Source organism: Ictidomys tridecemlineatus, chromosome 2 (assembly GCF_052094955.1).
Source record: "Ictidomys tridecemlineatus isolate mIctTri1 chromosome 2, mIctTri1.hap1, whole genome shotgun sequence".
NCBI classification, from domain to species: Eukaryota; Metazoa; Chordata; class Mammalia; order Rodentia; family Sciuridae; genus Ictidomys; species Ictidomys tridecemlineatus.
The window spans coordinates 129,224,707-129,330,584 of NC_135478.1; the positions used below are offsets into that span (position 1 = coordinate 129,224,707).

The 105,878-nt window shown below is 40.6% G+C and overlaps 2 protein-coding genes, 2 long non-coding RNA genes and 2 pseudogenes across 8 annotated transcripts; 3 read left to right on the top strand and 3 right to left on the bottom strand.

Moving 5' to 3' along the window:
* Positions 1–19,533: 19,533 nt before the first annotated feature.
* LOC144375337 (uncharacterized) lies at positions 19,534–33,841 on the bottom strand. Its single transcript, XR_013435027.1, has 2 exons — positions 21,286–33,841; positions 19,534–19,743 (listed from the first exon to the last, which is right to left on the bottom strand). It is a non-coding gene; the product is annotated as an uncharacterized LOC144375337 (long non-coding RNA).
* A 2,524-nt stretch (positions 33,842–36,365) lies between these two features.
* LOC101961778 (trifunctional enzyme subunit alpha, mitochondrial pseudogene) lies at positions 36,366–38,874 on the bottom strand (annotated as a pseudogene).
* A 1,057-nt stretch (positions 38,875–39,931) lies between these two features.
* Positions 39,932–44,137, top strand: LOC101961494 (tubulin beta-4B chain). Its single transcript, XM_078039757.1, has 4 exons — positions 39,932–40,055; positions 40,775–40,883; positions 41,211–41,321; positions 42,441–44,137. Exons 1-4 carry the CDS (start codon positions 39,999–40,001, stop codon positions 43,502–43,504), a joined length of 1,341 nt encoding a protein of 446 aa, XP_077895883.1. The 5' UTR covers positions 39,932–39,998; the 3' UTR covers positions 43,505–44,137.
* A 3,534-nt stretch (positions 44,138–47,671) lies between these two features.
* Positions 47,672–48,275, top strand: LOC110597549 (HUWE1-associated protein modifying stress responses 1 pseudogene; annotated as a pseudogene).
* An 8,190-nt stretch (positions 48,276–56,465) lies between these two features.
* Upp1 (uridine phosphorylase 1) lies at positions 56,466–80,740 on the bottom strand. 4 transcript variants are annotated; one of them, XM_078039761.1, is made up of 9 exons: positions 80,535–80,740; positions 79,578–79,638; positions 70,748–70,814; positions 66,919–67,036; positions 65,391–65,549; positions 63,695–63,809; positions 59,894–60,103; positions 59,462–59,608; positions 56,466–58,742 (listed from the first exon to the last, which is right to left on the bottom strand). In XM_078039761.1, the coding sequence occupies exons 3-9, from the start codon at positions 70,792–70,794 to the stop codon at positions 58,603–58,605; spliced, it is 936 nt and encodes a 311-aa protein (XP_077895887.1). In that variant the 5' UTR covers positions 70,795–70,814; positions 79,578–79,638; positions 80,535–80,740; the 3' UTR covers positions 56,466–58,602. The 4 variants fall into 4 exon arrangements, with proteins under 4 accessions (XP_077895887.1, XP_077895885.1, XP_077895884.1 ...); XM_078039759.1 differs by having other exon boundaries at positions 79,600–79,638; positions 80,535–80,739; XM_078039758.1 differs by lacking the exon at positions 80,535–80,740 and adding an exon at positions 80,248–80,379 and having other exon boundaries at positions 79,600–79,638.
* Positions 80,314–87,982, top strand: LOC144375338 (uncharacterized). 2 transcript variants are annotated; one of them, XR_013435028.1, is made up of 2 exons: positions 80,314–80,448; positions 82,788–87,982. It is a non-coding gene; the product is annotated as an uncharacterized LOC144375338 (long non-coding RNA). The 2 variants fall into 2 exon arrangements; XR_013435029.1 differs by lacking the exon at positions 80,314–80,448 and adding an exon at positions 80,850–82,068.
* The last annotated feature ends 17,896 nt before the right edge of the window (positions 87,983–105,878 follow it).

Sequence of the window (105,878 nt, forward strand, 5' to 3'; positions counted from 1 at the left end):
CCTGTCAACTGCAGTGATCTTCAGACAGTCTGGTCTGCTAAGGAATGATCAGATCAAAGGCTTGATAATTTCTGCAAACAGCTAGACAATTGGCAGGACTCTCCCATTAGTCACGTATGACCTGTTTTGGGGGAAACTGTGGCACAAATACACTACGATGGTGTGGCCAGGACAATAGCTGATTAAGTCTCCAACTTGAGTCTCCACCGTGGCTTTCAGATGTTATAACATAGAAGGCTGATCATCATCGTTTGAAGCAGCAGAATTGGTTTCACTGTTGGTTAAACAATCTTTGTCTCCCTTTCCTCATGTACCTAAAGGGAAATTAAGACCTCATTAAGGTGGCCAACTTTCAGTTAGGATTCCATGTCACTTCAGATTCCACACCATCTGTCTAGTCACTTCATTTTCCTCCACTTTTCCACAACCAGATGGCATTTACTTAAAATTTTATTTTATGTTCTGACTCTATATTTTGAGTTGCATCTATTATTTACATGCAGAGAGAATTCTTTTTGGCTTTTCGTTACATTCGAAAATGAGAAAAATACATTTTTACAAAATGTTAAACTGAACACTAATAGTTCTTGCACTTTTTTATTTTAAAGGCATTTTACAATTCATTTTATTAAATCTTTTTTAAGATTATAGATTTAAATATCACAAAAGTATATTATGATCTAATATCCCCAACCCCATCCCCCAAAAAAAGAAATAAAGAAAGGAAGGAAAGAGAAGTACAGTAGGAAAGCTCACACTCTCCATGGGGTCATCCTCAATAGGGAAGAGAATTGCAGGCAGAGCAGATCAACAGCTTATGAAATTACTCTCTGATGACTTGTAAAAATGCCATCTAGCATTGCTTCAATGCTTTACAGTTTACAAAGCATTTCAAATACATTATTTCACTTAACTCTGAAGACCATAGTGTGACGTAAGCGTCACATCTGCTCCCATTTTACAGATAAGAAAATTTGCCCTGAGATATAAAGACATGGCTAGAATGATTGTAGAGCCATTAGGTAGCAAAGCAGCAGAATTTGGAAAAGACACATCTTGCTGTGGTGCCATCCATGATCTCCCTCTTGCCCTCAGCCCTTTGGCAGAATGGCCAATCTCAAGTGTCTTGTGCATTCGCTCCTCTTCTTATAGATAAGAAAGCTGTAAGGAATGATTGAAATTGAAGGGGGAAAAAAAGAAATAAAGAGAAAAGGAAGTGAGAAATCCTGATACCTGGTGATTATTCCACCACCCCTGGGAACTATGGGAGCTACAGCAATCTTTAAGGAAAGCCAGAGGGCAGCAGGTCTTAAATACATACAATATGGCCCATCCCCTTAAAGCCCTGGTCACCGAATCAGGATAATTTCTTTCACACTCAACAAAAAGAAGAGCACACACCCTCCCTCCCCACATCCCAAATGTTACAATGGTGTGTTGACTTGGTGTAAAAGCTTACAGGGTCCAAACTCAGAAACAGATTGACAATGTGCTATAGCTCCTGAGAGGGAATCCAGAGACTGCAAAGTCAAGAGAGTATGGGTGAAGCATCAAGCACTTAATTTCTTCCAGAAGGTGAGGGGTGGCAAGCCTCAGACCCATATCCATCTACCTCTGCCTTCCTAGTTGCCTGTCTGTACATGCATTCATTTTATAATAAATATTTGGAATCAAAAAGTATAAATGCTAATGAATATTAACACATTTATTTGAATTTTTTTAAAGGAACATTTTTTTTCCTAACAGAAAGTCTACTATTGTCACTAGTGATGAGCTTCATCATTTAGAGTATATGACATGTAACTAGAAATTGAATGATCTAAAAGTTTTACTTCTGAAGATTGGTAGAACTTATTTAAAGCAGATATGAACAAATATGCCAGAAATTATATCCTTTGCATCTGTTAAGCTTATGATAAGAAGTAGATAGAGTTTAACATTGTAACCAGGAGTACATAGATTTTCAAAGTTATTTTCAGGAATACATGATCAAAATGCTAATGACTGCTGCCTTTAGGATATTTAGGACATTATATGATATTATCTCCAGTTCTTGGCACCGAGTTTGGAATTTCTCAAGTGGTTAGAATATTTTGTTATTCATAACAAAGCCTTCTCTAACACAGTTGAGTTTGTGACAATGAGGGGACACATTATAGAGCCCTAGAGAACCTCAGCTTGGTTACCAGAGAAGCCAAACACATGGTTAGGGAGCTGAAATTGTGAACTACCCCATCCCAACCTCTTGGGGGGAAATAGGGAAGATGGAGTTAAATTACATGGGCAAAGAGCTCATCAATCACGTCTACTTATGGAAGTTTCTGTAAAAACTCTGAATTCTGAGGCTCAGGGAAGCTTCTTGGTTAGTGAACATATCAGTGGTTTGGGAGGGTGATGTGTACTGCCTCTTGCAATGCTCCTGCACTCGGAAACTTCCAGACCTTGCCCTCCACACCTCTTCATCTGGCTATTCATTTGTATATTTTGGATAGAATCACAGTCATGAATAAAGGATTATTTTTTTAGTTCTGTGTATTGTTCAGAATTATTAAAACCGAGGGGGTTGTGGTGAGTCCCAAACTTATACTCAGGCAGGAAGTATGGAGAGCCTCCAGGCCCTATCTGAACTGGCCTCTGACATAGGGACCACCTTCCCAAGTCAAACCCTTGTTTTTGACTTGCAGGATCAAACACTAACTCTGGGTAGATAGTATCAGAATTATAGGATACCCACTTGGTGCTGGAGATGGGCTACTAGAATCGAGATGGTCACTATGTGCTATGTTAGAAGTAGTTTACATATACAGGTCGACAAATATTATCTAAAATTCTGAAATCCAAATATCATGGCAAACCTGTTTTTTGGCAATAAGTTTATGGCAACCTCTTTTGCCAGCAATACTCATCAGAAAAGGCATAAGTTTGTATGTAATCTTCATTTGACTCCCTTTATGTAGATATATGGTTCCCTGCACCATATTTGTACCTAGACGCTGTGAGTTACGTATATGTACCATGTTATCATTCTAAAGCATGATTTTTAAGTATACTTTCAGTCATAAAAAGGTAAACCCTGAGAAGAGGTGGGAGGATGAAGGTAGTTATTAGAATGACGTACAAAAACTGAGGAATGACTGGAGCCACCAGAATCTGGAAGAGCAAATATGGCTCCGGGGACTTTGAGGGAATGAGGACATGCAGACACCTCTATTTGGGGCTCTGGCCTCCAAAAGAATGAGAACAGATATGTATTGTTTTAAGCCACACGAAGTGAAAAAGGTAAAATCATGAGCCTCCTGCTTATATAGAATGAATTTGTGTTGAGGAGTTTATTCAATTAATTAATTAGGGAGGGAACCAGTAAGATGTTACAACCGGTTCAGAGAGGACTTGAAGAACCAAGGTACTTGCAGGAGGTTGAGATTCCTGGATTAGATGTATACCTGGTTGATGTGTTACAAGGCCATAAATGGTACCTTTGGGTGTAGGTTTTCCCACTGGAACAAAATTATTTGCCACTCTATCAGAAAATATTCTCACGTTAACATGGAACTTCGCTATACCTGGAACCTCTAATCAAGAATAACAGAGCCAAACCAAGTACATTTATCCTCAATGGTCTTATATTCTCTTTGCCCCTATATGACAATGAAGCATGCCACCATGTAATTGATGAACAAGTGGAGTTCCAAAATATGTAGTGCTGGAAATTAAAAAGGGTTTACTTTAACTAATGTAGTTCAGAGTCAGAAATCACTTACCACAAAGTCACATGTTAGTTTTAATGGCAATAAATTTATTAAGAACAGGTTAACAGAAGTTGAAGGTATAGCTCAGTGGTAGGGCACTTGCCTGGCATGCATGAGGCCCTGGATTCAATCTGCAGCACTCACCCTAAAATAAATAAATACAAACATACATACATACAAAAATAAATTAGAACATGGGGATGCAACTCCATTTGTCAAGCCAAGCTTATAATCACAGGATGGCTAAAATTTAAGTAAAAATCATTGAAGGCCTAAGGTGAATCAATTGGCTATATGAGATTTACAATACGCTTTTTGTATATTTTATTATTATTTATAAATTTTTACTACACATGTATATGTCAGTATATTGTAGGATAACATACACATACATGATTTTTGGAGAAAAAAAACTGAAGCAAAGAATTTAGTAGTTTGTATAAAGTCACATAAAGCTCATTAGAGGGAATAATGGAATTATCATTAGATTACTTTGCAAGTACATTTACACATATTTTCATCCTCAAGTGGCAGCAACAGAAGTAGCCGTAACCCATTTCATAAATAACGCATCTGTCTGTTAACCCAATGCCTCTTCCCTGTGAAGACAGCTCAGTTCCTAATGGAGTGCTAAGTTTCTGAGGATACCAGTTTCCACATAGGAAATCCACATGCCCCTTTCAGATAGAGATGCTTCATGAGTTGGTATCATCAGTCCAGTGCCTCCCTAGCACTCATGTGGGCTTTGATGGAACCTCATGCTCCTGGCCAGGCAGTAAAAGGGTCCCTTTGTTTCCTTGTTCTTTTTTCTATCTCCACACTACCTGGGTTCTGCCTGATGGAAAATCAGGCTCACAACCCAGCCCCATTTCCAGTTTTCATATGCATATTCTTCCACTCAAGGTTATCATTTGGTTCAGTTGCTAACTGTAAGATTCAGGAGAGTCAGGAAGAGAAGGGAAATGGGAATGTCATGTCCAACCCATTCCTGCTTCTCCCTCTCTTCCTCCTTATTCTATCCTCCTCCCAAGAATCATTCACAAATCCTTCTATGTGGAGTGGGATAGGGCCACCCTAATCAGAGCCACTTGAGGCTCCACCTTTTCCTCCCAAGCACAGGTAAGAATAATGCAATTCCATTTTTAAAAAAGAGAGCTCAGAATAAAAAGTAAAATGGTGCCCATCTGACTACCTACGTGAAGATGGGACCCCAAGACCCGGCACATATCAGACACTGTACATGCCAGTTCCCATTTTTATTCTACCCAGATGGGTAAGCTCAGTCTGCAAACCACTGATTAAAGATCATGAAGAGGTGTTTATTTGATGTTATATACAGCTTTGTAAACAGCTACAGTTTTTCCCTCTCAAATCTGACTGGCTAAAATATCAATGGGAATATAAGCAGTTATTTTCTTTTCCATAAACTGTCATGTTCGCTAGTAAATTAAATTCTCCTGACTATAGGACTCCATGATTTCATGACTATAAGAAAACATTTTTCATCATAAATTTCTTTTAAAATCACATTTGTATGCTAAGAAAGCAAAGGAAAAATAAGGTGTTATAGTGTCTACTATGTACTCAAATTTATTTGTGTTGAAAAGAACTCAATAGCCATACTCACATGTCTCTGCAGGAATGACACTGGAATAACATTCAGAAAACCTCAAGTCCTGCCTCTGAAGAGCTGGCTGGGGACCACAGAACAGAGGTGGTAGGGAGGTTTAAGTTCTTGTTATATACCCTCATATTGTTGGATTTTTCCTCTACTATGTCATGTGTAGGAATTATATGTGTGTGTGTGTGTGTGTGTGTGTGTGTACACATACATATGTATGTATGTATGTATGTGTGTGTGTATATATATATATATATACATTTTGAGTTTGGGTACCCAGAATTTAGCCCAGGTACCCCAGAGCCACATCCCAGCCCTTTTTATTTTTTATTTTTGAGACAGGGTGTTACTAAATTGCTTAGGGCCTTGCTGAGTTGTTGAGGCTGGCCTTGAACCTGTGATTCTTCTGCTTCAACCTCCCAAGTCATTTGGATTAAAAGCATGCAGCACCATGCCCAGCCGGAAAAGAATAATTGTTTTCTTCAACTCCCCCAAAGGTCCTCAGAATGAACCTCTGTTTAAAAATTAAAATAAAATTAATAAGGAAAAGGAAACAGTTTATTTTCATGAATTTTTCATATATACATGGGAGACAGAGATGAATTGTTTTCAAAGAGATGGCTTTAAATTACAGCTTATTTAGTATCTTCAACAGCAATAACAAAAACATGGCAAGTTCATAGAGAAGTGACAGGACAAAAGAAAAGGACTTGGAGTCTCTAGAAGCAGCAAATAATTGGCAGATAAAGACTATTAGTGAAGCTTGTCATTATAGATTCCTTGAGTACGATCTTCAGGCTGATAAGGGTCTAAAGCTGTCTACAGAAGTTAACTGTTTTCCTCCCTGGTATGAAGCTGGGGGGCAAGATACCTTTTGTCTTTGTGAATCTACATCCTAATTTCAGGCAAACAGAGGAAGGGCGGAGAACTTCCTGCACCCACTTCTTAATTGCTCTCAGCCAGACAACCCTTCATATCCAGGGGAGGCCTATTCTGATCTATTCTCACACACTCATAAACTTAAGTTTTCATTAAAAGATAAACATTTTACAAATAATAAAAGTAAATAAGGCAATGCCAATCCATTCTCTCCTCTCTAGAAATATGCAGGAAGCATCAGTCCAATCAGAACTATGAGATATTAAGTACTAGCAGGCTGATTTCTGCACATGTGTTTGGATCTTCTCTGCAGGACAATTGCCCAGTTGTTGTCTAATCATCTTGTAGCTGCTCAACACTCCACAGTGTTGGCCGCCTCACAAGAAACACCGTACTATTGCTATACCATATTAGAGACCTGAAATTTTGTCTTTTTTTTTTTTTTTAATGTGTGGGTGTTGAAGATTGAACATGTTACAGAGCTGGGGCCTTTGATGAAACTGAGGCAGGTGAACCCCCCATCTCCACCTTCACCCTGAGTTCTCACGATCAGGTCACAAAGATTTCACACATGTCGGTCAGAGTTATAGACGTGTGTTTATTAGAAGGAATAGAAAAGGGGACACTCTCAAGGGAGAGAGTGGGTGCTCTCAGAGAGGAGAAGAATGCCGTGCCCTTCCTGCCCTCCAGCTTTATGGAGGTCCCAGGGAAGTTTCCAGAGTCCAGCTCAGATCTACCCTTGACTTTGTGTGTGTGTGTATTTCTGGGGATTGAACACTCTACCGACTGAGCTGTATCTCCAGCCCTACCCTTGACTTTTGACAGCAGAAAAGCTGCATGGACTGCATTCAAGATGATGGTGTGGTGCTCAGAGCTGGAGTTTTTGACAAAATTGAATCCCCCTGCTTTTGTCTCAATTTCCTGTCTCCTTAATGGATTTATTTTCAAATTCCCCTGTTTTTGCCTCAATTTTCCATCCCCTTAATCATCCCGTTATTGCCCTTTGAAGAGCCCCCATTAAGCTTTCTTTGTGAGGATCTTGATGTTTTGGCTCTCAGGGTGATAGGGGTTGTGGCACAATTTTGATAACATGAAAGGGTCCAGGCCATGTGGTAAGGTCTGACATGTTCTTGAAACAATCCTTTTTCTTAAGGAGGCATAGGAAGCCCCCATCTTCCAGTTGCTTATCTGTCAAGTAAGGTTCCCTATGGCTTTCAGTCACCCAGCACTGTCATTTCACCTCATCCATTCATGGCTCAGTAGCTACCTAATGCACCCAGGGCCTCCTGGTAAGCATACGCTCTACCAGTGAGCTGCACTGCCAGCCCAACAATTATAAATTTGTCAAATTCATAATCTCTAGGAAAGAGTTTAAAAGCAATCTAATACCAGGAAGAATGCCATTAATGACACAATATGCACATATTTGGAGCCCAGACAGATGATTCAGTTTTCCCATCAGATTGCTTATCAATCACAGAGTTTATCTTGGTGATATATCCAGAGGTCTCCCTTATTTCTCAGATTCTTCTCTCCTCTCTTGCACCTTCCTTACCCCACTACCAGGGCCTTAGATCCAACCTGTAGAGGATTGTAGAACAGTGTGCGACATTTGAGATTCAGGAAACCACTCCCAAATCCTTTGGTAGTTAAGGGTTTCTCGAAAAGACTTCTTTTCTTTCAAATTCTTCAGTAGAAACAAACCTTCATGACTGACCCCTGGCATGTGCCCCTTGATGTACTATTAAGAAATTCAGACTTTTCTTTGGGGACATGGGGTTTACTAGAGATTCAACTCGGGGGCACTGGACCACTGAGCCACATCCCCAGCCCTATTTTGTATTTTATTTAGAGACAGGGTCTCACTAAGTTGCCTTAGTGGCCTCGCTGTTGCTGAGGCAGTAGGATCATGAGTTCAAAGCCAGCCTCAGCAATTTGCTGAGACTGGCTTTGAACTCACAATCCCTCTGCCTCAGGCTCCCGAATTGCTGAAATTATAGGTGTGCACCACCATGCCTGGTAATAATGCAGTCTTTATCTCTGCATTAGTTATCAATGACTGCCTAAGCAAAGGTAGGAGAAAGGAGTCAATAACAAAAAAAAAAGATCATTCCTTTCTGTTATTTTGAAATGGAATCCTGAGTCCATAGAAGCTAGGAGCCATACTCTTCTCCCATTTAAATCTGGAAAATACATGTAACCTGCTTCATTTATTTTTAATATTCCTTCAGACTTAAGAGGGATCACATCCTTTTACCTTTGCAATCTGAATACACTTAAAATATCATATTGCATATTATAATTTATATATCCACACCAAGAATCTAAGACTACATTTGCTCTCATCAGTTTTTTCATTAAACTAGCCTCAGACTAAAGCATTCTTTTTTTTCTCTCTCTTTTGATAAATGGCCTGAAGACTTTCCTCCAAGTCCATGACAAGCTATTTGGCTAGATCTGTTAATTAGGTCATGTGCGGTAGGGCCCAATTTCAATTTCAATTTCACAGATGAAAAGTTCTATCAAGTTCTGAAGTAGAGAAACCTGTTTAATTGTCAGAGTTTCCCAAGCAACAGTGGTGTTCAGAGTTGCTTAGAAACCAGTGGCCAGCAGAAATGCAGCAGGGAAGGAAACAGACAGGACATTCGCTTCTGGCTGCTTCATGATCTGATCCAAGCTTGGTCCATGCAGATGTGTGCTAAGGGATGTGTGAGAAAGGAGCTGGAATAGCACATTCACCATATAATTAGCTTGTAAAGGAAATACTTCCAGATTCTCACGAGCAATCATCATAAGAAATATTTTAATATGCTGTGCTTTGACATTTTTATGTCCATAAATCAAGGTTACAGGATGTGAGCAAATATGCTACATTTAGATCACTATAAAATGAAAACTCTGGGGAAGTTTTGTCTTCCCCTTTTCAGCTTACTCCAGCTGTATGTCTCTTGTCATTGGAGTCCAAAGGCTGTGGAAGATGTTCCCATCAATCCCTGATAACATTATATAAGACAGACGCACCATGAGCACTGAATGTATGGACAAACTTCGGTGAACTTCACACAATTTCTGAAATATTTATGTTGACCCTATATATCCAGACAAATATAACCTAAAGAGGATTTATCGTCACTTCTTATTGGTCAAGATTTCCCAGTTCAACATACCAAATAAGCCTACCTAGTTTAATATCTCTCCTTCTTATAAGAGAAAACACATTTTTTTTAAAGTTTTCCTGAAGTCTTCTGGAAAATATTCAAGTTTGTTCGAAGTCAAAATGTCTCCATTTAGAATCTGATTTGGAGACGTTATCAAAGTATCAAAAGGTTTTAACAGTTAAATAAGATTGCAGATCCTAATGAAACAATATTTAGCTCTCTAAATTGATAATAAAAAAATTTAAAGGCAAATACAGAAAGTTACAGAGTTGTGAACAAAATCTACCTTTTCAAATTTTGAGAAAACTCAGTTTCTGTAGGTAATTAAAGATGAGATAAAGACAATATTAAGCACAGAAAATTGTATTAATAGAAACTTTGGTTTGGGGCTGGTAATATAGCTCTATGGTAGAGCACTTGCCCTTGTACATACTGATTCAGACCCCAGCACTGTTTTTTTAAAAATAAATAATTAAATAACCATTTTGGTTTTTTAGTGTATTTCTATTAGGTAAAAAGAACAAAATTAATTTTTTTGTGAACAACAACAAAAAAAATGATGTAAGAAAACTTTGCCATTCTAGTGTTGATAAAAGCTTGGTCCTTGTCCCCAATGTCAATTCAATAATGAAGACACAGAAAAATAAAAGGGAAAAAGAAGGTTTATTTCCTTACTAGCAAAGAAGAACAACAGGGAACTCCTGTCCCAAAGGCTGTGATTCTGCCTATCAGCAGGAACAGGGGGCTTTTGAAGAGGTGACTCAAAGGCTACAGTCCACATGTTCTCTGTCTGGAGTTGTAATTTACTTGTTAATTTGGGAGACAGTCATTTTTGAGATCTTCTGGTACCATCCCTGCTGTCTGGATTACTTGCTCCTATGGTTGGTGTGCACTGAGGGACAGATAACTCTGCCTAGGATAGGGAAGAAAGGTAATCCTGTTTCCCATGAGATTACAGAAGGAGAGATATTAGGGAGGAGCAGGGAAAGAGAAAGAGAAAGAAACATGTCCATTAAAAAAAAAATAGTTGAGGTGGCAGAGCAGCAAGGGCTATATTCAAAGCATAAAGTGGACTGTTACATTTCCCTGCTGTCAATTTCTACATTCCATTTCTATAGAAAAATGGGTGATGTCATATTCAAACTGCTTCCTGCTGAAAGGGGGTGAAGTTGGGGAAAGTAACCCAAAGTTCTTATTCTCTATGGGGGTTGAGAGTGTGTGGACAGTTAACAGCATTGAGCATCAGAGCAGTCCAGTGGTCCACAGTAGCAGATGGCAGATGACTGGATAAGGCATATATGGGGCAGGGATCATGCTAAGACAACAATAGAAACAGCAAAGCATTAATTTTTTGTAAATAATTAGCACCAAAAAAAATTGGTATTTCAGCCAGTTCCTGAAAACCATGAGGACAGTAATTCATGATCTTATCAGTGAAAAACAGATCAAGTTCATCAATGTAGGAGGTCAGGAACATTTGTAGGTCTATGAAAAAAACTCAACTTAACTCAGAACAAAATTTCAATCTTGTGATCATTATTATCAGGCAGCCTCACACAAGAGTTCTGTGTGTGTGTGTGTGTGTGTGTGTGTGTGTGTGTGTGTGTTGCTGGGGATTGAACCCAAGGCCTTGTGCTTGCCAGGCAAACACTCTACCAATTGAGTTATATCCCCAGCCCCAAGAACTCTTTCTTTATAGCTTCCAGCTTTACTTACTTTTGGTAGGGCTGACACCAGTGTACATATTTTTTATTATTATTTGTTTTAATTAGTTATACATGACAGTAGAATACATTTATGCACTTTGATATATCATACATAGGTGGGATATAATTTCTCACTTTTCTGAGTGTACATCTTGCAGAATCATATGGGTCATGTAGTTACATATAAAATAATAATGTCTGTTTCATTCTACCATCTTTCTTATCCCCACATCCCATCCCATCACTTCCCTCTACCTTATATAAGGTAATGCTATTATTCTCTAGTGCCTCCTGCTTTATTGTGAATCTGGGAATGGAACCACCATTTGACCCAGCTATCCCACTCCTTGATTTATACCCAAAGGACTTAAAATCAACATACTACAGTAATGCAGCCATGTCAATGTTTATAGCAGCTCAATTCACAATAGCTAAACTATGGAACCAACCTAGGTTTCCCTCAATAGATGAATGGATAAAGAAAATGTGGTATATATACTCAATGAAATATTACTGAGTGAAATTATGGCATTCACCAATAAATGGATGAAGTTGGAGAATATCATGATAAGTGAAATAAGCCAATCCCACAAAACCAAAGGCTGAATGTTTGAAAATAATCAATACCATGAGGAGAGAGCCTACAGATTGGGAGAAAACCTTTACCACATGCACCTCCAATGAAGCATTAATCTCTAGGATATAAAAAAAAATCAAAAAAACTTAACGCACACACAAAAAAACACATAATCCAACTAGTAAATGAGCTAAAGAACTGAACAGACACTTCACAGAAGAAGAAATACGATCAATCTACAAATATATATTAAAGTGTTCAACATCTCTAGCAATTCAGAGAAATCCAAATCAAAACTACACTAAGATTTCATCTCACTTCTGTCAGAATGGCAATCATCAAGAATACAGGAAACAATAAATGTTGGTGAGGATTTGGGGGAAAAGGTACACTCATACATTGCTGATGGGACTGCAAATTGGTGCAACCACTGTGAAAAGCAGTATGGACATTCACCAGAGAAAAGATAGCCTTTTTGAGGCTGAGACTGTGGCTCAGTGGTAGCGCACTTGCCTAGCATGTGTAAGGCACTGGGTTTGATTCTCAGCATGACATACAAATAAATAAAATAAAGGTCCATCAACAATTTAAATATATATATATATATATATATATATATATATATATAGAGAGAGAGAGAGAGAGAGAGAGAGAGAGAGAGAGAGAGAAAGAGAAAAGATAGCCTCTTCAACAAGTGGTGCTGGCAAAACTGGAAATACATATGTAGCAAAGTGAAATCTATCTCTCATCCTACACAAAAATCAACTCAAAATGGATCAAAGACTTAGGTATTAGAACAGAGATCCTACGCATAATAGAAGAAAAAATAGGCCCAAATCTTCACCATGTTGGCCTAGGATCTGACTTCCTTAACAAGACACCTAAAGCGCAAGAAGTAAAATCAAGTGTACATCTTAAGTTACATTTAAAAAAAAATGTTTTTCCTTTTAAGTGTCCATGTAAGACTGTGCTTTTAGACTATATTCTCCTGCCAGGTATTTAAGACCAAGTTAGTCAAAACTGACCTTGTTTCTAAATATTCTTAAGAGCCAGCTGAGATTCCTCAGAGATCACTTTGGGGAACATATATGAAGTCTCCTGGTTCCTTTAGCTTTCCTCTACCAGTGGTTCTACTTTCCAGGACGGGCCAGGGTCTAGCTGACCATATGTGAATTCTCTTGGAAGTATCAGGGACATTTCCATATCCAATGACCTTCCTGTTTACAGAATGTGCACTGGTTGACTTCCTGTTCTCTAGGGTTTGCTCAATCTCCCTGATCAGCAGATCAGTTGATTCACCAGAGTTGCAGGGCCCAGACAGGAGTCCCATCATTCTCCTGGTCCTGGCTGACTGTAGAGGGCAAGGCTCCTAGTGGCTCAATGCCTCAAAAGGTTGGCTGCTTTTTCTTTGACCCTTTTATTTCCTTGACTTTGGTTTCCAAGTTATTGATTTTAAACATCCAGCAAGCCAGTTTCAACAGTCTTAGGGAGTAAGAGGTTTATAACTTTAATATCTATAATTTAACAGATACCTCTTTCATTTAGTTGGGGTTAGTATTAGTTCTGAAAGTCAGTATTATCTACTATCTGTCCTGTAGGTGATGGCTTATTATCTCAAATTAAACCAGGGTTTTTTTTTGTTGTTGTTGTTGTTTATTTGTTTGTTTAGAAGCAGTCCCTCTGCAAAATCCTAACAAGCAGCAGTTATAAAGTTTACAAGGAAAACACAAAATGAAATTAACAGAGCAAAAACATATTCAGTTTGTGTAATATCTATGAACCAAGAAAAATGACTTTTATAATCTTAAATCTTTACTTAGGTATATATTACATTTCCTGTTTGAGATCACAGTAATATTTACAACAAAAATCAATCTTTGAACACAACTTTCAATGAGCTGAAGTCTAGCCTATTTTGGAGGCATTTTAATATGGAGTAAGGTGGGAGGCAGAGCCTTATTGCAGGTAAGATGGGGCTTTCCACAAATAACATTACAATATTACATCTGAAACATGAATCAAAGAAAGGCTAAGAGAGCTTTTACCTTTCGTTCTGTGGTAAAATGCTTCCATGTTTTATAGTATCACCTCTAAACAGATAAAGAGCAACTTATTATCTTTCAAACTGAATTAAATTCCAATTCCAGTGTGAAGAGTAACATATAAGATTTTATATACCACTTATTGACAATAGGTTACTTTATCCAGCTATAAAACATAAGATGACATGAATAAATACTAATCAAATTTATTATTTATATACAAGCCAAGACTTTTGCTACTGATAATTTTATATTACACCAACTTGGAAAAGCGCTCTCAAGCTTTACTATTAACTAAGTTTAATTTTAAAGTACAATTAGAATCCAGAGTGTACAGTAACAATAATCACAGGTCTGCATGGTTTAACAAAAATCAAAGGATAGACTTACATCTCTTACATATTTAGAAAACAGTGTTAATAATCAGAAATTGGCTTAGTCAAAGCAAACAGATATAAGACAGGTCTTCAAATGATGTTAGATACAGTGTATAAAAGAAAGCACTTATTAGTTATCTTGTCAGTAAACTTGCATAAACTTTCAATTTATAAACTTTTGCATAATACTTAGACAAGATTTAAACAGATATAGTTCTCAGATGCATACATATACCTACTTGCATATATTTAGGGTGTCAACTATATTGTTATAACCTGAATAACACCTGTTTGTTTAATCAGTTACAAATTAATCATTAAAACTTTAAAACAGATAACAAACTCTAATTCTTTTAAGACTTAGTTTCCCCAAGTAATAAAACCTAACAAATACAAGAAAATTATCAATATATATATAAGATCAGATCAGCCAGGCACAGTGTCTAGCATCTGTAATCCCATTGGCTTGGGAAGCTGAGGCAGGAGGATCATGATTTCAAAGCTAGCCTCAGCAAAAATGAGGCACTAAGCACTTAGTGAGACCCTGTCTCTAAATAAAATACAAAATATATTAAAAGTCATATTCTGAAACAGTCCTTAAGAATCTTATCTGTGCATTTAACTTACAAATTTTATCCCAGGAGTCTATATCCCAGCATATACAAAAACTACACCTTAATCTTTTTTTCCCAGGTTGTATTTAAGAGGTTGGAGCACAGGATAATTTTGAGCCTGATATGTCTCCATTATCATTATCACAATGCCATCAACTTTAAGTGGGTTCCCCACTGTCAACTGTACCCAGAGACTCCTTTTGGGTCTTTTTCTTACACAAGGTCTATTGATATGCAATGGAAGAGGCCCTTTCCATCCTTTTCTTTAGGTTTCCTTGAGATCCCTTTGCAGAGAGTGCAAAACACAGGCTGGCCTTAGTTTCTGTCTTTTTCTTTTCTTTTTTTTATTGGTTGTTTAAGACAATACAATGATCTTGACATATCATACATTTGATTCAAATAGGGTATGAATTCTTATTTTTCCACGTGTACAGATTTCAGGATCACATTGGTTATACAGCCACATTTACACATACAGCAATACTATTGTCTGTTGTATTCTGCTGCCCTTCCTATCCCCCTCCCTTCCCTTCCCCTCCCATCACCTCTCTCTACCCAATCTACTGTGACACATTTCTCTCTCTTTTTTTCTTCCCCCTCACACCATCATATGTAATTTTGTATAACAGTGAGAGTCTCCTTCCATCTTCCGTGCAATTCCCCTTCTCCCTCCCATTCCCTCCCACCTCTCGTCTCTGTTAAGTGGTAATCTTCTTCTCATGCTCTTCCTCCCTACTCTGTTTTGAGTCACCCCCTTATATCAAAGAATCATTTGCCATTTGTTTTTAGGGATTGGCTAACTTCACTTAGCATAATCTTCTCTAATGCCATCCATTTCCCTGCAAATGCCATGATTTTGTTATTTTTTTAGTGCTGAGTAATATTCCATTGTGTATAAATGCCACTTTTTTTTTTATCCATTCATCTATTGAAGGGCATCTAGGTTGGTTCCATAGTCTAGCTATTGTGAATTGTGCTGCTATGAACATTAATGTAGCTGTGTCCCTGTAGAATGCTCTTTTTAGGTCTTTTGGGTATAGTCCAAGAAGGGGAATAGCTGGGTCAAATGGTGGTTCCATTCCCAGCTTTCTAAGTAATCTCCATACTGCTTTCCAAATTGGCTGAACCAATTTTCAGTCCCACCAGCAACTCCAAATTCCTTAATAGGAAACCCATAGCACAAGAGTTAAAATCAAGAATCAACAAATGGGACGTATTCAAACTAAAAAGTTTTTCTCAGCAAGAGAAATAATAAGTGAGGTAAATAGGGAGCCTACATCCTGGGAACAAATTTTTACCCCTCACACTTCAGATAGAGCTCTAATCTCCAGAGTATACAAAGAACTCAAGAAATTAAACAACAAGAAAACAAATAACCTAATCAACAAATGGGTCAAGGATCTGAACAGACACTTCTCAGAGGAGGACATACAATCAATCAACAAGTACACAAAAAAATACTCACCATCTCTAGCAGTCAGAGAAATGCAAATCAAAACCACCCTAAGATACCATCTCACTCCAGTAAGATTGGCAGTCATAACAGTAAACTAAGAGGAATGGGGGGAGAGAAAGGAAGAGAGAAGGGAAAACATATGGAAATGGTAGGAGACCTTCAGTGATACACAAAATTATAAGAGGTTATGAGGGGCAAGGGGGTGGGGGGAAAAAAAGGGGAGAGAATTGAACAACAGCAGAGGAGGTAGAGAGGGAAGATGGGAGGGGAGGGGAGGGGAGGGGGGATAGTAGGGGATAGGAAAGGTAGCAGAATACAACAGTCACTAATATGCCATTATGTAAAAATGTGAGTATGTAACAGAAGTGAGTCTGTATTATGTATTTGGGGAGTTCAAAACCCAATTGAGTCGAATGTATGAAAGATGATATGTCTTGAGCTCTGTAATGTTTTGAACAATCAATAAAAAATAAAAAATAAAAAAAAAAGATTGGCAGTCATTCTGAAGTCAAAAAACAACAAGTGCTGGTGAGGATGTGGGGAAAAGGGTACTCTTGTACATTGCTGGTGGGACTGCAAATTGGTGCTGCCAATTTGGAAAGCAGTTTGGAGATTCCTGGGAAAGCTGGGAATGGAACCACCATTTGACCCAGCTATTGCCCTTTTCGGACTATTCCCTGAAGACCTTAAAAGAGCGCACTACAGGGATACTGCCACATCGATGTTCATAGCAGCACAATTCACAATAGCTAGACTGTGGAACCAAACCAGATGCCCTTCAATAGATGAATGGATAAAAAAAAAAAAATGTGGCATTTATACACCATGGAGTATTATGCAGCACTGAAAAAAATGATAAAATCGTGGAATTTGCAGGGAAATGGATGGCACTAGAGCAGATTATGCTAAGTGAAGTTAGCCAATCCCTAAAAACCAAATGCCAAATGTCTTCTTTGATATAATGAGAACAATTAAGAATAGAGTAGGGAGGAAGAGCAGGAGAAAAATATTAACATTAAACAGAGACATGAGGTGGGAGGGAAAGGGAGACAAAAGGGAAATTGCATGGAAATGGAGGGAGACCCTCATTGCTATACAAAATTACATATAAGAGGTTGTGAGGGGAATGGGAAAATAAACAAGGAGAGAAATGAATTACAGTAGATGAGGTAGATAGAGAAGATGGGAGGGGAGGGGAGGGGGGATAGTAGAGGATAGGAAAGGTAGCAGAATACAACAGTCACTAATAGGGCATTATGTAAAAATGTGGATGTGTAACTGAAGTGATACTGCAATCTGTATTTGGGGTAAAAATGGGAGTTCATAACCCACTTGAATCTAATGTATGAAATATGATATGTCAAGAGCTTTGTAATGTTGTGAACAACCAATAAAAAAAAAAAACACCCTAAGATACCATCTCACTCCAGTAAGAATGGCAGCCATTATGAAGTCAAACAATAACAAATGCTGTCCAGGATGTGGGGGGAAAGGCACACTTGTACATTGCTGTCTTTTTTTTTCTGAGTGCAGTTACTTATTTTGCCAGTCTCCCCAGGCATTTTGTTTGATGAGATACTGATATAGCAAGAATTGCTTTGCCCCAGTGATTAATTATCCCCAGGCCAAATGAGGTCTCCTGATAGATCTTAAAAGGGGAGACCCTTCCTGTCCCCAGGTCATAAACTGACAGTGCTACCACCACATTCTTTGTGGCCAGCAGCCTCCACCCACCCAGGGGCAAAAGGGACTGGAAGGCAGGGCAAAGGGCAGGTTCTCTTTAGCCATCTTTCTACAGCCCAGGCAGCTTTTCTTGGATTCCCCCCCCCTCCCAGTTTAGGGCTGGTGTCCTTTACCCACAGTGAGATGATCTGCAGATGCCTGGGGCCAGGCTGAGAGACAGTGCTTGGAGTGCCAGCACTGGGTTTAAAAGATTGAAATCTTTTTTTTTTTTTTTTCCCCCAGTGTCTTGCTATCCTTGTACACCAGAGGCAGTGACTTTTGGCACTTTCAAATTAGTTACTGACAGTTTAGATCCCTTATCATGCAACTGCATAAATGTCTGTACTTGAACCCTGACAGACAAACTTCAGTGTCAAGATTGTATAATAATTTAGAAAGAAAAAAAAACACTTAAAGGCCAGATTATGTTACAGTAAACACTCTTTATCTTAGACAGGCTTATCTCCATAGGTGGCCCAGGCAGCCAAGTTCTCTGTGCTTAAAAAAACTGATAAGGTCAAGGCAGCTTGGCCCATGTCTTGAAGGGCCAGTAACGGAGAAAAAAATAAAAAATAAAAAAATAAAACAGACCAGAGGATCATCAAAACCAGGGCTGACAGATGGGAACTTTTAAAACAGACAGACCTGCATGTACAAATTTCTTCCACTTATTTTACCTGTGACAGACCAACTTCAACTGCAAGATTGTACAATAATCTAGAAAGCTATTTAAAAGCCAGATCACTACAGTAAAACATTATTTTCCACAGTCTGATAGGTGGCCCTTTCTTCAGCTTACTTTTCCTCTGACAGACCAACTTCAATTGCAAGATTGTACAAAAAAGAAACAGAGAGACAACCAGCCCTAAAACCATGGCTGACAGATGGGAATCTTTAAATTGAGCATCCAAGATTTTTCCAAAGAGACTACCTATAAAATCAACATAATACTGGCCATGTCTTTAAAGGGGAGGTAATAGATACAAACAAAACAGATGGAAATTCCCATGCCCAAGGCCAATAAACAGATAAGAACCTAGAACAGATCAGAAGGGAGTACATATCCCTAGGTTCTTGAGTCCTGCTTTACTGTGACTTCTATAGCAGTGGCACCACAGATGTCCCCAGAAAGAGGGACCAGATGTTGCCACAAAGAGTAACCAGGTATATGAAATCAAGGGTCTTGGTGTGCCCACGGGGGGACTGATCAAATGGCCAAAATTGTCACAACTTTTCTGAGTTCAGTTTTTTTTTTTTTCCTATAAGTGGACCATGATGGAACAACCTGTACTCTTCAGGGAGAGAAACTGGGGTGGGGTGGGGGGTTCCCCTAAGCAAAAGGAGCTTCAGCAGCTGCTGGGATGGTCCTTCAGTCCCTCCCTTTACTCATAGGAACAGCTCTTCTAGTTCAACCCAAGGCAAACTCGCTAGTCCCCTAACTCTCCAGCAGTTGGCTCTCAACAAGTTCACCAACGCAGCGGATCCTCAACATGGAAGTGGGGTTCCTTAGAGAGCCAGGCCTGCTCAAGAAGGCTGCAGTGAGGGCTACTCTCAGGTTCCATATGGGCTGCCAAATTTGTTGCTGAAATCATGGTCCTTGTCCCTGATATCAATCCAATAATGAGGATACAGTTTTGAGAAAAAGAAAGAAGGTTTATTAGTTTGCTAGCAAAGGAGAAACACAGGGGTCTCCTGTCCCAAAGGCTGTGATTCTTCTCATCAGCAGGAACAGGGGGCTTTTAAATAGGTGACTCAAAAGCGTTAGTCAGGAGATCCCGCTGATGGATAGCCATTTCTGTGGGTGCCTGATGGATGTTTCTTTCCCACGAGGGCTGCTTTGTCCTAAGTCACCGACACCAACCTGACATTAGCCATTTCCTTGCTGTACCATTTTTCACATTTATTAGCAGACCCAAATATATTTAGTTTCTCTATACCATATAAAAGCTAAGTCTACAAATGCTTAAAATTTATAAATCTACACTTATGCTTACTAATTAACACCTAAATAGTTTATCTCATTAGCAGTGACCTATTTAATGAATATCTATCTTATACTTAATTTAGTATGACTTTAATATTGTAAGTTACAAAAAAAAAAGACTAGGAACTGTTTTCAGTTTACATTATAAAACAATTGTTGTTGAAAAGTTCATTTGTAAATTTCATCCTATTTTCATGTACTTAGTTTACTTGTTCTTAACCAATCTGCTTGAACAGCAGGAAATGTTTATGAGACAATAAAAAAGCTATCTATCATAGGTTGACATATCAGGTGTAAAAAAATTGCCAGGACAAAGAAACTGAAAGAGTAACATAGTTCTTTTCTTTCCCTTTCTCTCTCTCTCTTTCTTTCTTTTTTTTCTTATGGCATGTGTGACATGAATCAAGCAATTTGTTTAATTTGGTTTTATTGTACATTTAATTCTCAGGTTGGACTTTTAATTTATCCACTAAACATCTAGTGAAGATAACACAATCTACTTTGACTAGTAAATTAAAGAAGAAAAAAATGTGTCTGTATTATACTCAATGCTAACAACTCTGAAGTCATCTCAGATTTTATTTAATCAATAAACTTAAAACTAGCTTTCTTTACCAAAAATTATCCCAGGTCATGCAAATTTTTAAAAAATGGGTTGGTTTGCATAATTCTGAGAGTTTTAAGAATAATTAATTTAAATAAGCACTTATTTTCTTCAAGCCAATAAAATAGAACTGTTGAATCATGATGCAAAGAAAATATCATCGATTCCAATTTTAAATCAAATTAAAATAATACAAAGGCAGGTAGTAGGTTAATAATCTACATGGCTTAACATTTCAAGGTAGGAAATAAATTTAGATTCCAACATCAGAATTTATGAGGCACCACTGAGGTTTCAGAGAGGGTTGTTATCTGGTCAGGGAAAACCAGGCATGGGTGAGTTCAAGGCACGGGCAAGAATTCCAAACAAGTTTACAGATCTCAATAATTTATAGTAAAACAGAAATTAACTTTTCATGACTTTGTAACGAGATGGCTTCCAATCTTAGGAAGATTAGGCTGGGTTTATCACTCCCTTGAGAGATTTTATAAATTAATTTGATAATATCATCCAGAGTTAGAAAAGATCCGCATATACATAGTATAAATATATACACCCATGCATAAACAGGCATACAGAAGTACACAGAAATCTTACAGGTTTGATTTAAAAATTTTAGCCATGTGTCAGATATAATATACAAAACTCTCTAGTTTATAAAACAATATATAGTTGGATCCAAATTATGTTTTTGGCAGATAGAATAAATTAAGAACAAACACTGATGTCTAAAGCTTTTTGTTAACAATCATAAAAGAAACTTTTTAGATTTTTCACTGGGTATGGTGATGCATACCTATAATTCCAGCGGCTTGGCAGTCTGAGGCAGAAGGATTGAGAGTTCAAAGCCAGCCTCAGCATCTTAGCAAGGTCCTGAGTAAATCAGCGAGACCCTGTCTCAAAATAAAATATAAAAATGGGAAGGAGGTGTGACTCAGTAGTTAAGAACCCTTGGGTTAAATATCTATATTTCTCATTTGTCAGTTTGTTCCTTAATAGTTCCCCACTTTTTTCACCTACAGTTTGAGAGTCAAGTCATCTCCCTAGTTGTTTCCAAGAAATGGCTCTCAGGTCCAAGAGAAGACAGAGTGGAAGATTGATGCCTGAGTCACAGAGAAGGGATATGAGTTCTGCCCAGGAAGGTTTTGGAGGTGTGCTTGCCTATTATTCTAGGTCTAGGTCTTTTCCTTAAGTTCAAGACAGTTACATTCCCCATGTCCTTGAGTTTTTACAGCATCTGCATGTATTTTGAGATGAATAAGGCAGGTGTGGAGATGAGTATGAAGGAGGCATAAGCTGTAAGTTTCTTCTAGAGTCATACTTCCAATTTTCTGAAGACCTTTTTTATAGTACAGATGCAATTTTTATTTCTAATACCTAAAAAAATGGTTTTTAGCCCAAGTGATATCAAGGGGCTGATCTCCCCCATCTAATTAAATTATTTTCAATTTGTTCCTTTACATCAGAAAGCAGATTTGCAACAAAGATGGAAATGTAGAGATTCCAATATTCTAGTTTTAGGGCTTTGTCTTTGGAGTGCTTTAACATATCATTTCACAAAGGCTTCAGGATTATTTTTTCATAGGTCCATTTTAGCTTTGGAGAAAAGATTTTAAAAATAAATCCTATCCAGCTCTGAATATTATATTCCATTTAGGCCAGCTTCTGACCAGAGAGATCCCTCCACTGTTTTCTTTTAATTCTTTCAAACATCTTATCAGTTTCAGCTGAGACAAATAATAAATATTCTTGAAAGTACTGAATTATTTTAATACTTTTTACCTTGTTTTCAAGTCAAAGATTTGCCTATCAAGTGACTCCAGAACCAAAACCAATAAGCCTTTTATTACTTAGCTTCATATACAAGAAGTATCTTCAAAAAGGGTACAAAAGATGTAGGCCTCAAAAGACCCAGAGCCACACCCAAATTCAGCTTAATAATGACAGGCACAGATTCCCACCCCTTGAGTAGAGAATAGTCAGCATATTAGCTGCAAACGGTGTACAACAGATTTCTAGGATTGGCCATATACTAGGGCCCCCAGCCTGAAGTTGGCTGCCTGTAAACACAGAAAGGACTAATTGTACACCCTGACAGACGGAGAGCTAGGCAGAATTCCCAGGACACATAAAGAGACAAACAGGAAAGCAACAGCTATTCCTAGGAATATCTTTTCCTGGAGCCTTCTCCTCTTCCTCTTCCTTTCCAGAAGCTATGAATTGAACAATTTGGGTCCACTCATTGCTCCCAACCATGAAGTTCTGCCTCACCATGGGCCCAGAATCAAGGGATCCAACATGGACTGAAACCATGAGCCCAAATAAATCTTTCCTCCTTTAAGATGTTTTCCTCAGGTATTTTGTCATAGCAACAGAAAACAGTAGGTTTGCTGAAGAATTTAGACTCATAAGAAAAAGTGTTAGGGCAAAAAAAAAAAAAAAAAAAAAGAAGGATCCAATGGTTTTAAACTGGGGGAGAAATTAGTAAGTTCAGATTCTTCTTGGCATCTCTGTGTCTTTGGGATAAGGATATTCCTTTCCTCTGGGTATAAAGAGGGGACCTCTCATATGAGGGTCTTGTGATCTGATTCAGGAGAAGGTCAGAAAATATTTCCTAGGTATTGTGACCTACTTTACTTGGTCACTCTGGCCTTCATACTTCTTTCCATTTTCTCAGTGAAACAAGTCAACTGCATGTAGCTGCTATTCACATTTTCACATCAACATCTAAACTGGAGTTTGACTGAACATCTGGGCTCCATAGTCCAACCACATTGACACATACCATTAACCATCACAGAGACCCAAGCCAATTCTGTGAGGAAGAGTCTATTCACTTATCCTAGCTTCAAAGATGAGAAAACAGGGGATCAGCCTAATAAATAACCTCGCTTCCTCATAACATGGTTGTAAGGATTTAATTCGGGCACAGTAAGGAAAGGATGATTTTTCTTTAACTTTTCCTCATTCTCTTTCTACATGATCCAGGGGATCAGTGACCTTCCTGAGTTGGTTTAGAGGAGGTGATCTTTTTGAAGAAGGGATATACAGCCAGCATTTAGGTTTGATTACTTAACTCTGCCAACTGCCCATGAAAGTGCTGGTCCATTGATTGAAAAGCAGAATCCAGAATTAGCCTAGACCATCACTCAAAAAGAGAACTGCACCTTCCATCTTCATAGGCTGTGTGGGTCTGAGAATTTGAAGACCTAGAGAGCTGGAAGTCAGTTTTGTGATCCTTTATATTTATCTTTAGGGATTTTTTTTACATATGCTTTACAGTGGCAAAATGTGCATCACATAAAATTTACCATTTTAACCATTGTAAGTGTACACATCTGTGGTATTAAGTATATGTTTTGTAAAAGCATCACCACCATCTGTCTCCAGATTTTTTTATTATCCCAAGCTGAAGCCCTGAACTCATTGAGGACCAAATCCAAGCCCCAGGCAATCACCATTCTACTTTCTATCTCTATGGGTTTAACTACTATAGGTGTTGAAACCTCACACATATATGACCTCATAGAAATGGAGCCATGTATTTGTCCTTTTGTGGCCAGCTTATTTTACTTAGCTCCATGTCCTCAAGATTCATCTGTACTGTTGCATGTCTCAGAATTTCTTTCCTTTTTAATATTCAATAATATCCCATTTTATGTATATACCACGTTTTGTTTATATTCCTTTATCAGCTGAAGGACCTTGGATTATTCTATCTTTTGACTGTTGTGGATATAAGCACTGTTGTGCAAATATGTTTACCTGTCCCTTCTTTCAATTCTTTAATGCATATACCCAGCAGTTTCTGGTTCATGTGGTAATTCTGTGTAATTTTTTTTATGGTATAACTGTTGGGAGTCTCCCTGAGAACTCCCTGGGCCTTTCAAACATGGCAGTGGGCAAATTGCCAGTGGGCAGCCAGAACTCTCCGGGCCTTTCAGATAAGGAGCCCCCTAATGCAACATGGCGGTGGGCAAGTTGCCAGTGGGCAGATAACAAGTTGTTTTGAAAACCTTATAATTGACCCTCCCGTCTTCTGAACTCGTGGACAGTTCGTGCCCCCCATGAATCTTATGCAGGGCAGACGTGCGTGCACCGTGCGTGATGACCTGACCTTTGCTATGATTGTCCCCGGGAGCCTCCTGGTTTAAAATAGCTGACTCTCACTTTCTGTATAAACTAGCACCAGCTTGCAGTAAAATGCTTCATCTTTGTCACTGCTGTCTGTGTGTGTGTGCATTTTAATCTCCAACGACGAACCTTGGCCTTTCAACTACTATACTGTTTTCCACAGTGGATGCATCATTTCACACTGTCACTTTTTAAAACCATGTGTTTTAGGCAAGTCACAAAACCTTTCTGAGCCTGGGAAGGCGGGACAGCATCATCACAGACATTCTGCAGCTGCGTTCCTAGAATTCCTGGAGCAGACCTGGGAAGGTCAGGGCTGGTGACACTGGAAGCACTGTTCTACTCCCTTGTTTCAAGGGATCCAGCAGAGAAGAGCCCACATCTGAGATAAAGGAAGCCACAACTCAAAATGAACCTTCGAAACTCAATTAAGTAAGCCAAATGATCTTAGGACCCCTGTGAAAGGAAAGACCCCCATAGTCCTCTCATTTACCTATGTGCAAGTGTTTTATAAGGATCATAAAATTTCAGGAGAAGTGGGATAGAAATAAATAATAGAGTGAGTCCCTCCTATTTGGGGCTAAGGCAAAAAGCTTTTCCCTTTCCCTGATCCTTGTACTCCTTATACCAATCAAGGGGAGAAGGCACTGTTATCCTAATATTAAAGATGAGTAAATTCTGATTAAATAAGCTGCCCAAGGTCAACACAGAGGGGGGATCCTCATACATATGTATATTTAAATTGCACCTGAAGTGGATGGATAAGAAATGCTAACATCAATTATGAAAATCAACACTACCCTTCCTGTCTAGGGCTAAAAAGAAATTAAACAGCCTTCTCCAAAATTCCTATATTGTTTCCACATTACCTTCATGTTCCAGTATTGGGGGTTTGACAAGAAACCAGATAGGACACAGCTATTTTTCAATGTATTATAACTACTTAAAGTAATAAATGACACTTAACAAAGTGGACTTTGATAAATAAATAATATCTACAGTGATTCTGAAGCCTACATCTCACTCACTACACTCCCTCCCAACCTCATTTTACTGCTAAACCTCTACCTCTTCTAAGTCCAATCAGTAAGAGCTTCTATTTTCTTATCTGTAAACTGGGGAGGTATACCTCCCTTGCAGAGTCCAGGGAAACTTAAAAACTGGGATAAATCTACACCCAACAGTGGTCCACAAGGACCTGGTCTACAGAGACCTGTGTTACTGTTTCTGTCAGCTTTTCCATGACTGTGACTAAAAGACCTGACCAGCACAGTTGTAGAGGAAGAAAAGTTTATTTGGGGGCTCAGGGTTTCAGAGGTCTCTATCCATAGACAGCTGGCTTCATTCCTCGGGATTCACAGTAAGATAGAACACTAAGGCCGAAAAGTGTGGCAGAGGGAAACAGCTCACATGAATATCAGAAAGCAGAGAGAGACTCCACTCGCCAGATACAAATATATACATATCCCAAAGGCACGCCCCCCAATAACCCACCTCCTCCAGCCACACCCTACCCGACTGCAACCCCCATTGGGTTAATCCCATCATGGATTGATTCACTGATTGGATCAAGGGTCTCATGACCTGATCAGTTATCTCTAAACCTTCTTGCAATTGGGGGACACCTCACATCCAAACCAGAGCAATGATCTATAAGGATCTATGTGGTCTACAAGGACCAGAGCCATCTATAGGGACCTGAAATGTCCACAGAGACCTGTGCCTAGAGAAACCCATGTGAAATATTGCTGAGAGCCATTAGCCAAGTAGGTATGACAATTTCCTTGCCAGCGTACCCCATGTTGCTTAGAGGAAGGACTCGTGGAAATGGATTTGCCTTGGACATTCGCTGTGACATTGCATGTATGTTTGAGAAAGGTGACCCTGCTCAAGGACCGGGGTGGATCCGGGTTTAAGGAGGATCCTACTGGATTAGGGCGGATCCAGTTTTAGGGTGTATCCTGCTGGGAAAAGGGAGTATCCCTCTCCTTGGGTTTAGGGCGGTTCCAGGTTTAAGGTGTACCCTGCTGGGAATAGGGCGTATCTTGCTGCCTCAGGCACTCCCGCTCCTTGAGTTCCTGTTGAGTGCTCCTTGAGTTCCGGTTGAGTTCTCGTGGGATTCAAAAAAGTATTTGGGATTCGGAGCCTGGTGGAATACGTGGAATTTGGCCCAGAAGGTGAATTTCCCCAGAACGTGTTTGTAGAGGGCCAGTGTGAGTTTGGGAATAAAGAATTGCTGTTTGAATCTGAAAAGCTGTGAGTGGCTCGTGATTTTGTGCCCAGCCAGACTGCGGCAAAATATGTGCACTTGACCTGTCTACAGAGCCATATGCTATCAAAAAGGGACATGTGTGATCTTTAGAAACTTTTGTGTTCCATGGGAGCCTCTCCTGTTTTCCGGAATCTATGTGGTTTATTAGGACCTATGCCATCTGCAAGGACTAATGTTATCTACAGGGTCCTGAGTTTCTACAGGGACCTGAGCTATCTTCAGAAACCTGTGTGGTCTTCAGGGACCTATTGTGGTCTGTAAGAACTGTGTGATCTACAAGAATTATGCTGTCTATGGGAATCTGTGTGGTCTGCAGAGACCTGAGATGTCTACAGACACCTGTGTGTTCAATGGGAACCTATAATGTTTACAGGAACCTATGTGGTCTACAGGCATCTGTAGAGATCTGTGTGGTCTACAGGGACTTGTGTGATCTGCCCTCAGCAGCTCAGAACCTCCTGGGACTGCAAGCCTGGAGTCCCCTTTTTCAGGACTTCTCACATGTCAAAATGATGTACCTGTATGATACCTCAAAGATAGCAGATCAGGATTATTGAGTGACATGTTCTTTTAACAAAGCCCTCAAGCCAATTCCTTGGGTTTGCGGACTGAACTTTGTCCTCAAAAATTTTAATCTTGAAGCCCTGACACCTAGTACCTTAAAATGTGACTATATTTAGAGAAAAGGTCTTTAAAGAGGTGATTTTTTTTTAAAAGAGAGAGGGAGAGAGAGAGAATTTTAATATTTATTATTTAGTTTGCGGCAGACACAACATCTTTGTTTGTATGTGGTGCTGAGGATCGAACCCGGGCCGCACGCATGCCAGGCGAGCACGCTACCGATTGAGCCACATCCTCAGCCCAAAAGAGGTGATTTACTAAAATAGGGTCATTAGGGTCAGTCTTCATCCAATCTGATTAATTTCCATATAAGAAAAGGAGATTAGAACACAGCCACACACAGAGGGACAACTCTTTGAAGATACAGGGAGAAAATTCTGGAAGAAAATACCATCTAGAAGCCTAGGAGAGACACCATAGGAAGAACCAAACATTCATGTGCCTTAATCTTAGACTCCAGTCTTCAGGACCGTGAGATGTTTCTGGTGTTATGTCACTCAGTTTGTTACAGCAGCACTGACAAAGAGAGATACTGTGTGGGAGAATTTCTGCTTTGGGGTGTGACTTGAGAAACACTGGAGGAAACAGGAAATGGCTGGGCTGTGCATAAGGAGCTGCAGGGTGTCGGGGCTCCTTCTTCCTGAGCCTAGCACAGTCCTGATCATGCAAAAATTCCAGGTGTGTTTCATGAATCCCACCTCTTCCAAGAGGAAGGATGAGCAAGAGGCAGCCTCGATTGACAGGCCCAGGCTTTCTCCACCTTGACCATTTGTATAATGAATAATCCCATTGAGAGGCACCCAGTGGGAATGGGCATCATCTTGCACTGCCCTGCAATCAGGGTATTCTTACTCATGACCTTCCATTTGTACAGTATCATGTTAACACCAGCATCTCCATCTTTCTCTCTCTCTCCTCTAACTACCTTTTTCCCAACTGATTCACTTGTGACACACAGGGACTCCTCTTGGACTTCTATCCTGGCTGCCTCCCTCCTGCCACCTATACCTCCCTGAAGGACTGGATGCCCCTCCCAAGTCACACTGTTCTGTATTCTATCCCTGGGGAGAGCTCATCTGCCAAAGGCAAGACTTGGTGGGGCAACATATGAAGCACAGTCCAGACACGAACTCTGCGCTTGAGTTCATATGCATGGAAAAAAGGCAGCAACTGTGTCCTGGATGGCAAGGGCATGGATTGTAAGAGCATGGAGACCAGCCCTCAGAAGAGATGTGATCACTGACCAAAGGGCACCACTCAGTAAGACAGTAGGAGTCAAAAACAGGACCTCAAGAAAGCAGACTTTTCTTGTCAGGTGTTTTGGTCATGGCAATGCAAAAGCTGACTAAAACAGTTGTTGCTGTAACTAACCTGACCAAGTGATTCAGAGGCCTCGAGAGCTGGTTTGCAGGATGAGGAACTTTGAAAAGTTTAGAAATGCAAGCTGGAAAGAAAGTTTAGAAATGCAAGCTTTAGAATGTTGTAAATGGAGCTTAATGGGGGACGCTGGTGGGAGCTCAAAAGACCAGAATGCTGATAAGACTGTGGACAGTACAGACTGGGCTCATGAGGTTTCAGAAGGAAGAACTCTAGTGCAAATTGGATTAGAGGCCTCTGTGTTATGTTCTGGCACAGAAGTTATCACACTTTGCACATGTCCTGAGACTTTGTGAGGCTGAATTTAAAGATGAGGTACTAATTAATCTGATGGAAGAAATTTCAAGATAGCACAGCATTCAGGTGGTAGCCTGGATGTTGCAGGTGGCTCTTAGCCAAGTTTACTGTAATAATCAGGAAATTTAGAAAGTAAAGCAGAAATATTTGAAAACTTATAGTTTGGACAAAGTGAGGGTAAAAGTTGTGGTTGTTAAAGAGATTATAGCCACTAAAGAAATACTAGAGACAATAGGAAAGATGACTTGAGGGAGTCTCAGGAATTGGCAAGACCACACCCATCTTAGGCTCAAGGGCATAACTTTCTTTGAGAGAAACCATGGGGGACTCTGCTTGCACAGGAGAACCTAGGGAGTTGTTTCACTATGCTCAGCCACCCAGGCACCCAGAGGCCACTACAGCCGTGGTCACAGGAGACTTGGCGTCACTCATGTGGTAGTTCTGTAGGAGTGCAGAATACTGGAGTTAGAAGGTCATCGAAGCTTCCACAAAGATTTCAAAGGAAGGGCTGGGAGGCCTTCCTTTGAAACTCTAACAGGATCAGAGTCCCTGAAGGCTGCCCATGAAAGGGTGATTCATGAAGATAGGAGAAGGAATCTAAAGCTGTAGTGGAGACTGCTCCGCCCCCCGCCCCCATCTAAAAAATGCTAATAATGTGGGATTTCTGCCAAGGAAAACTGCAAGAATCAAGCAAAAATAAGCCAAGAGAGATAATGTAGGCTGCAATCAGCAAGGTCACAGGGACAAAGCTACACAAGTCTTCTGGAGAGAACATCTTGATTCCATGTGTCTTAGATGCTAAACCAGGAGCTATACAACTAGTTTGCCCAGCTGGATTTCAGTTTTGCCCTTGTGCCAGCCTTCCTTTTCTATACCCCTGTTTCTCCCTATTGGAATGAAAATGTTTACTCTGTGCCATTATATATTGGATGTATGTAACTTGCTTTTGATCTCTAAAGGAGAAAACATCCTGAATTTGCCTTGAGCCTCATGTGAAATTTTGGTCTTTGACTTTTGAGTAATACTGGAACTGTAAAGACTATGGGGACTTCAGTAAACCAAGTAAATGCATTTTGCATTGTGAGATGGGCATGAGCTTTTGGGGGCAAGTGTTGGAATGTTATGGTCTAGATATAAGGTATTCCCCAAAAGTTCATGTGTGAGACAATGCAAGAATATTCAGAGGTAAGATGATTAGGTCATGAGAACTTTAACCTAACATAACCCCCCCCTCCTCACCCTCTTCTTCCTTGTTGCCATGTACTGAACTGTTTTATCTACCACACCTTTCTGCCATGATGTTCTGCCTCACTTGGGCCCAGAGCTATGGAAGTTCAGCCGAACCTCTAAAAGTGTAAACCAAATAAGCTTTTTCTTCTTCAAATTGTGTTTTCCAGGTCTTTTTGTCACAGTGATGAAAAAGCTGACTAAAATACAGACTGAGAGGTCAGTTCTTTGGGAAATAATTGGAATCTTATTATGAATTCTTTGTACTTTCAGGTATCTTGCCTGGTCCCTCATCCAGATGTCATTAGGATCCTATTCAAGGAATGCAGTTTTGTTGAGGAACATGAGGTGGAGTGAGCTAAGGAAATTGTATCCCTGACCTTCCATTGGCACAGTCATCCTGAAGCTGACTCAGGACACTGGAAGGAACTTCTGTCAGGGAAAGCCCCATGCTGTGCCAACTCTGCCAATGTCCTTCTGGGAGTGAAATAAGTCTTTAAGGTACATAAAGGTAAAATGGTAAACTTTCCTCCAAGTAGGCAGCTGCTTCTCTCTTCTTCACTTCCAGTGTCTCCAGAATCAGTCTGTAGAGACCTGACTTTTTGGTTTTACAGTGTGAAGTCAAGGGCCTCTGCACTTCAGAACCAGGAACACATACTCCAAAACAACTCAGGGTCCTCAGGGGGATCCAGGACATGTTCACAGCATGTATGCAATCATCTCTGGAAGAGATGGAGAAATACTGTCTGCTCTCCTCCACTTTACTATGTAAACAAGAGAGTCTGTCCATGCATTCCCCTCCTTACATGGCCCTCACTCCAGTACAACTTAGGCTTCCTTATTATTGGCGTGGAAGGGTCCCATGTTGGCAGGATTCTTTTATTTCCACAACACACAATTGTGTATCTCTCTGACAGTCATGATTTTACCCCTTTTAAGTTTTCCTTTTAATAAAACCCTCTAAAGAACACCATGAAAGGAGAGCTGTATGCCCCCCTACAGCATAGATTCTGCAAGAATGATTTGAAGGACTAAGATCTGTGCCTAAAGTCTCCTTTCCCTATGAAGTCAGGGGAACTGAGTGCTATTCTCCTACTAATTAAACTTATGTCTTTAAGTGTGTATGCCTCTGACATGCACACACAGGTTTTCATATCTATGTATGTATACACAGGTGAACAAAGATGTATATGCATTTGTTTGTATGAGTGTGTACACACATGTACCTGAGTGGGTGTATTGCGTACCTGTGTAAAGAACGTGCCACTAGGCACAATTTGAACTCCATGCAGACCCTGAACAAAGCCTTCATTAGCCCTAAGCTACAGTGACCTCATCTGGTATTTGGGGATAGTGAGAGTTGGGGAGAGGGTACAACAGGATCATTTATGAAAGTTCCATACAATTGCTTGATAAAAATTAGCTATTATTATTTAAAAGCTCATATCTGCAGAGTTGAACTCACTGCATGAGAATTGGTCAGAATTCTCTCACGTCTTTGGTAATTGAATTATTGATTGACACGGTTTCTTTAGTACTGTTTCTTTATAAATACTGCCTTAAGTCCAGATTTTGATTAATTAGATGATACTTCATTAACACCAAGGAATTTCTAAATATGAGCAGAGTGCCAAGGACACAAAAAGCCCAAATGTGCAAAGCCTAACTGGGAGACAGAATATTATAGTCTCCTGCTCCTCCCAAATGCACTCCATCTCCCCATAGAGCAGACTCCTGCCCTGAAAATGGAGTTTTTCAATCCCTAGTGGGATTTTCTTTTTTCTAGTCTTACCACACAGTGTGTTTATTCCTAAACAAGGTATTATTTGGTTTTGCCTGTTTCCAAACTTTGCGTAAGTTAGAATCATGATGTATGCACTATTTTGCAATTTGCTTCTTCCACTTGAGATTGTATCTGTGAGATCATTTTGCATCGATGATAAAGCTGTCTGCATTCAGTATCACCATATTGCAAATTGAGTGCAACAAACTGGATGCATCTGTTCTCTGGCTCAGGGATATGTGGGGACTTCTGGCTTTTTCTACAGAGCACATTGCTGCTATAAACATTCTTGTCCTGTCTTCTGGGCCCCCTGAGCTTTCTCCAGCTGATGGAACCAGCAGGACTAGGAGCAGGAGTGGAATTACTAGAGCATAGGCTTTAACACTTGGACTTAAAAATGAGTTTAAAACATGTTATTGCTGAGAATAATGATGAAGGTGACCCATAGCTAATCTTTTTAAATGTTTCATTTTCTCTATTGGCACTTATAAAAACAAACTGAAATTCTCTTCATTGTTCGTTGGGGTGACATTGTTGTCAGTGTGTCAGCCTGGACAGGAGGAATCAGGCAACGGGTAGGCAGTGGGCTAAGGGAAGTGGCTGGAAGAGGCAAGAGCCATCTCTACAATTCTCAATTTAAATGAGAGTGCCCCTGACTTCAGGTAGTGATCTCTTTAACAACTCACTGGTGGCATTCTTATCTTCCAATCTGCAAAGTGCTTGGCAATTATTGCAGTTTAGGTTTCCCCACTAGTGGAAGCCCTTCTGCATATATCATATAAGGGTGAAAATATAGAATGAAGCTGCTGACCACAGTTTTCAAAATCATGGTTATTAGTTCCATTAGAACAAACCCAATTATAGTCCTAATTCTCTCTGACTTGCCAAAAGCACCGAAAGTGAAAGTTTGGGGTCATCTGACTTCATTGTCATAGCTGGAATGGAGTAAGGAACTCCATTATGGACCAGAACTCAGGTTGTGGGAAGAGAGCCCCAACAGACTAGGCCAATGGCCAGAGTGGTGGACATGCTCAAAGTGTAGGGAGGCCAGTGTAGAGATCCATCCATGAATTAACAGGTTAGCAGGTTATCAAGGGAGAGGCTTTGACCTCAGGATTCTGCAGGAGGTCCCACTACCAAGGAGGTCTTCAACAATTGGAACCCCTGGTTCTGAACTTCCTATTCTCCAGAACTGTGAGAACACATTTATTTACTTTATAAATTACTCGATCTCTGATATTTAGTGATAGCAACAGAAAGCAACAAAGATGGGTGGAGGAAATAAGAAGCACAGCAGATGATCAATACACAAAAGTAAATTGATATCAGCAACATAAGAATAATTGGAATTTGAAATTTTTTTTAAATGCCATTTATAATAGCAATCCAAGCATTGAAGTACTGAAGTAGAAATAGAACAAACAGACAAATAGGCATTCAGCAAACTTTGAAAGATGGTTGAAAGAAATCAAAAGAAACATAAGTAACTGCATAGATATTTCTTCTTCAGGAGCAATTCAATCATTATTGTTAAAGTGATAATTCTTTCTAACCTGATCTATACATTCAGCAGAAAAGATGATAACAAACTGTTTCCAAATCAAGAAAAGACAACATAAGACTGAAGAAGAAGAATTTAAGAACCAACACATCTGATTCTAGGCACTGATCATAAATTTATAGTGATAAAGAAAGTGTGTTGTTAAGTAGAAAATTAATGAACAAATCAATGGAACAGAATAGAGAACACCAATGTAAATATAGTCAACTGATTTTGTCAATGGGAGAAAGGGAATTCAGAGCAAAGAAAAGTTTCACAAATATTTACAGAAGAATTATAGAAAAAATAAGTCATGGGGAACCCAGATGGGGGGGGGGGAAGGAACATAGACACAAACATATGGCTTACCCAAAAAAACTTACTCAAGACAATCCATAAAGTTAAAATTTTCAAATGCAAAGTTACAAAAGTCATAGAAGAAAAATCTATATTTCCATGTGTCCTTATAAAAGGGAGGATTCAGACACAGAAACGTACAGAGGGAAAACACCATGTGGAGACGGGAGCTTTGCTGCCACAAGTCAAAAAACTACTGAGCTTGAAGCAAGGCCTGGAACAGACCCTTTCCTCGTGCCTCTAGTGCAGCGCTGCCCTGCTGACACCTTGACTCCAGACCCCTGAACCTCAGAGCTCTTAGACAATAAATCTCTGCGCTTATAATCCATCCAGTCTAGGGTACTTTGTCATGGCAGCCCTGGGAAAATAATACCAGCACATCTATTCCATTCAATATTCTCTGACCACAGCTGCCTCCCCAGCCCAATCCATGAGATGGTGGGAGGTAAAGTAGGATCCTTCACAGGTCATTGCTGCTGCCAGGTGGCAAGATGAAAACAAGGAGGGGTAAGAGGTCATCATCCCTGGAGCTGGTAACTAAGAATCCACCCTGATAATCCTAGAGCCCAGAAAGCCTTGGGCTGGACAAACCCCATCCCTCACCTCCTCTGTACCCGCTCCCAGTCATTTAGAATTTTAAAGAGCAAAGAAGCCCATTTTAAGCTCAATGGGAAAGCTCAGAAAGAAGATGATCCACCTGAACCTGACATCTCACATGTGTCCACTGAGTCCAGGCTGGCCCTTTAGGGATGAGGGTAGAACAGGTTGGGAGAGACACACCTCTCTTCTAAGGGAAACCCAGAAGACAAGTCCAGAAAAGGGAGAGGAAAAGGAAGGGTTTGTTTGACAGGACGTCAAGGGCAGAGGCTCCATCCATACAGGAGTTATGTGGAGAGAGGATGAGGAGGGGCCTCCTCTTCCATCTAGACAGGACTTCTGGCCACTCCAGAGGTCCCCCTTCTCAGAAGGTCCAGTCCCAGCCAAGGATCAACTCCAGGGATTTTTTTTTCTTTCATTTTCCCTAAAATGGGCATGATGCAGCAGGCCAAATCACATTTCTAGAACTTTCAGGACTGAGCCTGCTTCCTGTCCAGGATAGGAGAGAGTAAAATGCCCTGGAATTCCTCACACAGTCCTTGCTTCTGACTGTGACCAGCTCCCTTACAGGTACTTCCTTGCTGGGTGTCACGGACCCTGCTGGGCACAGGAAAGAACAGGAGGAGGCTGGGATAAGCCAGGGATAAGCAAAGGCTGGGAGTGTTCTGGTCAAAACCATTCAGGGATAAATAGGAAACATCTATCTGAAGTCTAAATGCACACTTTTGGCAGGGTTTCTGCTTAGGAAGATGACTCCAAAGAGATGTTCATACCTCTGTTGTGACACGTACCCATGGGTGCCAGAGACTGGCTCCACTGAGAACCAGTTTCATAAATAAGTCTGTCACACAGTAGCATGCCCTGTAGCCCTTTAAGAGGACTGAGGCCCGTCTGTACGCAAGATGAGGAGCAGTCTCCTGGAAACATCTCGTGATAAGACACAAAACCCTGTGTAAAAAATGAGAAGGCTAGACATGTTGAACATTTTTTCATATATTTGTTGATCCATTGTATTTCTTCTGCTGTGAATTATCTGTTTGGTTCCCTAGTGCATATATTGATTGGCTTATTTGGTTTTTTTGGTGTTAAGTTTTTTGAGTTCTTTATATATCCTGGAGATTAGTGCTGTATCTGAGGTGCATGTGATAAAGATTTTTCTCCCATTCTATAAGCTCTTCACGTTATTGTTTCCTTGGCTGAGAAGAATCTTTTTAGTTTGAATCTTTCTCTTTTATTGATTCTAATTTTACTTCTTGTGCTTTAGGAGTCTTGTTAAGGAAGTCAGGTCCTAAGCTGACAAGGTGAAGATTTGGGCCTACTTTTTCTTCTATTTGACACAAGGTTTCTTTTCTAGTGCCTAAGTCTTTGATCCACTTTCAGTTGAGTTTTGTGCAGGGTGAGAGAGTGAGGTTTAATTACATTTTGCTATGTATAAATTTCTAGTTTCGCCAGCACCATTTTTTTGAAGAGGCTATCTTTTCTCCAATATATGTTTTGGGGGCCTTTGTCTAGTATGAGATAACTGTATTTATGTGGGTTTGTCTCTGTGTCTCCTATTCTTGTACCAAATATTTTAAGTATTCTAGTGATGATTTGAAGTATACAAGAGGATATACATCTTGTTTTTGTCAGCTTTTTTGTTGCTGTGATTAAAAGATTTGACCAGAATAATTTTAGGGAGAAAAAGTGTATTTGGGGGCTCACAGTTTCAGAGGTCTTGGTCCATAGACAGCTGAGCCCATTCCTCAGGGTTCAAAGTGAGGCAGGACATCATGATGGAAGAGCAAGACAGAAGAAAGCAGCTCACATGATGATCAGAAATCAGAGAGACTCCACTTGCCAGATATAAAATATAGACACCAAAGCCACGCCCCAATGCCCCACCTCCTCCAGCCACGCCCCACCTGCTTTCAGTTACCACTCACTGAATTCCATCAGGTGATTAATTTTCTGGTTGGGTTAAGGATGTCATTACCCAAAAATTTCTCCTCTGAACCTTTTTTTTTTTTTTTAGGGTGATAGTTTGGTTTTTATTGTTGTCCTGTGTTGGGCTCAGTACAGAAATACTGTCACCACCATTGGCTATTGCTAGCTCGCTAGCTTCCCAGGAGGAACAGGCAACAAAGGTGGCTCCAGATGGCTCTTAGCTACTGATGTGGGCTTCAGGGTTTGTAAAAGCAGCATAGTGGATCACACTTTCTGATATGAAGTACAAACTCTCATTCACAGTCAGATTTCACCAGGAAGGAGATGGTCAAAGCTGAAGTCACGTTAATTAAGGAGCAAACTCAGGGTCATACTTGGTCTTCCTTCGGCTTCCTGATACACCCAGATGGCACTGTAGAAGCAACGCTGCTGGCATCTGGGCTAGTGCGTTGGTGGAGCAAGGTGGGAGGAGCTGCTCACTAGTAGAACTTCTTGCTGGGGCTGTTGGCAAGGTCAGTGAGCAGCTGGCATGGGATGAACTGTATTCCACAGGCAGCTTCATGCTTCTGGAGATGGTCCACTATCTTCTGGTCATCATATAGATCCATGAAACAGAAGGACCCTCCGAGACAAGAGAGGAAGCCTAGGCAAAAGACTGCTCCAATGTCTCCCTCTGCAGGTTTGGCAACATCCCTTCCTGTAGGCACATGACTACCTCATTCACAAATCTTATCACCAATGGTACTGGATATCTTCATCAGAGGAGGCCTCAGGCTTTGCAGGAAGCCTCAGACTTGTAAAATTCTTATTCATGTCAGAATTCAAACTCTTATTCTTCGAGCCCTCCTCATGGATGTAAAAGCTCTTCACAGACCTGCAACCCAGGAAGCCCTGGACACCATCTGTTTCAGCAGTTCTAGGCTTCTACCTCCAAACCACTCCCCTGATCTTCTACTATGTTTCACTATAACCACATCAACTTCATCTAGCAGCATCCATAGGAAAGCCAAAGCCTGTGGTCAGAGAATCCAGCTTCTTAGGGTCAACTCCTTCCTGGAGGATTCATATGATTTCAGTCATCATGGATATAAAACACCTGGTGGTGTAGAAGCCAGATCCATCCTTAATCACAACGATGAACTTCCCCTGCTTAAGACCAACTGCTACAGTACAAGTGGTTGTCTCCTTGGATGTTTTCTTGGTTGTGATGATCTCTAGTAGCTGCATCTTGACCACAGGAGAGAAGTAGTGCATGCCAATTACTTTCTCAGGTCTTTTGCTGACAGCAACAATTTCATTGATTGGGAGAGCAGAGGAGTTACTGGCAAAGACACAGTGAGCTACTTCCTTTAGCACTTTGTGCTTAACACCGAGGTCCTCAAAAACAGCTTCAATCACCATGTCAGCCTTTTCAAAACCCTGGTAATCAAGCTGCCCAATCAAGTTGCTGAAGATGGAATCCTTTCAAATGATGTCATAGCTTTCTTCTTCACTTTGTCGTTCAATTCTTTGAACACTCGTTGCTGTCTCTGGCCCACTCCAGCTTCTGTAGTATCTTTAAGAAGGGTCTTTAGCCCCTTGTCCATGGAGATTGGGTGATGGAAGCTCCCATGAACCCTGCACCAAGAATAGCTAAATGCTTAACATACTTCTGTAGAGCTCCAAATTTATTTTTCTGGCATAGGACTTGGTCATGATAAAGTCCCAACAAGGCCTTTGATTCTTTAGTCAATGCCAACTCTCCAAATTTCTGGTGATTCAGTAAGATAACCAGCATCACTTCTTTGTTCAAGTCCAGTTTTTATGACATCAATTATTTTCAGAGGGGCAAGATAAAGGCCTTTGGTCTGCTTTCACACTTCTTTTTCCATGATTTTGTAAATGTGTCTAACAAATGGAATAGTCATGGCATATGCTGTTGGTTTTTCCACCAATCCCTTGTATCTCTTAGGAGAGAGCTTCTTATCAACTAGTCCATTGGCAAAAGTAACTATAACCTCTTCTAGTTATTCAATTGTCCATTTTTCTGGAGCTTTTACTCCTGGTCCCAGGGGTTCCACCAATTGGTCAGTCCCATTTTCTTTGCTCTGTCTGCACGAATGTTTCTACAAGTTAGCATCATGTCAAATGCAGCAGGTACATCCACCATTTCGGGCAGCCTTTGGGTGCCTTCTGCTCTATTAGGATCCCCAGAAAGATTTCAGGGATACCTGAAATGTATACACATGGCCCCTTCCACACCAGTGTAGCCCATCCTTTAAGCCATCAGAAGAGGTTTCTATGGATAAAAATACACACATTCTTCTCTCACCAGCTGGAAAAAAATTCTTTGCTTGAAAAGGGCTCATCTGGCCGATCACGGTGGCACATGCCTGTATTCCTGACGACTCAAGAGGCTGAGGCAGGAGGATCAGCCTCAGCAACTTAGTGAGACCCTGTCTCACAATAAAAAAAATAAAAAATGCTGTGGCTATGGCTCAGTGGTTAAGTGCCCCTGGGTTCAACTCCTAGTACCAAAACAAACAAATAAATAAGTAGGTTCATTTGATTAGAGAAGGCACATATAATCTCTATACCTTGATGTCAACTGATCGGGAACTTTAATTATACCTGTCAAAATCCTTAACAGGAGTTCCTAGATGAGTGTTTGATTGAACAATTGGGAAAAGATGTGTGCACCTAGGTCGGGTGAATCTTGGGACCATCTTACAATCTCACCTCACACACCTACTGTTTGGGAAAGGAAACATGGTCTTTGGAACTAGATGAACCTGTGTTTAGCACAGGGTGAGTAACTTAAAAGCTCATTTATTAGTAAGCACTGTGATGTAGTGTGGAAGAGGATGCAGGGGTGATTGAAGGTGGAGGTGATACCATGGAGAAGAGTATCAGTGGCACAAGCTGTCCAGTGGGGGCCCAGAAGTTTGTTCAATGGAAAAAGGGTAGAGAGTCTAGGAGATCAATCCCAGCCTGAGAGGAGGCACCAGGCACCTGCCTACATGCTGGGGGTACTCCCAGGTCTGGCTTCCTAAAGTAGGAATAACCAAGACACCCAGCTGAGCCCAGAGACTCTCCACGGGTAACTGGATTTTTTACTTCCACCTCTGATACAGACCAAATCAATATGGCAAGTAGAATTCATATTCATGATTAGGGGATCACCTTGGGCTATACAGAGGCATTTTTGCTCCTTCAACTCAAATCCCTTTCATCTGTAACTTCTCATTTCCCCGCCCACCATTACATCACCAAGGCTGGGTGGGTCTAGGCTATAAAAGCAGAGCTGCTGGCCCAGGCAAGTCTCTGCTCAACCAAGTCGGGGCCTTCACCAGCTCTAAAGTGGCCTTCACCTGCACTCCTTCACTTGCTTTTGTCATCATGCGTGAAATTGTGCTCATCCAGGCAGGCCGATGCGGCAATCAGATCGGCGCCAAGGTGGGCACGATACTGGGGCGTGGACCCTGTGTGACACAGGCCGGGGCCAGGGGCTCCAAGGATGAGAGTGGAGTCGGGAGAGAACTGGGGTCACCAGCTGCCAGGTGCCATGGTGAGGCCACAGGGCAACACAATCTGCCACCGTGAATATGGTGATGCAGCTATGTGTGCCTTAAATCAATGCCCTTTAAATTACCCAGTTTTCCTCATGGTGGCCAGTTTCTTCCCCTGCCACTCAGATGCCCTCCCACAATCCCTACCCACATTGACCCGTTGCCTGCCAGGGTTAGGATCCAGAAGCCAACATGTACATTGCTGGCATCAACCTTTGCTGGTAAAAGCTGCCTGGGGTTTGTGCCAGGAGTGGGGCCATTTGATCCTTGGTCCTGCTAGAATCCATCCAGGGACCCATCCATTAGTAGGGATTCAGGGACATGCAAACCTGCCTGGAGGGACAAGCCCACTGTGTCCACTGCTTCCTACAAGAGGATCTGTATTGCTGCTCCCTTCTCTTCCAATGTCATTCCAGCCCTTCAGTCTGTGACCATATATGGCTCCTGTTCTGCGGACTTCCCAGCCACTAGGAAGAAACTGATATGAGAAATACGGGCCACAGCTCTGTGGTCTTAGTCTAGGATTCTTGACTGTCTGACCACCATTCCAAGGCATTCCAGTGACAGGATGCTGGGACATGGAATGATTCTTTTTTTTCCCTTCAGTTTTGGGAGGTCATCAGTGATGAACATGGCATTGACCCCACTGGCAGTTATCATGGAGATAGTAACTTACAGCTGGAGAGAATCAATGTGTACTACAATGAAGCAGCTGGTGAGTATATTGGATATTAAACTTGCTTTCCAAATGGTGACAGAGAAAATGTTCTAGGAGCATACAAATGACAAAGAAATGCATTTTTGCACTTTAATATAAAATGCCAGCATAAAAAGATAGACTTTATAGTTCCTGAATAGTCCTGTTTTTTTGTTTTTTGTATTTTTTTTAAACATGACTAAGCAGGCTAAGCATTCTTTTCCCCTTTTGTCTCAAATATTGGAATCTTCTGTAATAAATCCTTCTGTGAGAACTACACAGAATTATGACCCTGCCCACAATTCTTTGCCAAGCACAAATGTAAGTCAGCTTTTGTTCCTATAGGCAACAAGTATGTTCCTCGGGCCATCCTAGTGGACCTAGAGCCAGGAACAATGGACTCAGTGAGATCGGGACCATTCGGCCAGATATTCAAGCCAGACAACTTTGTGTTTGGTATGTCCTTATGGTCCATGGGACCATGACTCACCTTCTTCCTAACAGCCATATACTTCACAGTTCTCAGTGATCAGTGTGCAGGAGAGACTGTGTCCACAGATGGCCCCAGTCCTGGCCTAATCCCTTCCAGCCCATGGGGGTGGGGGCATTTTTCTGGTCACTCTGGACAGCTCAGGGATTAATGCCAGAATCCATTCCAGCAGCCTCTGAAGGGAAAGTCTCAAGAGCAAAAAAAAAAAAAAAAAAAAAAAGCTTCTAATGAGGCTCAATAGGCTACAGGTAACTTCAAAGCATCTGTTGAACTCACTTAATTACTGTTAGGCAATGAAGGCCAAAAGCACAGCATGTGAGCAAGATTTAGACAACTGCTTAGAGCCCCTTGCCCCTCTGATCACCCTGTGCTTTTTCTATCTATTTGTACTTCATTAGAGTATTGAACCATTTTCCCTAGTTTGAGAAGCAGATGAATTTTGTTAAACATTTTCTCTTCCCTGTTTTTCTTACTTTAAGATGATTCCCAGCATTTTTGAGGGTCACTGATACAGAAGGTTTCATCTGTGTTTTCTACCAGTTGGTGGACAGAGAGGGTGCAGACAGTCTTAGGAAACAAAAGCATCTCTGAAAAGGTTATTTAGGATTAGTTGTTAGCACAAAGAGATCGGGCTGGATACAAATTCATGGGTCATATGGGCCTTTTATTCAGGAACAGGACTATACCTGTGGGAATGGACCCACTTTCCTGGTGGAAAATGAGCCACTGAACAAAGGAAGGGACTGGGTTTATATAGTTCATGGGTGATTTGGTGAGCTTGTCAGTCTGGGCACTCAGGAATTTGAGTTTCAGGGTTGGGGGTCAGTGGCCAGCACCTGGAGAGGAGTTATTTTGGAAGAGAATAGTGTTTCCTAGAGATTATCATTCTAGGTTTAATGAGACACTTTCTCCCTTCCAGCATCTAGGAAGGATTTATTTTGGGAGAGATGAAAGCTAACAATGTATGGCCACACTATCTTGGGGTGTTTTATTTTCCAGTCCTAGTCCTACCTTCTCCACAGTGCAAATGACATCATTCAGAATCCTTGTATATTTGTGTCTAATATTCTCTTTCCCTCTGGTAGGCCAGAGTGGTGCAGGGAATAACTGGGCCAAGGGCCACTACACAGAGGGAGCCGAGCTGATGGACTCCGTGCTGGACATGGTGAGGAAGGAGGCAGAGAGCTGTGACTGTCTCCAGGGCTTCCAGCTGACCCACTCACTGGGGGGTGGCACTGGATCCGGCATGGGCACCCTGCTCATCAGCAATATCCGAGAGGAGTACCCAGACCGCATCATGAACACCTTCAGCGTCATGCCTTCGCCCAAGGTGTCGGACACCGTGGTGGAGCCCTACAATGCCACCCTCTCTGTCCACCAACTGGTAGAAAACACAGATGAAACCTTCTGCATCGACAACGAGGCCCTGTATGACATCCATTTCCGCACCCTGAAACTGCCCACCCCCACTTATGGGGACCTCAATCACCTGGTGTCCGCCACCATGAGCGGGGTCACCACGTGCCTGCGCTTCCCGGGCCAGCTGAACGCAGACCTGCGCAAACTGGCCGTGAACATGGTGCCCTTTCCACGCCTGCACTTCTTCATGCCCGGCTTCTCGCCCCTGACCAGCAGGGGCAGCATGCAGTACCGCGCCCTGACGGTGCCCGAGCTCACCCAGCAGATGTTTGACTCCAAGAACATGATGGCCGCGTGCGACCCCCGCCAGGGTCGCTACCTGGCCGTGGCTGCCATCTTCCGAGGCCGCATGTCCATGAAGGAGGTGGACGAGCAGATGTTCAACGTACAGAACAGGAACAGCAGCTACTTTGTGGATTGGATCCCCCACAACGTGAAGACGGCCATGTGTGACATCCCGCCGCGGGGCCTCAAGATGTCAGCCACCTTCATCGGCAACAACACGGCCATCCAGGAGCTCTTCAAGCGCATCTCTGAGCAGTTCACGGCTATGTTCCGGCGCAAGGCCTTCCTGCACTGGTACACAGGGGAGGGCATGGACGAGATGGAGTTCACCCAGGCCGAGAGTAACCTGAATGACCTCGTCTCCGAGTACCAGCAGTATCAGGAGGCCACCACCGAGGAACTGGGAGAGTTTGAGGAGGAGGAAGAAGAGGAGGCAGCAGTTTAGGAACTTTTCAATTTCCTTGGTGAAATTCTTATCCTCCTGCGCCTTTCTGCTTGGAAACTTAAGCTCCTCAAGGTGGGTCTGTCACAAGTTCACTGTTGATGAGAATGTGGATCTCCCCTCAGTATGACTGTATTGTTTCTTCCACGATCTATACTAATAATTCATGTGGTCCACACTCTCCACATTTTTGTTCTCACTCTTCCTGAGATAGAAGTTTTAGGATTTCATCTTTCAGCAGTATAGGTTTTCTTCTTCAATGCTTTGAGAAGTATTCTTGTTCCTTTAGTAAAGAGATGCAAGTGCATGTTTTTTTTTTTTTAATCTTCTCTTTCCCAAAGTATTAAAATAAAGATAATTCTCAAAAGTTATTGGGGAACAATGCCATTCGAGAATCGCTGTGAGTCTATGGAATCAAGGCCTTAGGTAAGGACTTCTATTTATCTACTTCCCTTTGAACAATGTAATAAATACAAATAAAAACAAGCACCACTTTACCCATCAGAAAAACCATATACTATAAATTGTACATGTTCTAAAAAAGCAGCCAAGGACATGACAGAGTTCCACCTAAAATTTGTTTGAAAATTATGGCAGGAATTTAGGACAGTGATAGAAACTAACAATTTAACATTTTTTTTTAAAAAAATCATCTTTCTAGCTATTAAAACCAGAGGCTGCTTTCAATATGTCATTATTCCTGATTGACTAGGATCCCATTTTTGAGAGGATAGGAAGCTGGGAAGGCAGGTGAACTGAGGTATGCTGTAAGGGAGGGAGATTCTGAAGCTCTAGGGTGTGATGGTAATAGGCAGCAATATAACCAACACTGTGCTAAGGAAACACTAAGGCATGAAATATTTTATGGGAAATTTCATTGTAGGTAGTTTTCTGCAAACTTGTTGAATCAAAAATGTAAGTGCAGGTTGTTTGCCTTCTGGCACCAGATGAAACCTTTCAAAGAAAAGCTTAATTAGGGGCTGGGTTTGTGGCTTGGTGGTAGAGCACTTGCCTCGCACATGTGAGGCCCTGTGTTCAATTCTCAGCACCACACCAGTCAATAAATAAAGGTATTGTGTCCATCTACAACTAAAAATATTTTTTAAGTTATCTTAAACAAAAAAAGCTTCATTAATGACACACCTTTGGAAAACTCCTTTCCCTCCCCAAAATTTTATGAAAATCTGAGTGGAAAACTGCCACATTTTCCCCACAACTTCTACTAGGGAGACATGTTTTTATGTTCATGGAAAGTTTATACTGCTACCTTACATAAGGGTGAACCTCCTGGAGGTTCTGACCACCCTGGAGGTTGATGGTAGGTAAACCATTATCAGTGGTACATATTGCATTTGAAACTACATTAGGGAACAATTCAGAAAACAGAGTAGGGGAGGTAATTTGGTGGATACTTTTTCTGAAATATTTTTATTACATGTTGATGAACCTTTATTTATTTATATAGGGTGCTGAGAATTGAACCCAGTGCCTCACACAGGCTAGGCAGGTGCTGTACCACTGAGTTACAAATTCAGTTCTGATTTGGTGGATACATTAAAAAAATAAAATAAAAGCCAGCTCAGCTAGGAATGTGGGAGGAGCACTTACCTACTGGGAGATCTTGTAATTGCCAGTTTTTCCTTCCAAAGTTATGCAAAACTGCTCACTCTTAACACCCCCATTTTAATCAGGTGTTAACTGGGAAGGGGGGAGTTTAATTTTCATTCTCCTTTTAGAAAGCCCTAAAAGGTGATTATAGGTGAGCTGCAAGCTCCTTCCAGCTGGTAAATCGGGCAGAGGACATGACCAAGCTTTATACAACCAGGCATTTGGGGGTGAGGGATGGATAACTCAATGAGAAGTTCCTTTTCTCAAATGCAATCATGTCTCAAGCTATAGAAATAAAAGTGATGCAGCTTGGCATGGAATGCTTCTGCTGGGCTCACTGGACTGTTATTCACCATGGTGTCTATAAAACAAAGCCTTCTCCAATCTGTTGCAATCCTAGGAATCTGGCTGGAGCCTTCTGACTGAAGTGAAAGCTTTCTTTCCATAACAGCTGGATGTAAACCGGTGCTGCCATCTGTGTGTTAAATCTATGTGTTCTGTTGGGGTAGGACATGGCTGGTCTCACCAGGATGGATTATCCTGGCAGGTTCTATCATCTCTCTAAGCCACTGTTACTCATCTGCAAAATGGGGGCAATCATAGTTTCTTCATGATTCTTTCCCATGGGATTATCCTGATTACTAAATGAGATGTTGTATATAAGGTGTACACCATACAGTCTGTCTGTAGGCACATAACACCTATTATATTGCACCTTATGAAAGCCCTTATGAATATCAGCTATTTTATTACATATTATAATAATATGAAAGTCTTCATGAAGATTTTATTTGCTTATAGCATAATGAAAAAGTGTTCTGACTCGGGAGCAGAATTTACTTACCCTTGTTGACTGACACAAAATCCAATTGGTAGATTATTAAGAGAGGTTTTTCAATATGTGGGTAAGATTTGTCTAGAAAGGCTCAGACTCCACTCTTTTTGATTCTTTATCAAGCAATTGCTTTAATAAGTGCCGCATAATTCTGTTTGATGTTCATCCTGAGCAAAGTCTTATGCTGACTGCTTTCTTTTTAAAGAAGGGATTTAAAGCAGCTCCTTGGAGGAGAATGTGGCCAGCAGTGGGAAAAGTCACCAGGGCATTAGGAAAGGGGAGGGCAAACTCACCGCCCCCCAGGCAGGAAGAGGTCTAGAAGTGGAAGCTGCAAGAGTCATCCTTCCTTCACTGTCTACCTCCGAGTCACCTGGCTTCCCTTTTCTTCACACATGAAAAGACACCTTGACCTTTCTCGCCTGGGTCCATTCATGTCACTCCAACTAGTGGTATAGCTCTCACATTGGCCTGCCCTAATAGGCAAGGTTCATCTTAGCACTGGTGGTCAACCTTCAAGAGCCAAGAAAGCTGCAGAAAGAGGCCATTACCTCCCTTTTGTGACCCAGAAAAAGGACAATGTCTGGTTCACTGCCAGTCTGGCAACATGTCCTCCAGTAAACCCACCAAAAGTCCAAGACCTCTGGGGAAAGGAGCATGCCCCCATCAGCCCTCCTCTGCTGTGATGGTTAACTTTCCATTTGAATGGGCCTTATAGTGCCCAGATATTGGGTCAAATACTGTTCTGGCTGTATCTGAATGTGTTTGGGGATGATATTAGCATTTGAATTCATAGACTGAGTCAAGAAATTACTCTTCTTAATGTGAGTGGGCCTTACCCAATCTGTAGAAGGCCAGAATAGAATAAAAAGGTCCAGTAAGAATTCCTTCTGCCTGATGGCCATCCACCTGGGACATCAACTTTTTTCTGCCTTTGAACTTAGTCTGAAACATTGGCTCTTCCTAGATCTTGAGTTTGCCAGCTCCAGGGTCAACTACACAATTGCCTCTTCTGGTCCTCTGTCCTTTGAACTCAGACTAGACTCCACAATTGGCTCTCCTGGGTCTCCAGCTCAATGATTCACACTGTAAAAATTGGGATTTGTCAGCTTCCCTATCTGCATGAGCCAAGTGCTTATGATAAATCCCTTTCCACATACACACACAACCTACTGGTTCTGGCTCCCTAAATAACTTGAACATACTCAATTACCTCCACTATAATGGTTCTGAAGGTTGGAACAGAGGGACAGCCTGCCCCTGATCTAATAATGTCAAGCAATGCACTGATGTCTCCTGAGGCACCTGTCCCCACATCAGCATTCCATCCCCCAAAAGTGGCATTTTTCTTTCTTTTTTTTTTTTCTTTTATGTCTTCAATGTACCAATGCCTCTTCGTGAAAGCCTCTAAAATGAGACTTCGGTGCGGGCTCCAGTGGCTCATGACCCATTGGTCAACTTAGGGAGGCCACGGGGCCAAGGAGTGAGGGTGGTAGGTGGGCACAGCAGGTGAGGCAAGGGCCCTCAGTGGGGCCTCAGCAGGGCTGGAGGTCCAGGGTGGGGGGGTCACCTGGCTTTGGTGGGCTGAGGGGAAGGGTCACAGGCCACTGGGTTGCAGGAGGCCTGGGCCTTCATGAGAAGCTGCTGGTTGCTATTAGTCCCCCCACCTGGCCACTCCATGAGGATGTGGCAGCATCGACAGCAAGGCCATGGCAGGGGGGCCCCAGAGGATGGAGGAGTAGAAGGAGGAGGGCAAGGCAGAGACCCAGGAGCACTGGCCCAAGCATGGTTTTCCAAGTGGGCACAGCAGTGCCTGGCCCTGGCCCAGCAAGGCTGACAGCTGCAGGAGGAGGCAGTGGCCACCCTGCAGCCTGAGCACAAGCAGCACAAGCTGTGGCACCTCTTCCAGAACTCAGCCACTGCAGTGGCCCAGCTCTAGTAAGATTGAGTGTGCCATCAGCCTACACTTTGTTTCTGGGTCCCCTTCTGAAACGCAACTGCCACCCTCACCAGCCTCTGCAAAGAAAAGTGTGGAGACCCTCAGTGAAGTTTTGATTCCGGAATTCAGATTGGCTATCAGCAAAGCAGTAGGATGTGCTGGCTTGGTTTAAAAATACCCAACTATTTCTAGAGATTTGATCAGCTTCCTAATGTGGAAAGGTTCCTCCATCATGAAACTCAAGAGCTTCCCCAAGACTGTCTGAAGTGTACCCTATCCAAGCTACTTCAATGGAAACTGGCTCAGCTCTAGAGACTCATTTGCAACCCTTCTGGGAACCCATAGCTCTACATGGTAAAGCTGATTCAACATATTTCTTTGGAAAAAATTGTTAACTGTGTGCCTGTAGACCCATTGTCACACTTAGGTTTAGGTCCAGATTTTTTTTTTTTTTTTTTTTTTGTCTATTAGAGTAAACACTTGCTCTAGAACTGTTGAAATAGAAGGTAAGTTAAGAACTGAACAAGAAGTATTTGATGTCAGCTAGCCTGTTTTAAAACTGTTTTTAGAAAGTGAGTTTGAGCTTACTGATGTAATAACAATCTTTTTTCAACATTGACTAGAATTTCTTGCTAGATACTTTTATGTTGTACCTGTTTTCTTACTCTCTCGAGTCGGGGGAAGTTCTTATGTCTTAGAATTGTGTTCTGGTTATAGTTGCTTGGAGAGCCCGGGCCATGCAAGCAAGTACAGCGGGTAATTGTTAGGTTAGTTCCCTTGGGAATGGAGAATTGCCTTTGACACCCTTCATTATCTAGGGTGCTGTAGAGGATGAAAGTTGATGACCCAAGTGAGAGAGAACAGATGGAAGAGTCATCGATTTTCCTCCTGCCTGTTGTCCCTCAGGTCCTCCTTGCTTTGATAGTCAGGATTGCCAGAGGTGCAACTAGTTGACAGGTCTATCAATACCTCACCCAACCAGATCTGTCATCAAAAGACATTCTTGGTTAAGGGGCTTAGTGTCACTGGAGAAGTCTGGACAATGCAGTCAGTGATAGATAAGTCTATTGCTTACTGCTGTCTAATGTAGACTTCCATAGACAACTGGAGACTTATCACCTGTACCATAGCAGGTTAAAAACTACAACCCCCAAACAAGCAGCAAAGTAATAAGACTTGGTTGAAGTCAAGATGAAAACCTGGATCACAAATGGATGACTAAGCAGGTAGAGGTAACTAGTGAGTTAGATCAGGAGACCTGTTAAAAGTTAACATTCCTGGGCCATAGAGGAGGTCTTCTAAAACATCACTAACCTGATCATAAAAAGAATGGGATATATACAGAGTCTTCTAGAGCATTGCAACTTTAATTCCTGCACAGAGTCTCTTTGACAAATCTTGATTCTTTCCTATACCCTTAACCAGAACCTAGAGTTGGAAAAAGTATTTAGTTGTTGACTTTTTCCTGATTGCAAGTTTCTTTATGGTAAGTTAAAATCAAAACCACTTCTTGCAGGAAAGCCCATGTCATATGGATGCAGCCTTAAGACCAGACACTATTTCTTACATATTAGATCAGTTAGGCTTTCAGAACATTTAGAGTTCAGGCAAAAATGAGATGGACCTGTTCCTACAGAATTAGTTTCACACTTCCCCTTAAGTTTGGAAAAAAAAAAAACAGCAATGAGTTGTACATAGTTTGTCAGATTAATTTTATTGCATGAGATACTATGTGATGGAGTTGTCTCTCCTGGCATCATGATTTTCATCAAGTGGATTGATGACTCATTTCATTCTTAAAGGATGCTTTTCTATATTATACTACTGTCCTGTAGAAGATAGTTTTAAGAAAAATAAGCCACTCTTGCTATAGAACTGTAATGCATCAGTGTGCATGGCACAAAGGATGAGCTTAGCCATCCTTGAAAAGCTGCTGTGCTCCTGCTCCCATTACACACATCCTATGGTTTACTACTTTGGGAACTTTAGGAATTTTTAGTGATGATAAGGTTGTAGAAAGGACTGTTTATAATTTTGACCTATGTGGAAGTTGTTAGGGTTTTACAAAGCTGAAATGTAAAACTGTGTGTAGGAAAGTAATTTTTTTCCTACAATAAATTTGAAATGTAACACACACACACACACACACACACACAATCCCTCCAAAATATTTTGTGATGCTAGGTCTCATCATCTCATTTTAAAAGGAAAGAGGAATAGAAATGTTATGTGCAGTGCCAAGCGCACACAATTAATGACCAGGTCAGCAAAAAAACCCGGGTCCATCTGAGTACCCTGCTATTGCTCCTAGCTCCCATTGCCATGAATGTCACTCAGCAGTCCAAAATACCAACTCTAGCCACCAGCCAAGGCTCAGTTTCCCACATCTCCTTTTCATTGACATGAAGCCAAAGTGTCAACTGCATACATAGACTCTACTTCTTGGTTCTCTCCTGTCTGGTCTGACATTCTGATCTGGCCCCACAACATGCACTTGAATCATCAGTGATTTTGCCATCTACAGAATCGGCCCCTCTGTGTACATTTTGCTTTTGCTTTCTCTTTCTTTAAACATACATTCAGCTTTTAGGAATTTAGCTTTCAGGATCCTATCCCACCACTGCAGCTTCCCATGCCCTATCTATTCCTAATCCCAGAATCCAGTGGGTGTCAATTCTGTTCAACATGAATTCTCTGAGAGCAATCCAGGGCCCTACCTGTAACCCTAACACTAACCCTAACCTAAACCTAACCCCTAACTATAAACATAAATGTAACTCAACCCCAATCAAACCCTGACCTTAACCCCTAAATCCAAAGAAACCCCAACCCAACCACTAACCCCTTATGTTGACAATGACCATTGCAGCTTCACCCAAAACTGAACCCATTCTTGGCACTTTAACCATAACCTCTAATCACTAATCCTAACCAACAGTGTATGTTTTATAACAAAAAATAATGGTATACTAAACCCTCGTCTTCTCATGATTCCTAATCTTTAACACTAATCTAACCCCAACACCAACCCACAACCCTAATCATAATACCAAAACAAACCCAAACCTAACTCTAACCATTATGCATTTAAAAATAACAGTAACCCTAACTCTAACGCTCCTTCCAGCCCTAAAGTTAACCTCTGACTGTCAGCTCTGATCCCTAACTGTAACCCTAGTCATAGCCCTGACCTAACCCTAACTCAGGTCCTATCTTCTACATTATTATCCCTCATCTCTACTTTTCAATCCCTAAAGTGCTCATCCCTAAATTCCTAATATCTCAGTCCCTCTAATAGTAATTCCACCCTCAAACCAACCCAAATCTAATACTAAGCCAGACATGATATCACAAGAACAGAAAACTGCAGAATATGACCCCTTTAAATATAAATGGACATCATTTGCAATGATATAGCAAAATGAAACTGGCAGCATACCAAAAGCATTATATGCAGTGACCACAAGATTTATGCCCCCAAATAAAAGAGGGCTTATCATTTAAAAAGCCAGCTATGTCATCAACAATGAAGGAAAACACCACATGATCATTTCATTCAATACAGAAAGAGCTTTACACAAAACCCAATACCTTTCCATGACCAAACACCCTATATACCAGGAATAGTAGGCAATTTCCTCAACATGATAAAAAGCATTTCTACAAATACCAGAGTAAACATACTTCATGGTCCTCACTGAAAACTTTACACTTGAGATGAAAACAGGCGCAGATGTGCACTTTCACACTGTGTTTCAACAGTGTACTGACCGTTCTATCCAGAGCAGTTGGGCAAGACAAAGAAATGAAAGGCATCACACACACACAAAAACAGGATGACTAGTTCTGTCTGCTCATGTGTCACAGGTTACCTCATATTGTGTAGAAAAAAATCCTGAGGCATCCTTAAATCATTATTAGTGATACTCAACAAATTCAGCAAAGTTACAAGCAAACTATCAATACAGAAAACACATTTTATGTCCATATAGCAACAAAAAGTCTGAAAATGAAATCAAGGCCACTCAGGTTTCAATAAAGTCAACAGTAATAGTACATTTTAGAAATAATATCCCAGTCTTTTGCTTATCTTTTTCATTAAATTACCACTATATTTCACAAAACATAAAGTTAATTTTAATAAGTCCAGTTTATTCAGGTTCTCATTCACTGATTCTGCTTTTGGTTTTGCATCTGAAGCGTCATGGCCAAACACAAAGTTATCTTGAGTTTGTCACATGTTTTCTTATAAAAGTTCTAAATTTTGCATTTTCTATTCAGGTTGGTGATCCGTTTTGAATTGATTTTGAGAAAGTTGTAAGTTCTTTGTCTAATTCATTTCATTTCTTTACCTATGGATGTCCATCAGTTCCAACATTAGTTGAAAAGACTACACATTTTCCACTGAATTTCCTTTGTTCCTTTTCGAATAATCAGCAAACTATTTGTGTGAGTTTATCTCTAGCTTTTAAGTTTCATTCCATTGATCTAATTGTCTATAATTTGTCAAATTTGTGTTGATCACTATGGCTTTATAGTAAAACATAAAGTCATATACTGTCATTCCTGTGAATTTATTCTTCAGTATTGTGTTGACCATTTTGGGTCTTTTGCCTCACTATGTAAAAATTAGACTCAATCTTTGGTATTGATAAAACAACTACTAGGGTTTTTATCAGGATTGTGTTGAATCTAGTTATTAAAATTGGGAAGAACTGACATCTTAATAACTTTGATGATTCTTATGCATAAATATGAATTATCTCATTTATTTACATATTCTTCCATCTTTCACCAGAGGTGAATGTTATTTGGGGCAGGGCAGGGATTGAACCCAGGACCTCATGTGTGCTAGGTAAGCAGTCTACTTCAAAGCTACATCCCTATCCTTTTCATGAGAAATTCTTGTTTTGTCATGTAGATCTTTGACAGACTCATATTTTTACATACAGTTTTCTGTCTTTTTTCTTCTGGTGCTATGTAAGTATGTATTTCTTATTATGGAATGACAATGCATAAAATGGAAAAAATATATACTTTATATATCTTGAAAACAGCTTGTTGTCTGGAATATATAAACAGTTTTATAACTCAACAACGAAAGACAAAAGAACCCAATTAAAAATTGACAGAGATCTTGAATACACCAACAAATACATGAAAAGATGATTAACATCTCAGTCATTATGAAAATGCTAATTGAAACCACAGTGAGATTCACCTTCGCTTCTCTAAAAGAGCAATCATCAAAATAATTAAATATAACAAGTGTTGTAAGCACATGAACAAATTGGAACTCTTAAAAACTGCTGTGACATTATATAACGGTGCAGTCTGTGTTTAGAATGGTTTGGTGTTTCTTCAAACTTTTCAAAAAATAGATTTAACTTTCCTCCCCCAAAAAGATTTAATATACCATGCAACAATGCCATTCCTAGGTACGTGTCCCAAAGCACTAAAAACAGAAATGTTTGTGCCATCAGTCAGGGTCATGAAACTGAAGGACAGGCTCAGAAAGAGTTCCAGAAAAAGAAAACTGGATCAGAATGAAAAATAATTTTCCTCCATTGCAGAAGGTGGTAAAAGTGAAGCCGGCCTGCAGATCAGAATACAATGTAAAAATAATCATATTTTCATGATTTGGGGGTTAGGGGTGACACCTGTGAGTGTTTTTCTGCTGTGAGTAAAATACACTGCAGTATTTGATGCAAAGTTGCAAATCTAGAAAGGCAATAACCACTGGGGAATGGGAGAGAAAGGATCAAGAGTACTTCATACCACTAGTGCAGATTTCCTCTGAATTTGGAACTATCACCAAATGAATTACTTTTTAAGACATCCTTGTCAATATCATGCCAGAAAACAAGGAGACAACATCAAACTTCATTACAAAGGCTAACAGTCCCAATCTCAGTTCAGCCGAAACTGTGAAACCATCAACCCTCTTAAGAAGAATCTGAAAGTCACTAGAGGCCATTGTGTGGATGTTATATTAATTTTAAGTCACTGTGTGATTATTATATGCATTTGACATTCCAGTATGTAGATATTTCATTGGTATGAAAGGCCACCATCTCGATGTTATAACAGCATGTCTGCCCGCTGACCCGACCAGCTGGGAAGGACCTGCCAATCTCTCACACCACTTGGACAACCTCATCAGACCTCACAAGCTGCCACTGCCCAGTCTCGTCCCGCTAGGCCAAAGCTACTGCTGAGGACGTGGAGCCTTTTGGTGGTGGCAGTGGCAGAGGCCATTGGGTCTTGGAGTGCCCCATAAAGCAAGTGGAAGCCCCAAAACTTGGCCACATGTGAGACATGGGCTGGCAGGTCAGGGCCCTGGATGACCACTTTGAGTCAGTTCCAGAAGACCTCACTTGGTCCCACAATAAAAAGCAAAGTCCATAACCCTCCTGCAAAAAATAGAAGTGCCTTCTGGAAATGACTTCAAAGTGTCGTTTAAATTAAATTAAATTAAGTCACCTCTAAGAGCGATAGTCCTTCATGTTTGGTGAGTTAGAGAACATGGAAGCTGCCCTGAGGAAGAGAATAGGATCTTGTGCTAGATTGCTCATGTGGAAAAGGGGCTCCCAGTCCCAGAGGTCTCAGTCCATGAACAGCCAGCTCCATTCCTTGTGTCTCAAGGTGAGGCAGGACATCATGCCCAAGAGTGTGGTGAAGGGAAGCCCTTCACATGGTGATCAGGCAGCAGAAAGACAGAGAGAGACTTAACCCAGATACAAATATATACCTCCAAACCATGCTCCAATTCCCACCTCCATTCACACCTTATCACTTCAGTTACCACTCAGTTAATCCCTATCAGGGGATTAATTCACTTATTGGGTTAACACTCTTACAACCCCATCATTTCTCCTCTGAACCTTCTTACATTGTCTCACATGTGAGCTATTGAGGGACAACTCACATCCAAACCATAATAACATGACATTCAAGTTCAAAAGAAGAAATTAAAATTGTTAAAATAATAATTAAAAAAATACTTTGGTACTTTTTAAAATGATATTTTGGAACAGAAGAAATTTTTTAATAGAGTTCACCAACAATTCCTAACAATTTATAAAGCATCCTGCTTACTAGAAGGCCCAGACCCTTACTTGCAAGAAAGGAGAGCAAATATCTTTCTATATCAAATTTTAATAAGACACATGAATATGCTTTCTAAATTTGGAAAGACAAAAAAAGGAAGACTGTCTTTTTAACACAGAGAAAATTTATTCTTAGTAATATATGATTTACAAAAGACAGCTTCTGACTTGTCTCTTATACGTTCTAATAATTTAAGTCCTGATGAAATTTCATTTTAAATGGTTTTAGGCATCATGAAATATCAATACTTGACATTTTTTTAAAAAATCACGATCTTGTTTCTATCTTCTAAAACTGATCCACATATTTTGGAATGAATAATCTCATCCAAATTTGAAAAATTCTTGTGTGTGTGTGTGTGTGTGTGTGTGCATATGATCTATTTTAAACAATATCACTGACAGTTGGCTCCTTCCTAAGACATCTCCTTAAATTTTTATCATTTATTTATTTAGCAATTCTGAAGATTGAGCCCAGAACCTCATGCATGCTAGACAAGCACTCTATCACTGAGGTACAACCCCAGTCTCCAAAGATATCTTGTTAAAATAAATTAAGTTAAAATCATTTAAAGGGCTGGGGGTTTCTCTCAGTGGTAGAGCACTGGCCTGGCATGTAAGAGGCCCTGAGTTGAATCTTCAAAATAGAGTCATATAAAATTATGAGAAATCCTCAATATGACTTCTCTCAATCAAAAGGATCAGCTAAGAAGAATTTTTTAAAATTTCTTAATGAAAAATAGCAGAAGTACATGTGATAAAAATTCTGTAGAGGCCAGCCGAGGTGGTGTACACACCTGAAATCCCAGTGGTTCCGAAGGCAGAGGCTGGAGGATCAAGAGTTCAAAGCCAGCCTCAGCAAAAGCAAGGCACTAAACAACTCAGTGAGACCCTATCTAAAATACAAAATAGCAAATACCCTCCAGTTCAATCCCTGGTACCAAAAAAAAGAAAAAAGAAAAAAATCTGTAGAAAACTAGAAAGGGAAAAGAAATGAAAAGTGAACAGTAGAAACTTGTTGAACTAAACTGGATACCTGGAAGAAATGAATAGTTCCCAATCAAAAATATACATTAACAAAATAAGAAAACCAAAAATAGACCAATCAGCATAGAAGAGCTCCAAATGATGCTTAGAGATCTCCTATTGAAAAAGAGCCCAGAACTCTAGGAGTTCACAATTGGGTATAGATGGGCCTTTAACAAATTCTGATTTTATATAAATGGTCAAGATCTAGAAAAAGAAAAAAAAAGGAGACTTTTCAATTTATTTTATAGTAGAACAAACGTCCAAACTTGATATATTTGAGGAATTGCATCTAATGCAAGATGTCAGTGTTCACATATCAGGTGTTATTTTATGTACCCTCCCAAACATACTACCAATGAAACTGTAAGATTATCAACTAAAGAAAAGGTTTTGTTAATGAGTTTACCTCTATTAAAGCCACAAAGTAAGTTTGTAACAAGTTCCAGCTTTGGTATAAATAATATATTTATTTCTTTATTTTAATTAGTTATACATGACAATAGAATGCATTTATGTACTTTGATATACATAGATAGAATATAATTTCTCATTTTTCTGAGTGTACATATTGCAGAATCATATTGGTCATTCAGTCACATATATATATAGATAGTAATAATATCTGTTTCATTCTATTATCTTTCCTAACCTCACATCCCTTCCCCTCCTCTCCCATCACTTTCCTCTACCTAATCTAAGGTAATGCTATTCTTCCCTAATGCCCCCAACCCCTTATTGTGAATTAGCATCTGCATATTAGAGAAAAACATTTGGCCTTTGATTTTGTGGGATTGGCTTATTTCATTTAGCATGATAAGCTGAAATAGTATTGTGTTAATGCACATACTTCAATTTTTCAATACTGTTTCTACTATATGAATCTTCAGTGCGAAAAAAGAAAAGAAAAGAAAAGAAATGAATCTTCAAAACAAGAATAAAAGCAAGTGATAGGGTGTGCAGTGGCCCTTTCCCCTGTGCTGGGAGTTGGCTCCCTATCTCAGCATTCTGCCTTGGGCCATTAACACATGTTAGGAATGGGAGACAGGCTGACCCAGGAAGGAAACCTCATTACAGAAGTCACTGTAAATCGGCCCCATCCCAGAGGAAAGTGCTCAGTCAACAAGTTCTGCAATGACTCCCCAGCCCTTCCCTTTCTAATAATAGCTTCCTCTTTTGTCTTAAATCACCTCTATTAACAGGTTGTTTGCATTTTTTTGTTGTTTTTTTAGATTTTTTTTTCTGCTTTATCAAAGATAGTCTCTCAGGAAGTGGTGGAAGGTGGGCAAGGGGACCTCTGGCTACACCTGCATGGACTGAGGTGTGAAAAGACTAGCCTGCAGGTCCCCTAAGTATTGGGGTATTTCTACCCCATCTGCATCCTCAGCCCAGCCCAGGGTGGCTGGTGAAATACAAAGGAATAAGGGCCATCTATAGGACACTGGAATCTAGCCCAGACAGCAGGTGGCAGGAGCTACATAGTAGAATGGGTCAGTGTGATTTGAGACTGCAGGGGGCCACCACATGGACATTACCTGGTTTTCTGGCCACATTGTTCTGCACCCAAAGGGCATTGTGATATCAAGTTGAAATCTGGGGGCACTTAGGAATTGGAAGACAGGGGAGCACATGAGGGTGGCCTAAGAACAAAGGATGTAAATCTAGCTCCTGAGCTTGTGCTGGGGGTAGGAAGTTGAGGGCATCAGCCTTCACTGGAGCAGACACAGCCCAGGCCAATGTAGAAGCTTCCAGAAATCTGCCTAAATAGAACTTGGAAACTTCATCTGTACACATGTATATATGCATTTATTTCTCAACCCCTTGCACCTGCTCTTTGGTTTTCAGTAGTCTATCCTTACAAGTGGTGAGCAGTCAATCCCCCATATCCCTGCTTCTGTACCCCAGGATTCAACCAACAAAGAACTGAAAATAATTCAGGAAAAAAAATTGTAATGAAAATGCTTTTCTAGTATTACTTCCTAAGCAACACAATATAACTTTTACATAGCATTTATATTGTAGTAAATGTAAGTAACCTAGAGATGATTTAAAGTATATGGAAGGTTTGCGCAGGTTATAGGCAAATGCTACACCATTTTATATAAGGCACTTGAGCATCCATGGATTTTGGTATGAGGTATAAAGAGACAACTGAACTGAAGTTTAAAAATACGTCAGAGGGGCTGTAGCTGTAGCTCAGTGGCAAAGCACTTGCCTAGCATGCGGGAGGCATGGGGTTCAATCTTCAGCACCACATAAAAAATAACAAATGAAATAAAGACATTCTGTCCATCTACAATTATAAAAAAACTTTAACAAGTCTAAAAATTTTCCCCAGAAAGAACTCAAACATTCATGAGAATGGGGGTGGGGGGAAACTCCAAAGCAGGAAAACATCTTTAAAAATGCTGTTACAAAATTTTAATAAAATCTGTGTGTAGTTAATCCATGATTCCTTACCTCCTAATTGCAGTCCAATTCCCTAATCCTTATGTAAAGCATACTCCAAGTTAGAAGAGGATTTTGGACAATGGTTTTATTGTCCAATAATTGCAGGAGCTTGTGCTTCGAGGGGAAGGGAAGGACCTTAGACCTTTCCCAGACTTTTCTTGATGAAGTGGCTCACCAGTCTCTGTGGCCTCTGCTCGTACTCAGCAAGCACCTCGTGGGGGCTGGTGATCTGGTCCCCTTTCAGGCGGTCCAGATAGGTGACACACACCACAGCCGCTGCAAAGAGCAAAGGTAACATTAAGGCAGAGCACCAACTCTCTGGGTTAGTTCACTGACATGAAGGAAGGACCAGAGAACTCAGAGGAGCTGATTGTGCCACCTGCCAGGAAGCTGGGTCCATTCTAGCAGCAACCACAGTGATGTGTGGGCAGATGCAGGAGGAGAGGGAAAGGTCCTCAAGTGCTCCTCCTGCCTCTTCCCATTGTTTCCAAAAGGCATTCCCAGTCCAATCCCAGGACCAGATCCTGGCTGCCCTATACCATCCCAAAGAGCACATGTTATCTCAGGTGATAGGGCTATAGGGCATTCTGGAAGGCGGAGTTGGACTTGAAGATGACTAGGAATGTGGGGGTGGATTAGCCACAATCAGAAAGCTAAAATTTTCAAGAGCCAAGCTCTTGGTAGGCATGGAGGTATCACATTATATGGCAACACAGTCTGAGCTAAGGCAGGTCTCTTTCTTCTCCCTCTCAATAATGTGGGGGAGTTGCTGCAGACACACTGAGGAACCTTGCATTCTGTGTGTGACAATCAAAGGACACTGTACACAGGGGTCCAGGAATGCCACCTAGGTGAGAAATTACTTTGTGGCAAGGTGAGAAGAAGTCAGAAAGCAGTATTGGGGAGTCTTGGGAGGAGGGCCCTAGTGGGGCTTCTGGATGAGCCAGCAGAGCAGAGACAGAGGAAGAGACCAAGGCCATAACCTGCCCTCCTACCTCGGAGACCACATGTTCTGCACATGGAGGCAAAAACTGAAGATTCCATCTCGATGTTCCGGACGCCTGCAGCCTGGGCCGCTTGTAGATAGGCCTGCTTGTCCTTCTCCGTATAGAAACAGATGGCACCGTCCAGACGGCCTTGCCCTGCAGCACACAGAGACATGAGAACCACATAGAGGTGTCAGCTCCTACTGCATTCTTGCAGTGTGCCACCACCAGTACATGGGGATGGGGACCCACCCATTGCCCACCCATCGCCCACCTGTGTGCCCACTCAAATCAACCATGGTAGCCAACATGAAAAGGTTGCAGCTGGAACAGTAGCCCATGTATAGACATCCTCACCCAGAGAACAGCCCACCTTCCAGGGCAGGACCAGGGAACAGACTAGGGCTGTCTGGACCAGAGGTACCTCACCCATTGTCTCACCCTCATAGAAGTCCAAGGAACATATGGTTTTCCCCACCACTGTGGGGAATTCCTTCAGGTCTGCAGAACACTGCATCAATTCCTGCACCAACTGCTCATCCATGTCCGTGTTTCGAACAACCCGCTTCCCCAGGACAATCTGCTCAAACTCTGGCTTGAAGCAGGCATCCACTGCCTGCTGGGTGATGACCACCGAGCCAGGCTCCAGACCTAAGGACAGAAACAGATGACATGGCTGCGCATGGCAGTTGGGACAGCGCTCAGCAGAAATGTGGAGAAAAGAATATGACCCATTGGCACACGAAAGTACTAAAAGGATCTGGAACTGTGCTAAAAAATACACTACAACCCGCTTCCCACTAAAAGCTTTTTCTGACTACATAAGTAATTAACACATAATCATATGGAGAAGCACAAAATAAAACATAGACATTGCCAGGAACCTCCATGCCCTTTGTCAAATATTTGTATCTTCTTGACTTTGCTATTTTTTACCATTGCTTGGGCTCTATAATATAGGTGATTGTGATGTATTTAATTCCTAAATTAATGAATGAATGTTTAACATTAACAACTTAATGTTCTGTAGTATTTTATTATATAAGCTTTCAAGAAATACAAAAGCAAATAATAGTATGAGAATTTCCATCTCCATACATCCCTAGCTTCAGTAATAACCAGTCCCTGACCAAATTTCCTCTGCGATTGATGCATTATTAGGTCCTATTTTGGGGTCTGTTTCTGGACATACCTTCCTGGAAAATTTTCTTATTTGTAAGAATAATATTCTGCTCATTATTCTTTTGTCCTATAATAGCTTTCCATGTGATTATTTTTTTATTTAGATGCCAGAAGTTGAACCCAGAGGCACTTGACCATTGATCCATATCCCCAGCATACCCCCACCTTTTCTTAAGTTTTGAGACAGGGTCTCTCTAAGTTGCTTAGGGCCTTGTTAAGTTGCTAAGGCTGGATTTGAATTTACATTCCTACTGCCTGATCTTCCCAAGCCACTGGAATTATGAGTGTGCACCACCATATTTGGCTTTGCATGGGAACTGACCATTGTTGTGGAGTGAATGTTTGTCTCCCTCCATAATCTGTATAATGAAATCCTCACCCCGAAGACAATGATGGTCTTAGCAGGCAGGGCTTTGGGGAATTGATTAGGTCATGACTGTGAAGCCCTAATTAATGGGATTAGCACTCTTAGAAAAGAGATCCCGGAGAGATGCCTCAGCCCTTCCACCATGTGAGGACACATCCAGGACACACCATCTATGAACAAGAAGGCAGGCCCTCACCAGACACTCAGCCTGCCAGAACTTTGATCTTAGACTTCTAGCCTTTAGAATTGTGAGAAATAAATTTCTTTTGTCTAAACCATGCAACTCTGGTTATTTTTGTTATAGTAATCCAGTGGACTAAGACAAACATGATCCTTTCCTGATATTTATTTTGAAGTGACACTGGAAGCATCAATGAACCAAGATAACTTTTCTCAAGCTCCTACACTGGTTGTTTTTGTGAGACATTTAAAATGTGGCCAACTCTGGCTGTTCTGCTTCCCCATGGCAGGTATCAGAACTTCCCCTTGCCCCTCCTATGTATGGTGGTCAGTGCTGAGCTTCCATCAGCAGTTTTTTTCAGCTTTGAGATTACACCTACAACAAAGCACCCTGAGCCCTGGTTGTTCATGGGGCCTGAGATGTTGCACCCTCAGGTCTCAGCATCACCCTTCCCTCACGGCAGGTGCTAGGTTCCATATCAGACCCACATTTTTCCTAGATGTTCCTGTTGGCTGTCTTGAAATTACTCTGTGCTCAGGTTTTTCAGTTGCCTATAGCCCTGAGATTCTTCCTAAACAGGTGATGATATTTGTCCCCACCCATTCATATTTTGAGATTTGTGAAAATACCATCTCACATTTTATCATCAATGATGTCCAATACTTTTGGGTCTTGTTCTCTCGTTGCAATTTCCATTTTTATGGGGTAATTGAGGGAACATTTATACTACTTCCCACAGAAAAAATTTCTGGTCATAAACTTTAACAGTCCCTCTGTATTAGAAACTCAAAAATAACTTGCAAGATCTCTTAGTAGATGTTTGATATGAGATGCATGGTCCCAAATATCTGGTTGGTGGTACCAGAAATTAAGTTTATAAGACAGAGATGACTCACGGCCATTGGTATGCTTTTCTTTAAACTTGTAATTATAACCATGCAAACACAGATTTTGCATATATCTTTATATGATGAAAAGAAAAATAACACAATCAGACCTCCATATCCCTAGGTTCCACATCTTTGGATTCAATCAACTGCAGATCAAAAATATTTGAAAAAAATTCTGCACCTGTACTGAGCACCTACAGACTTTTTTTCTTGTCATTATTCCCTAGATAGCACAGTGTAAACAACTATTTACATAGCATTTACACTGTATTCAGTAGTGTAAGTAACCTGAGATGATAAAAAGTATGTGAGAGGGTATATGTAGATTATATTACATGCAAATGTTGTACCATTTTATTTAAGAGAAGCATCTGGAGATTTTGGTATATGTCAGCGATCCTGGAATCAATCCTTTTCATATACCAAGAAACAATTGTATATTCAGAAGATCTAGGGTCTAAAATAGACTTATCTAAGTAAAAAAAAATAAATAAATTTTCACATTACCCTAAACCCAAGAGAAACCAGAGCTATACAGTCAGGAACAATTTGCAGGGGCCTAGTTGCTAACCTAAGGACTCAACTTGCCTTGCAGTGAATTCAGGTTCTTTCCACTAGCTCTATCTCCTTATTGGGAGTGGTAAGTGCCAGAAAGTAGGAAGACTGGCACAGTGTTGGGACATGAGAGGGTGGGACAGCTTACTTAAAGCCTAATGGACTTCTGCTTTGAGTATGTCGTATCCCCTCCAAAACTCCAAAACTCATGTTGAAATGTACACCCCATTATGAGATATTAAGAGGTGGGATCAGGTGGGGCCTTTAAGAGGTGATTAGTGCTCTGCCCTCATGAAAGGTTGATTGCTTCACGGCAATTAATAAACTAATGAGTCATCTCATGGCCTCGTTTGGCTAGGTCTCTCTCCTATCCTGTGTCTCACCTCATGATGATGCCCTGCACCATGTTGGGACTCTGAAAGAAGAAGGCATCACCAACCACCTTGGACAATAACCATGAGCCCAAATTAATCTCTTCTCTTTACAATCCGCCCAGTCCTTGGTGTTGTGTTATTAGCAACAGAAAGGGACTAAGAGACAATTTAACAATTTTATCATTTTGGTTTCTCATTAAATCCTGTTTTTGTTTTTTTTAAAACAGGTTGAGAACTGAGAATTTTGGGGCTAGTTTAAGGACTTTTACCTGAGGTTTGCATTCTACTTTTTCTTCCCTCTTTGGTTTTTTGCTGGTTTTCTCATAAGGTAATTCAAATTCTTTCAGGAATAGGAGGAGGAAGAGTGAGCACAGGAGGGGAGAGAGAGGCAGAGAAGAAGGATTAGAAAGAATAAAGAGAATAAAGCAAATAAAAATACAGGAATTATGTAGTTTCAGAAGGACAAGCTTCTGCAGGTTCCTGGCATGATGACTCCCAGCTGTGATTTCTGGGGTTCAGGCTAGGAGAATAGGTGAGACCAAAAAAAAAAAAAAAAGTTTCCTTTGCCTCCTATTAATCCATTCTTGAACAAATCTCAGATAGGTTGTACCAAACCTCACACATGCTGGGGCTGCTACAGGGGCTCTGGCCCCTTGCTATTCACAGAGCAAGAGGACCCTCCACAGCCCTTACCTATTCCACCAGAAGTGCCGATACGGATGACGCTGACGTTGGAACACTTGGCATGGTACAGCAACTTGATGAGCTCATGCAACATGATTGCAATGGAAGGAACACCCATCCCGTGCTAGAATCAGAGAGAAGCCAAAGGTGAATGCCAGACTGCACTTTTCTTATTGCAGCAGCACCCCCGCCCCATTGGAGAGTTTGCACTCCATAGTTTCAGTTTCAGAGGACAACAAGAAAAGTACAGTATTATGAGATATTAGGAGAAACAGAAACCACATTGAAGAAACTTCTATTAGAAAATATTATCATAATTTTCCTATTTTATTAGTGATTGTTGTTAATCTCTTACTGCACCTAATTTATAAGCTAAATTTTATCATAGGTGCGTATGCATAGGAAAACACAGTACATGCATGGTTTGTTGGTGCTATCCTGGGTTTTAGACGTCCACTGGGGTTGGAGGTCTTAAAACTTATCTCCTGTGAGTTAGGGGGAACTACTTTATTCTGGTTGACCTTTTGTGTCTCGTACTTCAATCCAATAAACTCATCATAGTGACAATAAGATGAACACTATTAACACTTCAAGAAACTTAAAGTGTACAGAGAGTTCTTTATATGTGAGCCCAATGATCTGTAAAAACCTGTTAAGCAGGAGCAGTAGAAGAACCAGAAGCTCAGCAGAAAATAACAGCTGCTACTGCTGAGTAACAAATAGCTCCTTCTGGCATTTGAAGCCTGCACAGTTGCCTACCACCCACACACCAGTTAAAAGTTTTACCTTTTTGCTTTTCTCCTTAGCCTCTCTGTTTCAGCCAGATTAGATAACTGGCTGATCCCTCAGTCCCCAACATCAGATCACTTGCTGAATCTGCACGGTGTTGTTTCCTCCTCTAAGGGTCTCTCTGCATACCTCCCCCGGACTTTTCAAGACACTCCTATAGCCATATCTTCTACCCCTCCCTGGGATGCACTTAGCACAGGAGCAGATGCTGTTCCTCTGACACAGCCCTATGGGAGAAGGGTCCCTTTGAGAATTTATCAGTGTCTACACACAAGAAATGCTTTCCTAAACTCTCTATAATTAAATGATGTCTTGCCTCTATGATATGTTCCAGGCAGAGGATATTGCTAGAGGTCTCATCTAACCAAGACATTAGGAATGCATGTCTCAACAGGAGGGCTATCATTTGCTAACTATGTGGCTCTTCATTTACATTGCCGCTGACAAAGGAAATCAAAACTGAAAAGTGAGAAGATTTCTTTGGTAGAATACTAGAGATTTCTGTGTTCATTCTTATTGATAAGCAAAAATTTGTTATAAAGTAACTCACTATAAGAAGGCCTGGTGTTTGTAGCTCTCCTTACCACCCTGGTTAGGACTGGATACCCCTTCTACATTCTGCTCATACACTCCCTGCAACTGCCACCCACACACCGTATGGACAGCTGTGTGTATTTGCATTTATATTTACATTTATGTACATAATCTCTCCAAGGGACTGAGCCTCAAGAGCAGGAGCCTGAGTTCCTTCTGTTTATCTGTGTATCCCAGCTGCTTAGGATTCAGTTTGCTCCCAGCTTTTACACTAAGCAGGTTTTAGGGACCAGCTAGCTATGTGTACATAGGGGCAAGGCCTTGCAGAGCCTAGACACAAAGTCCAAATTTCACTCAGGTGACTAAGTCTCCAGATACTCACACTCACAGACAGCACGGGTCCAACTTTGTACATGGCGAAGCGATCAGTGCCTACACAGATATTGGGGTACTCTTCTCCTGGATGGTCAAGGCCCAGCTCTACGGCAATGTATCTGATAAATTTCTTCATCCGGGTGGGGCTCCCACCAACACACACAAACTGTAACCATAGAAGAAAGACCCCATGAGTGCACTATGTACAACCTAAGTCCTCGAAGTTGGTGTCCTCTAGGAACTTAGAAATCTAAGAAATCCAAGAAACCCAGGATAGCACCAACAAACCATGCATGAACTTAGAAATCCAAGCAATGGTATAGGTCTAAGCATAGGCAGCCCTGTAGAACAACACAGTTACTCCACAAATGCAGGGGCCCAGACTCTTGCTCTTTGATAGGGCAATTCTAGACATCATGCATGCTCAGGCTCCCTGTACTGTGGAAGGCAGCCCAGGTGTGGAATGAGCTGGATTAAGATGGTGTGAGTTCCTCACTGTCCCTCCACCTCTTCGTGTGACCAGAGTCCCACAACTCACCTGGAAAATGGGCTACAAATTACTCCCTCTCCCCTGGTCCCCTGAAAGTCAAATGGCCAATGCATGAGGAGCCAGGGATCCTGTAGGAACTTAGGAAGCTTTAGCTATTGTTGGTTGGTATCAGAGAAGTAAAAACTTTATTTTGTCACATAAGAAAATATTTGTTTTGAAAAAAAACAAAAAGCAAATAAGCCAGTTTTAAGGATTAGGAAGATTAAATAAATAAATTTTTAAGTGTTTTTTTTTAATTTTTAGTTGTTGATGGACCTTTATTTTATATGTGGTGCTGAGAATTGAATTCAGTGCCTCACACATGCTAGGCAAGCACTCTACCACTGAGCCATATCCCCCAGGTTGTTGTTTTTTTTTTTAATATTTATTTTGAGACAGGGTCTCGCCAAGTTGCTTAGAGCCTAAATTGCTGAAGCTGTCTTTGAACTTGTGTCCCTACCGTCTCAGCCTCCCCAACCACTAGGATTACAGGCATGCACCATCACACCCAGCTATTTACTTGTTTTTTGATGTGGGTTCTCACTGTGGTGTTCAGGCTGGCTCTGAACTCCTGAGCTTGAGTGATCCTCCCATCTCAGCCTCCCAAGTACCTGGAACTACAGGCATTAAGTTTATTTTATATACTATTTCAATTATATTCTAAGAGATGAATTAAAAGCCAGTATGAAAGTATTTAGAATAGTTTTATTTTTCACTTGCTATTCATATGGTGATTGAGAAATCACACTTTGTAAAAAAATTTGAGAAAAATATAACATCAAGAACCTGTGACCAGTCACTTCTCAATCACCTATGAGTAGCCCAGCTCTACGGCAATGTATCTGATAAAGTTCTTCATCCGGGAGGGGCTCCCACCAACACACACAAACTGTAACCATAGAAGAAAGACCCCATGAGTGCACTGTGTACAACATAAGTCTGCATATCGTATAGGAGAAGGCTGATCCTAAGACAAATTCCTAGAATTAAAAGCCTGGCTTCTTACCTTCACATCTCCAAACTTAGCTGGGAAATCACAAGTGCTAGTGCTGAGATTGAAATGATAGAGAATATCTTCCTTCATTGCTGCTACATGTGGATTTGCAAGTCGGATGAGGCAGTTGCTGTTAGAAAACAAGAAAATAGAGGGTTTATATAACACCAATTCCAATTACCAGCATCATCACAGAAGTGCCAGATGTGAGTGCGATGTGTGAGGCACATATTGGGGAAGGAGCACAGGCAGACCCTGGGGATAAGACAACACTGCACTGTCAAAGTCCCCACTTCCCCATCTCCTTCCTCATAATTCCTCTTTGTTCCCAGGGCCACTATTAGAAGACAATGAGGAAAATTCAGAAAAATACACAACAGCATAAAGATCAAAATGTTAAGTCACCCCATACAAAGAGTATAGCCAGTTGCTATCCCAATACAGTTCATTGATACATAAATATAACTTTATTTTAAAAGTAATGTATTCACCATAAGAAAGATTGTCAGAGATAGAAAAAAGAAGTTCTATTTTTACCACCCAAAGATAATGCCTTGAATTTCATTTTCTTATGCACTAGCTAACATGTCACCCATGTAGTGCCTATTACGAGTAGTGAGACAAGATTTCCACCCATTTTATTTTTTTTTTCAGAATGGCTTACAAGCCATTCTAGAGAACATGTATATTGATTCACATTACATTTCTTTGTGACAGCACACTGCTGCTGTAGAACAGGGGTCAGCAAGCTTTTGGCCAGACAGTAAATATAGTTTTACAGATCACTAAGTTTCTGTCATGACTCAAGTCTGCCATTGTCTCATGAAAGCAAGACAGACACACAAATGAGTGTCTTTGTGTTCCAGTGAAGCTTTACGTACAGAAACAGGTGTCCCAGGTCTCGACAGCTCCACCTACTGTCTGCCAAAGTCCCTCAGAGCCAACCTTCAACATGACTCCTTCACAATGCCTGCCTCTGATTCCCAAAGATGGCATGGGAATACACTTCAAAAGCAACACCTTGCAAAAATTTGATAAACACATAATATCAGGAGCCTGTCACCATCACCTCTCTAGCATCTGTGAGCAGGTCTGCGTATCATAAAGGAGAAGTCTGATCCTATGACAAATTCCTAGAATTTAAAGCCTGGCTTTTTACCATCACATCCCCAAACATAGCTGGGAAATTGTGTGTGCTAGTGCTAAGATTGAAGGAAATCAGGGTGCTCTGAACTCAGAGCAATCAGGCCTTCTGTTTTGTTTTTCCCCCTTCTGTATCTGACTTCCTGCCCAGACCTTACTGATATGTTTCATTTTCAATTTAACTCAAGAGAAAAGAAAAAGAATGCAAGAGAGAGCAATGTTCTCAGCTGCCTGTGATTTGGCAATATGAACAATGGGGTTCATATTGCTAAACCACAGGCAGATGGTTTGACTTTATGATGGTGTGAAAGTGGTACACATTCAGTAAAATCATACTTTGAGTTATGAATTTGGGTCTTTTCCCAAGGTAACAATACACAGTACAATCCTCTCTTGTAATGGTCAGCGGCAGCTTCCTCTGCTCCTGGTCAGCCATGCTCTATGGTGTGCTGTGTTACTAAGCTGGAAGTGATGTGTATTGAATGTATTTCCTTTTGCAGTATTTTCAACCTACGATGGTTGAAAGGTCATTATCCATTGTAAGTCAAGGAACACCCATACCATTAAACATGGGGGCGCTTTCCTGAGACCTCATCCATCCTCCCTCTCTCCAGAGGATGCCCATTGTACCTGACCTATATTTCATTATTAAAAATTATTTTTATATTTAACATAAGAACTATAATTATCTCCAGTAACAAAAACTTCTGGAGGCCCTGACCATGTCCTACTTATCTGAATCCCCAATAGCTCGAGCAGACACGCAAAACAAGGTTGAAAGACCTTCTCTGTTTTCTCTCCCTGTTGATTCCATTTCTTTCTGGCAGTCAGCATCAACGACAACCCCAAGGGTTCCCACATCTACCTCTACCTACATCAGTTTGCTTCTTATTTTCATGTTATAAAATTTCCCCTCCTGTCCATTCCCCGAGAGTGCTGTCCAGCTTAATTCAACACAGGAACATTTTTGAAAGGCTAACAGAGAAAAGATAGTATAAAAGACTAAAGAGAGAGGAAGATCTTTATAAAGGGAGTGGGGGATGGTTGACTGTCTCATAGTGTTAGGAAATACATCAGAGAGCCATGGCCAGTAGATCAACTCTCAGCTGTCGACCCTTCCTGATGTGCCGACCATATGCAGAGGCTGTGCTGATGGCACTCTGGGCACAGGTGCTGGGAACCTTGCTCAGAAAGGGCATGCAAGATCCGCCTGCCCTGAGCCCACCTCTTCCTGACAAGGCTTCCTGCTTCTTCAGACACAGGTTTCACTTTACTTGGGGAAACGGGTATTTTTCAAGGAACCATATCCAAGAGTATTCCTAGATTTTTCCCCCAAAGCCTTTCTTTTCTATAGGGCAATCTGAACTTCTGACCATCATAGGAGTCTCCATACTCTTTCAGTGATAATTACATTTAATGTAACCATAGTTCCTTTCTCCCTCAGGATGTTAGGAACACAGTACATAAAACAGAAGGACAAAGCACAAACTTTGACACAACAGGATGTGATGATAACAACTTGGCCACCTATTTCAAAATAGAAAATGTTCTTTTATTCTTGGTTCCAGGAAGAGCTGGAAAAGGAAACATGGTGTAACTTTGAAAGACTACCAATGATTTTAAAATATATAACTTTTGGCATGTGCCTTAATGAATTGGACATTTTCTAATTTACTTTTTAAAGAATTTTTAAAGTAACATGTCAGAGCCATAGTACTTAAAAAGATATTTCTCTACTCTGTATGCAACTCCAAGGGAATTTATCTTGATTTATTCTATTATTTTATTCATTGAAAAAATTATTAATCGAGAACCTACTATTGAGCCCACAAAAGCAGGACAGGAGGTTACCCCAGGCAACCCAAGCAAAGGTAATAGACAATCAGGTGGTGAGGAAGATAGAAAAGTCAGTTGATTTAAAGTCCACGTAATAGGACCTGGGGTTACATTTCAGTGGTTCCATGTGTGCTTGTTAGCAAGCTCAAGGTCCTGGTTCAATGCCAAACACACACACACAAAGTCCATGTAGAAATCAGGCAAAGATAAGAAATTTTTGCTTTGTTAGCAATGCCCAAACTTAAAGGCTTAAAAGAGGTGTCCTTAAAAGCAAAGGATAGCCAAGCACCCTGGTGCACACCTATAATCCCAGCAGCTCAGGAGGCTGAGGCAGAAGGATCAAGAGTTCAAATCCAGCCTCAGCAAAAGCAAGGCACTAATTAACTCAGTGAGACCCTGTCTCTAAATAAAATACAAAATTAGGACTGGGGATGTTGCTCAGTGGTCTAGTGCCCCTGAGTTCAATCTCCAATATCCATAGAAGAAAAATCATATGATAGAAAGATGAAAAGTTAGAAAGAAATTAGGAAAACATTTAAGATCCCACAGCTAGGAGATGAGCAGGAAATTTTGTTTTAGAAAAGTGGCTGCGTATAGAACAAAATTCACAAATGTTAACATTGAACTGCCTGGACTTCTGAGACCACATGTCCAGAGGGTTAATAGCAGAAACCCCAGCACCCACGCTAAAGGTCTTGATCATCTGAATTGAGAAACTTTCAAGCCCTTAACCTCTCAGCTCTCAGTCTGTGTCATGAGAATCAAATGCATTCACATATGCCAAGCTCTTAGAAAGATGAGTGGCTCAGAGCATACAATAAAACCAGCCCAACCCTTCCCAACCCTGCATGGTCAGCCTTACTTGTGAGAGTTTTCATGTTCCTTTGCTTCAGCTCTTGCAGCCGCCATGCTGTCACTGTGGCAGGACCCTAAGGACAAAACATTGCACAAAACAAGTGAATATACCCAACAGGAATTAAGGTCATGAGCAGATTTCAGGAATATGGAAAGTCAGGGCCAAGAAGTGGACATCCTCATGTATTTACACCATGTAGATGGTGCAAATGTGTACAGTGCCTGTGTATGTGTTTAAAGGGTTACTAATTTCAGAAAGGAGATGGCAAAAAAGGTTCCAACAGGCCAAAGATGGATCTCACACTTTTTAGAGAGTCTGTCCCCACTTCCTGCTTTCCCAGCCCAGGTGTAGTTGGAAAGTCATTGGCACTACAGACCACACCTCTCTGCCTTACCCTTCTATAACACTTATTATCCTCTTCCAAGTTTTACAGGCAGCAGGGGAAAGAGAAGGATCAAGTGATCGGCAAGTCAAGGACATGAACAGACACTTTGCAGAAGAGGATATTCAATCAATCAAGAAATATGTGAAAAAAATGTTCATCATCTCTAGCAATTAGAGAAATGCAAATCAAAACTACTCTAAGATACCATCTCACTCCAGTCAGAATGGCAGCTATTTTGAAGACAAACAACAATAAGTGTTGGCGAGGATGTGGGCGAAAAAGGCACACTCATACATTGCTGGTGGAACTGCAAATTGGTGCAGCCAATATGGAAAACAGTATGGATATTCCTTGGAAAACCTGGAATGGAATCACCATTTGACCCAGCTATCCCTCTCCTCCGTCTATATCCAAAGGACTTAAAAACAGCATACTACAGGGACACAGCCACATCAATGTTTATAGCAGCACAATTCACAATAGCTAAACTGTGGAACCAACCTAGGTGCCCTTCAGTAGATGAATGGATTAAAAATGTGGCATATATACACAATGGAATATTACCCAGCAATAAAAGAGAATAAAATCATGGCATTTGCAGGTAAATGGATGCAGTTGGAGAAGATAATGCTAAGTGAAGTTAGCCAATCCCAAAAAAACAAATGGTGAATGTTTTCTCTAATATAAGGTGAATGAATCATAGTGGGGTATGGAGAGGGAGCATGGGAGAAATAGACAAACTCTAGACAGGGCAGAGGGATGGGAGGGGAAAGGAGGGGGCATGGGGTTAGCAATGATGGTGGAATGTGATGGACATTATTGTACAAAATACATGTATGAAGACATGAATTGGTGTGAACATACTTTATACACAGAGATTGAAAAATTGTGTTCTATATGTGTAATAAGAATTGTGATGCATTACACTGTCATGTATTTAAAAAATAAAAACAATTTTTAAAAAAGTGATTAGCAAGCAAAGGCCCCCTGAGAGGAAAAGGCCTGAGCTGATGTGCCTCAGTGCACTGGCCTGCCTCCCCTGCAAAGCCTAAAGGAGAGGGTTGCACATGCAGAATTGCAGTTGTTTTACTGGAGCACACTAGGTATAAACCACTCCCAAAACATTTCACTGTGTGGACAAGGGCAGTTTTGCCAGAGCACTTTGGAGAACGGTGAGGCTCACATGTCGAACTCAGCTCACAAAGCAATAAATCTGAGTGTCTTGCACCTGCTATACCTTTCAACTCCTGCAACAACCTTGCAGGAAAGGCAGGATTGCTTCAGAGAGAAGGAAACCGAAGCCCTCAATGAGCCATGGTTCCGAAAGATGGCCAGTAGAAGTCTGCAGGGCGAAACCATTTTCCTATGCCCAGGGCTAATGTTCCCACAACATGGTTCTCACCCTTGATTCTCACCAGTTTCTTATCCCCAACTAAAACCCAAAAGGACCCAATTGATACTGACCATTTTCAGTAAATTTTGAAAATGAGAAAATTATAGTAGCTGAATCTGGAGCAAAAAAAAAAAAAAAGTCCCTGCAATTGCTACCTGTCTTTTTTCTCCATCTAGCTTTGTTCTACCTTGGCATTTGCCAAACTCTTCTTTGGAAATCTCAATCTTACTGCAGTCCAGGTAAGGGAAGCTTAAAAAAAAAAAAAAAAAGGAATATGTTGTTTTGGGTTTTCTTTCCTTCTCTTTTATGTTTTTTAGTTTTGATTGTTTGTTTTTGTGTTGCTGGGGATAAAACCCCTGCTCTGCTCTTGAACATGCTAGGCAAACACTACCACTAATTACATCCCCAGCCCAGGAATGAGTATTTAAAAAGGTACCACCTCTCACCCTGTATCACCAGGAACCAAAGGTCCGGCACAGCGCAGGGAAGGACCATTATGAATGAGCAGAAGTGAGGAATAGGTGGCTTTCCATATCATGTATAGTGATGGCAATGGTCCACGAGGCTGCCCCTCAGAATAAGATCCTGGGTCACAGAAGTCTAGTCATGATTTCAGAGTTTCTGCAGCATCCATTAAACAGATTTTCCAACAACCAGACTTCCATAGTTGTCTGGCTTCTGGAAAAGAACACCATTGGAATGGGATCATCAACAGCAGCCAGATGGCCTAGACTTCTCCCTGGAATCTACCACTCCAGTCATGGTCACATGAAGTGGGCTGCATATTCTGATCAGCCCATATTATTCACTGAGAGAAGCTGGGTTTGGAGGTCCTGCAGAGATTCAGAATCCCCAGGGCCAGTTTCTCTCAGACAAAACAAATCAGCTGGAGAGTCAGTTCCCTTACCCAGTTCTTGCCTCTGCTCTTTCCTGCACCTGCTGTCTGCCCCCTTGCATCCCTTGGAGACCCTGGCATTTGCAGCCTCCTCCTTCTGACTCCCCCAAAGACTAATCTCCTCGCCCCTTAGCCCAGTGGCTCAGGGAGGCTTTGTTTAGGAGCTGCACAGGTGGAGAGCTGCAGGCCTCTACAATGCTCCCCTGGAAAGTCCCCTGCTAAGTAACTGAGGTTGGGTGACCCCGATGCAGGTCTGCTGGGGGTGTTATGTTAGGGTTTACCCAGCTTAGTTATCAGATGTCCGTTTCACCACCAAAGGTCCTAGGTGTGAAAGGGAGACTCTATGGTCACCCCACCATCCATGGAAAGGTTAAAGACCAGAGGAGGTGAGGGAAGAAGTCCTAGTCTCCCCTTAGACCAGCAGGAGCCGCAGAGGACAAGAACCAAGAGCTGACACGCCCTTAGGGGCACACACTACACCTCTGGTCCCAGAGGCCACCCAGTGAGTGGTGGAGAGGGTATACTCTGGCACAAGGAGATCTTTGTGCTGAGTGAAAATGAGGCAATGACAATTTAGGGGAACAGGAAGAAACCCTTTGGGAACTTGCTTTAGTCACACCCCCATCCAGGCTGGAAGTGACCTGGCTTCTGCAAGCTGGGGATCTGCTGACAGGCGTTTTCATGTACTACCTTCTATGCGAATTAACTTTGCATCTTGTTTTAACTTATTCACACAATTTTGGGGAATATTTCTAACAATTGCTTTTAAATTGTTTCACTGTGTTACAATTATTGTGTATCCTGGACAATCATCCCCCAACAGATAACAACAGATAATATGAATGATTTATTCCCCAAAGAGCTATGTCAGCATTTACAGTACAGACTTCCAGTTTCTTCCTTGTCCCAGAGCTAATCCCTGGGCCATCTTCTACTTCCTGTTTGTTGCTTGGCTGACAAAAGACATCTTGCCAAATCTCCTCACTGAATTAGCCTGCTGCAGCTACTTTCCTGCAGCACAGGAAAAGTGTGATTTGGCTCTGCTGCCTTCTGCCTGACTCTGCTCAGAGCAATAGCTATTATTTCAATAGCAGTGTAAATTCCGGCAAGAGTGAATTCCGGTAAGATTCTGAATCTCTGACCCCCAAATCTAGCTTCTCTCAGTGAATAATATGGGCTGATCAGAATAGGCAGCCCACTTCATGTGACCATGTGCTTTTGGTAGCATAACTAGAAATGGCATTATTAAGTGTAAGACACCAGAAAGCACTAAGCATTGCCTGCTTTAGTCGCTGAAGGAATCTGAAAACTCCTATGAAATAAATGAGAGATTGACAGGTTGACAGGTCATGCCCTGGGCCCCTGTTGTGTATCTGCAGTGTTTAGGGTATGTCTGGTATAAAAGCATCTCCTTTGGGATGGGGTTGTGACTCAGTGGTAGAGTGCTCGCCTAGCACGAGTAAGGCCCTGGGTTCCATCCTCAGCACCACATAAAAATAAAGATATTGAGTCCACCTAAAACTAAAAAATAAATATAAAAAAATCTTTTTAAAAAAATCATCTTCTTTGATACTGTTAGGTTTTAGCATGGGCAATGTTGCTCTAGACAAAATTAGAAGGTCTTGCTCCTCTGACCCCAAGTGCAGGTAAAGGCTCTATGGAGTTTCCTTAGTACATAAAGACTGGAATGCAAAGGAAACAAAGCTACCTTCCAAATCCACAGTGAGATTGCATCATCTAGCTAAGGAAATTGAGGAATGTAACCACACCTGGAGCGACTCCCTCTACAAGATAATGTCTGTTTCTTGAGCTCATTCCAATTCCAAAGAGACTTCCCAGGACCATCCATTCCCCTAATAATCATTTATAAGCCCTCAAAACTGTCTACATTCTCCTTCTTCCTGCCCCTCCCATAGAAAAAGGAGTATATGTTTGTGAATAAGGTTAAGCAGGTATAAATACACCCCTGGGATCACTCCCCCTTTCTGTACTTTCTTTGGGGCATTTGTAATGCACTTTTCCTATTTAATTTTCAGCAATAAATGCTGAGAGGTGTTAATGGAGATTTCCCTTCACTCTTACGATATGTGTGACCTACAGAGGGATGAGAAAGACCCAGGACACAAAATCTGGTGCTCTGTGTGTCTGACAATCCCAGCAAGCCAGGAGTTAACTCCAACACAGGGCCACTTGAGGGAGAGCCAAGTGGAGGTGCCAACACCATGAGAGGTTCATACTTTATCCATGAAGGAAAGAGCAGAAAAGAACAAACACAAACCCAGTGTGCTCCCAGGAGGCAGCCAAGAGTTCTTAATGATTCCTGACTGGGAGTCGGTATGCTCCCAGACAGGGAAAAAGAGCATCAACAATGGCACAAGGACAGAGAACTCAAGAGATGGGAGGAAAGAAATCCTCTAGCAACAGCTCAGCTTGGAGAGAAGCAACAAGAGATAGTCAAAGGCCAAGTCCTCAGGAAGTTGTGTAGCCCCATAAAAATCCTGAACACTGCCCTTCAGGTGATGGTGGGTCCCTGAAAATTTTTAAATAGAAAATGACAGTCAAAGATTTGCATGTTAGATCCATATGAAGGGGTCCAGAGTAAATCACTGTGGCTGCTATAATTTGGAAATGTCCCTCAAAGACCTACGTGTTGAGGACTTGGTCACTGGCCTGTGGCACTCACTACAGTGAGGCAATGGAAGTTTTAAGAGGCAGGGCCTAGTGGAAGGCAAGGGCACGCTCTGGAAGGGAATATTGATATCCTGGACCCTTCCTTTATTTCTCTTTTTCTCCCCAGATACAATGAGGTGAACATGTTCCCTCCATCTGGCTCTCCAGCCATGGTGTACTATGCCCCAAAGAAACGTGTGGACTGGAGCTTCTGACACACCAGACAGAAATAAACCTTTTCTCTCTCAACTTGATTTATCTAAGGCATTTGTCACAGTGACAGAAAGCTTATTAACACAGGGCATAGAAATTATTTTGAGCACAAACCTGAGTTTCTGAAATCTCTTTATTTGCTTAAAAACAACCCCCTCAAAAAAAAAAAAAAAAAAAAACACAACTTAATTGTCATGGGAGAAATTCTAAGAGAAAATTCACACAATGTCCAAACATACATTAAAAAACAACAAAAAAATAACAAAACAAAAAAACCTATCAGAAAAATATCTCCCATCTATTTTCCTGAGTTCCCTTTTATTTTTCATAAAAACCATTTTGTTTTTCCAAAAGCACTCTTCTCTTCAACTCAGAAGTCATTTATTCTCCCAGAAGTGCTCTTCTGACCTTCTTCACTACTAAGATAGTACATGAGCCCCAAATTCTAACCACTTCCATGAGTCACTTCTTTTCTATGAACTCTGCATACCAATGTGAAATAAAAATCTTTTTTCCCCCCCCCCGCTAATCTGTTTTTTTGTCAGTTTAATTTGCAGGCCTCCAGGAACAGAACATTAGAGGGTACAGAAACTTCTTTTCTTCCCCAAATGTAATTGGATTTGAAGGGCACAGAGCATAAGCAGAGATGTCAAAATGACCAACAGCCGAAAGGAGAAGTGAAAATCCAAATAGGACAGGGGGCTTGGGGATGAAATCCTGCGGGATGAATGGAGGAGGCATTAGGAGGAGGTCACTTTCATTCCTAGTTGGGATGATTGGAAAGGACAGAGCTGCTTTTGAGGTAAAATGCTCATAGAACTTCATTTGAAGTACCATGATTCTAGAACAAGTACCTATGGGCATCACCCCATGGAGGAACTGAAGCCTGGGGAATTAACAAAAGTAGGTTTGAAACAGAAGATAATTGGGCCATGGGAAAACATGAAATCAGCTAAGGTCTGGACATACCCAGATATAAATTCCTTAAATTAAGTCCCCCCAGCCCCACTTCCAGAAGAGCCTCCAATCTTTTACTAATAATGTTTACAAACTGAACCCCAATTTTCTAGAATGGACATGAAGGTCTTCCGTGGACGTCAGGTCTTCCAGTCAATGATGACACAGGCTCAAAATTCCCTGCATAGAACACAAGGGCACCTAAAATAAATATGCACCCCTCTTTTTGCCTAACCAAAAAGCAGCTTTCCTCCTTCTGTTTAGATAAATTCCCCCATTATCAACCCATGGAGAAGGCAGATTATGGCCCTCCTGGCCAGTCACCATGTGAAAAAGATTTTTCTTTTCACAAAAACCCAGGTCATAGTAGAGGCTTCAATGCATATCAGGCAGCAAGCATTTGTTAGATTACAATTGACAGTGCAGGTAGAAATTATGGATCCAGGGAAGCTACAATTAAGGAAAGCCCAGGGCTAAGTTGGACAAATTGAGAGGCAGGACAAAGAATCACCAAGGGAAGAGAATGGTCAGAGCAGGGTCCTGACACCACAGAGCAACAATTTTAAAAATATGGTCTAACTTGACAGCAAGTCCTAGTTCATCTGATCCAAGGTCCTGACAGCACCTCCACTCTTCATCCAAAGCACCTGGAGAACTGGTCACTTCTCCAAAGACCCCCAAACTGCTCAGTAGGTAAATTTAACCTTAGTGCTTCAAGAAGATGTCACATTGGGTGGACTTCAGAAATATTTCTCCTAACATTATCTCAACTTCCACTTCACAGAGGGAGGGAGACCTCCCAATTTCTTCTAGACAAGTCTGTAGCCATCCAGGCCCCAGATGTGTTCTCCACACAAGCAGAGCCTGTGCTAATTTCCCGAGACCTGTAGAATCTGCACCCAGAGGACTTGTAACAGTTGATCCACTTTATGCTTTGCTGCTCTGCCACTGCAACTTATTTTAAAAACAGACATGTTTCTTTCTCTTCTTTTCTCTTGCTCCTCCCTGATCTCAGGGGGGAACAGGATTACCTTTCTTTCCCATCCTATGCACAGTTATCTGTCCTTGAGCACATACTCACCATAGGAAGGAAATTTGGAGATGGCACCAAAAGATCTCATAAACAACTATCTCCCAAATTAACAACTTCAGACAGAACGTGTGGAATGTACCTTCTGCATCACCTCTTTAAAAGCCCCCCCTCCCCCTTCTCCCTCATGGCAGAATCACAGCCTCTGGGTCAGAAGTCCCCCTGTGCTTATCCTTTGCTAGCAAAGCAATAAAACTTCCTTTTTCTTTTTCTCAAAACCATGTCCTCGTTATTGGATTGGCATGTGGGACAAGGATGGAGCTTTAGGTAAAAGACTCAATCACGTGGCTCTTGGTCTCCTCAGGGAGGCCCCTTCCCCTTGACCACCTGGACTCCCCTACTGGTGGCCAGGCCCAACTTTTTTTTTTTTTTTTTAGGTTCTTTTTAATTTTAATCCGTTAAACAAAGATCAGATTGGTAGGCTATTTGTGTAAATAGCTTAGTATATAAACACTTATAATACTTCTTTGAAATGGATTTACTTTAAAAGTGTAAAATGTGAGAAAGAGAGAAAGGAGCAAGAGAAGGAGGAGGAAATGAAGGAGGGAGGGAGGAAAGAAAAGCAGAAGTGTTCAGTGTTTATTTCTAGGGAGTAGGAAAATCCCAAGTTTTACTTTCAGTTTCATATTTAGGTTTTGTTTTTATTCTTTTTGCAACAAGGTTGTACTAATTCATGTTCAGTCAGTCCAACCAAAATGTGCACTTTGACAAAAAGCCAATGTATACAAAAATGAATTTATGTTTAACTAAAACATTACTTTAATGCCCACCAAAGCTGAAAGTACCAGAACCATGTACTCAACAAATGTGCAATGGACTGAAATAATGAGACTTATGTGGAAGAAAAGAAGGGAAAGAAATAATGGAAGATTGGCTGAGAAGTGGGGGAGGCTTGGGCCAAAACACAGTTGGAGCACAAATTGAACAAATTGAAAGTCAGGACGGGACAATGGCATGCCCTGGGAATGGCCCAGCAGGGCTTGCAAATACCCAGCTTAAGGCATTCCTTCTATTCAAGAAGTCACCAGGTTTTTTTAAAAGACAAGGTCATAGCCTAAGAATGGAACCAATGATCTTTATAACACAGAAGGCATCAGCAAGAGGAAACTGAGGAAAGGATGGAATAGGGAAGGTGGAAAAAAGGAAACAAAAGGAGAGAGAGATGAATGTCATCCAGACTCCTGAAGACAGCCTCCACTGCCTTCAAGGGAAATGCCCCCTTCACACACTTACAGGGTGTTTCTCTGTAACTCACCGGTCAGAAGGGAGCAAGCAGCTGGATGCAGACAGAGCTCTGTAATGGAAAGCAGGAAACAGGTGGTCAGGTCGAGGGGGAAGGCTTCGGTTGCCTTACCCAGTCAAGAGGTCAAACCCTGAAGTGGAAAGAGGAGCGCTGCAAACAGCCAGCCGGTTTGTGGAGCCCTTTCCCCCTCTCTGGGCCCTGCCAGGTCTTAGAAAACGTTGCCATGTAAAAGAATTATAAAGGGACGCACCCCTCTATGCAAATTAATTTGTGTCATTTAAACAAGTATGACTAAAATTTCTCTGTGGAACCGCCAGACAACTCCATGCCAACATTTATGCGTTGACATTCTAGTAAATGTTGGAAAAAAAAAAAATGTGTAGTTGAATCCATTTGAACGATGAAAGTTCAATCTACAAAATGAAAAGTTATCTTTTGTTCCCCCACGAAAAGACAGTTGGGGAACAAAACATCGCTTCGTAACTGATATCACCAACATTTTTTCTTCTGCCCGGAAGAAACCCCGTTTTGGGGTTTTTCGCTCTCCCTTCCTGCCTATGTTCCAGTTTGTGGAGAAATCACCTCCTGGCGCCCTCCGGGACCCAAACCTGCGAGCTCTGCGTCCACCCTCTCAGCAGCCACACCAGATGGAATCCTCACCAGGAGACTCAGACGCTCTGATCGAGCGGCGGGTGGCCCAGACGCGAGAGAGACTGAGGGTGGACTGGACGCGCCCTCTTCTGCGAGCGCCCACGGATCTGCACTTTGGGACCATGCACCCTCCCCAGCAGCCCGGCTCCCTTCACATTCTTTGCAACTGATGGCCGGAATCGTCGCGAGCCTCAGTCACCTCGCCTACAGGTAAATGGAACGTTACCAAGACTGGGGACAAGAAAGTATCTGGTAAAGCCGCAACAGAATGCAGAACCCAGTGGCGGACTACTCACGGGTCTGTCCTGGGTCCGCTACGCAAGCTGCGCTATCCTTTGCACAGTAACTTGAGCGACAAGGACTTCGCTCCAATGGCACAAGGCTCTCAGACGGTGGTCTAGAGGCTATGCGCGGGACTCCTTAAAGGAGGGAGTGATGAGCGAAATGAATCTCAGCTCACAGCCCACGAGAGCCCCTCTTCGCGGCAGTCACCACAAGTGACGCCTGGAGGTCACGGTAGGGTTCTGACCCAGTCCGCCCCTGCAGACAGCGGGCTAGGCTGACCGCGCCCCTGAACCCGCCTTACAAAACATGCCCCGCCCGGACCTTAAGTGACTTCCCCATCTCCCTTGCCAGGGCCGGAAAGTTGGTTCTGGCACCTCGGCCTGCTGTTGTTTCAAAGAAGGGGACGTTTGGACAGTTTTAGGTAACCAGGAGCCATTCTTATTATTCATTAAGTCACTTTTGTACTACAGATACAATCTTACCAACTGCTGTTCTACCTGTTTTGCAGCCTGTAGGAAACTTGGCTGGAATTGGCTCTGTGCTTACCTATTGTCACAGGCTAGTGCCAGGGACCTTATCTATCCAGAGGTGACCCCCCCCCCCCAGCCGGTACTAGCTGAGAGAAGATGCCAGAGAGAAATGTCTGTGTGAAACTGACTTGGGTTGGCAGTCAGGAATGTGTGGCTGGGTCATCTTTAGCTATGTGTGCACACTCATACCCGTTTTTTTTTTTTTTCCTGGAGTTTTTCTGATCCTGAGAGTTCCCCAGTAGTTGGGGGAAAGCCAGGAAAGAGTTTGTCCAAAAAGAGAAGTGATTCATTGATTCAGAGTAACAAACTCATCTGGCAAAGTTGTACTTCAAACTCTATCCTGCCCTGGAAGCCAGCCTGGCCCTCTACACACGCGCCCTCCACCAACACACATACACAGAGAGAAAGAGAAACTGGGAGAGTTCCTTATCTGCTTCCCTAACAGGCAAGAGGATGAAAAGCCTGGGGAAGAAGAGGGGCTGAGAGCAGCCCAGCACATCCATTATTTTCTTGGAATTTGAAAGTTTCCTCCTGGCAAGATGAAGGGCTCTTTTTAAGTTCATTTCCAAGAGGCTGCAAGGAACTCCGAAATCAAAGAAGTACTAAAGACTTGTTTGCCAAGTTAAAACTTTGTAGACGGGATCTGAGCATTTCCAAGCCTCACCCCAAAACCCCAGGTCAGCCACATACAGCAGAGAGCAAACCTAGTTTATCAAAAGGCCTCTGCATCCCAGAGAGGGCAGAAACCCCCAAGGTTTCTAGAACATTCCTCCTTGAGTACAGACTAAAGAATAGTTATTTTTAAACAGCCAACTGGCCTCAGTAGTAGATCATGAGACCACTGAGTGGGTCACACCCAGCAGTTTTATTGTCCATGAGATCGAATGGAGTGGCAAAGGTCCATCTGCTTTGCATGCAGAAGGGCACGTGCCTTTTTGACATACACAGCAATTTTGAGACTGTATGCATCAGGAACTGAAACCCCAGCTCAGAGGCTCACTCCTAAGAGACCATGGTAAGTTTACTGTATTATACTCAACTCCTCAGCCTGGACCCACACCCCAGTTCAGAGAGGCTCACAGTGACAGGCATGTTCCCTGAGACGCCTGGCCAATCCGATTGTCACCAGGAAAGGCTTAGTGTATATTAGGGAAAATAATTTATTTCAGCATTCTGCCCATCAGAGACACAGAGGTTTATTTAAGAAAGCAGATACATATTCAAAGGAGAGTGGGGACAATCTCAAGAGAGAAATGTCATGGGATAAAGCATGGAATGCACATTCAAAGGAGAATGATGTCCATCTGGAGAGTGAGAGACACTGTGGGTCCTCAGGCTCTTTTTTTCAAAGGAAACTTGGTGAGGGATGGGTATTGGAAGGAATGTGAGGATGACATCAGTCTGGTCATTCTCAGAATCCTTGGGCTCACATGGTCTCTGTGGTCTGATCTGGTAGATAACATTGGAAAGTCCCCTAAATTACAAGCTTCTTAAAATGTTGTGCATATCTTCGCATAACCTATTTATTACAAGAACTATTTAACAGTGCACAAAGTAATTTTTATAAGTAAGCAAATTTAATTCAGTAATGTCGGAGTGACAGTTCTGGAAGGGAGACTGTCTGGAAGAGAGAGGCCTGGAGCAGTGACACTTTCTTTTTGTAGAGACATATTATATTTGCTTGCCCTTGCTTTTGTCTCCTTTCTACCTATTTTTTTTTAATTTTTCTTCTAGCCTACTTCATAATGAAGCATCAAATTCCCTGGTTGCATGGGAGGATTTCCCATGTTTACAGCTGCACATTTGAACCTGAAGGGAATGTGTGCAGAGACTGCTCTAGCAGCTCATCTTCATGTTTGCAGAAAAGGAAGAGGTGATAGAATTTTCAACAAAAAAAACACCCACCCAGGAATGGGTGGGCACTGAGGGCTGACATCCTCTTGCCTTCTGGGTATTCATTCACCTTTGGAAGAGGAGCTGTCTTGATGCAGCAGTTCTCACTCAGGGCCTCTGGGAACTGTCTGGTCTGGGAAGCCAGTTGCACCCTCACCTCCTTTCATCCTTGATGTCACATGGCTCTGTCTGCATCTGGATTTCCACACACTTTTCTACCTGAGTGGTGTTTCCATTCTAAACACTATTATCTCAGCCTGACATTCTCCGCAAATTCCACCCACAAGTAATGAGAGTTCATTTCAGATGGGAGGCCTTTCCCTCACGTGAGATGACATTGGTGTCCTTGGTCAGGTTGCATTTTGATGACTTAAATTGATGAAGCTGAGCCACCCAGTCTATGAAAAGGAAATAGTGCTGCTCTTCCAGGATAGCAGAGGGTCAGATGCAATCCAAAAGTGTGTTATAATAGGACAGATTCTTGTCACACATCAGCTTCCTGTTAACTCACTCATTATATACAACTATTCAGTACCTTGAGATGCCTCCTTTATGGCTGGGGTTTTTGTTTTGTTATATTGTTTGGTTTGGTTTGATTTGGTATTAAGGATTGTATCCCATGGGTGCTTTACCACTGAGCTATGTTCTCAGCCCTTTTTATTTTATTTTTATTTTTTTTTTTATTTCAAGACAGAATCTCTCTAAGTTACTTAAGTCCTCACTAAATTGCTGAGGCTGGCCTCAAACTTGTGATCCTCCTGTCTCAGCTTCCCAAGTTGCTGGTATTACGGGCATGGATCATGGTGCCTGGCTTTATGGTTATTTTTTAAAAAGAAAATTCAGATTATTTAACTCTTAATACTGTGTTGTCACAGATAATCCTCAAAGGTGTGTTGACATAAACTAAAGAATTTGCTGATCATGCTCTGGAAGTGCTGGAAACCAGCTTAGGAAAAGTACTTGGTGGAGAAGTAGCCAGGCAACCTGTGAGAGAATGTCACACATAGATTCTTTCAGGCACCCTCCAACCACTTCCTTGCTTCTGTTTCCTTCTTCTGAATGACCAAGCTCTTGCTCAAGGACTCTACAGAGGCCATCTCCTCCTTCCCCATTTGGATCCAAAGGGAGTCTTCCTTGTTCCCAGTACACTGGTTACCCCACCCTCACTACCCCAGTTTGATTTTTTTTTTTTAATTTTTAATGTTTTATTGTTTAGTTCTCGGCGGACACAACATCTTTGTTGGTATGTGGTGCTGAGGATCGAACCGGGGCCGCACGCATGCCAGGCGAGGGCGCTACCGCTTGAGCCACATCCCCAGCCCCCAGTTTGATTTTTTTTGCCAGGAAGTGTACCTGGGATTGAACTCAGGGGCACTCAACCACTGAGTCACATCCCCAGCCCTATTTTGTATTTTATTTAGAGACAGGGTCTCACTGAGTTGCCTAGCACCTCATCATTGCTGAGGCTGGCTTTGAACTCGCCATCCTCTTGCCTCAGCCTCCCGAGCCACTGGGATTACAGGAGTGCATCACCCACCGCACCTGGCTCCAGTTTAATTTTTAATGCAATTTTGATCAAAGTCACTGTAGATTATGAAGTAAGGAATAATGCAGAGAGATCCCTTGTAGGCCTTGCCTGTTTCACCCCAATGGTGGCATCTTGCAAAACTAGGAGAGCATCGTAACTAGGATAGGATTTTAACACAATCCAAGTTTCCTGAATTTTTCCTGTGTTCATTTTTATATTAGATTTCATTCTAGACAATTTTGCCCCACGTATGATGTCATCAGTCAAGACAGTGAACAGTTCCATCACCAAGGGATCTCTCGTGTTGCCCTTTTACATCTCAGACCTATTTTAATGACAGACGAGGCAAGGCACGAAAGACAGCAGAAAACAGTTTTATTTGGCTACAGCCAGGCTCAGAGGGCACAGCTTTGGCTGTAATCAATCAATCTCCTGAACCCCCAGTTGAGGTAGTTTCAGAATTTTATACCCAGAATGTAAGGGGAGGGGCTCAGAAGTTCACAGTTTATAGAAGTTCACATTTTTCTTTTTCTTTCGCTGTTTTGGGCAAGTTAACCCTTCAAGGACAACACCTGAGAAGGGGAAAGCTTCTTCTCTCCTTTCATTCCTCCCCCTGCCAGATGATACCATGGAGCCCAGTTGGTAACTTCTCTTATCTTAAAAATGTAGACACCTCTGTGAAGCCCAGCTCAAGGAGAGGCCTTGCTTAAAGGATCTGTCTTCTTTTTATCATATTTTGCATTTGCAAACATATTTCTCTCTTTTTTAAAATATTTTGTTTTTAGTTGTAGTTGAACACAATACCTTTATTTTATTTTTATGTGGTGCTGAGGATCCAGCCCAGCGACCTGCTAGGCCAGTGCTCTACCATTGAGCCACAACCCCAGCCCCTGCAAACACACTTCTACAAATTACTATACTGAATACATGTTTGTGAAAAACAAGTAAAAGGGCCTTCAGCACCTGGAGTGCTGATTTCTTTTCAGCCAGTGGCCAAATAAAATAGAGCAACAGGAAAATAGGAATTTTAACTACATTGAATTTTTTTGTAGAGACTCTCTTGGTTATAGTCTTAAAATCAATTATGGTGAAGATTTTGGGAGAAGCTTAAGATTTTTTTTTTTTTTTTTTTTTTTGTGGAGGAGGGAGTGCTGCTACATACCCATCTCCCTCCAGTTCGCCTACACCCACCCCCAAGCCTTGCATCCATCAATCTGCTCTTTAGTCATTAGAGCTCATCACTTCGAAATGTTACATAATGGAAATACACAGCATCTAAAGTGCTGGATTTTTTTTTTTTTAATTCAGTGTAATTGTCTGGAGATTCTCCCGTGTGGTGTGTATCAGTAATTCATTACTTTTAACTGCTGAGCAAGTAAGTATTCCATCACTCTGATGAAAGACATCTAAGATACTTTTGGTTTGTTCTTTATTAAGAATAAAGCTGGCCAGGCACAGTGGAACATGCCTATGATCCCAGAGGCTTGGAAGTCTGAGGCAAGAGGATCGCGAGTTCAAAGCCAGTCTCAGCAACTTAGCAAGGCCCTAAGCAACTCAGCAAGACCATGTCTCTAAATAAAATATATATTAAAAAGCTCGAGGGGGGGGCGGTGCTGGGGATGTTCCTCAATGGTTAAGTGCCTCTGGGTTCAATCCCTACAACCAAACCAAAAAAGGGAAAAAGAAAAGAATAAAGCTGCATGACATTCCATGTACCTATTTTTGAGTGAATATAACTTTTTATTTCTCTTGAGTAAATGCCTAGAGTGCCACTGCTGGGTTTATGGTAATTGCTTGTTTAGTTTTATGAGAAGGTGCCAAACTGTTTTCCAGAATGGATGTAATATTTTCCATTTCCGTAGGCAATTTTTTTATTTTAACCATTCCTGTTGGTGTGCAGTGATGTCTCACTGTGGTTTTTACTTTGTTCTTCCTCGTTGGCTAATGATGTTAACATCTTTTGATGTGGGTGTTGACATCTTTGTATCCTCGTTCAAAAAATGCTTGTTCTTCTTTTCCCATTTTCTAATTGAATTGATTGGAGGTTTGTTAAGTAAGATGGCCTTAGGCCTGAGCCTAAGCAACTCCATTTTTAAAAACCTACAGTCTCACCAGGCACATCCACAGATCCCTCTGGTATGGCCTCAAACATACTTTCTCTCTCCCTGGCAAAGAGAGTGAAGCCCCTGGCAGGCTGTCCTCACCTGATAAGAGGGAAAGGTGAAAAGATCAGGGTGGAGACCATCAGACCAGATGTTTCTGACGCCAGGGTAAAAGATGTCACTGAGAAATCCGGGAGTAGCTGATAAAGATTGAAAGGGGGGGGGGGGTCAAAAAAACACCAAAATTTAGTATAAATGATAGAGTAAATAAACAGGGATTCAGCCAGCTGAAACAAGGATGCACTCAAGCTGGAGAGCCTGATGAGAACCTGACATCCCATCACTTGTCATTGTTCCTGAGCCTCTGCATGATCCTCACCGTTCTCAAACTCTACCGCCTCTTGTCTGGACCTTGGTGAGAGCTGCAACTTTTTCCCTACAACCCCCTTCTCAACCTGTCGTCCACTCCACGCCAGGAAAAGCCTGCCTAGGTTCCAGACCTGATCACCGCAGTCTGAGTGAGTGTGCATCTGCTGGACTTAAAGCCTGAGGCTTAAGACTTTTGAACTTAGCATGCAGAGGGAATGTCTGTCATTAGCCTATCATGATTAAGTGTGTTTTGCAGTGCTTAGGATTAACCTAGAATTGTTTGCTATGAATTAATTAATCTGGAATTGAGTTATAGTTAAAGCTTCATCCTGGGGTTTTATAAACTGACTTCCAGACCACTCACATATAATCAAATCAAGTCTTTATTAAAGCACACCAGTGATGACTGATCAGAACATAAAGCTGTTCCCCTGAGGAACAATTGCCAGGGCGCTCCTTATAAGCCTGAAAACCGCAAAAGGGATGTTCGGGGGTCTAGCCAATGAAAGCAAGCCAGATTCCGGAAGTGGACAGTGCAGTCAAGTGGTGGGAAGCCTAACCAATCACAGTTATTCCAATCACCCCAGTTACAGAAACAGTGCCCCATTAGGTAGTTCTGTGTTCTTAAAGATTTCTATAGCAAAAGGAAAAGAACATCTTGCCCCAGTCATGATCCCCAGTTATTCCAATCACCCCAGTTACAGAAACAGTGCCCCATTAGGTAGTTCCATGTTCTTAAAGATTTCTATAGCAAAAGGAAAAGAACATCTTGCCCCAGTCATGATCCTTCTACTTGGTATGGTTGTTTTACAGAATGGAGTCACATTTGCTTTTACTATCATGTTCCCCACTGGTTTTAGTAGGTTTGATGTCAATCTTGCACATCATTAGGTCTCAGTTTCTTTTCCATCCTTCTGTGTCTAAGGGACCATACTGGGCTCTCAAGACCATAAGTCGGACCTCACTTACATTCTTGTGTATATGGTTTAGGAGGGTTTTTAAGAGGCAGGTTTCTACAGTAATCCCAATCAGGAAAAGGACTAGGGATCCAACTATGGCTGAGATGATGGTAGTCAACCAAGGGGACCATGAGAATAGCTTTTGGAACTAATTGACTGAAGCTTCTTATGTTTTGATTTTTCTCTTTTCTTTAACCTGTTTCTCACTAGCGCCAACTGTCCTTTATTATCCCAGAATGTTTTGTAGAGAAACAACAAGTTTCTCCTAGGGCCATACAAAATACTTACTCCTTGTTTTAGAAAGAGACAATCTAGATCCCATCTGTTTTGTAAGACTATTTCTGTCAGAGAGCCTAGAGAAACCTCTAGTTTTGGGGCTGGGGATGTGGCTCAAGTGGTAGCATGCTCGCCTGGCATGTGTGCAACCCAGGTTCGATCCTCAGCACCACATACAAACAAAGATGTTGTTTCCGCCGATAACTAAAAAATAAATATTAAAATTCTCTCTCTCTCTCTCTCTCTCTCTCTCTCTCTCTCTCTCTCTCCCCTCTCCCTCTCTCACTCTCTTTAAAAAAAAAAGAAACCTCTAGTTTGGAGACGGACCTTTTTAGCTTTCCTAAATCTATATCTATTTGACAGCTGAGGGACTTAAAATTTTTAGAGGCTGTGATAAGAGCTGCAGTTCCTAAAGCAGTAGATCTAGCTATTACCAAACCAGCCAGAAGGGGAACTAAAATGGGGACAGCCAGTCTATGTTGATAAATCAGTGGGCCCTGGCCTTTTAATAAGTCCTTTCACTCCATCAAAATAGTAGGTTACATAGTTTAGAGTTATTGACAGTTTGGAGATTTAGGCAAGGAGTTTGAAGTAGGACCCAGGAAGTACAATTTTTGGCAAATGGGGAGTTGTCCCACTTATAAGTTGGGTTGCGGAAGCAAGTGTCTCTTTCTGGGACATCACCCAGGGTGATCTTGGGAGTAGTTCCCCAGTACATCTTCCTGAGCTAGACATATTGGCGAACATCTATACTGACCATAATTTTTCCTCTAACGTTAGGGACCTCCTACTGCTGTAAGGAAAAAGGACAATGATGTTCTTGCTGCTTTGAGCTGAGAGGGGACAATGTGCAGTGGGCAAGCAGTTTGGAGTCCCTTTTTAGAAACTGGGACAAAGAGTTCATGGTAAAAATCTGGTTCAGGAAGAACAGGTTATAAATTCTCCTAGGGGCGGACACTTCTATTAGAGAAACAAACAAAAAAAAAAAAAAAACATGAGTACTGAAACAAGATTAATACAAAATAGCAGTTGTAGCATCTGGAACCTGTCCATGAATATCATGAAAATGACAGAAATTAATAATTGTTTACCAGGAGGCAGAAGACCTGAGAAATTGTCCACATAACAAGACCTAACAAAGCCTAATATAAGGCTCTTTTTTAGGGAACATAAATCTTTAACATTGTCAGAATTATCAGGAATGTAGACACAACATTTAGTTAAGTTAGTTAATGTCATCTGATTTTTGTAAAATATCTTTTTTGGCATGACCTCTACATGCAGTAGAGATTTCTTTGTTGCTTAGGGCTAGATAATTATACTAGCAGACATTGATTAAGTCTACCTGTGTAGGAGGTTAGGAAGATCTGTAGGCCTTAAACTGACTAAAAACTTCTGGCAGTTTTTATTGATAGTTGTCAATAAAAACTGCTTTGATAGTTTTTATTGATAGTTATCAGGCATTTTTGCCTAAGAATCTCTCTTTTGTTGTTTCCAGTCTTACTTATTTTTTTTGGGGGGGGGGTTGCTAATACAAGTATACATCTTAAGTTACATTAAAATAACTGTTGTTTCTTTTTAAATGTCCAGGAATGGCTATGCTTTGGTTTTAACTGTTTCTGCTAGGTGTTTAAGACCAATCTGGTCAAAATGACCTTGTTCCTATCTATTGGTAAGAGTCAGCTGAGTTTCCTTGGAGGACACTCTTGGGGAACTTGTGAGCAGCATTTCAGCTCTGTAAGTGTCATCTGCATTAGGATGGGCCAAGGTCTTGCTGACCATGTGGCTTCCCACGTGGCCTTCCCCTTTTTAATGACCCTCCTTTTTTGCAGCATGCACACTCATTGGCTTTCTGTTCTCCAGTGGTCTCATTAATCTCCCTTATCAGGAGGTTATGTGGCCCAGAGTTGTAAAGCTCTTCCCCTTTTCCTGGGTCCAGGCTGACTCAGAGGGCAAAAGCCAAATACTGGTTTTCTTGGCACCTTTATTTTAATCTTAATGTTTAAGTTTGGCCGTAAATATCTAGCAAGTCAGTTTATCAGTCTTACTGGGCTTTAACTTTAATGCTTATAACTTTACAGTTAACAATTGATTTTTAAGTTGTATATAACACAATATCTTTATTTCATTTATTAATTTATGTAATGCTGAGGATTGAACTCAGTACCTCACACATGCAAGGCGAGCACTGTACTGCTGAGCCGTAACTTTAGCCCCTTTACACTTAATTCAATCTCTTTTAATTATTATCTATCTACAGATGATGGCTTAATATCTCAAATTAATTTAGGTTGTGTGTTCATGAAGTATTAGTTCTGTAAAACATTAACAGGCATCAGTTATTGTTAGTTGCGGAGCAAGCTGAACAAATGTTAGCTTCGCTTGTTTGCCTGAAGTCTGCACATTCAACCCCACTCAAGGTTGAACACTGGACTTCCACCCCTCAGGTGCAAGGGAAACCCACATCTGACCCCTGCCAGGGCTGCCTGAAGGCAGAAGATGATACCCTTAGCAACTACTGTATGATACAATCACTGTATGCTAACAAGGCAGTTTGCAGACCCAGAGAGCCTATTAGATTTTGGCTATAAAAACTCTCTTCTGCCTGGCTCCCCTCTCGTGCTCCCTCTTTCTTCTTTCTCTTGCTTTCGCTCTCTCACTCTTCTCTCTTTCCTGCTCTCTTGCGCTTTCCTCCCCCCTTTCTCTCTCTCTCTCTCTCTCTCTCTCTCTCTCTCTCTCTCTCTCTCTCTCTCTCTCTTCTCCCCTTCCCTGTTAATCAGACACTGCCACAATAAAGATCTCTTGGTCACTCCTAGTGTCATGGTCACTTTCCTTTCAGTTATAATAAAAATACAAAGTGAAACTAACAACAGTAAAAACATATTTAGCTTGTATATAATTTTGAATTTTGGCTGAGTTATACATCTTATTTCCTATATGAGATCACAGTAATCTTTCCAATAAAATTGATCTTTAAATTGAAATCTGAACTACTTTGAAGTCATCTGACATGCTGTAAGGTGGGAGGCAGAGCCTTATCTCAGGGGAGGCAGGGCTCTTTACAAATCTTAGGTAAAGTGTTTTAGTTCTGAAGTTGATCTTTATTTCTTTTCTTAGATATCACTTTATAAAGTTTACATATATTGTTTCCTGAGTCTGTATGAATGTTAGCTAACACAATATGACATACATCTGAAACATGAATCAAGGAAGGGCTGAGAGCTCTTAACTTTTCTTTTGTGTGGAAAAGTGACAAAAATGTTTTATAATATTAACCTTTAAATAGATTATTACTTTTTAAAATATCTTTAAATTTTTATATCCCAATGTAAAAGGTAACATAAGGTTTGGTTACAAAACATCAAGTAATATAAATAAATCCCCAATAAAATCCATTATCCTTATAAGTTTAAAATTACCATTACAGGCAACTTTAATTTGGAAAACACCAGCTTGATAAAATGTTCCTTTAAACCTTTTACCTTAAAGACTTGCATACCTTAAAGATATGAACACATTTAATCTGTAAAGAAGAGTAATCTACTACACTTTTGTTGGTGTTTTATATTAACTAAGGTTAGCTTTTAAAGAAAAATCTAGACTCTGTAATGTAGGACAATACTTTAAAATAACAGTTGCTCTTTAACCACAGATGTACAAACCTTAATTTTTCCAAGATTAGTTGCTCTAGGGAATAAAACCTAACAGACACAATGTAATTAATATTTTTAGAAGTTTTTGTCATTTTAACATATAAATACATCAGTACATTAATGTTTGTCTGTAGGGAACAACCTTGGATAGTTTTAACTATTTGTGTTACATATATAACCAACTTAATTACATATAAGCCTTTTAATATTTATCTTTTATTTATAGACTTTTCTATTACTTAATTAGACCCTTTTGTTGTTTACTTAGATGTATTATATTTTACCACATAAAGACTTTTTTTAACCTGGAAACATTTTTTTTTACTAAATATTCTTTTATTTTTAGAACCTTTTAATAATTTTTAATCTGTTGATCCTTCTTTCTGTTTATACCTTGAAATAATCCTTATAAATTTTTGAACTTAGATAAATTAATCCATTTTATTAAGATGAAATCCTTTGTTATTTACAGTAATGCAGTTGAAACCTCTTGACTCCTTGTATATAGAATTATACCTGTTGGGACTTTTAATTTATAGTAACCTTGTTTTTTTAATAACACAAAATAATTTTAAATTTCTCTTTATTTTACCAAGTTATGAAAACACCAACATTGTTTAAGTATTTAAACCTTAAACAATGTTGGTGTTTAGGGAATACCTTAGGGAATTTAAGGAGTTAAAAGTACTTGATATTATATTTAACAGTTAGCATTTTAACTTTGTAAACCAATTAGATGTCTCTAATAAACACATCTATGATTAATTTCATACATTTAGATCTAATTTACATATTTTTTGAAAAACAAGGTATCGGACAAGAGTATTGAATAGCTTTAGTTATTTTTTTCCTGTTGAAGAAAAATCCTAGAGACAATGGATATTAGACACTTTATAGACATTATACCTGTTTAATCAAACTGTGCATTAGTAACTTTAAAGATATTTGTACTTGTATTTATTTTCCCAATTTAAATTGAACCTTTTAAATCATATTAACAAAAGTTGTTTGGATCCATTTTTAAAAATTTTGATTTATGAGCTCATAAGTCAATTTTTTTGTAACAAATACATGTAGACATGGCAATACATGTAGTCAGACAGTACACCGGTGCACCCACACAGAGCAAACAGACAAATGAATGCCTTGTAGCTTATTTTTTAAAACCGATTAGATTGAGAGTTAACCCTTGTAAATTGGCCTTAGAATGAAGCAGAGTGTAATCAGGAAAACATATTAACCTAGGCATATTGGATAAAAATTATGAATTTAACAAATATAGAATTTTAAAAGTTTTTCAGTGCTTTTTCCTGAGGTGGTCCTGTTCATCAAAGCTGAAAAGAGTTAAGGGAACATAGACAAATGAAGTGGTTTTATTGTTTTTCCTGAAGGAACTTCCCAAAGACACAGCTCCATTGGTCTCCTTGGGAGAGTCCGCCAGGTTAGGGTCCATTTTAAACTGGTTTTTCTGGTTTCTTGGGTAGCGGCCACCAAATTTTAGCCTGAGATTGAAAAATCTTTGGACCTTTTTTTTTTTTTTAATAGTTGGGAGTTATTCATGCTTGCAAATACTGAGAGACAAAAGCCAAATTTCCTAGACAAAATTATTCTTTTTTTTATACAATTCAGGAATAATAATTTTATAAAACATTTTAGTTTTAATCTGTCCTCTATAGGAACGGCCCAGTTCCTAAATGAAGGTAATTTCCAGAATGTTGTTTTTTGTTTTTTTGTTTTTTTTACCTTTACCTTTTACTTTTGATAATTCTTTTAGTCCTGTTGGCAGCACTTTACATTTTAATGTAAGCTGTAGTGAGCACAGTTAAAACCATTTTAATCATTTTTTCCCATTAGAAACAAACTGAGGTAGAAATTAACACAGAACACAAAGGGAACAAACAAAAACAAACCAACAGACAAAGTCCTGAAAATTGTTAAGAAAACAAATTAAAGGGGTACAGGGAGAGATCTCTGTAGGGCATCCTTATCCCATGATGTCGGTGCAGCGAAGGAGTCCTGATGAAAGAAGAGCGGTTATGAGAACAAGAAAAGGACCCACACACAACACACAGATAAACACAAGACAATCACACTGGACAAATGACAAATAGCAAGGCAGATAGATGCTGGAGAAATGACAAATAGTGGAACAGACACAGGACAAGCAACAATCAGCAGCAATCGCTGAGGTCACACAGGGAGACCTCTAACCTCTAATGGGGCAGAGACCGCATCTCTTCCTGCCCCCAGGCACAGGTGAGGCCCCACTGGGAGGCCTCCAGGGAGACAGTGACAATGTCTAGTCCTGTCCTGGGAAAGGTGTAAGCAATTGCATCCAATCTGACCTTTTCCCCAGAGAAGTTGATCTGACTGGCGGGCAGGAGGCTTTTCAGAGTGTCCTAGGACAGATTGGAGTCGCCCTGGGAGTGAGGCTGAGGAATGTCTCTCAGGAACTCCCTTCTAGGGCCGAGGTCCAAAGGCCCATCTTTGAAGGCAAATTTGGCGTGAGGGTAGGGAAGAAATGAATCCCGGACAAGCCCCCAGATATTATAGTTAAAGCTTGGTCCCGGGGTTTCATAAGCTGACTTCCAGACCCCTCATGTGAAATCAAATCAAGCCTTTATTGAAGCACACTGGTGGTGACTGACCAGAACATAAAGCTATTCCCCTGATCAACCCCGAACAATTGCAAGGATGCTCCTTATAAGCCTGAAAACCACAAAAGGGATGTTCGGGGATCTGGCCAATGCAAGCAAGCCAGGTTACGGAAGCGGGAGATGGCAGTCAAGTGGTGAGAAGCCTAACCAATCACAGTTAACCCAATCACCCCAGTTACAGAGCCCCATTACCCTAGTTGCAGAAACAAGGCCCCATTAGGTAGTTCCGTGTTCTTAAAGGTTTCTATAGTGAAAGGAAAAGAGCATCTTGCCCCAGTCATGACCCTTCTACTTGGCATGGTTGTTTTACAGAATGGAGACACAAAACAAAATGGAGTCACATTTGCTCCTACTATCACAATTGTTTGCTGTGAATTGATTATGTCTATTGCAGTGCCTAGCACTGAGGATTGTCGTTTTCTTGATTCAGAACCTACAGAGTGAAATTGTGTTGAGTAATTTGAGTGAATAAAGCATTGAAAGGGACAGAAGCGCACGGACATTCTTTATTTCTCCCCTCGACTGCATATGTCACGATTTTGCCCCCTTGTGACAGGGTTTGATGTTGTTTTTATTACTTTGGTTGAGACATGACAGTTCTTTTTTGGATATATACTTGCAAATATCTTCTCTCAGCCTGTGGCCTTTCAGCTTCTTCATATAAGTTTTCACCAAGTAAATTTTCTTTTTAAAATTCTGATGAGGTTAATTTATCTGTTTTCTCTCTTATGGGTCATCTTTTTGTTCCCAAAGCTCTAGACCTTAGGAATTTCATCTTATGTGTTTTTTCTAAAATCTTTAAAAGTTAATAATGTTATGCTTTATATTTAAGTTCATGGTTTATTTTTAGGTGTGATGGTTGGGTGAACATTCCTTTTTGTTTGTTTGCTGTGAGTATGGCGGTCCAGCTGTATTTGTTGAAAAGGCTACTTTTTATTTCATTGCTTTGGAAACTTAGGATTTAGTTGAGCATATTTGTGTGTGTGTATTTTTTGAGTTTTCCATTCTGTTCTATTCATCAATGTGACTATCTCTGCTTTCTCAAAATTATACTTCTGATTATTAACCCTGTGTCAAAACTCAAAAATATTGGATAGAGTGATTTTCTCATTTTATTCTTTTTTATTAAGATTGTTCTAGCTCTTATAAGAGCTGAACTTCTGCATTTTATCTATTTGGCGTTTAATCATTTATTCACTTACTTTTGCAGTACTGGGAATTGAACCCAAAGCTTTGGGATGTTAGGCAAGAACTATAGCACTTTTACCACTGAACTCCATCCCTTACCGTTTTTTTATTTTTATTTTGAGACAAGAGTCTTGCTAATTGGTTAAGCTATCTTGCTTGAATTTGCAATCCTTCTGCCTCATCATCTTGAGGAACTGAAATTAAAGGTGTGTTCCACTGTGCGTGGCTCCATATAAGTTTTGGAATAACTTATCTATTTGTACAAAACCATAGTGGGTTTATTCATAGGGGTTGCATTAAATCTATAGGTTGATTTGTGTCCAAACTCTCTCTTTTAACCAGACTTTGACTGCTCTGAGTCTTCTTTCTGACTGGGTTCTCACCTCTCCTTAGTCCAGAGTCTTTGCCCATGCAATCCACTTATAGCAAGAAGCCTGCTAAGTTGGTGCTATTGTTTCAAAATGGCTTGAGTCTGTACACCAAATATTCAGGTTTTGGGAACTTGGTCCACTGTGTAATGATGTTGAAATGGTTGAACTTTTAGAAGTGGAGCCTAGTGGGTGATAATCAGATCCTGATGGCACTGCCCTTGGAAGGGATTAATGCTGGTCCACAGAACTTGCTTTTCCCAAGAACAGGTTGCTATAAAGTAAGTTTAGCTTTCTTGGCTCTTTCTCTCTCTTGTTTTTCATTTCATCATTGCTCTTTTCCACATTGTGATGCCATCCACCAGAAGGCCTTCACCAAAGTTAAAAAAAAAAAAAAAAAACAAGCAGATGCAATTATCATTTTCTTAAAACAGAACATTAGCTAAATAAATCTTTTTTATTTATAAACTGCTCAGCTTTGGGCATTTTGTTATAGACACACAAAATGGACTAGTAATTTGGGAAAAAAATGCTCCTTTTTTGGATACTTGATCAAATTCTTCATCCCCCAGACTAGATAGCTCATCACCTTGGCCTGTCTTTAGCTAGAACTTTATTCTGGCTAAGCCAGAATTCCCCTAGCCCTGACATTTCCTCTTATCATTTCCATTCACTAACTCCCAGTGTTCTCCTTGCCTATAAATTCCCACTTGTTCGGGCTGGGGATTTGGCTCAAGTGGTAGCACGCTCGCCTGGCATGCATGCGGCCCAGGTTCGATCCTCAGCACCACATACAAACAAAGATGTTGTGTCCGCTGAAAACTAAAAAAAAGAAATAAATAAATATTTTTTAAAAAAATTCCCACTTGTTCTTGTATTTGAAGTTGAACCCAATCTCTCTTCCTGCTGTAAAATCCCATTGCAGTAATTGGTTTACTAATTGCATTATCCCTGAATAAAGTTTCCCTATAGGAGACAGTACAATCTTTACAAAGTGCCATGCATAGTTTTTTTCCTTAATAATAGAAACTACATTTTTACTATGTTGAGCCTTCTACTACATGAACACAATATGTTTCTCCATTTATATCGGTCTTTCTTTTAAACTTCTTTGATTAGCATTTGGTAATTTATAGCATACAGATCCTATAAATATTCTATGTGTATGCCTAAATTAGCGTGCTCTGATAGGCAATCATAATCTCTTTTGAGGGCATACCCCTAATAACCAGAAGACTTCTGCAAGACCCCACCTCTTAACAGTTAGTTCCATTACCTCTGTTTTAGCTTTGTTGCTGCCATGATTACAAGACTTGACAAGAATAATTAGAGGAGGAAAAGTTTATTTGGGGGCTCACGGTTTCATAGTATAGTTCAGGTCTTTTGTTCTGCAACCTTGCTGGACTCACTTATTTTAGGCAGGTTTTCTGTAGATCCTTTGGGATTTCCTACATAGGTAATCTTGTAATTTGCAAAGAGAGTTTTCTTTCTTCCTTTTCCATCCATGAACTTTCTGTTTTCTTGTTTGTACTACCTTGGCCTTCCAGTACTATCTATGCTAAATAAGACTGGTGAGAGTGGTAATCTTTGCCTTGATCTTGATCATTGGAGAAATATAGCACTCAGTTTTTTTCCATTAAAAACAATGTTAGCTATGTTTTTTTAAGATGTTCTTCATCAAGTTAAAGTAGTCTCCCTCTACTTCTAATTTGCTGCAATTTTTTAAAAAGTCATAAATAGGTGCTAAGTTTTGCCAAGTTCTCTGTGTCATTTCATAGAAACATAATTTTTCTTCTTTAGGATGATTGTATGGTGAATTACATTTATTAACTTTTTAATGTTAAACCAGACTTGCAATAAATTCCACTTGGAATACTACACAATTCATATTATGTAATCATATAATACAATATAATAATATATTGTAGAATATATTTATAATTGTATATAATTGTTTTTAAACATTTTGAGATTTTGTTTGAATTTGTTAAAGAAGTGGTTTTTTTTTTTTAATCTGAATTAATGGGAAATCTTAGTCAGTCATTTTCTCTATGCGTTCTGTGTCTAGAATCAGTGAGCCCAGACAGGTTGCAGAATAAATAATACTGGCCTCATAAAATGAGTTGAAAATGACTTGGGAAACATTCTCTCTTAATCTCTGAAAGACAGTGTACAAGAGTGTGTTAATTCTTTCAACATTTATTAGACATCTCCATTGAAACCATCTGGGCCTGGAGATTGCTCTTTAAAGAGCTTTCTGGTTGCAAATTCAATTTCTTTAGTTGTTACAGAACTGTTCAAACTGCCTACTTCACCTTTGTTGAGTTTTGGTGGTTTATAATTTTGAGAAATTGGTCTATTTCTTATCATTAAATTTATGAAGGTTAAGTAATTCCTAATATGTCCTTATTCCACTTGAAAAGTTGCAGGGTCTATCATGATATCCTCCATTTCATTCTTATATAGGTGATGTATATCTTCTTAGTCTTTCTAGAAACTTGCTAATTTTGAATTTTTTTTGAAGACAAGCTTTTGTTTCTTTGATTTCCTCTGTGATTTTCCTATTTTCTATTTTATTGATTTCTAATCTTTGCTTTCTTCTGCTTGCTCTGGGTTAATTTTTCTATTTTTGAACAGTTTCTCAAATAGAAATCTTAAAAACTTTCCTAGTTTTTAATGTAAGGATTTTAGTCCTATCAACCCCCCTTTCAGCACTGCTTTGGCTACATCCTAGAGATTTGGATGTATTTCATTCTCATAGTAAATTTAAAATTAGTTTCTGATAAATTGCATATATTTGGGTTATAGGGTTTTTTTAAATTTTTGTTTTTCTCATCTTTTTTTTTATTCACTCTGCCAATCTGGTTTTTGGTCAGCATATATGTACCATCTGTGTTTAGTTATCAATGTTAGTGATTAATGTTATATTTGCAGTATGTGTCTTACTTCTCTGTTCTTCCCTCTTCATGGGCTGCATACTGTCTGCCTCAGCAGCTCTCCATGGGGAGGAAGGGACTCAGGCTAGAGAGAAAAGGAGACTACATCCTTTGGCCATTTGCGGTTGGAACTCCTTATCAACCCTCTTTTTCTGCTCACCTGATATTTTCTGTGGAGTTTTCTCCTGTAGTATTTGGTGGTACTGCCTGCCTAGGCTGCCTTCTGTTGCTGGTTTGGGGATCAGAAACCTCAGGGTCTTGTTTTTCTTCTCCTAGTGAATGAGGAGAACTGAGATGTCTCACCATGGTGTTCAGTCTGGGGGTCCCACCCATCAGCTCAGCACCTTCTTACTATCTTTCAGATTCTGTTTGGTTGTTTCTTGAGTTATGGTCCCTCATTGCCTAACCTCAAAGATATGTTCTGAGAAGTGCGTCATTAGACGATTTTGTTGTGTGATTTTCATTGTGGGTTCTTACACAAAATAATATGGCTCCAACATCACCAGGACCAATATTGTATATATGACCAAAACCACGCAAGCCTATATTTCCAAGGTTTACAGTCATACTCATTGGGAAGGAATAGGAAAAAAATGTATCTACGCCACCTTGTCTAAATGAAAGTATACCATTTTGATACTGACCACCAATTTATCACAAAGAATTTACATTATTTATGTATATATCTATCTCTTAGGCTATACAAACTTCATGAGGGTAGAGACTTTGTTTTAATTGCTACTGTATATCTATCTAGTGCCTCAAATGATGTTGATAAATAAATACACATGAATATATTTTGAGTAAGATAAATCAATAACCACCCAACAGAGGTTCAATTAGATTATCATAACATGCCTGACTCTTTAGATAGCAGTGCACATTCCATAAATAAAATGAATAATGGAGGTAGCATGAGGCAAGACTAGGTAGGTGCTCAGAACATGTTGGGGCTTTCACTCCTTCTTTTCCAAAGCACATTGGCCTGAGGGCATCATATATTTTACAAAGCAGTAGGCTTCAGCTTGGGCAGCATTGGGCTTCCAGTAGTTCTGGAATATTCCAAGAGTTTCACAACCCCTCATCACTAAGCATTGTCAGGTTTGTTGGGTCTTTAATTTTAGCCTTTCTGGTGTGTGAATAAGTATAGCTCATTGTGTTAATGATTTTGATTTAGATTTCCCTGAATGGCTAATGATACTGAGCATAATATGTTTATCGATCCTTAAACGATATTAAGTATGTTTAAGGCTGATGCCATTTTTCTATTTGATTTCATTTTTTTTCAACTTTGGAAAAGGAAGTTGGCAAATATCAAAGTATGAAAAAAAACTGAGTTTTTGCCAAGATGAGGGCCAACTCTCTTATATTGCCAGTAGGAAAATAAAATGCTATGCCACTTTGGAAAATAAACATTATCTGGTAAAATTAACAATATCTTTATCTCATGACCTAACAATTCCAATCCTAAGACTTAAGCTTTTTTTGATGAGAACCAATAGCTGAAAACAACAGAAATGATAAAGAAATAGGATTCATTCATCTAATATAATAATGTATTTTGTATAAATAACAAAACAAAATGAGCTGGGTCTAGTGGCACACACTGGTACTATCAGCTGCTCTGGAGTCTGAAGCAGGAGGATGGCTGGTTCAAAGCCAGCCTCAGCAAAAGCAAGGCACTAAGCAACTCAGTGAGACCCTATCTCTAAATAAAATACAAAATAGGGCTGGGAATGTGGCTCAGTGGTTGAGTGCTCCTGAATTCAATCCCCGATACCAAAAAAAAAAAAAAAAAAGAAACGAAATGACTATGTAGTCAATACGTGTAATAACATGTAATGTTGGTAAAACAAGACAGACATGAACTCATACTACAATTTTTTTTTAAATTGAAAACAAAGAGAAAAGAAAGTATGCTGCCATAATAAAGAGTCTAACTATAAAGAAGAGCAGGAGGTGAGTTTCTGAAAATCAAGAGTGATTGCTGGGGTCAGGGTCAGGAGGGGTGGATTGTCAATAAGGAGTATAGGGATGGGAGGGCTCCTGGGGGCTGCACTATTCCATTTTTGGACCTTAACTGCAATTACAGGAGAGTTTAATGTATAAATATTTGTTGATTTGAACATTTATGAGTTAGATGCTATTCGATATGTGCTATTTTGTATGTGTTATTTTCTAAATTCAAAAAGTGAAAAGAAAGAAACAAAACCCCCAAATATTTGTTTAATGGATCACTTACTATTTGTGACAGTTTGTGTGTCAGGTTGGCCAGGCCACTTATTCTAGTTTGTAGTCTTTCAGTCAAACACTAATCTAGATCTTTCTCTGAAGGTCTTTGGGAGATGTGATGTGATTAATCCACAATCAGTTGACTTTTAGTGAAGGTTATCCTAAATAACCTTGACGGGCTTGAATAGTTAAACAGAAAGTACAAATAGTTCACATACACTCCCCACTCCCAAATATACACAGTCTCTCTTATTGTTAACTTCCTGAACCAGAGTGGTAAATTGTTATAATTGATGAGCCTACACATCATTATCCCTCAGAGTTCTTAGTTCAATCTTGGTAGTGTACATTCCACGGATTTGATTAAATTTATGACATGTATCCACACTGCAGTCTGGTACAAAATAGTTTCACCAGAGTAAGAATCCTCCTTATTCATTCTCCTCCTTTTATCCCTGGTCATTGCTGATCTTTTTATTGCCTCTTTAGTTTTCCCTTTTCTAGCATGCTATATAGTTGGAGTCACACAGAATGTAGCCTTTTCAGATTGGCTTCTTTCACTTCTTTTCACTTTATCCATTCACCTACTTTAGGACATCTTTGTTGCTTTCAAGTATTGCTAATTATGGATAAGTCTGCTCTAAACATCTGTAGGCAGGTTTTATAGACATAGATTTTAAACTCCTTTGGGTAAACGCCAAGGAATTCAATTGTTGGATTATATGATGAGTATGCTCAGTTTTACAAGAAATCCCTGAAGTGCCTTCCAAAGTGGCTGTAACATTTGCATTCCCATCAGCAAGGAGTTCCTGTTGCTCTATATCCTCGCCAGTGTTTTGTGTCATCAGTGGTCTTGATTTTGGCCAGTCTAATAGGTTATGTAGTGGTATCTGATTGCATGTGATTGTTATTTTAATTTGTATTTCCCTGATATGGAAGATCTTTTCAGATGTTTATTTTCCAACTGTCTATCTTTAGTGAGGTGTCTGTTAAAGTCTTCAATTCATTTTTATATTGGGTTATTAGTGTTCTTCTGTTGAATTTTAAGAGTTCTTCATATAATCTGAATAACAGTCCTTCTCAGATATTTCTTTCGCAAATTCTTTTTCCTACTTCATGGTCTTTCTTTCCACTCGCTCAACAGTATGTATTAGGGTTCTCTAGAGGAACAGAACCATGAGTCTATCTATCTATCTATCTATCTATCTATCTATCTATCTATCTATCTGATTATAAAAAGGGGATTTGTTAGATTGGCTTACACAAGCAGAAGTGGATAGTCCCCCAATGGCTGTCTGCAGGCTGGGGAGCTGGAGGAACCAGTAGCTGCTCATCTAAGCAGCTTCAGAACAAAGGAATCAATGATGTGGCCCCAGTCTAGAACCAAAGGTCTGGAAACTTCCTAGAGAGTCACTGGGCAGAGTCAGCTTTGGAAGAGTGAAGAGCTGGAGTTTGATGTCTTCAGGTGATCCAGCAGCAATCAAGAATATGCCAAAGAAGAATAGAGCTTGTGACTGCTGTGGCTTCCTTGTTGTTTCAATTTTTTGTTCCATCTAAGGCTCCAACCTATTGGATTGTGCTGCCTACACTTAAGGTAGGTCTCTCCTTCACTTCAACATCCCACATCCAATCATTCCTAGGAACACCCTCACTGAGACACTTAGAAGCCTCATAAACTTTGCATTTCTTAATCCATTCAAGTTGAAATTCAGATTAACCATCATACCATGTTTTTGATAAAGCAGAAATTTTTAATTTCATTGAAGCTCAGCTTATTAATTCCTTCTTTCATGGGTCGTACTTTTGGTGTTGTATCTTAAATGTCACCTGGATTTTCTTCTGCTATTTTTGGAGTTGTGTAGGTTTGTGTTTTACATTTAGGACTATTATACTTTTTTAAATAAATTTTTGTGAACACTGTAAGTTTTTTGGCTAGATTTTTTTTTCTTTTTACAAGTAGATGTTGATTATTCCAGTACCATTTGTTGAAAAAGTGTTATTTCTCCATTGGTTGCCTTTTCTCCTCTGTCAAAAATCAGTTGATTATGTTTGCATGGTCCATTTCTGGACTCTCCAACTTGATCCATTGATTGATTGTTCTTTTTCCAATAACACATTGTCATGATTACTATAGCTTTTTAATGGGTGGTGCCAGTCCTCTGGCTTGACCTTCTCCTTCAATATTGTGTTGCCTATTCAGAATCTCTTGCCTCTTCTTAACCATTTATCAACTTGCACAAAATTACTTGCTGGGATTTTTATTGAGATTGTGTAGAATCTGTAGATCAAGTTAAGAAGGCTTAATATATGTTCAGTCTTCCTATCTGTGAATGTTTAATACCTCTCCATTTATTTAGTTCTTCTCTGATTTCTTTCAAAGTTGATTTCTTTCAGAGTTGTGTAGTTCCCCTTATATGATCCTGTACATACTTTGTTAAGATTTAAGTGTTTCATTTTTATCATATATTATAAACATTATTGTGGTTAAATTTCAAATTCTACTTGTTCATTATTGGTATACATAGGAAAGTGACTTTTATATGTTAACCTTGTATTCTGCAACTTTACCATAATTGGTACTAGTTCCAAGAGTTTTGTTTCAGGCTTTTGTTTGTGTTTTTGTCTTATCTTTTAGATTTTCTGAATAGATTCTTCCTGTCTATCCCAATCCACTCAGGATGCTTTAACAATATATCATAAACTGGATTATTTATAAACAACCATAGTCTATTTCTCACAGTCTGGAATTCAGAAAGCCCAAGACTAAAGGATAGGTATATTTGGCGTCTGGTGAGAGCCCTCTCACTGTGTCCTCACACATAGTGGAAAGCACAACGGATCTTTTGAGGTCTCTTTTATAAAAAAAACACTAATCCCATTCATGAGGGCTTTACCCTAATAACCTAATCCCCTCCCAAAGCCCCTCAACCTCCTAGTACCATCACAATAGAGGTTAGGCTTCAATATATGAATTTGGAAGGGGAAAAAATGTTCAGACCATAGCACTTACCAATCTATTTAACTTTTACTTCCTTGTCTTATTACATTAATTAGGACTTCCAGTATGCTATTAAATGGTCAAATGGGACATTCTTGCCCTATTCCTGATCTTACCAGGAAAGCTTCAGTTTCACACCATTAAGTATGTTTTTAGCTTTAGGTTTTCGTAGATGTTCTTTAAAAAAAAAAAAAAAAAAACTGGTCTAAATCCAAAGCTAGGAATATTGCAAGAAGATCTGAAGCTTTTCATTAGTCAATTCTTACTAAAGAACATGCAGGTCCACCAGAGTCCTAAGGAAGCCAGCATGCTGAGGTCTCTGTAGGACAAAGCTGCCCTGAGAATGTAGGGGTGGGCATCTAACCCAGAAGTATCCTCTGTGACCCCCCCCCCCACTGCCGGCCTGTTTAGAGTGTGGTGGAGTTATATCATGGTTTGTCTTATTTAAAATGGTATGTATTGAGATAGTTTTTTAAAAATCCAAGGTTGTATTGTGCTTGTGCATTTCATAACGTTCAAATAACTAAATATGTTCTTTAGGGGTGGGAGGGAGGGACAGACTATGTACTGAACCCAGGAGACTGTGGTTTGGTTTTTTTCCCAGTACTGAGGATTGAACCCAGTGACATTGTACCACTGAACTACATCCCCAACCCATTTTACTTGTTATTTTGAGACAGGGTCTTGCTAATTTGTTTAAGGTCTTGCAAAATCACTGGGATTGGCCTCTAATTTGCCTCAGCCTCCTGGGTTCTGGGATTACAGTCTGGAAGCAATTCTAGAGAACTGGTATTTCTTCCTTAAATATTGGTCAGAATTCATTGGTGAATTCACCCGGGCTCTCTGCTCCTTTTTAATGAATGATTCAGACCATTTTTTAAAAAGATTTTTTTTAGTTATTGATAAACCTTTATTTATTTATATGTGGTGTTGAGAATCAAACCCAATGCCTCACACATGCCAAGCAAGTGCACTACCACTGAGCCACAGCCCCCAAACCATTTTTGAAGATGTCTCATGGAGCCTAAGTAAGGCCAGTGTGGGGGAGCATAGTACTCATTCCCCTCTACCATCACATCTTTAGTTCATGACAGTGATTTTTGCTTTCTTCCATTTTTACATAGGAACAGTTGTTGGGGTTGCTCTATGTTCCCCTTCTTAAAGCTCTTCTGTCACCTTTCCCTTTTCCTCTAATCCTTCGGCTCTGCTTTCCACAGAGCTCTGCCTCCAGGCCCATTTCATCTTCATGAGATGAGAAGAATGAGGTTCAGAGAAGTCAAAACCTTGTTCCAGCTCTTTGAAGTAAGTACACATGAGGTTGTGGTGAGCTAAGGTGTTCAGATGCCTACCAGATAGCGGTCAGGACACAAGAAGGGCATCTATCTGTGTGGGTGGGAGGGTGGGTGTACACCATGCACATGTGTAGTATGTGAAAGTCATGTTACTTTAAAAATCTCTTTGTTGGTTTTAACTGGCAATTTATATGTAGTGTGAGCTTGATTTTTTTTAAAGAAAAAACTCATTTATTTCAGAACAAGTGGATGGAATTGCAAATTTCCTGTTTTCATAATAAGTTTGCTGTTATTTTACTGACCAAAAAGTTAATTTACAAGACTCATTTTTTAAATAACAGACCCTTGCTCTTCTAGGTGAGGTCAAGATTTGA

Excerpts from the sequence above, each read along its gene's own strand:
- LOC101961494 (XM_078039757.1), top strand. The coding sequence starts at position 39,999 with ATGCGTGAAATTGTGCTCATCCAGGCAGGCCGATGCGGCAATCAGATC. Across the intron at positions 40,884-41,210 it reads GTACTACAATGAAGCAGCTG|GCAACAAGTATGTTCCTCGG; the intron begins GTGAGTATATTG and ends TTGTTCCTATAG. Across the intron at positions 41,322-42,440 it reads GCCAGACAACTTTGTGTTTG|GCCAGAGTGGTGCAGGGAAT; the intron begins GTATGTCCTTAT and ends TCCCTCTGGTAG.
- Upp1 (XM_078039758.1), bottom strand. The coding sequence starts at position 80,362 with ATGGTCCCAAAGTGCAGATCCGTGGGCGCTCGCAGAAGAGGGCGCGTC. Across the intron at positions 79,639-80,247 it reads CAGAGCGTCTGAGTCTCCTG|AGCTCTGTCTGCATCCAGCT; the intron begins GTGAGGATTCCA and ends TTTCCATTACAG. Across the intron at positions 58,743-59,461 it reads CAGAACATGTGGTCTCCGAG|CGGCTGTGGTGTGTGTCACC; the intron begins GTAGGAGGGCAG and ends TGCTCTTTGCAG.